This window comes from Hemibagrus wyckioides, linkage group LG23, assembly GCF_019097595.1.
Source record: "Hemibagrus wyckioides isolate EC202008001 linkage group LG23, SWU_Hwy_1.0, whole genome shotgun sequence".
Classification (NCBI taxonomy): domain Eukaryota; kingdom Metazoa; phylum Chordata; class Actinopteri; order Siluriformes; family Bagridae; genus Hemibagrus; species Hemibagrus wyckioides.
The window spans coordinates 9679415-9823593 of NC_080732.1; the positions used below are offsets into that span (position 1 = coordinate 9679415).

General features: G+C 38.6%; 4 protein-coding genes across 12 annotated transcripts; 1 reads left to right on the plus strand and 3 right to left on the minus strand.

The window, feature by feature from the left end:
* Positions 1–10959: 10959 nt before the first annotated feature.
* si:dkey-12l12.1 (uncharacterized) lies at positions 10960–13716 on the plus strand. 4 transcript variants are annotated; one of them, XR_009203276.1, is made up of 5 exons: positions 10960–11170; positions 12645–12746; positions 12820–13002; positions 13102–13152; positions 13499–13716. XR_009203276.1 is itself a non-coding variant. In XM_058375978.1 (5 exons), the coding sequence occupies exons 1-5, from the start codon at positions 11054–11056 to the stop codon at positions 13499–13501; spliced, it is 384 nt and encodes a 127-aa protein (XP_058231961.1). In that variant the 5' UTR covers positions 10965–11053; the 3' UTR covers positions 13502–13713. The 4 variants fall into 4 exon arrangements, 3 of the variants coding, with proteins under 3 accessions (XP_058231962.1, XP_058231960.1, XP_058231961.1); XM_058375978.1 differs by having other exon boundaries at positions 10965–11170; positions 12820–12930; positions 13499–13713; XM_058375979.1 differs by lacking the exon at positions 13102–13152 and having other exon boundaries at positions 10964–11170; positions 12820–12930; positions 13499–13715.
* An 856-nt stretch (positions 13717–14572) lies between these two features.
* Positions 14573–73113, minus strand: acad11 (acyl-CoA dehydrogenase family, member 11). 5 transcript variants are annotated; one of them, XM_058375971.1, is made up of 20 exons: positions 72847–73112; positions 72658–72757; positions 70372–70497; positions 66960–67121; positions 66649–66813; positions 62581–62722; positions 61643–61764; positions 61386–61492; positions 60822–60936; positions 58648–58725; positions 58361–58499; positions 58083–58190; positions 51118–51216; positions 39806–39875; positions 25062–25147; positions 23556–23627; positions 21928–22082; positions 21018–21134; positions 20111–20220; positions 14573–16954 (listed from the first exon to the last, which is right to left on the minus strand). In XM_058375971.1, exons 1-20 carry the CDS (start codon positions 72969–72971, stop codon positions 16840–16842), a joined length of 2313 nt encoding a protein of 770 aa, XP_058231954.1. In that variant the 5' UTR covers positions 72972–73112; the 3' UTR covers positions 14573–16839. The 5 variants fall into 5 exon arrangements, with proteins under 5 accessions (XP_058231954.1, XP_058231956.1, XP_058231957.1 ...); XM_058375973.1 differs by lacking the exon at positions 66960–67121 and having other exon boundaries at positions 72847–73113; XM_058375974.1 differs by lacking the exons at positions 72658–72757; positions 72847–73112 and adding an exon at positions 72350–72535.
* Positions 73114–85575: 12462 nt separating this feature from the next.
* pxdc1b (PX domain containing 1b) lies at positions 85576–110309 on the minus strand. The gene is made up of 5 exons (XM_058376629.1): positions 109513–110309; positions 94360–94451; positions 89804–89921; positions 89437–89548; positions 85576–86588 (listed from the first exon to the last, which is right to left on the minus strand). The coding sequence occupies exons 1-5, from the start codon at positions 109766–109768 to the stop codon at positions 86474–86476; spliced, it is 693 nt and encodes a 230-aa protein (XP_058232612.1). The 5' UTR covers positions 109769–110309; the 3' UTR covers positions 85576–86473.
* Positions 110310–122784: 12475 nt separating this feature from the next.
* Positions 122785–134301, minus strand: prpf4bb (pre-mRNA processing factor 4Bb). Of its 2 annotated transcripts, none has more exons than XM_058376642.1 (15): positions 134203–134301; positions 132391–133620; positions 131405–131551; positions 131135–131290; positions 130762–130843; positions 130429–130639; positions 129498–129571; positions 129292–129382; positions 128916–129063; positions 128225–128362; positions 127774–127927; positions 126957–127071; positions 126665–126816; positions 126459–126545; positions 122785–126272 (listed from the first exon to the last, which is right to left on the minus strand). In XM_058376642.1, exons 1-15 carry the CDS (start codon positions 134247–134249, stop codon positions 126069–126071), a joined length of 3036 nt encoding a protein of 1011 aa, XP_058232625.1. In that variant the 5' UTR covers positions 134250–134301; the 3' UTR covers positions 122785–126068. The 2 variants fall into 2 exon arrangements, with proteins under 2 accessions (XP_058232625.1, XP_058232626.1); XM_058376643.1 differs by having other exon boundaries at positions 134221–134282.
* Between the last annotated feature and the right edge of the window lie 9878 nt (positions 134302–144179).

Here is a 144179-nt window from a genome sequence, read left to right on the forward strand (position 1 = left end):
AAGTAATAATAATAATAATAAAGGATCTACACGGCACTGCTTCACACACAAGCTGTAAAAGAGATAATATTGCATGGCATACCTGTGAGAGAGAAAATGTAATTAATTTAATGAACTCCTTTTTTAGTAGCAAGACTCTGAAATTATGGGAGGAGTCAGAAAAGAAGATCGAATGAAATTTTCTAAAGTTGCATACTGTTTGTGTTCATTTGTGTTTATTATTAAACGATATTACATAAAAATGCCCTTACAAAATGTGTTATTCTTGCTTACCCCCTCTTCCTAATTAGCCCCTGATGTTTTCAAATCCTAGATACGCCCCTGGTGATGGTAGTATTCAGTCGCATGTAATGTGTGTAAAAGTAGTGTCTTAGCACTACCGCTTCTTCAGAATGGCAATTAGTTTTTCAAAGATGAAAGTGTGGAGAACTGAAGAGTTGAAAGTCAATGGCAAAATGATGAAATGCTGATGCCAACTAAGGACGTCTACCTGAAGAAAATTCACATCTGAAGAAACCACTCAGAAAACTCAGGTCCCAAATGTATCATCCAATGAATGGGTCAAGGGAAAAAAATCAGAATGTCTCAAAATCAGAATAACCACAAAAAGCATTTCACAAAAAGATTATCAAACCCTCACAGAGGTGCCTCAGTTAAACTTACCAGCTTGTATCCGGAATAACAAAAGCATTTACTCAAATGAAAATTCTCAAAATACATGCTTATTTTTATTGAACGACTCAGAACTACGTTCCGATGCTATGCGTGTTCTCTGTGCACTCACACACACATTTACTCCGGGGGCCATTGCTATGCATTCTCTTACATGCACAAGCTACTCCATCCTCTTAAAGGGACAGTGCCAAATTAAAGAAATGTTCAGTAAGAAACCTAGCGTGAAAATGTCAAGGGTTACACCTGGAAGGATAGCTTTCTAGCTACAGAAAGGCTGTTAATGTTTCTAGATCAGCATACTGTATCTCTCCACTATAAAAGAAAATGAAATAATCCTAGATTCTAAATTAATACAGTAGTAGAGTTAACTTGAAACAAGTTAACTACATACAACTGAATCATGTATGTAGTATTGATGGGGTTATGAGATATATCACACACACACACACACACTACCAGTCAAAAGTTTGGACACACCTTTTAATTCAATGTTTTTTGTTTAGGGATTTATTTTCTACATTCTTGAACAATACTGGAGATTTCAAAACTATGAGATAACACACATGGACTTGTTATTTTAAGACATGAAGGTCAGGTGTTCTGGAATAGTTCTTGCAAGAACAGTATTGTCAAGTGCATTTGCACACATGAAGTCCATCCCAGTAAAGCAAGACCAATACTTACCTCTGCTGCAGAGGGAAAGTTCATTTAGAGTTGCCAGCCTCAGAAATCACCAATTAACAGTACCTCAGATTAGAGTCGTTATGACATCTTTACAGAGCATCAGTAACAGACATATCTCAATATCAACTGTTCAAACGAGATTATTGTGTATTTCGGCCGCCTTCAGCATTGTTTTACCATGTAGAAAGAAATAAACATCAGGAAAAACTGCTGTATGGTCTTACCCACCATGCTGCAGCTCAGTTTCAGGGTCTTGGCAATCTTCTTATAGCCTAGGCTATCTTTATGTAGAGCAAAAATTCTTTTTTTCAGATCCTCAGGGAGTTCTTTGCTATGAGGTGCCATGTTGAACTTCCAGTGACCAGTAAGAGAGATTGTGAGAGCGATAACACCAAATTTAACACACCTGCTCCCCATTCACACCTGAAACCTTGTACCACTAACGAGTCACATGACACCAGGGAGGGTAAATGGCTAACTGGGCCCAATTTGGACATTTCCACTTAGGGGTGTACTCACTTTTGTTGCCAATGGTTTAGACATTAACGGCTGTGTTATTTTGAGGGGACAGCAAATTTAAACTGTTATACAGGCTGTACACTCACTACTTTACATTGTAGCAGAGTGTCATGAAAAGATAAAATATTTACAAAAATGTGAGGGGTTTTGTGAGATACTGTGTGTGTATATATATATGTGCGTATATACACTACTCACAAAAAGTTAAGGATATTTAGCTTTTGGGTGAAATTTATGGAAATTGTAAAAAGTTCACGCTACAGTGATATTATATCATGAAAGTAGGGCATTTAAGTAGAAGCATGCAATGGTGATTTCCTCATATCAAACAATTTATTGAAACAAAAGCCAACAACAGTGGTGGGTATACCACAACAAAAAATGTCAGTGTCTCAATAATTTGTCATGTGCTCTTGATATAGTGTATATATATATATATATATACACTATATTGCCAAAAGTATTCGCTCACCCATCCAAATAATCAGAATCAGGTGTTCCAATCACTTCCATGGCCACAGGTGTATAAAATCAAGCACCTAGGCATGCAGACTGTTTTTACAAACATTTGTGAAAGAATGGGTCGCTCTCAGGAGCTCAGTGAATTCCAGCGTGGAACTGTGATAGGATGCCACCTGTGCAACAAATCCAGTCGTGAAATTTCCTCGCTCCTAAATATTCCACAGTCAACTGTCAGCTGTATTATAAGAACGTGGAAGTGTTTGGGAACGACAGCAACTCAGCCACGAAGTGGTAGGCCACGTAAACTGACGGAGTGGGGTCAGAGGATGCTGAGGCGCATAGTGCGAAGAGGTCGCCAACTTTCTGCAGAGTCAATCGCTACAGACCTCCAAACTTCATGTGGCCTTCAGATTAGCTCAAGAACAGTGCGCAGAGAGCTTCATAGAATGGGTTTCCATGGCCGAGCAGCTGCATCCGAGCCATACATCACCAAGTGCAATGCAAAGCGTCGGATGCAGTGGTGTAAAGCACACCGCCACTGGACTCTAGAGCAGTGGAGACGCGTTCTCTGGAGTGACCAATCGTGCTTCTCCATCTGGCAATCTGATGGACATTATATATATATATATATATATATACATACGCTATGCGTATATATACGCTACGCTATATATATACGCTAGTATTCGCTCACCTGCCTTGACTCGCATATGAACTTAAGTGACATCCCATTCCTAATCCATAGGGTTCAATATGACGTCGGTCCACCCTTGGCAGCTATAACAGCTTCAACTTTTCTGGGAAGGCTGTCCACAAGGTTTAGGAGTGTGTTTATGGGAATTTTTGACCATTCTTCCAGAAGCGCATTTGTGAGGTCACACACTGATGTTGGACGAGAAGGTCTGGCTCTCAGTCTCCGCTCTAATTCATCCCAAAGGTGTTCTATCGGGTTGAGGTCAGGACTCTGTGCAGGCCAGTCAAGTTCATCCACACCAGACTCTGTCATCCATGTCTTTATGGACCTTGCTTTGTGCACTGGTGCACAGTCATGTTGGAAGAGGAAGGGGCCAGCTCCAAACTGTTCCCACAAAGTTGGGAGCATGGAATTGTCCAAAATGTCTTGGTATGCTGAAGCATTCAGAGTTCCTTTCACTGGAACTAAGGGGCCAAGCCCAGCTCCTGAAAAACAACCCCACACCATAATCCCCCCTCCACCAAACTTTACACTTGGCACAATGCAGTCAGACAAGTACCGTTCTCCTGGCAACCGCCAAACCCAGACTCGTCCATCAGATTGCCAGATGGAGAAGCGCGATTCGTCACTCCAGAGAACGTGTCTCCACTGCTCTAGAGTCCAGTGGCGGCGTGCTTTACACCACTGCATCCGACGCTTTGCATTTGCACTTGGTGATGTATGGCTCGGATGCAGCTGCTCGGCCATGGAAACCCATTCCATGAAGCTCTCTGCGCACTGTTCTTGAACTAATCTGAAGGCCACATGAAGTTTGGAGGTCTGTAGCGATTGACTCTGCAGAAAGTTGGTGACCTATTCGCACTATGCGCCTCAGCATCCACTGACCCCGCTCCGTCAGTTTACGTGGCCTACCACTTCGTGGCTGAGTTGCTGTCGTTCCCAAACACTTCCACGTTCTTATAATACAGCTGACAGTTGACTGTGGAATATTTAGGAGCGAGGAAATTTCACGACTGGATTTGTTGCACAGGTGGCATCCTATCACAGTTCCACGCTGGAATTCACTGAGCTCCTGAGAGCGACCCATTCTTTCACAAATGTTTGTAAAAACAGTCTGCATGGGCCATGGAAGTGATTGGAACACCTGATTCTGATTATTTGGATGGGTGAGCGAATACTTTTGGCAATATAGTGTATATATAGACTTGGCACCTGCCTACACTGCCAAAAGTACTAATACCTGGTTTAAGGACCATAGTATCCATTTGCTTGATTGGCCAGCAAACTTTAATGGCTTATTATGGGGCAGAACCAAAACATACGAGGACATGAGACTGGTTTACACACACTGATTTACAGTGCAAACTAGTGAATGTTGTGGTTCAATCTCATGAAAAAGAATACAATATATATGGTACAATATTTTAAACTGTGTTTCATGCACAACAATATTGTACAACAATTATTGTACAACAATATACTCTGGAATGTATATGAATGACAGTCAACCATCTTTCATCCTCCTGGATCATGCCCCGCTCCCTCTGCAATCCTGATGCCACAGCTCGCAAATTGTTTTCTAAATTTGAAATTGGACTGTAGACCTTGAAAATTGCATTTCATGTTTAAAAGATAAGCTTCAGAAATAAATCTAACTTTTGCTAATTGGTGGGAAAATAAAAAATGTTCTCAAAGAAATGTCTAATTTGAAGAAAACAATAAAAATCGTAAGTCAATCTAAACTCTTGTAGGTGTTAAAATGATGATAAAAAATTCCTGTCATCTAGGTCAAATATAGACCTAAGGCTAGCTACACACTAGAAGATTTTATGCCTGAATTTAGGCCTGATTTGCCCCCTCAAGCAAGGTAATCAGATTGCTGTTAAGTATGAACTGCACATTTGCACTTTGGCAGCAGGAAGTTGCTGGAACAAGCCAGCATTCAAATCTTAAGCTGCGCTTCCACAGACAGTAGCAGCAGCAGGCAGACCACCCACTCAGATTTTGGCCGTGCATTTCAGCATGCTTGAAATGTTCCATGAATGCTTCAGCATCATTTTGAGGCCCCATCTGGCTGAGCATGATGTGAGGCATGGCTGCTGGGGCTGGTGTTTGAGGTACCCTCTCTGTGAACCAAGCTCTGGGGCAGCTGACAGTCCTCTGCCTGGGTTCGGAGCAGGGCGTGAAAGCACCTTGAAATCATAACAATTTTACCCAGAGGCTAGGACTCCATGAGGTCATATTTCTTCTTTCCCATTTTCAGTACCACTGTAATGTAACCACTGTAACCATTTTCAGCACCACTGTAATAGGTGATCCAGAATGGTGCTATTTGTGTGTTTTAGCCTTTATTCACCAAGTGTTTGCAGACACACAAGGAATTTGTTGTGGTTTTTTAAGGTGCTCTTGGTACATACATACATACATACATATCTGGCATGAGAACAGAAAACATTTAAATAGTAAGACTTAATAAATAATAATGTGTATGAATCTGAAGGAGTGGATTTATGTACAGATTTGTGCATTATTTAGATATAAATATAAAGATATATGCATGTACATGATACATAGTACTAGAGAAAGAGGCAGTAATTAGAGATGGAGAATGAATTACAGAAATTAATTACAGAACACAGGTAATAATTCCTGTGTTAGCTGTTTAAGCATGGTTTTGTGCCTAGATATTCAAGTGCACAGAGATCTGTAGCATCTTCCTGAAGGGAGAAGTGCAAACAGGTTGTGGCTGGGGTTAGAGGGACCTGTGATTATGTTATGTGCGTGTTTCAGAGTTGTACAAGTTTTGAAGGTTGGGTAGGTGTACACCAATGATCTTTTCTGCTGTCCTAACAGTTCACTGCAGTCTTCTCATATCTTAAGGTGCATGGACAACAAAGACAGTGATGTTCATGTATATGACTGCCAAAAGCTATTAGAGTACAGAAATCATGCAATTACCAACCTGCATGATGATTTACTCCAAAAAAACTTTGCAACCTCGGCTTGCTGCAAAGACCAGGCCTTCTGTCCTCAGTGTTGTCTGATTCTGGTGGCCAGGAAAGCGGAAGTGCAGAAAGTGGGCAGGTGTCTGTGCTAGGCTAAAAACAATCCCTAACCAGCCAGCTCTCCCATCCATTATTCTGTCTAACATTTGCTCACTGGACAATAAACTGGACTACATCCAACTGCAGTGAACCACATGGCGAGAGTTCAGTGACTGCTGCATTTTTGTTTTCACAGAGATGTGGCTCAGTGACATAGTTCCAGATGGTGCCATTCAGCTAGCCAGGCTCACCTCATTTTGTGCTGACAGAAATGCAGCTCTGTGTGGTAAGACTTGTGGTGACGGTGTGTATGTTTACATCAACATGGAATGGTACAAGAATTCTGTGCTTGTTTCTAGTTACTGTTCATCACTAGTGGAGTTTGTGACTGTTAGATGCAGGCCATTTTATTTACCATGTGAATTCACCACTGCTTTCAGTTTCGGAGTGTACATTTCCCCCAGCACGAATGCTAAGGAGGCTCTATGTGAACTCTATGGGGTAATTAGCGATCTGCAAAATGGTCACCCTGACAGACTATTTATTATTGCCAGAGATTTTAAGCATGCGAATCTCAAAACACTGCTCCCTAAATTCCATCAACATATGGACATTGCAATGAGAGGGGTTAACATGCTGGATCTTGTTTAAACAAACATTCTTGGCATGTACCATTCAGAGCTCTACCCCCACCTCAGCTACTCAGACCATATCTCTGTTATGCTAATTCCAGCATACAGGCTGCTCATCAGACACTCTAAGACGGTTCTGAAACAGATGAAAATCTGGCCACCTCTGCTCTTCAGGACTGTTTTGAGTGTACTGACTGGCATATGTTCAGGGAGGCTGCAAACAATGGCAACTCTATCAACTTGGAGGAGTACAAGGCTTCAGGGCATACAGATGATCACAAACTACAACACATCATTACCTGCCTGTGATAGTGATGCCTCCCTCCCAGATGTGCTGAATGACATCTACGCTCAGTTTGAGGTACAGAACAATGTAGCAACGAGGAAAACCATCCCTCCTCCCAATGACCAGGTGCTCTGCCTATCCATGGCTGATGTGAAGAGAACTCTATGCAGAGTTAACCCAAAGAAGTTTGCTGGACCAGACAACATTCCTTGCAGAGTGCTAAGGGAACGTGCAGAACAGCTAGTGGATGTCTTCACTGACATCTTCACGTTTTCCTGAGCAGTGCCGTTGTTCCTACATGCTTCAAGACAATGACCATTGTCTCTGTGCCGAAGAAGTCTACAATTTCCTGCCTCAATGACTATCGTTCCATCACACTCACACCCATCGCGATGAAGTACTTAGAGAGGCTCGTCATGAGGCACATAAAGACCCACCCTCACTGGATCCTGAACATCCTGACTGGGCGACCTCAGTCAGTCTGGATCGGGAACAGCATCTCCAACACCACCACACTGGGCACTGGGGCCCCTCAGGGCTGTGTGCTCAGCCCACTGCTGACTCATGACTATGCAGCAATGCACAGCTAGAACCACATCATCAAGGTCACCAATGACACAACCATGGTGGATCTCATCAGCAAGAAGGATGAGTCAGTATACAGAGAGGAGATGCAACAGCTAACAGCCTGGTGTAAAGTTAACAACCTGTCACTAAATGTCGACAAAACTAAAGAGATGCTTGTTGACTTCAGGAGAGCACAATCCTCTGTGGAGATCATCAAGAGCACCAAATTCCTTGGTGTTCATCTGTCAGAGAACTTTACGTGGTCACGCAACACCAGCTCCATCACCAAGAAAGCCCAGCAGCATCTCTAATTCCTATGGAGGCTGAGCCAATCTCCCTCTCCTTACCATGTTCTACAGAGGGACCATTGAGAGCATCCTGAGCAGCTGCATCACTGCCTGATTTGGGAAATGCACCGTATTGGATCGCAAGACCCTGCAGCCGATAGTGAGGACAGCAGAGAAGATCATTGGAGTCTCTTTTCCCTCTATCACGGACCTTTACACCACACATTGCATCCGCAAAGCCAACAGCATTGTGGATCACCCCCCACACTCACTCTTCACCCGCCTGCCATTTGGAAAGAGGTACCGAAGCATTCGGGCTCGATGTGTTCTGAAGGTTTGGAAAAGAGAAAACTATAGACATACATGTTCACACACACAGACACAGCTCTGTGTATTTCTCTCGTTTGACTTCCATCTCTCTCTCTCTCTCTCTCTCTTTTTCCTCTGCTGCAGCTCACTGCAACAGAGAAAAATTATTAGTGATATTCGGCACAAGGGTGTGATCCTTACAACTCACCTCCCTTGGCTCTGTCCCCCATTCACAAACCGACACTCAAGCACGCGCCAGCTTCTACATACAATTATGGCATTTGGTACACATAGAGCAACTTAAATTTATCTCATTTATACAGCTGAGCTGATGAGGGTTAAGGGCCATGCTCAAGGGCCCAGCAGTGGCAGGTTGGTGGTCTTGGGATTTGAACTGACACTCACTTGGCCCACTACTATGTGATAAGTTCCATTCCAAAGGGGAGGCTTAGGAAAAGAACTGCTCTTGAAGGTTACTGAGGGGGGTTCTTTTATGTTAACACTGGAATCCTCAGTCGACTACACATCCCAGAATTCAGCACAGCCTACAAACAAGGCTGCTGAGGATTACAACCCCTGGACATTTTTAAGTTCATGTTCATCAGATTAATGATTACATGCATCTGAACTCAATCACCTTCAGAGCACACATAATTCATAATTTCTAAGGAATTTCATGCATTTGCAAAGTATACACTGTGTCTTTTTGTGCCCACCACAAATAAGCCTTTGATTTAGGGTTAGTTACCTGTTTTGAATGTATTTGCTTTCCCATTTATTTATTTATTTATTTAAAATCAGCTTCAATTAACTGACCCTTGCCTGTTTTATGACTGTTTCTGTATTATATCTTTGTCTAGTTTGCCTCAAACAACTAGGAGGCCACGGTGGAGAGAAAATCAGGGAGTGGTCTGGGTATGGAGAGAAAGTTCAGCTGAGCTGAACTGTACTGTGTGTGTTCTCTGGGTGAGTGGAAAAAAGAGAAGTGCTCCCACCTCCCATTTCATAGTTCCCATGGAAACACAGGAAGTGTTTCCTCATTATTACATAACATATTAAGAAAATGCAAGATCTTGATTCCAAGTAAATTTGAATTTGGTAGTTTTTCATGGGAACTCTCAATATACAGGCCAAACAGGTGTTAAAAGTAAAGGATGCAATCATTAGGCTGCAAAAAACAAACATAAGGAGTGGCCAAATCAACAATTTGGTACATTCATAAAAAGAGGGACTGCACTGCCAAGTTCAGCAACAAACAACAAAGGCCTGGAAGACCATGGAAGACAAGTGGTATAATCATCCTTTTCATCATAATTCTTTCCTTGGTGAAGAAAACCCCTTCACAACGTATACCCAAGCCAAGAAGACACTCAAAGAGGCAGATATATCACAAAAAATTGACAATTTCATTTGAAAACTAGTGAAATTTATTGTAAAAATCATTACTATGACTAATGATAGAAAAGAAAACAATTCAGTGTACTACCATTATGTTTGCTTTTGAACGCAACTATAATACAGTTTTCCTCTTCCAGCTCTGTTTGCTCCGCCATACTAGAACCTTTCATTTTTATGGGCTGGTATTCAGAGCACTTGGTCAATAAATTTAGGAAGGTATAACAAATGTGAGTCACAGCCAGTAGGACTTTCATTATTAGGACATATTTAAGAAACATGACATGAGCAAGGTCATCATTAGGCAAATTTAACACTTTACAGACAACTCAAACATGGACATTTACCCAAAGATTAAAAATTAAGACTGTAGCAGCATGTAAAAGGCAGATTTAATGCAGTAACTGCCTGAAAGAAACAGGGATTTTAGTAATGCTACCAGATCAATCCTGCCAAAAACAAATGACAATATTAAGTCATTAATCAAAAAATACTTCTTACATTTAGAAAATGCTGTGCGGTTTAGTCTCCCAAAGTCAGGATTTTTTTCCGTGAGCCTGAAGTCTGGGTAGGAAATGCTGAGTAGACTTTAGATTAACATTTTTAGTCCTGTGCAAGACTAATTCTTATAAGTGATGAAATGTCTTCTTAAACTCATCAGTATTACAGCTCAAGCTGTGTCCACCAATTCCCCTTGGGCTGAGGATCAGACAGTGGGCTAAGGATTCGACAATGGGTCTTTGTAATGCTATATGAACTAAAAAAGAGTGAGGCATACATGCATTACTCAGATTTCTCTGACATTAAGGCTGAAGGTTTGTGCAGCTGCTAGGTCTGTAATCTAACATCAAGAATAAAACAACCATTGGGCACCAAATGTGAGTGCATGGCATGTGCCAGCATAAGTGCAAGCTATTCCAAGATCCCTCTTTGTAAGTGCGTATTTTAATAATTATTTATACAGCTGCCAGAACCATTGCCATGTATCAGTCTGGGTAATTGTTTTTTGAACTCTTCTTCCAACACACCCTTAAATAATAGCACAGTCCACTTCAAAGAAAACACTGCAAAGTATCCACAAGCCTGGAATGCGACTATTATGTGGCTAGAGCATACAGCTGGGGAGGAGCACTTCTCCAAACCCCCCCAAAAATCTTTCTGCCTAGTCTTTTACATTATGTGGAGAGGACATGAATATACTAGCTGTAATCACTGTTCTGCTCTGAACCAAAACCCTCTTTGACTCGGCCATTTTCTTCTATTTCTGTGTGCGTCATAAAATAAAAAAGTGTTTTTGACATTCTGGGCATATATATATATATATATATATATATATATATATTACACACACACACAGATCCTGTGTGTGTGCGCGCATGTATTTTGCCTCTCCTCCTCATCTGGTCTCCATTAGAGCTGGGAGTATAAAACGCAGAAAGAAAACTGCCAAGCTGACAGTCTTCCATAGTCATTCTTTCTCAAAACACTCTCGTCTTGCAATGAACACAGTATCGTTTTTTTTCCTGTTATATATACAGGGCTACCTGCTAACACATGCTTTAGACTGTGCAGATGGGGGCATGGATTGTGACAGTGGGCAGGTTGAAAGGATAAAGGTAAGGGCTTTTTAAAGATTTTGAGATTTCACTCATCTACACAAACTGTGAATGTTGTTATAAAGTTTTACTTAAACAATTTATATAATTCTAAATCTTTAATCTAAACTTTGTTACTAGACTTCTGCAATTTCAAAATATGACAAAAATAGGTATACTCTCGTTCTTATACCCACATCTTCTAGAAGTATCTTTTATGTTTCCTTTAGAAGACATCAAAACCTATGGCAGAAAACATTTTAAATGCATTGGCATAGACATATATATATATATATATATATATATATATATATATATATATATATAAATATATATATATATATATATATATAGCTAGCCAACAAAATTTAACTGAGTTGAACTGACCACAACTATTTCTTTCCGGCAAAAGTATGTCACAGTGGTTGAGGCGGAGCTTGTGGTCAGAAGTGGGCACAACATAAAAATCTTGAGGTATCAGGAGAACATTTTAACTTTGTTGTGATGACAAAGATGGACCCAGGGATGGGGTTTGTCTGTCCAGTGGTGTCTGACATTTAAATAGGCTAGGCACAAAATAAGACACACACGCACACAAAAAAAAACAACCTATGAATAGAACAAAATGGTGCCAACTTTCCTTTGCTTTTCCATGAGTCAGTGGTCTGTTAAAGTTTCCACTCAGCATGACATGATCCACTCACCACTTGTGTTTTTTTAAAGACATGGTAAGAGAAGAACACAATGAAAAATAAACTGTCTGAAGTCTGAAGATACTTATGAACTGACTTTCTGTTTGGGTAAATGTTGAATCCAGTGTTTGAAATATGTTAGATATCCTGCCTTATTTTATGAAGTTATGTAGGGTAATTACCAAATTGCAGCATTTCCTAGTGATTAATCTTATCATGAGAGATTTATTACACTTTAATTATTCTAACTAAGCATAATTAAATAAATAAAAACAACAAGCTTAATTTTGTTTGGTGTAAATTTCAGGGAAAACATTTTCAACTTTTTCCATTTTCTGGGTGATTGGAAAGTGTAGGAGGAAAGTATTAGAAAGACATTTACTGTCCTTAAACGTTACATTTCACAATATTTAGCAGCCTTTTTAATTAAGATTAAGGCTTTTTAACCAATTAATTCTAAAGAATGTCTTATAGCCATAATGATAGATTTAACACATTGGCTTTAGAGCACATAGCACACTTACAGCTATACCTACTTGTTTATGGTACATTTAATGAAAGTCGACTGTACTGTGATACGATTTGACTGGATCATTAGACTATATAATAATTACTTTGGCATAGTTACACCAAATTATCATGCTTATAAGCACAAATGTTGAAATATATAACAGGTATATTAGTAAGATTGTGTGAGCATGAAATAAGCTTCTATCCTTGTTAGTCTGTACAATATTTGCATGTTTTCAATTAACAAAAGCTAAAATTAACCAAGAGATAAAAGTATCCTGTATCTATTTCAGACAAGGTACACAAACGCAGACCATGAGAGAGGAGCTCAACGTAGCCAAGCCAACCTACCAGGGGCCTTTAAAGCCAAGGGCTTCCCCAACACTCTAATTCAGGTGTGTGTTTACGTTTGTGTCTACTTGAAGTAAAAATTATGAATATCTATTATACTGTGTTTTACTGTTTTAGGCGGACAGATCAAGGCGTCATCTGAATAGCAATAAGAAGAAACCATTGCCTCTTAAATCACGAGTGGGCAGTTACTCACTGCTGAGTCACAACCCTATGAGTCCTCTGCCAGTACGTATCCATGCCAATGACCTGAGTTATGATCATGAACTTTTCCCTTTACCGTGACCATTAATTAATCAGGTACCATATTCCCATCAAGAAATCTATAATTAAAATGCTAATTGAATCCAATTGCTGGGTTTTTATATATAGCTGTATTTTGCCATATTTCTGTTACAGGTAATGAGAGCTCGAAGGCATGCTGCTGATCCAGTCATGCCTTCTAGAATGGTAGAAACAACACTGTATTCATTGCACACACAAATACATTTTATATTCTACAACATTTAAGAGACCCATCACACTTTCAAAAATGCTGAAAATGGTTATGTAAAAGAATCTGTTTCTAAAGTTACACATATAACCATAAATATAACCCTAGTTATATTTAGCAGAAACATATAAGGTTCATCTGTAACCTTTTATATAACCTGTAAACATAACCATAAATGAGAGAACAGCATGTGTTTGAATAAGTTTCTGTTTTAGCAGTTAATACATTTACATACACTCACAGTAAAAATGTAAAAACAGAAATCACTATGGAACTGACCCAGAATACTCTTATTTTAAACAGTGAAGGAGAGGCCTAAGGGAAGAGAAACCAGGAAGAACACAGAAGTTGCAGTCTGCTCATGGAATGGGATGTTTGTAGGGAAAAGTTAAAAACAATCCAAAGACAAATACAGGGATGCATATATTAAGTTCATCGCCATTTACTCCATCTGATTGTTCACTTATGTACTGTCATTTAACAAGCTTATTGAAGGTTTTTTATTCATCAATGTATTTAAAAATACTGAATACATTATATAATAAAAGTTCATATTTTAATATGAAGTAAATGTCAGTTTTTGCTTATCATCATAGTAACTCCTATCAGGGTCCTTAATCTAGCCTTTATTAGAATAATTGTAGACAAAGTTTTAAGGTTTTCTCCTTGTCAAATGCCTGTTTTGGACAACTTAGCTGTAATCTTAAGGTATTATTGCCTATTGTTTGGAAAATGGCAGAGATCCATTCAAATGCCAGAGGCCCAAAAACAGACATGATAAATAAGAAAATAACTACTTAGATTTTGAACTAGAATTTAAATTGATGTGTATTTTTCACTGGAAATCACTTTTATTTTTATTCTGTGCACACAAAATACTGAGAATAATCAGTGCACATATTTCATATGTACTCATTTAACTGACCTATATGTTGCTGTGTTTAAACAGTACTGCACCTGTACTTTTTAAATAGGTCACTTTTAAATACTTGCAGATAAGCAGTTTTCTTGCAGATAGCCTGTCACATAACCCCAAATAAAAGAATGACACCCATTCTTACCACTAGGTTAAAAAACCAGGTTAAATAAGTATGTTCCACATACTGTCATTTCATAAAGTCATTTTATCAGTTATAATTTAACTTGCATCTATTTCTGATTTATTTGATATTCTGGTTAATCTGAAGTGACTTACAGGTGTGGCAGCATACAGTCCAAGCACACGGCAGTTTAGGATTAAGATTTTTTTTTAGATGGCCTGGTGATATTCTGGCAGGCATACATTCCCATGCATGTTCAGCATGCAACTACAGATTTGAAGAGTGCTTTATATTCTAAAACAATTTCCTTAGAGGCTCTTTAATGCACAAAGAACAGTTTCTGAATCATCATCTTGTTTATTTAAGCAGTTATCCATGCATAATCATAAGGCAGCAGCACACTACATAAATGGGTGAAGATACAGGTTTAAGGCTTCAATTGATGTTTACATCAAACAACAAAAAGAGGTTTAAAAAAATGTGACTGAATCTAAAATAAATACCAGGATACCAGATGGGATGATTTGAGTATTTCAGAAACTGCTGATCTACTGAGATTTTCACACCACAGTTTATATAATTTACACAAAATAGTGGGGAGAGAAAAAAAACGCAACAGTTATGTAAGTGGAAATGACTTACTGATAAGAGCAATCAAATTGGTTCCAGCTGCCAGATAGGATATAGCAACTCGATCATTCTCAGCTGCGGTGAGTAGAAAAAGCATCTCAGCATGCACACAACATTGAACCTTAAGGTGGATGGGCTAAAACAAGAGAAGACGACAGTGGGTTCCATTCCCATCAGCCAATAACAGAAATATGAGGCTATCATGGACCTATTTCTGTGAGTTTGTGCCCATGATAGCCTATTTCTCTAGAATTCTGTTCTTGACTAAAGTTGAACCCAATGTAGTCTACTACTGTGATCCACCTCAAGGTTTGATATACTGTGCATTCTTTCTAGTCACTGTGATTGTAAAGTGTTTGTGTTACTATAGACTTCCTGTTGGCTGAAACCATTCTACACATTCTCCACTGATGTTCCTCATCACAGTGTTTCAGTCTGCAGACACTTCACTCACTCACACCATTCTGAATGAACTCCAGAGGCTGTGAAATATCCCATTTGAGCAGCATCTAAAAACTTGGCACCAACAACCATGCCATAATTAAAAGTCACATCGATCAAATTCATCCCATATTCTGGTATTTAAATAACTGCAAGTGCATGTGCAGGTGTATAGCTGTTTATAAACAAAGGGGATGGTGCCTGCACACACACAGGGTCAATAGTCTGACACCACACTGAAAATCTGGGGAAAACCTGAAAATAAAATATCTGAATATTTCAAAGAAAGAAAGAAAGTGTGCAGTGTTAAAGAGTTTGCACTATTTATTTAAAGTTTGTGATACTGAATTTCTTTGTTCTAAAGGTCAAATTTCCCTCATGCCTAATTTGGTCTACTAAAGTAAGTGCTCATAACTCAACACTGTTATTAAAGCAAAAAAAAGGACATAAATACTAAGTCTCTAAGGCCTAGTCCACACGTACATGGGTATTTTTAAAAACTGAGTTTTTTCTCCTTCGTTTTTAAAAAAAATCTTGTCCACATGAAAACGCAAAAACGTGGTCTGAAGTGCTGTCAAGAGCATGCAAAACTATATAATACTATATAATCTCAACCGTAAAGCCATGTTGGCCAATAAGAAGCCTCTCAGGCTCAGACACCGACTTCACAAGCAGTGTTGCCAGATTGGGTGGGTTTCCGCCCAATTGGTCTTCTTTTGGTCACGTCTCACCGGGAAAAAGTGCATTGGGCAGGTTGATAAAATCTGGGCTGGTTTTTGATGCAACTGGCGGGTTTTTATTTTTGACTATAAACACGATATTTTATTAATTCTCTATTCAAATGAATAAATAAAAAAGTACAATATGTAATGTTTGTTTTAATTATATGGTTCAGTTTAGCCAATAAGGTTCAGGAGAGTCCTGTCCAGTCAGACTTCAGTCTTGATTAGCGGGTTGTTGTAATCATTCTACTCGTTAAGCCGATATCACAAAGTTATTAATTGTTATAACTGTTTGTTATTGTATTAGTTATAATGGTAGGCATTTTGGGGTCATATTTTTTTTTAAATGGGCAGGGTTTAAGATGTAGTTGTGTTCAGTCCAATCTGGCAACCCTGTTCACAAGCCAAAAATCTCCGGTTTCGCTGTCTACACAATAACACTGCAACCATAGTTTTTAAAAAAAACTTCACCCTGGCAGGAGTTTTCAAAAATAGTTTTAAAAATACCTGCGTTCATGTGGACAGGGCCTAAAATTCCACGAAAAAACTATGAAATACATATTTCAAAGATTCTATTTTTCCACTCATGTTGCTGTCAGAATTATAATGTGTATTAAAATTTCAAATTTTTGTATTGAAAATAAATTATTTAAAAAAAAAAAAAAAAAAAAAAAGCTTTTTCACTAGTGCTCTTAGACATTTGACCTCCACTTTATTGTTTTAGTTATGATTAGATTCATAAGGAGTAATATAATTTGATTAGAGTAAATTAAGATTTCAAAAATAATTAAATCAACAAAAAGTGGTTAATTTAGAGTTTGGCAGCTATCTGTCCAAGCTGATCCCTGAGCTCCATTAGGGCGATGGAGGACAGATGAACCTCATCAGGGCCATCAGCTAGACGAAGAGTTCGTGCATATGTATACCTATAAAGAAACACATACCCTCAGTGTATAATTTACACATTTGATCTAGAAAATGCACAAAAATCACTGCAGAAAATAAACATACACTGGGCCTCGCTGATTAAGCTGGATAGGAACTGATTTAAATCAATAAATCAATTTATTCCGTAGGATTGTTTTCACAAAAAATATTGGTATTCATGAAAATCTCATAACTTCAGAAAAACTTTAGTGTTCTATTCGTGGCTCTGTGTCAATTTATGCATATATAAACCTTGATTAATCGGCTTCAAATTATATAATTCGCATATATATTACACTTTATATATGAAATATACTGTTAATTTGTTACTTTTAATATGTTTATTAAAACCCACACGCATGGGCACACGTGCGCACACACACAAACACAAACACCATGCTAGTTCACTAGGGCAGGGACCGAGGAAACTGTAACCAGTCCTTTTAAATTACTTAATTTCAGTGGTGGGCCGTCAGGGCCTGCAAGACCTTCTCTGCTGGCCTAAACAGCAGAATCACTGACTCGCATTTTAATATACACTATATTGCCAAAAGTATTCGCTCACCTGCCTTGACTCGCATATGAACTTAAGTGACATCCCATTCCTAAGCCATAGGGTTCAATATGACGTCGGTCCACCCTTTGCAGCTATAACAGTTACAACTCTTCTGGGAAGGCTGTCCACAAGGTTTAGGAGTGTGTTTATGGGAATTTTTGACCATTCTTCCAGAAGCGCATTTGTGAGGTCACACACTGATGTTGGACGAGAAGGCCTGGCTCTCAGTCTCCGCTCTAATTCATCCCAAAGGTGTTCTATCGGGTTGAGGTCAGGACTCTGTGCAGGCCAGTCAAGTTCATCCACACCAGACTCTGTCATCCATGTCTTTATGGACCTTGCTTTGTGCACTGGTGCACAGTCATGTTGGAAGAGGAAGGGGCCAGCTCCAAACTGTTCCCACAAAGTTGGGAGCATGGAATTGTCCAAAATGTCTTGGTATGCTGAAGCATTCAGAGTTCCTTTCACTGGAACTAAGGGGCCAAGCCCAGCTCCTGAAAAACAACCCCACACCATAATCCCCCCTCCACCAAACTTTACACTTGGCACAATGCAGTCAGACAAGTACCGTTCTCCTGGCAACCGCCAAACCCAGACTCGTCCATCAGATTGCCAGATGGAGAAGCGTGATTCGTCACTCCAGAGAACGTGTCTCCACTGCTCTAGAGTCCAGTGGCGGCGTGCTTTACACCACTGCATCCGACGCTTTGCATTGCACTAGGTGATGTATGGCTTGGATGCAGCTGCTCGGCCATGGAAACCCATTCCATGAAGCTCTCTGCGCACTGTTCTTGAGCTAATCTGAAGGCCACATGAAGTTTGGAGGTCTGTAGCGATTGACTCTGCAGAAAGTTGGCGACCTCTTCGCACTATGCGCCTCAGCATCCGCTGACCCCACTCCGTCAGTTTACGTGGCCTATCACTTCGTGGCTGAGTTGCTGTCGTTCCCAAACACTTCCACGTTCTTATAATACAGCTGACAGTTGACTGTGGAATATTTAGGAGCGAGGAAATTTCACGACTGGATTTGTTGCACAGGTGGCATCCTATCACAGTTCCACGCTGGAATTCACTGAGCTCCTGAGAGCGACCCATTCTTTCACAAATGTTTGTAAAAACAGTCTGCATGCCTAGGTGCTTGATTTTATACACCTGTGGCCATGGAAGTGATTGGAACACCTGATTCTGATTATTTGGATGGGTGAGCGAATACTTTTGGCAATATAGTGTATTTAATATATTTTTCCATGAATGTGTATTAAATTATTCCCAATAGTCTATTCTCTACATTTCGTAGCTTTTCTCTTGGTTGTGCTGCTTCCAGTAGTGTATATTTATGATAAGAGTATTTATCCAATCATATTTCAGCTAGTGGCTGGCATCATGTGTTGCCTGGCTTTAAGGCCTTCAGAATCAATAGTGCAGGCGCCCATAGCTTAAAATAAGTCGCAATGAAACTGTTCCATTAACCAGTCAGATTTTGAGTTGGTATCACTGGTGCCATCTAGCAGGCATACGATTACGTCAGCAATTTCACGTTTTTTGATTGGATAATTGGAGTAGTCAGAGGCAGCGAACCACACAAACTAAATAAAATATATATATTTTAACTCACAATGGCTGACAGAGGAGAAGAAATCGATTTGGTTGCGAACATCCTTACAAATGCATTTTCAAGGCGGACTTTTCAAGAAACTCCTTTTGATTCTTCAAAATAGTTGGTAAGCTTTTTCAAGAACCATTCATGCTTTTGGGTTTTCTTTTTTTCTGGGTTTTCAGTTTGCCTTCATTCCAGATCCCCAGGGTGGGCTATGGGTTTTTTGTTTTTTTTTACTGCAGTGAAAGGAAACTTGTGAGACTGAATTTTGTTAATTTGTTTTTTTGCTATATGTAATGTAATTTTATTCATGTTCGCTACAAGAGCCTGTGACACAATGCACTCTTATACATTGTTTCTATATTCGCTGGGTCTCATTTCGGATGCTTCGTCCTCCGGAGATTGCAGTTTGCTGCATACATCATCAAGAATGTCTTTTTTGAGAAAAGTAACCGCAATAAAATTGACTATTCATTGTGAGGTGTAAAATACTGTAGCCTAATTTCTTTTTTACTTTGCTATTTAACAGTTGCTTAGTATCTATTGCCGTGGCGTCATAATAATGCTATAGAGGTGGATTAATTCAGGAAGGACACCAGTGAAGGCCTAGGTGTGAAATGCACAGTCCGCCACTGCTTAATTTAAACATGGAGAGGAAAAACAAACACACACACAAACCATATAATAAAGATATAATAATACACACTTAATTATGACAAAAGTTTAAGCTATATAAAAAGAGGACCGGCTAGTCTGTCTGTGCATAACTGTAACTCAAACAAATGAGCTAGACAAAAAAAATCACTAGGTTTAGTCACTAGCTATCCTATAACACAGCTAACTGTAAGTTAATAATATTTAATACATAATTTATACAATATTTACATAATATTTTTTATATAAATTGTTTATTAAAATGTCCTGTCCTATATTGATCTAACAGAGGACAACTTTTAAAAACTTTTAATAACACCTATGAGATATATAGATATTTTTACTCACATTTGTGCAAGTGGGAAGTCATCAGACACTCCTGCACCCCCATGTACCTGAATGGCACAGTCCACCACCTTACAAGCCATCCTGCCAGCTGCTACCTTCAGCATTGCAATCTACAAAAGACAATGTGAGGAACACACACACACTCCTGATGACATTAATGTGGTCTTTGTTAGTACAGTCTTGTTTATGGTAAATGGCAGTTAATGAGTTGATGAGCTAATGAGAATGGAACATAATCACAAGTGTGTGTGTGTGTTATTTTGATTGTGCTACTTAACTTTAGTGCAGGTTTTACACCAAAGATCATATTCATGCTATTCAACTTGAAAGTATAGAAAATGTTGGAATTAAGGGAAATGCACTGTCTTTGTTCTGGTCTATTTGACCAGGTGACTTCTATAGCCAAGTAAAGTATTCTGTTTCAGGGTATTTTACATGTGGGTAAAATTATTTGTAAACATTGTATTAGCTTCCACTATTATGTGATCAGTTACCCAGTAATTTCAGTTTCTATTATCTTTAATTTTTTCCCCTTTTTTTCTGTATACTACATGTAATTTTAGTGTTGGAATTTTGTGACATTTTTTAAATTTATTTTTTTCACTGTATATAAACATCACTAAAATCATCATCATTCACCATAATTTAAAAGAGCCAAAAGAGCCTAAGAAGTCATTTTAAATTTAAAAGAGCCGAAGAAGCGCTTTTCCACAATGATTCAGAAAGCCAGATGAGCTGCTCCAGGTTAATAAAGTTGAGGAATGGGACAGATCTTTCTTTTGCTATTTTGACCTGTATTGAACAATTGATGAATTCAACAATTAAGACTTTGTTATAAATAGAATGAATTTCCTGGTTACACAATTGCGATATACAATGATACTGTATTTAAATTTAATATAATTACCTGTTTCCTCGCAGCCTTGTTCCCCTGTGTGTCGAGTATATAAGCTGCATGGAGAGCCAATAGACGTACCTGCTCTATTGCAATGCGACACTCTGCTATCCAATGAGCCACCACCTCCTACGTTCCCAATGAAAAACTATATTTACACACAAGGCAGCAGCAACACACACACAAAAAAAGTTCACATGCAGAAAAAGCTAACACACTCAACTCTAGGGTTCAGCAATTACCTCCTACAGAGAGGCAATTCCCATTATTAATTTTTAACACGAAAATATAGTGTCATATGAACATTTGTTAAATCGGTAACTATGATGTAAAATGACAGTCAAGCAGTTACATACAGTTTGGAAGAAGAAAATTATTTTATATTTTTTTATTGAATGAGATATTTTATTACTGCTTTAACAATAAATACTTTATGTAAAATTTAGAGTAGTAGGAAGTTATGACAATGCAAATGAATTGTAGATTGAAAGGTCTGAAAACTGTAGTCATTCTTTTTTTCTTGTATTTTTGGGTGATATTTAATATAATGTAGTAAATGCAATTCTAAGCTTAGGTTACTGTCACTTCATTTTTCCATGTTCTCCCTGTTTATTCATGGGTTTCCCTGGGGTGCACCAATTCTTCTCACCTCCCAAAAAACATGCATGTTGTGGATTAGTAAATTTGAATTGAAGAGTTTAAGCTCTGAATCCATCATAACCCTTACCATTAAAACCCTGACCAGTTACCACCAATGAATAAATGAATGATGTTTTACTTCATGGCTACTAGTAAAAAGCAAACAATACTCAACTAGTCAAATGAAAGAATTTACACTTCCAACCGTGTGACCAGCTGAATTAATTTGGTAACAGTTTCATTTCTATATAAAAAACTTGCATGAATATAAAAAGAATCATACATGCTGATATAGTCTTTTGCCAAAGGTACTTCTGCTCCCAGATCTTTGGCACAGCAGCTCCAGTGCATGCTCTGCCAGTCCAACTGCTCTCATGCAGTGATGCAGTCTACCTGGGCCCAGCCGACCCTGAGCTATCTCAAACCCCCGACCCTCACCTGCAAAGAGCAATGCAAAGAGCAATGCAATACAAATTTCCAAATGACCAAGTCCTGTAATACATGACCTTAAATTACAGCCAGAATATTTACAAAGTAAAGTGCAGTGCAAAAGTATCAACCCCCTCAAATGTAATCAGATTTGTTTAGATTACATTCAACTATTTTGTTTCTATCCACTCATGCAATGCTTTGGGCTTGTGTTTGAAGCCACTGTCCTGCTGAAAGGTGAAGGTTCTTCTGAGTTGTTTCAGTATTTTTTTTTAATTTGATCAGGTTCTCTTGGAATACCACCTCCATATTTTTCTCCATTCTACTTTTAATTTTGACAAGAAAACCAGTATTTATGATGCAAAGTGCTCAACATGATACTGTCAGCACCATATTTCCCCGTAGGGATGGTGATAATTGAGGCATAGCCTGCACCAGACATATCAGTTTAAAGGAAAAGTTCACTTCCAGAACAAAAATTTTCAAATAATTTACTCACCCCCATGTCATCCATGATATCTTTCTTCAGTTGTAAAGAAATTTTTTGAGGAAAACATTTCCGGATTATTCTCCATATAGTGGAGATTTTAATGGTGTCTGCAAGTTTGAACTTCCAAAATTCAGTTTAAATGCTCTAAACAATCCCAGATGAGGAAGAAAGGTCTTATCTAGCGAAACGATCTGTCATTTTCTTAGAAAAATAAAACATACTTTTTTAAAATATACTTTTTAACCACAAAAGCTCATCTAGCACTAGTTCTGGGATGCAAGTTGTACTACTTAACCACGTCGAAAGGTCATACGTCACATAGGCAGAACATAAGACCCAGAGTTTACAAAGCGAACGTGCAAAGACCAAGGAAGTGCAAATAAGTCGAACGATCTTTACTATCAAAAAGGTACGAGAATGTATGGGTGTGCTGATATCCAGGTGCAGAACAAGCAACCACAGCTTCAATCGCTCAGGAAATTTTGAGCAGTCACTCATTTCCAAGCGGACCATTTTAAACAAAAAACTGACACAAGGACATATAACGTTTGTGTCATTCCACATGCAAATTCGTAATCGCGTCGAAAGGTCAAGTGTGACGTAGGCAGAACTACAGACCCAGAGATTACTAGTGTGGAGAAGGAGGACCGCTCCGAAGTTGTTGCGTGTGGAATGACACAAAGTTATACATCTTTGTGTCAGATTTTTGTTTAAAACGGTCCATTTGTGTGTGTACCCTGGATGTTGAAATCGTTTTAAACCTAAAAGATTACATTCGCTTGGAAATAACATCCAAACTGACCTCTTAAAATGCTTCAAAAAGACTTCTCTATTCTGGCACCTAGGTGGTGGAATGAATTTACCATCGATGTTAGAAAAAGAGTCACTGGCTGTCTTCAAATGACGACTTACATTTTTTTCCAATTTTTTGTCTGTGTGCTATAGTACCAACCAGAGTTTTTGAAGTTGAATACTTTCACAGACTTTCTCACCCAAAAGAATGTTGGATGCAGGAACATGAACATTGTCAAAGTTTATCTCAAAATGGCCACCATGCCATGCATCTGTAGAGATGAAAGGGGAGGAAAACAATCATCACAAACAAGTACACACTACTCTTTATCTTACCAAAAGTACATAGCAATGAGATTCGTGGATAAGACAAGACAAAGAAATTTCTTAGAGAAAGTTAACACGAGTTAAGATTTTTTAATCCAGGAAGTGTACAGGTGCATCTCAAAAAATTAGAATATCACAGAAAAGTTCACTTTTTATGCAGTATAAATACCACAAATATCCCAGTCAGGTTCAGTACACACTACCACAATCATGGGGAAAGACTGCTGATTTGACGGTTGCCCAGACGACATTCATTGACAATTTCCATAAGGATGGTAAGCCACAGAAAATCATTGCTGAAAGGGTTGATTGTTCACAGAGTGCTGTATCAAAGCATATTTCCTACCAAAGTGTGGTACAAGCAACAGGGATGGCCGTAGCCTTGAGAAGATTGTCAAACAAAGCTGTTCAAGAACATGGGGGAGCTTTAGCAGTAGTGGACTGAGACTGGAGTCAGTGCATCAAGAGCCACCACAACAGAGGTGTCCAGGAAATAGGCTACAAATGTCACATTCCTAGTGTCATGCCACTCCTGAACCAGAGACGTCAGAACTGTCTAACCAGGGCTAAGGAGAAGGAGAACTGGAGTATTGTGCATTGGTCCAAAGTCCTCTTTTCAGATGAAAGTAAATTTTGCATTTCATTTGGAAATCCAGGTCTCAGAGTCTGGAGAAGAGAGGAGAGGCACAGAATCAAACTGCAAGAGTCCAGTGTGAAGTGTCCACAGTCAGTGATGATTTGGGGTGCCATGTCATCGGCTGGTGTTGGTCCACTGTATTTTATTAAGTCCAAAGTCAATGCAGACATATACCAAGAGATTTTAGAGCAGTTCATGCTTCCATCTGCTGTATTACAAATCTGTATTATAAATCATTTCTTTGATTATCTTATAAAATATTCTAATATTTTGAGATACTGGATTTTTGATTTTCATAAGCGGTGAGCCAAAATTGTCTAAAATATTCCAGTTTATGTGTAATAAATCTAAAATAAATGAAAGTTTCAATTAAATTGTTGAAAAAAATGAATGTTTCCATGATATTCTAATTTTTTTGAGATGCACATATATATTACAAAAGAAATATATTACATAAAATGCAATTGTAAACTTGATTGGTATAGCAACAATTTAGCATATACATATATGTATATTTAACAGGCACAAAACTCCTTCAATAACTTAGTGATCTATCAATTATATTTGAATTTGAATTTGATTTAATTATTATTTATTTGAAATAAACTAAATAGCTGTTTATTGTAAAGATGATTTTGTGTACTTACTTTACAATGGAAAAACATTTATGTATTAAAAAAATTGTGCACAAAAGACAGTAAAAATTGCCGAGAGATGCATGTGGACAAACACTAGTGCATACCATCATGTCCAAACACAGTAAGAGGTCGAATCTTCCTCACACCAGGTGTGTCCATAGGAACCAAAATCATACTGTGCTGATCATGTCTAACACACACACACAAAGAGAGAGAAAAGAACACTTACATAATTAGACCCAAATACTGCTATACTTAGAATTAAACTTTGAAAATACACTTATCTTTGTGGGGACATCTGGTCCCAAATAAGATCTAAAAATGTAAACGTGACCACACAGGATACATAATCTAATAATCTGATATTAAATTACGATTATTACAACTACTATATGAAAATACCATATCACTATTTCCTTTACAGTATTTGTAATCAATAAATAGAAGTCCAAGTTCCATCTGTTACACTATATTAAATGTGAAATCACACTGGTTATGTAACAGCTGGTATAGTTAAGGACAGGCCATGCCATGTGAGGAATCAACACATATTGCCTATTCCAGGGGTCGGCAACCTTAAACACTCAAAGAGCCATTTGGACCCATTTCCCAAAGAAAAGAAAACACTGGGAGCCACAAAACCCTTATCTAAAATAGTTCCGGTCCTGACTGACTCACCTGAGTTAAATGATCCGATTCTGCATATTAAATCATGATTCATGAGCCCGAGGTCTAAATTAACCCCATTCTTTATTTATCCTATGGCTACCATGCTCTTTTTATTATTATTATTATTATTATTAAACAATGCAGAACATTATATATTATACATTAATGCAGGTATTAAACATAGCAGAGAAAAAAAAAAAGTTAGAAAGAAACAAATGAACAAATGTCCTGTCAGGGTAACAAGAGAGAGAGAGAGAAAAAAAAACAGTATAAGAAATTGATGTATCAAGAAGAAGGCTGCTACCTTGCTCATCGACTGATTCAGCTGATTCTCAGCGGACTCTCGGAGCCGGGTTATAGACTGATTCAGCTGAGAATCTTACGTTTAGTCTCAGCACCTCCAAAGTGCGTGAGCTGACATTCTTAAATGCCAATTTATAGGCAAAGCACTTTATGTAACTAGTTATACTTATTTTTATTCCATTTGGATACTTTAACATTTAACATATTAAATTTTTGGTTAATATAACTGATTATATTATAATTATAATTATTATATATAATAATAATTTTTATATTTATAAATCATTTTTATATTTATGTTAAAGTTTGTGTGTGTGTGTGTGTGTGTGTTTGTGACACTTTAAAATAAATTTTTGTTGCACTGGTATGTTTGTAGGGACATGCTTATTGCCCCTGTCAGTGGCGGAACAAGTGCACATCGCTGGGGCAAACATTCGGTTGGTTACCCATCATTCAATAGTCAAATGTTGTAAAAACTTGCAATTACTATTACATACAGTGAGGGAAAAAATTATTTGATCCCCTGCTGATTTTATACGTTTGCCCACTGACAAAGAAATTGGTTGGTGCGATTATTCCCAAATGGAAGAAACACAAAAGGACCGTCAATCTTCCTCGGTCTGGGGCTCCATGCAAGATCTCACCTCATGGATTTTCAATGATCATGAGAACGGCGAGGAATCAGCCCAGAATTACACTGGAGGATTTTGTCAATGATCTCAAGGCAGCTGGGACCATAGTCAAAAAAGAAAACAATTCACTACGCCGTGAAAGACTGAAATCCAGTAGCGCCCGCAAGGTCCCCCTGCTAAAGAAAGCACATGTACAGGCTCATCTGAAGTTTGCCAGTGAACATCTGAATGATTCAGAGGAGAAAATCCAGCTCTTTGGCATCAAGTCAACTCGCCATGTTTGGAGGAGGAGGAATGCTGCCTATGACCCCAAGTACACCATCCCCAGGTGACAGGACAACTGCACTGCATCAAAGGGACGATGGACGGGGCCATGTACTGTTAAATCTTGGATGAGAACCTCTTTCCCTCAGACAGGGCATTGAAAATGGGTCATGGATGGATATTCCAGCCTGACAATGACCCAAAACACACGGCCAAGGCAACAAAGGAGTGGTTCAAAAAGAAGCACATTAGGGTCCTGTAGTGGCCTAGCCAGTCTCTAGCCCTAAGCCAGACCTTAATCCCATAGAAAATCTGTGGAGGGAGCTGAAGGGTCAGCCACAAAACCTTAATGACTTGGAGAGGATCTGCAAAGAGGAGTGGGCCTACATTCCTTGAGATGTGAGCAAACCTGGTGGCCAACTACAAGAAATGTCTGCCGCCTGTGATTGCCAACAACACCAAGTACTAAGTCATGTTTTGCAAAGGGGTCAAATACAAATACAAATATCAAAATCATATTTTGAGCGACAAAAAATTAAACACGTTTTATTTTAATGTTACAAGATCACCATAATCTACAAAATTTGTATTACATTTAAAAAACAAACGGACAAAAATAAAATACATTTAAATTAAATACCCATTATTTATTTTCCAAAGCCACAGGGAGCCGCAGCAGAGGGATGAAAGAGCCACATGCGGCTCCGGAGCCGCGGGTTGCCGACCCCTGGCCTATTCCATCATCTGACATTTATTTTTTAATTTCTCTTGTTGCTGGGTGAAGATGTTACTTTTCCTAATTTTGACAGCACCCTCCCATTTTCTTACCTTTATTTATTCCTTTATTCATTATATCCTTTATTCATACATTCATTCATTTATCCAAAAACAGTTACATGCAAACAAATAACTGTGCACACATTTTCTGCATGCTCCCATGTCTTAAGGCATAGCCTGATCCAAGGAAAGGCAGCCAGTAAAACTGATTTACATGTATGAGCCAGAAAAAAGCTGTCATTCACCTCTGGGAATTATGTATTGGCACATTGGCATATGCCAAAACCCCTAAAGATTTGCTGCATTCTGGGACAAGTATAAGAATCTTGGAACCACACAGTGTAACAAAACCAGGGAAGTGGAAATAAAAAAAGTTACAAAACAACCAAAAGTTGGAAAAGAACCAATAACTAGCAAAGCAAGACAAAAACAAGACTATGAAAAAAAGAACAAGGATACAAACTTCTTAACGGAAACAAATTCCAAGGAACTAACATGAGAAAACACAAAACCTAAAGAGGGAAACTAGAACTCATGAGAGGACAAACAATGGAAATCATTCAGACAAGCAAAGAGGAGCCTCAAAAACATGATTTAGGGTGCCATCTGGTGGTCTGCACAGACACTGCCTCATCTAGGAAAGAGGCACAAATTAATTCCCAGGGATAACAAACTTTGGTCTGAAAGGTTAAAGTAAACCTCAAGACAGCCACAAAAGGAACTGGTGAAGGAGTTTGTAGCAAACATGTATATTGTACAATAAGAGTGTCTTACATTTGCCATGGCCTAAAAGGCTGTCATGGAAGCAAGAAGCCCCTAACTAAATAAAAAAACAGTGAGGTGATCACCGGCCTTGTGGAGGAGTGTTCTCTGGTCAGATGAAGCAAAAATGTAACTGTTTGTCTGTTAAAAAAACAAAAAAAAAACAAAACAAAAAAAAAACACCATCTGTGAAGCATGTGGGTGGTAGTATCATGATAAAAAGTTTTTTTTCCCAGTAGTAGGGACTAGTAAAAAAGATGCTGAAAGAGAATCAGCCAGAAACTTCGTCAAAACTGGCTCTACCACCAGGACCTTAAACTTAATCGCTAAAGTTATAACCAAATGGCTTAAAAACAACAAACTGAAAGTACTTGAGTGGTCATCACAAAGTGCTGACCTAAATTCTATAGAAAAGCTGTGGACTGATTTGAAAAATCATGTATATGCAAATTTCACTAGTCCTATCAGTTGGAATAGGAAAAATTCTGCCAAAATATTTGATATGCTCATGAAAGACAACCCAAAGAAAATTCAAGTTTAAGAACTTGAAAGGTAATACCACCAAATATGTATACATTTGATCCACTGAAAATCTGATATACCATACAAAAAAGTCACCAAATGGATTTAATTTAGCAAATAGGTATAAGCCTTCCACTGGATAATTACTGCAGTGAATAATGTTTGAGTCGGAAGTTAATTAACCCTAATTGATGCAGTGAGTAGCTTCTCATTTCTTAAAGAACCATGTCAGAAGACATGGATATTCTGTGGTTGTGGAAAAGCTGTTTAGATGCATCACAATACTGGCCTGCAACAACTAATGCAGAGTTCACTGCCCGATTTTAGCCTTGATTTTCAGTCGCCAACTAGTTTTACAAGGTCGCCAACAAATGCCCAAAATCAAGGCTAATCGGAGCTCATGCACACGACTGACAATCGCACAGTGTGAATTACCAAAGACGTGATCTGACCGAGATGCTGATGAGTCATGTTAAATATCTGGACCTGTCGGCCACTCAAAATTGTGCAGTGTGAAAGGAGTTCTGACTGAAAATACACTGATGATGACCTACAGCCAACATGAGAGCAAGAGAGCAAGAAAGAGGGCAGCAGGCAGTTCGGGGAGGAGTTATAGACCACAATATCAGCAAGCATGGCTTCGGTTGGAGCACAGTACTATAGGTTAATAGAGTTTATAGGTTTTTATCAGAAAAATGTTGTAAATATAGTTATATCAGAATAAATTAGCTTTACAATAGCAAACAGAAATAAAGCAGAAACATTTGCTTGACCAGCCGCATCAAATGAATAATCAAATTATTCATTTGTTCAGTTATGCAGAATTCTTGTTCCCCACACAGACCATTTGGATGGCAAACTTTTTGTGGGGTACCATTTCCAGTCTCACGCAAGAACTCTGATCCCACGTCTGATCTTGCATTATTTCCTTATTATTTCTCGCTTACGTTCGGTTGTGAAACACAGTTTCTCCTGTCACTGATCCATCGTGCAAGTGTGAAGACAGCAGCGAATGAATGCTACCCTAATTAATCGTGCAGTGTGAAAACAACCATGATCCAACCACTTTGAAAATCGTGCAGTGTGAACTCGGCATAAGGTGATTGCTAAAACTGCTAAAATTGGGTTAAGAACTGTTCAACACATTATTAAAACCTGGAAGGATAGTGTTGAACCATCATCTTTAATGAAGAAATTTGGTCAGAAAAAAACCTTGGAATGATTCTGATACGATATACGCCTTCGTCAGTTTGAGGTTACTAAGAGTAATATTGTAGAGGTGTGTAAATTAGTAAAGTCCGATGCTATAATATGCTCTGGCCTCAGCCCAATGCGGCATGGCGATGTAGCTTACAGCAGGTTATGGTCGCTGAACTGCTTGATGTCCAGGTAGTGCTCTGAAAACAATGTGCTCTTTATATACAATTGGAGCTCTTTTGAGGGCAAGGCTGGCCTGTTAGGCTGGGATGGTGTCCATGCCAATCGAGAAGGTGCTGCTCTCATTTCTCTCAGCATAGCACATAGTCTTAGAACAGGTCAAGTTAATCTGTGACAATCCAAAGCCAGGGCCAGGGAGCAGGCAAACAGGCTAATCCGATCGTCTGCTAGCTGCAATGAGTCACCACCCAGGGTTCAAAACACTGAGACTGTGTCTGTTCACTGAGCTAAACAAAAATGTATAAACAATCAGAAAATTTGATTAGCCTAAAATTAGATCATAGTGAATGCAGAGCCAGCACCTTTGATCTGAAGCTAGGATTGTTAAATATAAGATCTCTTTCATCTAAAGCACTTATTATTAATGAACTAATTACTAATCAGGAGTTTAGTGTTCTATGTTTAACAGAAACATGGATTAAACTAAACGAGTATGTAGCATTAAATGAAGCTTGTCCACCTGGCTATAGCTATAAACATCAACTATGTCTACCAGGCAGGGTAGGAGGTGTCGCAGTTATTCATGATAAGCTAGAACTTGATCAGTAGACTAATTACTTAGAGTCAGTGTTTCACAACACCCTAGACACTGTAGCTCCACTTAAAAGGAAATAATCAAAGGGAGGAAACTAGCACCCTCGTAAAATGACCACACAAACCTTAAAACAATCAGCTAGGAAATTAGAACATAAATGGCATCAAACTAAATTGGCAGTATTTCAGTTAGTGTGGAAGGAAAGCCTTCTGCGCTACAAAAAATCTACTAAATATAGTACTGCTAGATCAGAGGTATCTCTCTGCCCTAATCAAAGATAACAAAAACAATCCTAAATGTTTATTTAGTACTATAGCAAAATTAACTAGGAGTAAAACTACTGTAGAAAAGTGCACATCATCTATATGCAGCAGCAATGACTTCATGAATTATTTCAATGGAAAAATTTATATCAGGCAAAAAATTCAGACCATTAATTTAAAACTAAACTATTTGATAGATAATCCTGTAGATAATATAACTATTTTTGATCAGTGCTTCGAATGCTTTACTCTCCTTCAAGAGCTTGATTTAATTTCACTAATTTCATCTTCAAAACCTTCAACCTGCATACTAGATCCCTTACCCACATATTTACTTAAACAGACATTACCAGTAGCTACCAAAACCCTTCTAAAAATATATATATAAAAATTTTTCCCTTAGCACTGGCTATGTGCCTAAAGCTTTTTAACTAGAGGTTATCAAACCCCTAATTAAAAAACCTGACCTCGACTGCATCAGCTGTCCAACTATAGGCCAATATCAAACCTGCCCTTTATCTACAAGATCCTAGAAATGGTTGTAGCACAGCAGTTCTGTTCATACAGCATAGAAATAACATTCATGAACTGTATTTCATGAAATAACACTCATGAAATGTATCAGTCAGGTTTTAGGCCTCATAATAGCACTCGTTAAAGTGGTAAATGACCTGTTACTGGCCTCCAATCAGGGTTGTGTCTCCTTGCTGGTGTTACTCTATGTTAGTGCAGCTTTTGACACCACTGACCATAATATTCTACTTGATAGGCTAAAAAATGTTGTTGGTGTCAGTGTTAAAGGAATAGCCCTCTCTTGGCTCAGGTCTTTTTTCACTGATCCTTATCAGTTTGTAGATCTAAATGATGACTTCTCTGCATACCAAGGTTATGTTCAGTGTTCCACAAGGTTCTGTCTTAGTTCTGTCCTTTTCTCCTTATATATGCTACCCTTTGGTGCATATATTCGTAAACATGGTATTAGCTCCCACTGTCATGCCGATGACACACAGCTATATGTTTCAGCTAAGTCAGATGAGAGACACCAACTTATTAAGATTGAAGAATGTGTAAAGGACATTAGACAGTGGGTGGTCACTAACTTCCTCCTGCTTAACTCTGACAGACAGAGGTGCTTGTACTAGGACCACATGCAGCTAGAAGTAAGCTTTCTGATTAGAGTAACTGTGGATGGTCTTTCTGTTTCATCTTGTCCAGCAGTAAAAGACCTTGGTGTGATTATTGACACTGGTCTTTTGTTTGAAGTTCATGTAGATAATATCACTAGGGTAGCCTTCTTTTATCTCAGTAATATTGCTAAGACAAGAAATATGATGTAATATGATAATAAATATGAGGGCAGAGCTTCTTACAAATCCCCACAGTTATGGAACAGCCCTCCAAAAAGTGTTTGGGACTCAGACACAGTTTCAATGTTTAAGTCCAGGCTGAAGACACATTTGTTTGGTCAAGCTTTTAAGTTTTTCTTAGGTACAGAAGATCTTGCAGGTTCCTGAACGTTTGGATGCTGTCGCCTTACCACCCTCGCAAGATGCTCAGGTCTGCTGACTGTGAAGCAGTTGGACACTTTATGTCCCAGGAAGCCTTCATGTCTGTCTCCTTCTGGCTCGCCCTTTTAGTTATGCTGCCATAGCTAGTCTTGCCAGAGTCCTTGCCTGTACTTTACACATAAGTTACATTGTCTTTAAACATCTCGTGATCACAAGCATATCTAATATTTTTCTCTCTCTCTCGGTCTTTCTCTGTTGAGCTATAAGTCCCTCTCCTGATTTCTCAGTGTTCTGAGTTCCCAGTGTGACTACTTCTACTTTCCGGACCTGCCTAATCCATCCAGATGCTCTACCCCTGGTTGGACTCTTGTCGCTTGGTAACATGGTAACATCATGGTAACATCATGTGAGCATCAGAACTGGACCATGGAGCAATGGAAGAAGGTGGCCTGGTCTGATGAATCATTTTCTTTTACATCACATGGATGACCGGGAGCGTGTGTGTCACTTTCCTGGGGAACACACAGCACCAGGATGCACTGTGGGAAGAAGGTAAGCCAACGTAGGCAGTGTTATGCTTTCAGCAATGTTCTGCTTCTTTCTTTAAGAGCTTTTCCCCATACCAGTTATTATACAGGCTTAAGTTTTGTGGCATCCTAAATTTAACTAGATTTTTAAAGTTCGTCGCGACAAACTTTGATGTTGGCTTGATGAAGCAAGTACACATCACGTGACGTCACCCGGACACGTCACGCAGTTCTCCACATTGTGCAGAGCGTTTTGATATGTCACATGTATATTGCTGTAGTTTTGCAATTTCGCAAATTTTGGGGTGTGGTGCACGTGACATCATCAGAACATATGTCACAAAGTTCCTCTCATTGTGCTGAACGTTTTGATATATCACGTGTATGTTGGAGTAATTTTGCAATTCTGCTTATTTTGGAGGCGTGGCGCGCACGTGACGTCACCCAACACACGTCACGAAGTTCCCCTCATTGTGCTGAGTGTTTTGATATGTCACTTGTGTATGTTGCAGTAGTTTTGTGATTTTGCTAATTTTGGGGCGTGGCTCTACTGGAAAACTGGAAAACCGAAATACCGATTGGTTCCAAAATTTACAGCTTCATCCGGCCCAAGATTCTGAAGGAGCTGGCTGGGTTTGGTATCGATATCTCGAAAGCCTGCCGAGTCATAAACCTCCAAATTTTTTAATGTGATTCTATCTGGAAAAAGGCCACTTTGAGCTTCCGTACTGGGAATACTGGAATTCCAATCGCTTAGAAAAGTAATAGCAACAAACTTCAGGCCCAACAAACATGCCGAGTTTGGTGCATGTAGATCGAAATCTCTAGGAGGAGTTACTCTTGATAATTAATTGTATAAGAAAAATAATTCTAAGACAAAAACAATATGTTGGCTTTTTCAAGCCAACATAATAATTAGAACAAAATTGAGAGGAGAGACCTACTAGCAAAAGTGAAATTCAACAATATCATACGTACTTCTGCAAATATCCATAAGGGACCAGGGTAAACCGAGCTGCCGTTTTCAAATTTACCTCCGAGCCCTCCCTCTATCTGTGGAACTTCCTTTGCTAACGCCACATGGACCAGATTTGGTGTCCAAACCATTTCATACCAAGCTTATGTAAATGTCAATTAATATGAGCTTAAACAGCAGTGAATTTGAAGAATTACAGTTTTGCAGGCTCCATTATTATGAATACTCATCAAGATGCATTCACAAATGCTAGGCATGTAATGATAATCATATGGCTGCTATAATTCAATTTTTCAGTATAGAAAACATGTTCCCTTTAACTTCTTTCACAACTTCAATATTCGATTTGTAAGGCAGTACAAGAACACCTGTCTGTCATAGAAGCCATTTCTTTCTCATAATCATTATACATATTTTAGTTCCTGATATATTCTATACACTCTGCCCTTGGCTGACTGCACATCACCACTTGTTTATGACCTTATCTTTATACCATGATATCCTTTGTTTTGTCCTAGAAATTCTTTCTGTTCTGTTTTGAGAACATATGCCGAACATAGGCACTCAGTGACAGTCCCGTCTTCCGTATCTTAGATAAGCCTTTTTGTAATAAACTCGCAAAACTGTCAGTGAACACGTCAACCACTATGTCTGTTTCTCCCAGTTCTCTCAGTAAATTTCGAAGAGTTTTGCTATTCAATCACCGTCTCTGCGTGGTCTGCATTTCTTCCCTGAATTCAGCCTTGGAGGCAGTGGTAACAGCGTGACTCGGTCTGGATATAATTGGGTGGAGCGGGAGGTAAAAGGAAAACTCTTCTTTCTTTCTCCCTCAATGCGGTTATATTATGTTCTCAAAAAGGATTACACAGACTTCATAATATTAACCTGCAGTGTATCTGTCAGGGTAATTCTGTTTAAGAAATACTGGCACATGAAATGTGTAAGGAATAACTGAAAGAAGCTGATTAGATGTTCATCGGTTTCCTGTTCGTTCCCTGGTTCTGATGGAAACTAAAGTTCTTTCCCTGCACTGTCGGGAGGTTGTGCAAACATAAACTTTCCTTTCCCATGTTGTTCACGCTGCCCAAGTTCCTCTAACTCTGTTGTTTGTCTTGTCCGTTTTGTCTTTGTGTCTTGTAACAATTGGTGGAAGTGGCCAGTCTAAGCAAACTCCCAATAATTTGATGTATAATCATGGTGTTGGCATTTTTGTCCAACCTTTTACTGACAATTTAGCAGGGTGGACAGAGGGTGAGAAACGGTGGCGTCCCTATCTTAGAGAAGAGTCTTTTGAAAATAATGATTTAAATACGGCTACTATCTTGTTTTCAATGGATATGATGACTCTAATTTGGATTACAAGTATATGACTGGTGTATTAAAGGTATGGCTCGAAATTAAACCAATTTGGGATAGGGAACATGATTACAATACAACCCACCCTCAACTACATCTTTACTCAGTCATTACCAAATTTTACTGAAAAAATAAGACCCCAAGAATTAAAATAACTACTCTACAGAAACCAAAAACACAAGAATGATTGGAAACATATGGCTAGATATTGAGCAAAAAATTTGTAAGGATATTCGAATTTCAGATTAATCATTCTATAGTCAGACAATCAAAAAACACTACTGTTTTAAAACACCAACTATAGCAGCAGCTTTGGTCTGGTGGAAATTTCACCAAAACACTCCGCTTGCACTACCTAAATACACCCCCATTTGGAATAACCCAGATTTTACAGCTAATAAGAAGCCTAACACACATGGGCAGAAAAGGGCATCATGCAACTTCAACACATTTTTCATAGTTATAATCTGGTCTCATTTTCGTACTGCATCAGCATCATTTCATGCAGCATCAGGAGTAATAGTTTTTTTTGGAATATCCACAAATCAAATCATCCATTCAATCAAAAAAAAAAACCATTTGAACCATTAATCTAGACCTTCCACCTTTAGTTTCAGAGTTAATTAATATATTGTCCTCAAAAACTACTCTCCAAAATATACAGAATAATATTAAAATCTGACAACACATTAAGTTTACCACATGCTAAATGGCAATAAGACCTATCTATTGCTTCTGATGCCTATTTCTGGACACAAATCTGCAAAAAATCACAAATCTACTTTATGAGAAAAAATGCCAACCTGCAACTGATACAGTATAAGGTACTTCACAGTTTTCACCAAACCGGACAGAAATTGTTTATAATGGGATTCACTTCAGAAACATGTTAACATTGCACCCAAAATAACCCAGACACACATGTTCATGCCCTTTAGTATTGTACCCCAATTAAAAAAATTTAGGAAAAATGTCATTGAATCACTATCTGTCACTATGGAATGTCACATCCCAATTTCTTCATCACTTTTTTACTAGGCGATATATCCATAATCCATAATTAGACAATATAAACAGTCATTTACTCCTAATAGCCATTGCCAAGAAAACTATCCTCATCAACAGGAAATCAAGAAATTACATACATATTGCGACCTGGAAGAATCTACTAATTGATTATATATGGAAAGTCTAACCAGATTATTTCATAGTAAAACAGTAGAATTACACCCCTTCTGGTCATCTGTCATTATTTTCCAGCAGTTATAAATCTGTTGACCTTCTTTGTCTGAGACCAACTACAATGCATCTCCACCTAAACTAATATTTGTATTTATTTAAATATTAATGTTTGAGAGTTTTGGGGGAGGGGCAGGGGATATAAGTTTATACTTTAAACCAGTTTAAGTTACACTAATTATATCTGTAGTTAATCTGTTAGATACTATTTGATTTGTATGCTTCCTCCCCCACCCCTAGATATAATGACACACACACACACACACACAGTTGTGCTCAAAAGTTTGCATACCTTGGGAGAATTTGCAAGATGTGTACCATTTTTTAAAGAAAATGAGTGAGAAGGCAGAACAAATTTATTTTATTTTCATATTTCCAGTTCATATTTAAAGCATAACAAGATGGCACAATCGTCAAACAAAACATGACAATAAAGAAAATGATGAAATAATCCCTGTTCAAAAGTTTGCATACCTTTAGTTCTTAATATCATGTATTGCCCTGATATCAGTATTTTCTGATAACATGCTGCATTCATATTTCCATCAATTTTGACTAACTTCCCTGTGCCAATGGAGCTCACACAGCCCCAAATCATAATAGAGCCACCACCATGCTTTATAGTGGGGATGGTGTACTTTTTACTGTAGGCCTTGTTGACTCCTCTCCAACATAGCGTTCATGGTTGTGAATATAAAGTTCAAATTTGGTCTGATCTCCAACTGATGACTCCAGAAGCTGTGAGGCTTGTCTAGGTGCTGTCTGGCATACTGAAAGCGGGCCTTTTTGTGGCATGGGTTCAGTAACGGCTTTCTCCTGACAACTCAACCAGGTCATTTGTGTTCAAGTACCTCCTTACTGTACTCCTTGAAACAACATTTCTTTTCTAGAGCAGTCTGTATTTCTCTCGAAGTTGTTGGGGGTGAAGTCGTTTTTGCTTCACCTGACCGTGGTTTAGTATCAACAGAACCTCTTAATTTCCACCTCATAATCAGAGTTTGAACAGTACTGACTGGCATTTTCAAGTGTTCAAGAGATATCTTTTTATATCCTTTTCCTGCTTTACAAAGTTAACTAATAAACTAATAAAGCTTAATAAACTACCTTATTACACAGGTCCATTGGCAGTTCTTTTGGCCTCTCCTATGGTGCAGTATCCAGCCAAGTCAGTGCATCACCTTATGAGCTGAGAAACTCACTGACTATTTATGCACACTAATTACAATTACAATAAGTCACAAGTGTGGAAATTTTCCTTTAATAGCAAATTAAACCTGTGTGTCAACCTGTGTGTTTATAATATGGCCAAACATTCAAGGATATGTAAACTTTTGATCAGGGTTGTTTGGGTGATTTCAGTTATCATTAGGTTTTAAAAAAGGAGTCAAACAACTATGACCATGTGACCACTATCCTTAAATTAAAAATAATCTTTTGCATTATCAGTCATAATTCAAAATAAATGGCAATGTTTAACAATTTCTTTCAGGGTTCGCAAACTTTTGAGTACAACTATACATGTTCACAGACACATGAATGCATATACCCAGGAGACATGACCTGGGTGACATGACATGACCCAGGAGACAGGCATGGACAGAGCCACTTGGGGACTTTCACACCGTGACAGATCTGCCATTACATTCGTCAGCTTGTGAAAGCAAGGAATTAGTGCCTATAATGAACTCAGAAACTACAGTGACCTAATAGTTCCTCATGGGCCATTTATTGCTGTTGTAGAAAGGACATTAATCAGTTACAGTTACATTATTTACTGTCCAATGTAACCCAAATGAGGATGGGTTCCCTTCTGAGCCTTGTTCCTCTCAAGGTTTTTTCCTCATATCATCTTATGGAGTTTTTCCTTGCCATAAATGGTTTTACAAAAAACCAACACCGAATGCCAAGGTCTCATGATGTGCCATGAAATTGCTATGCCAACCTGCCACTGTAAACAAAGCTTGCAACACTTGCCTCACATCTGGGGCCTTCTGATTTGTCCAGTGTTCTGTGAGTGACATTGCTGAGCTGCGCTGCTTGGAAAAGTTGAAATCATTTTAACATAAGACGCATGAGATGCTGCAATAGATCAAACGCAATAGATGCAACGGTCAAACACACATGTATCTCATTCATTGAAAATAATGGAAAAGAAATTAGGAATAAAACACATTCTGTGTGAATGACCAACATATTAAGCACACAAATATGGCACATGACAAATCATTTATGTGCTCGTTCATCAATGTCGTGTTTCCGTGGCACTGAAGCTCCGCTTTGCAAAGTTTGCAAGGCACAACATTTGGCGTGGTATTTAAAATGAAATGCTTCCATGCCTTAGAGGACTTGGGTCGCACACTTTTATAAGACCTGCTCGTACTCCCACTATTCTTCCGACATGCGCCTGTAACAACGCTATCATTGAATGCGTGGTGACGTGCGCCAGCCAACAAATCGATAATGTAATTCGTTGACAACGATTTTCATTATCGATTATTATCGATTCATTGTTTCAGCCCTAATCCTAATAAACTCACAAACCTGCCAGTGAACACTTCAACCACCACGTGTTTCTGCTGACGTCTTTTGTTTACCTATAGGTAACACTGAATATTATACCTTTCTTCTGTATTAAAGTCCCTGTTCATCCCAGTAAATTTCGAAGAGTTCTGCTATTCAATCAATGTCTTTGTGTGGTTCTTTAGCATCTCTTCCCTAAATTCAGCCCTGGAGGCAGTGTTGGCAGTGCGACTCAAGCTCTTCTCTGAGTGAACCCGGGATGCATTAATATGCAAATTACAATTTGGTTATCCTGGAAATTAAAATCACCCTAACAAATTCTTTCAAAGCCAAAAGACCTTGTTAATCTGTCTTTCTGAATCAGATTGGCTGGATTTTATATATTTCATAATACAAGAGCAGAAACAGCCAGAAACCGGTGTACACACAAATATCAAATTTCTATTTAATATAATTAAATAATTGTTTAACAGTACAGCTCCAAGTGCTTTGCCACTTCCACCCCCTCAACCTGCTGTTCCACCCTGCATATCTATTAGATGTAACACAGTTTGTTACCTTCTGATACTGCCAGATGCTTTGCCCTTGCACATCACTATGGCGATCTTGCACTTTGGGTTGCCTGCACCTAGACAAGGAGGGGGGAAGGAAATATTAATAAATACAGCATTTTGACTTGGAGTATTTTGACGGGGCACTATATGTAGTATTTATTTTATGTGACAGTATTATATTTATTTATATGACAGTATTATCTTATTTAGTATATTTTCAAATTAGAAAAACTATATGCTCACACACCATCATCTACATGTCTTTAAATGGTTGCAATGCAAACATGGCACCCAGGACAGTCTTATGACCTCAGGGAAAGAATTTCTTGCTTTTCCTGTAAATTCCCTAATTAGCTTACCATCAGCATATCAAATCAGCACAAAAGATTAAACCCACACCAAGCCAGATTTGTGTATGTTTGCCTATTTTCGAATACAACTGATAAGCTTGCTACACATTGATCACATTAAATTTTCAAAGCCATACAATAGACATGCCTTTGTCAACATTGTTTCCAATATTAGAAATTCTCTGTGATGCTATCATTAAATATCATCATGACAAATGTATCTATTCTCCAGTTTGTGTAGATTGAAAAGTGGGATGTTTGAGTAACACACTGTAGTTCCTACAAAGGTAGTGCACATGCAGAGACATGTTTGCAGGCATATGGTCATTCACACAGAGTCACATATACAAGCACACCTAGTATAAGAATTATTGCCAACCTTAATAACGTTAGCTTAAAAAGTTTTAGAAAAAAATATAGCCAAATGGGTTACAATTATAAATAACCTCTTATAACTTATAATCACTTGGTCATCTTACACTCTTCAAAAATGTAGAACAATTAAGAGTTGTTTGATTGTCCCTCTTGCTGAACCCTTAATGGATCTCTTAATGATAATAAAGCAGACGATACAGCTGCATGATTCCATTAGTTTCACGGAGGAGGTAACACACTGTCACATTAATTTCCTGTGTACATCCTTCAACTGTACTTTCTGCTGTAAAATCTAAACATTTATAGAGAATTTAGGATATTGCTTATTTGCAATTAGTACATCTGACTGCTATCTGAAATAAACTTTCTCAAAAAATCCCCAAATCAAAACACTAAAAGTTAGTATTCATTAGTTCCTAATAATAATGTGTGTTTGTAGATGTCTAATGCCCAATGTTTTACATGTGGATGTTTTTCTGAAGAACCTTATATCTTATACAAACAGCCCAACAGGACAACTGCACATTTCAGACTCACACGTGCCCTTAAATAGAAAGTGGTGTGATATTCTGATGTGAAATGATTATATAATGATCGCCATAATACTAATACATAATAGTTACTGAAAGGTGTTGAATAGTAATAAAAGAATCTTTAAATATTCCAGTTATATTATGCAGTTCAACTTTAAGACTACTGTAATGCTTATTTTTAATGTAAATCAAGTCATCAGTCATTATAGACTGCTAGCAGGAAACGTGAAAATACAAATTTTTTGATGCCCGAAAACCTGTGATACTAGCAAGCAATATCTAAAATTATAGAGAATGTTAAAAAAATACTCAAAAACAATAAGCTATATGTGGTATATAAGGAGTGAATCATTACCCTGAAAGCACATGTGCTTTCGAATTCTTACAGAAAGAGATAAATGGAAAAAGGATTATGCAACAGATTAATCCAGGAAATTCTAAAGACAGACAAAGCTTTCAGAAATAATTGAAAAGACATGTCAATTGAAATGAAACAGAAAAGACACCACTTGCTATCAGTTGCAGTACTGCAAAACACCAAAAAATATTGAATGCCCTTTTCTGTGATAGTACTGCACATAAAACTGTAGTGTGTCCACAGTCCACAAGGCGCAGCTCAGTAATCCGAAATGTGCTGAAATGTGACTCAAGAAGAGAGTCTCAACATGCTTTATATATATAAAAAATCCATAGTACAAAACTTTGATATACGGAACTGAGATGCCATAGTGATATAACCAAGATAGCTACAGAACTGCCCAGATACCAGCTTCCAGATAGCTATAGAATCGCAACGAAAAGACCTAAGGGCCTTAAGAAAAGCCTGCATTCAAATGTACAGCACACAAGGATCTGTGCTGAAGGTGCTAGGCTTGGTGTGGAGAACAGAAACAGTCTTTGAACTGATTACTTTGTTGGATGCTGTAATAAAAAAATGTGTGACCACAGAAAAGTGTTATAAAGCTCTCTGCTTACATATTCATAACAGGCTTACTGACCCCTTTTTCTGTGCAAGTGAAATGCCTTTTTAATGGATGTGGATATGAGGCCTCAGCTGGCATGAGATGCTACCTCCAGAGCTTACACTAGGGTGACAACATTGTGTTCAGAACTTCCACAGATCCACCACAATCATCCCCCATTGGTATGGAATAAGATCTGATCACCGGCATGATGCATGTCTTTGTGCGTTTTGCAATGCAAGTGAAAAAGTTGTTGTCACTTACAGCAGTGCACAGGGGTCAGCATGGGCACCCTTACTGGTCTGTGGCTATGCAGCACCATACACTACAAACTGTAATGCACAGTGTACACATGTGTATTCTGACACCTTTCTATCAGAACCAGCATTTTTTGAGCAACAGTAGCTCGTCTGTTGGATTGGACCACACAGGCCAGCTTTCCCTCCTTTATTCCTGCTTCTTATATGTCTCACCCACTAACAGGTGCCATGATGAGGAGATAATCAGCGTTATTCACTTCACATGTCAGTGGTCATTATGGCTGATCAGTGTATATATTTTTTGTAGAAAAGAAGCGTGATGAGTGTTCTGTTTTCTCTGTTGATTCAATTAGAAAGTGTGACAAGATTCTTCATGTGTTGAATTTCTTTGACCACTTTGGATCACTCTCTGGGTTTAAAATTAACTGGTGTAAGTCATGTTTATTTCCCTTCAATTCTGATACTGATTCCATGCCTCTTCCTATGCCTACACACAGAAAAATAGAGGTATTGTTTCTGTACCTTAAAGTACATTTGCCACAAGAGTACCCTGTAAGGTACAGGAAATGGTCCTTAGGGTAACAACTGTGGACCTTTGTTTTAATTAAAAGGTACAAAATCAAGGGTACATACAGTGCTCAGCGTAAATGAATACACCCCCTTTGAAAAGTAACATTTTAAACAATCTCTCAATGAACAAAAAACAATTTCCAAAATGTTGACAAGACTAAGTTTAATATAACATCTGTTTAACTTATAACATGAAAGTAAGGTTAATAATAACTTAGATCAGTGGTTCCCAACCTTTTTTTCAGGTGACCCCTATTTTAACATTCAAAAACTTTGCCGACCCCCCATACCCCTACCCCGCACACCACCACCCCAACAAACACACTAGCAAATGCATTTCATTTAGTGACACAGTCAGTAAAATTTTTAATAATGAAACCAATTAGCTACAACATCCAATTATTCATAAGCATTTTTTCTTTCCAACATGTTCCATTTTGTCTTTAACTGGTGAACAAATAGCAGAAGCAAATTCTAATTTGTTAACGTAAATATCAATTAATCAGAGAAATCATGTTATGTACACAATGTACAATGCACAATGTACACAAATGCATACATTTTATTCTTTACCTTTAACCAAAACATGCAATTATTCAGGAGGACAGATTTTTCTTTGCAACAGCAGGCTATACTTTAAAAAAAAAAAACGAACAACAGAAGCAAATTAAAATATATTAATCTGAACATTAAATAATCGTATAGTAGTAGATTAATAGTACATTAATAGTATTAATGTATTACTGTATGTACTATTGCCCTAAAAACTTGTCAAAACTAAAAACATACATCAATTAATTTAGGAACAATAATAGCACCAAATCAATTCTATTCCCATATTTTAATTATGAAAATGTTGATTTATGCATGCCATGTCTTGTATCCCTGACTGATTAATTGTTAAATGCTAATTAATGTGAACTCTGGGCCTGAATTTCTTGGGCTAGAGACTGGATATTAGGCATGATTTTCGTGACAGCCAGACGAAAGTCACTGTGCACGTCTAACTTGTTGCGTGCCTTTGTTTTGATGGTTACCAGAGAGCTGAAAGCAATCTCTGACAGGTATGTTGTGGCGAAAGGCAGGATGAGCATGGTTGTGGCGAAGTGCGCAGGTTTAGGAGCGAAGTCGGGTCCTTTCACCAGCCAGAACCGTTTGTACCCGTGATCGGTAAAGAATCTCCTGAGAAAAGAATTTGACTTGACATCCAAGAGCTCATCCTCTGCTGCTAAATACTCCACGTCCTCCTCCTTTGCGGTGAATGGATCCATTACCCATGTGCATTTGGTGACATGCTCATCAACATCTGAGAATCGTGATTTCATCTCCTCCTGTAGCAGTTCCATGTGATGCATGAACTCGTTGCTGAAGGATTCGGGTAAATGTCCCCCAGTCTGTATGAGAAGTGATGGAAAGTGTTGTAGGTCCCGTTTTATCAGTTTATTCTTTCTGAATTCCACTTTGTGCACAAATGCGTCAACAATTTCCTTGCAATCCAGAATATTTGCATCTGCGCTCTGCATGCGCTTGTTTGTGTCGTTGTAGAGGCTGAAAATATCAGCCAGGTATGACGTTCTAATAAGAAATTCACTAGTCATTTCGTCAAGTAGTTTCTGGTTGTTCACTCTCAGGAACTCCTTTATTTTTTCTTTGAGTTTAATAAAATGACCTAACACCTGGCCTCTTGATAGCCAGCGCACCTCGGTATGAAGGAGGAGTGTCTGGTGCTCCTCGTCTTCACACAGCTTCACACAAAGATTCGTTTATTCACTGGATGGGCTTTAATAAAGTTCACGATTTTCACCACTGTCTTGAGCATTTTATTCAGTTCATCAGAGAGGTGTTTGCTTGCCAGGGCTTGACGGTGTATCATACAATGAAATACAAGACAGTGGGGAGCCTTTTCCTTCAAGCATGTATTGAAGCCCTTGTTTTTTCCCCATCATTGAAGCAGCTCCATCTGTGCAGCAAGCGACTAAATTATTGTAGGGAATGTTTTGCTTGGTGAAGTACATGTCAATTGCTTGGAAAATGTCTTCTCGTGTCGTTGTGGACAAATTAGTAGACAAAAGAATGTCCTGCTTTATTTTGGCGTCTTCAATGTACTGCACATATGCAGCGAGTACTGCCTCATCTGCCACAGTGGAAGTTTCATCAATTTGGATAGAAAATGGAAAATGCATCTTTAACTTTTCAACCAACGTGTTCTCAACATCATTTGCCATTCTATCGATTCTGTCTTTTACTGTATTATTGGACAGAGGTACAGTTTTAAGTTTAGAAGCCACTTGGGTCCCACACATTATTTCTGCCATTTTTACACATGCGGGTTTGAGCAGAGTTTCCCCGATGGTGTGCGGCTTTTTTAACTGGGCAATCAAGAGAGCGCACTCGAAGGATGAAACCGTTGCCTGTCTATTTTCATTTCCAGCTCTAGTCATTGCATCTCTGATGTTCTGGGGCCTATTTGATATAAGAAGTTCTTTTTTCCTTTGGAAAAATTCTCGGGGTTTACCAACTGTCTGTGGGTGTTTGGTGCTCTGATGTCTCCTCAGTTTGCAGGGCTTCATGCTTTCATTAGCTAGTCTCTCTCCACAGATTACACACTCAATTCTCACCTTGTCCATTGCTTCAATGAAACCAAATTCAACATAACTGTCCAAATAAATCCTTGTTTTCTTTTTAGCGCATATATTTTTCTCTTCTCCCTGGCATTTGCCATGTTCGCTTTACCGCGCCTCTTTGTTTGTCCTGTGTGTGTGTTTTTTTAAAGCTGCGTCTGTCTATTCCCACTCTCGCGATACACAGCGTGAAATTCGCGATGTTAATGAAATTACTTTTCATATATTAACCATTTTTAAAATATTACAAATTTAATTATTAATCAAGCTATAATAATAATAATATTTTTAAAAAATTGTAATCCTAAAAACTAGAGTGAGCTCGGCGACCCCTCGTAAATGTTTAGCGACCCCTAGTGGGGGTCGCGACCCCCAGGTTGGGAACCACTGACTTAGATTACACATTTTTCATTTTTACTCAAATTAGGGTGATGCAAAATGAGTACACCCCACAACAAAAACTACCACATCTAGTACTTTGTATGGCCTCCATGATTTTTTAATGACCGCACCAAGTCTTCTAGGCATGAATGAACAAGTTGGCAACATTTTGCAACATCTATCTTTTTCCATTCTTCAATAATGACCTCTTTTAGAGACTGGATGCTGGATGGAGAGTGATGCTCAAATCACTCTTCTGAATTCCCCATAGGTGTTCGATTGGGTTCAGATCGGGAGACATACTTGGCCACTGAACGACTTTTCCAACATGACAATGATCCTAAACACACATCTAAGGGCATGGAGTGATGGTAGCATCTTCTCTTTCTCTTTAGAGCAGTACATCTGTGAATTCATGATGCCATCAATGAACTGCAGCTCCCCGACACCAGCAGCACTCATGCAGCCCACCATGTTTCACTGTAGGCACCATGTATTTTTCTTTGTATTCCTCACCTTTGCAATGCCATACAGTTTTGAAGCCATCAGTTCCAAAAGCATTTATCTTGGTCTCATCACTCCAGAGTATAGAGTCCCAGCAGTCTTCATCTTTGTTAGAATGGGCCCTGGAAAACTCTAGGTGGGCTTTTTTGTGCCTGGGCTTTAAGGAGAGGCTACTTTCGTGGACGGCACCCATGCATGCCATTCCTCTGCAGTGTACACCGTATTGTGTCACGGGAAACCCCAGTTTGGCTTTCTACTTCTTTAGATAACTACAGTGAACATGCATGCCGATTTTCAACCCTTCTCATCAGAAGACGCTCCTGTCGAGGTGTTAACATCCGTGGACGACCTGGACGTCTTTGTGAGATGGTTGCAGTTCCATCTTTTTTAAATTTTTGTACCACTTTTGCTACAGCATTCTGTCTGATAAGTAAAGCTTTGCTGATCTTCTTGTAGCCTTCACCTTTCTGGTGTAAAGAAATGATTTTCTTTCTCGGGTCTTGTGACATTTCTATTCCATGTGTTGCCATTGCTGACAGCATGAAATGGGAAGGGGTTTTTTAACACCCTTTTATAGTCAACTGTCTGCTGGACACCTGTGTAATGAATAATTAGACTCACCTGGTTGAATTCTTGTTAAATTAGACATTTGTAGTCTAAAACTGTAAAACTGAAAATTTTGTTCTAAGTTATATTATTAACCTTACTTTCATGTTATAAGTTAAACAGATGTTATATAAAACTTAGTCTTGTCAACATTTTGTTTGTGTTCATTGAGATACTGCTTAAAATGTTACTTTTTAAAGGGGGTGTACTCATTTACGTTGAGCACTGCAATTGTACTTATAACAAGCACAAGGTACAGACAAATTATGCAAATCACATCAAAAAATCTTTAATTAAAATAAAAAGTGTGTATATTGAAATTAAAAAAGGTACAATGGTAAATTTCCATCCATTTCTTGGTCAGTATGACCTATATAAGTTTCATTAATATCTTAGCTGGGATTTTAGCTAGTCCTCATTACATTGTTTTTTGCAGATTATAAACGGATAGATTAAAAATATCATATCAATATAGGATCATGATATGGTCTCTTCAAATTCCAAGAATATAGCCCTTTTCACAAACTGGTAAAGGACCTGGTAAATTAAAATAAAATACTGGTAAACTGGCTCTGGCAATCTTATGTGAACAGCACATTGTAACAGTCACATCTTGTTACATGGTTCAATATATTTAATTTTGAGTGCTTTGTTCATCCTGACCACTAGGGGACACCAATAGCAAATCTCTATTTTGGATAAAAGAGGAAGTAGTAGAATGAGAGGCAGATTCAGTTTGAGTTACCTGGTACATGGTATCTGCTGTTTCTCTGGAGGGTCCTGGCTTGAGAAACATTTGTTTTGCTGCTCAACTGTGAGTTTGGTGCTTTATCTTTCATCTTTTGTTTTGTGTAGCCTTTGAGAGGGTTATTGTTTGGGAAAGTTACTTATTCAAATGTTTTGTTGGGGAGTTTGGTTGAAGGTTAATGAGTTGTTTTCCTTTGTAGAGGACTTTGTTTAACCTGCAAGCTTGTGCTACTGTGTGGAGTGCAGGATTTTGGAGTGTGGGTGCAGAATTGCAGCTGCCCAAGAACTTTTCCCAAAGGACTCTTGGCTTATCCCAAGAAGGACATCCATTTAATTCTGTGTTTTCACCATTTCATCAACCTACCCTTCAACAGATAAGACTTTATAACATTGGTTGTTCTCCTTTATCAACTGATTTCCTCTCTCAATATCTTAGGTGGACATTTATATGACCATACTTTCATTGACCATATTTATTATGAACATTTCATATGATGGGATTTTATGTGTTTTGTATTTGTGTAGAGACTCAATATATGCTGGCAAAAGACTTCTGCTGCTAGTTGTGTATTTTGATATGACTCTTAACATTACCTAGGTTATCGCAAACTTTGTCCCCCCTCATTTTCTCATAACAATACTGGTTTAAAGAGCTGGAACGGTTATTTACCAGCATTGTTTACCGGCATTACTATATAAAATAATATAATATGATATAATAATATATTCTATATTATATAGATCAGTGCTATAGATCATAGCAACCGCTATGTAACGTAAACAAACTTACAATGGCTGTCTACAGCACAGTTTTCTTTGTCTAATATGAAATCATATTTTTTGTTGTATTTTACTATCAATTATTAAGCGCATAAAAAGAGTCAGCAAAGTAAAAAGATCCTAAAACAAGAGTCTTTTCAGGAAGAAAGATTGTTAGTAGAGCTGACATCTCAATACACCATAATTCATCAGAAAACTAACTAAATAACATAATTTTACTAATACTGTTGGGGCTTTTTCAAGCTAGTATCTGCCAAACTGTATTCATGGAATGTCAGTGTGACAAGAAATACATATCATGCAATGGATTTTGGGAAATTTTAAATAATTTTCTCATACCTTTTATCACCTCCATGATATGATTTACGTTATGTTGGGTGTACTGAGTTAAATGATAAAAATACATTTGAATTGTTTTTCCAAGTTTAACTGTGTGCCATATTTATTTGTTTCAGCAACCAAAAGACATATGGAAATAATCCTTCTTTCAAGAGAAAAACGAAAGCACAGGAACTGTAGCCTGAAAATGCATAAAGAATTATCGATGTTTTTTGCCAAAAATTAAGAACAAGCCTTCAACTCAGAAAGCCTCCAACCATAGAAAAAAGTCGAAAAGGCCAGTCTAATTATAAAACCTCCTTAAACATCCAAAAATAATAAATACACAATGAGACCTTTTACTGTAATAATTAAAAGGAACACAAATTTTTAAACTGAACACTAAAATTTTTTTCACAAATTAAGATCATTCAGATGTTTTTAAAGAAATCTCCAGTTATATTAAATTGTCAGCTAGACAGAAGAAGTGAGACAGTGTTACAGGTAGATAGAAATAAATATAAAGAGAAAGAGTCCATGTGTGCTACTGGCAGAGTGACAGACAAGACAAGATAAAGAAGGATATTCTAGAAGTGGCTAGAGTGGCTAAGAGTGTTGTGGTGTACTGTTCTTATTCTATTACTAAACTTCAACCATACTAAAAACCTAACCCTACTCTTAACTAGGGTGCAAACATGTGCCTCAAACCCATCTGTCAACACCTTTCACAGACACAGGCGCTCTCATCCACAAAACAGAGGCTGCATTTGCATTAACCACATCTATCCTCAACTGTTCTGTCAGTCTCAAATACAGGTGGTAAGTGGGCTCTGGAATTGGTGGTCTATTGTAAGGAAAGCTGATTTTTAACTCAGCTTTAGCAATCCACTACTCCTTTGATTTTCTAGGATTAAATGAGACCTGAATATCTCCACAGATCTCTGCTACACCAACTGATACATCCTCAGTCTTTTCCCTACTGACAGCACTCCTCTGACAGGAAATTTCAAAAAAAGTGAAAGAAAAAGTGTAAGAAACCACTACTCGACACAGATCTTGGCTCTCTCTAACTCTCCTATAAAGAGAAATCAAATCTGCCAGACCTTCAATTCTACCCTGACTATCTTCCCCTTCTCCTTCACTGGCTCATTTTTCAACCCTAGCAACAGAAGGCTTATAAGTCATCTTGTATGGCAAACCAACCACCTGCCCACTGGATCCAAATCCCTTCCACAAAGACCACCTGCCCTCCATCACTATGATCATCATTGGCTCCATTACATCCGGTCATGTACTAACTACCTTGAGAGAGCAGGGGTTATTCCCATACATCATCGCTCAGACAACCCTCTTTTCTTTATAATATCCTGGAATGCACTGTTACTCCAATGTCTAAGTAACAGTCTCTCCATGTCTCACAGAACAACCTCAAAGATCCCAATCAGTCTGGCATCAAAGTGACACATTCCACAGAGACTGCCCTTTTGGCGTTTACTGAGAAACTGCATGCTGCTAGATCAGCCAAACTGTCATCTGTCCTCATCCTCCTTCACCTTTCAGCAGTGAACTGTGATTCATCCACATATTCAATCTCTTATTTCAAGACTGGACTACTATAACTTGCTCAAGGAAGGTCTACCACTAAGTGCAATTCGGCCTCTATAATTGATATAAATTGCAGCTGCAGAAATTGCTTTCAACCTTCCAATATTCTCCCATATCCCCCCATTGCCACACTCTCTCCACTGATTTCCGGTAGTGTCAAGCATCAGATTTAAAACCCTGATGCTTGCCAATAAAGCCATAAACCAGTTAGCACCCTATTACCTCAAAGCTCTTATCACTCTCCAATACTGCATCACACTCAGATCTCAGATCTAGCACTGCTCGACTAGTCCCACCACTTCTCGGGGTACAAGGCAGGTATGCCTCAAGAATATTCTGGCACCTAGGTAATGGAATAAACTTCCCCTAGATGTCAGAACCGATGTCAGTTATTGTCGTCGAACAAAGGGTGATTAAAAAAGTTCCATCAGTTATAGACTGATGTTATTCTTAGTATGAATCCTAGTAACAAGTATTGATGTATTCATTAATAGTGACTAAAGTACATCACTCTGGATAAAGACGTCTGCCAAATGCCATAAATGTAAAAGATTTACAATTCACAGTTTTAAATAGGAAAACCGATTACATATCTTATATTGTTTTAGTTGCCTTACACCAAACTGGTTGATCTTACTAACCAAAACAAGTACAACTTGCATACCATACTGTATAATACAGTATTAAAGTGTAAGAACACTCACCACTACTCCACCATTTCTTGCCATTTATGATGTAGTGGTCTTTATCCTTATGTATGGTACACTCCATGTTAGTCGCATCACTTGAGGCAATATCTGGCTCTGATAAAGAAACAGAAAGACACAGACAGTAAGTAAAAATGACAGGAGAGATGAAGACAGTATAAGCACAGCTACTAAACTCATCATGTTCAAACAAAATATACCACAAATTTAGAGTTCAAGATATTTTGTAACAAAGCAATAAATAATACATTCATAATAATAACCAGAATGAAATGAATTGTGAAATAAAAAAAAGTTTTAACAAAGTTGTTTTAAGATGAGAAAATGGAGGTCTTAGAGGTAACAGATCTTAGAGAAAATGAAGACTGTTCTCATCAGAGGGAGCTTTATATGTAAATGACCCATGTCTGACTTCTGACAAAATATTGGGGACCAACAAATTGGAGATTGCATGCATCTAAGTAACTATGAATTACAAACTGGGATCAAAAACTGTTGCAATTAAGAGGGACATTTTAAATAAGGACATTTGTAAATATAGAAGCAAGTGAAACTGTCACCAATGAAGTGATTCACACATAAAACCTTACAGAAAGGATACCACAAAGCAAATTTACATAAAGAATTGCATAAATCATTGAGAGGTTTAAGAAAAGTGTTGGTGGTATTTTGTTAAACAACGTCAGCATGATCAATAATAGGTGATATTAACAAGTCAACTAATATTTTACTTAAAACTTCAAATGTAAAGAAATTAACTGAACGATAAAGAGATCTCAGGCAGCCAAATGTTCATTTTTATAATGAAATCAATGATGCATAAATGTTCAAGATATTTAAATCAACTTTTTTGAGGGGTGAACCATCATTATTATGGTGACTATGTTGCATAGCATAACAAATAACAAGGACAACAAATCATTTGGTCTTAAAATGAGGTAAATACAACCTCAGCTGAACACCACATACTACACCATGTCATTATTCATTTAACAAAAAGGAGGCCAAAATGGAAAAGCCATGTGTGAAAACTAAGTACACCACATGATTCAACAGCTTGTAGATCCACCTTTAGAGGTAATAACTTGAATTAATGGTGTTCTGTTTGACAATATCAGTCACTCACATTGCCGTAGAGAAATTGGTCTTTGCTGTTGTGTTAACACACACCTAAATGCTCCAGACAAGCAAAACCCCTGCTTTAATATTGAGGTTATACCGAGATTATAATTTTATAACCTGCTAAGGACCAAATTATTTTTTGTCCTGATACATAAAAACATAGGATTCAAGAGGGTGTATTTTCTTTTTCACATGACAAGTTTGTTGTTATAATACCAGTTCTGAACCAAATTCAAATCTGACTGTAAATAAATTTTAATATATAGTGATAATTCTTTAAAGATAAACTCAAATTTTTTAAATAAATTATTTTCATATGGGAGGTATAGAACAAGTACAGACAAATTAAACAGGTCTACGAGGGGATACAACATGAGCAGCAAGTATAACAATTCTGGCTTCCAGATCATCTGGACCAGCACAACTACTTGATGTTCATTTTTAGCATGACAAAATCAGTTTGCAAGATTTTTCTAAAAGAAAATGATCCAATATAGATAACTGATTTTATGAAACATATGTAAGTTCTGGGAATCACAGACAGAAGAGAAATGTTTATTAAAAGGTTTGGGAAATAAGTGTAGGATCCATAATAATATAAAAAAACATGATTTAATTTAGTACAAAACTGTTTAAAAAAAAACTTTGTACTATTGCATTTTTTTGTTTTAGTTTTGCACAAATTCCTCAATTGTCTGTAGTTTTCCCAAACAGTGGAATCCGTTGGTAAACAATATTTGGCCCAAGTTTTATCCTTTTACTTGAAGAGGTAGGTGTTGACCTTTAACGCTAATTGTTCTCATGGAAGCATGTTTCAGTTACATTAGAAACATCAGAATAAAAAAAGTTTAACAAAACGTATTAACTGAAATCTATCCCAGCTGATATTAAATATTGAATAAAACAATTTACATTAAAAGAAAGAGGGCCATTTAATGGCATTAAATAAACATATTTTTTTCTGTTATACTCAGCCTACATTGAATCATTACAAAAGAATTAACTGAAAACCAGCATTGAAATCCTAAAAATCTCTACCCTGTGGACTAGATCATTTGCACAGCAATGCTAGTGTCATGCAGAGTTGGTCATAGCACATAGCCTGTATCATAAGCACTTACAGTTGTGCTCAAAATTATTCACACCCTTGGTATTTTTATAGTGTTTTTGAGTTGTCTTCTCTGATGAATGAGTTTTATAATACTTTCATTATAAAATAATACTTTAACTTTTACAATACTTTTACAATACTTTATTTAATTTGTACATCATCTCATTTTATTTCATTTCATTGCACATGTTCTTTTTTCAGCACCAAGTGTCCTGTGTTTTTGTGTTGTCTTTTTTGTACTTATTGTTTTTTGCACTGTCTTTGCTCTGTTTGCACCTAGCTGCACACTTTGCACTTTATGTGGCTTGGACAAACTTCGGTCCTAGCTGTGTTGTTTTTTGTGTTTGAAATATATGTTGTATGTTTATGTAGCAGCAAGTCCTGGAGAAACATTGTTTCATTTCACTATGTACTGCATCAGCTATATGTGGTTGAAATGACAATAAAGCTTCTTGAATCTTGAAGATCTTGAATCTTGAATTTGTGACAAACAACTGAAGAAATAACGTGATATTTCAAGAAATATGACATTTCATGGGTTTTTATTGGCAAATATTCAAAAATCACCATGTTCGGAATTTTTCATATTATTTATATTTATGTTTCAATAATCAATAGAAAAGCCTTTGTTCTTAATGATGGCCTGCAAATGCTTCTTGTAGGTCTCCACAAGATTTCTACATGGTCTGCTGTGGAATGTTTCCCCACTCTTCCTTCGCAAAAGCCTCCAGTTGTTGGGGATTCAAAGGCTTCCTAGCCCTGACCCAGATCTTCAACTAGCTCCAAAAATTCTCAATTGGGTTCAGGTCAGGGCTCTGACTTGGCCACTCCAGAACATTTACTGTATGTTGTCCCTGAACCATTGCTTGACCACTTGTGCCGTATGCTTTGGGTTATTATCCTGCTGGTAGGTCCAATTCTCTGGCAGGTTGAGCATGTGTGCTGATCAGGTTTTTATCAAGAACGGAGAGAAAGATCTCTATTTAGGTAGCCCCTCTCAAAAGCCAGGCACACAACCTGGTGTCTCTGGGTAAGGAGTGGTGCCTTTCTGAGGCAATGTCCATGGAGACCACCTCGATGCAGAATTTGCTAAACGGTGGATCTTGATACCATCTCCCCTGCTTGGTTGAGGGTGTCTATTAAAGCTTTCATGGTGATACAGGTGTTTTTGTTTGCATCACAGCAGATCTTTCTAGCGACTCTAGAGTATACTTGGCACTTCCTGCCACACCCATCCAGGTTTTTGACAGTGTTGAACATATTGAACTTCTGTATGGTTGACACAGGGACATCCAGTTCTTACGAAATTGCCTTGTAGCCTTTGCCTCCACTATGGGCATTGACAACACGCGTACGAAGATCATGACCGAGTTCTTTCTTCTTGGCCATGGTGACAGTGACTGAGCATAATGAAAGCTTTGCCCCATTATTTATACTATAAATATAAATATTATAAATATACAGAGCAGGTGTTACTATTTAACATTATTAGGCCTTAATTGATTACACTTAAATTGATTAAACTGATTATAGTCACTGGAGTGTGAAACCATGTGCACTTTCACAAAAGAGGGAATTTTTTCTGAGATTGGGAATAGGGTATGATTAATTTTGAACAGGCTCAAAAGAGAAGCTCTGGCCATATCTATTGGTATATAAATGAATTTTAGCTGACACATATGTGGAGTTGTGCATAGCAACTAATATATATTGAGTACAAAGTTTCACCAAAGTTGTTTTTATAAATGAAAAAAATTAAAAAGTATTGATTTGTCCAAAGGGTATTAATAATTTTGAGCACAACTGTACATATCTTACAATTAAATTTAACATGGTCCTCACTGACAATACAAATGCCATCCAATTTGTACTACTGCCACAGATCCTAAAAAGATTAACAGGAAGTGTTTGTTTTGAAGCACTAGGGCTGGCTGCCAAAAGCATATTATGGGACCTATGTTTTCTTTTTTATTATTGTACAAGAGAATAACAGCATTTTGTATCAATTAACTAGTAGACAATCTTCTTGTTCTAACCCTTCCATAAATGTTCATTCTACTGTAAGAGAAAAAACGGAGAGAGAATGTGCATTCGGTATTATGAACACACACAAATGGTGGATATATTATAGGCACTGACCTACCAAAGTGTTTGCTTTGGTAATTTAATTTTCACTTCCAAAAGAAAATTAGCAAGAGTTATTTTACTCATCTTTAATCATACCATCTTTCCTATATTCTTTGCTGTATAAACTAAAAGAAAATTGTCAAAAAAAAGGAAAAAAAATTATACCCACCCACACAGACCAATGACACAGGCTCTGTAAGACTTAAATTGCTTAATTGCAAAAAATAAATAAAAATGGCCTTGAAATCTTACTCATATACACTACTCTCAAAAAGGATATTTGGCTTTTGTGTGAAATTTATGGAAAATGTAAAAAGTTCATGCTACAGTGATGTTATATGATGAAAGTAGGGCATTTAAGTAAAAGCATGCAATAGTGATTTCCTCATCTCAAACAATTTATTGAAACAAAAACCAACAGTGGTGGGTATACCACAACAAAAAATGTCAATGTCTCAATAATTTGTCATGTGCCCTTGACCATCAATTACAGCTTGACAACGACATCTCATGCTGTTCATGAGTCGACTTATTGTCTGCTGAGGCTTAGCATTCCACTGTTCTTGAAGGGCGGCCCTCAGGTCATTGAGGTTCTGGGGTGCAGGGTTACGAGCCTCTACACGGCGACTCAGCTGATCCCATAGGATTTTTATGGGATTCAGGTCTGGAGAAAGTGCAGGCCACTCCATTTGAGGTACCCCAGCCTCCAGCAGCCGTTCCCTAATGATGCAACCTCGATGAGCTGGAGCATTGTCGTCCATGAAGATGAAATTAGGCCCGTGTTGTTCATGCAGGGGCGTAATGACTGGATTAATGATGTTATTCAGGTAGTATTGGCTTTTCACTGTACCATTCACAAGATGTAGGGCAGTTCTGTATTGAGTAGACACACCTGTCCAGACTGTAACACCACCACCAAAGGCTCATCTGGTGACAACAGTAGCTGATGCATAGCGCTCTCCTTGACGTCTCCAACATCGTTGGCGGCCATCATTTCTGCTCAACGTGAATCAACTTTCATCAGAGAACAGCAATGAGGCCCACTGGTCCCTCGTCCAGCGTAAATGCTCCCTGGCCCATGCAGGTCATCTGGCATGCAGACCACACTGATGTAAATGGTTTCGAATGGTCTGACGTGACACTTGGGTGCCTCTCACCTCCCTTAAATGTGCCTGGAGTTGAGTGGCATTCATCAACCGGTTCTGCAGGGCACTGTTCACAATGAAGCAGTCATCAGCGTGGGATGTGGCCAAAGGACGTCCACTTCTATGTCTTTCTGTGGCTCTTCCAGTGTCTCCGTATCTCTGTCACAACCTGCTGATGACACTCGACACTCTAAGCTCAGTGGCCACTTCCCTCTGAGAACATCCTGTTTGAAGCCTCGCAATGGCAAGGTATTGTTGATCAATTGTTAGGTGTCGTCTTGGTCTCATGATGTCAAAATGTGAACAGCATCAAGATAAGGACTTTTTAAAATACAATTCTAATTGAACGAGAAAATTTACTGGTTGATTCATGGATCAAACACCAGTTGTGAATTTTGCCATTAAGTACCTTGTTAGAGAACAGCAAGTTATGCAAAAAGTACTGAAACACTGAACAGTTGGACATGTGCATTCAAAAGTGTAGAGAAGGTCAAATTAAGTTCACCAGTAAAGGTTAGTGTATTTTAGGTGCATCCTGAAATTTCACCCGAAAGCCGAATATCCTTAACTTTTTGTGAGTAGTATAATTTAAGATATGGTAATGGTCTGTCTTTGTTAATATGTTAATACAGAGCACATATTGAGTAAAAATATTAATCTCTGCTCACTTTTGGAACTTTAATTAGTAAATCAGTACAAACTACATAGGAATTCAAGAATCTTGCCTCATTTAGGGATTTTGTAACTTAATCTAGTTTCTCCACCATTGTGTGTCCATTTTACATAGCTCAGTGGTATACTGTTTAAATATGACTCTTGTAGTGCAAACAAATTGCAAGTTTTGCCTCTGTTGTCATGGTAACAGACAATAATGAAGATGTTAATTTATACCAAGTATTACCGTAATAACAAAACACTATTCCAATGAGCTATGTGAAATGTAAACAGAACAAATGAATAAATTTTAATATTGGGCTTTATATATTTGATATTGTGTATTTTGAGTGAAATACATTGCTTAATACAAATAAAGTCCTTATTTGACCCACAGTGTGCCAGATGACAACCTTAGTCTCAAATGAAGGACATCTAACGACATCTAACTTAGCCTCAACTGAAGGACATCTAATGGCTCTAATTTAGCACAGATAGTGTATGATTATCAGCTAAGCTGATAACTGTTTGGCCCTCAGAACACCACAAGCAGGCATATGGTGAATATTACTGACCAAGCACCAATTGGCTATGTAGTTAGCAACAAACACAGTTTCCTGCGAACTAAGATTTAAATAAGGCTAAAATCCAGTTATAGTATTGAATGTACTCAACACCAACCAAAACAGAACCCGAGACCCTGTTGCTGTTTTCACCAGTCAACGCAGATCAGTTACGTAATCTTTAAGACTGTGTAGTTGATTGTGGAAGCATGTATGTGTGTGTACAAGTTTGTTTGTTACCAGTCATGCAAAAGCAGGATCGTATGTCTCCTCGCAGTAAGGGCTCTAGCCAGAGCTTTTTCTGCTCCTCAGAACCAAACAGGTGCAGCATCTCCATGTTCCCTGAATCTGTTGCACAGTTAAAAAACACATTGGCTGTCTAATTGAATGCAGTAAACCCTCTGCAACACGCACAGATACACATGCACACAACATAAGAATTCAAGATCAAAATACTACTATTCTGAGTTACAATATTAGTCCTGATTTCATCTGCATTAACAGATGCACATACATACCTGGAGCCTGGCAGTTGAAGACCTCAGGGGCGTAGAAGCACTGTCCAGTTTCCTCAGCAATGTAGGAATAATCCAGCTGAGATAGTCCACTCACTGATGGCAAGAACAGATTCCACAGCCCAGCTACACGAGCTTTTGCCTAAACGCATAATTTCATATGTAGGTCAAAATGTAGGATTGGCATATTTCCAAAAAGAGTACTAAAGAAAAGAGCATGTAACATTTCTCACAAACTTTGCTTATAAGGTTATGGCATGTATTTGTACTATGTTGGTGTGTGTTTTTACCTTTAGTTCCTCCAGTACAGGAGGTGTTTGCCATCTCTCAGGGCCATCACAGTGTTTGACATAGTACTTAGTAATTTCCTAAAGCAAAGACAGTCCGCAATTAAATATTTGTAGACTGTGTGACTCCCGCATTAACAGTGCACTGAGAAAACACTTGAAAGTCTCTGATGATTTTTTTTCCTGTAAGTGAGCAAACATGAAACACAAGACCAATGCCCATTTGACTGAAGGCAAAAGGGTCGTCTCTCACTTTTGCATATCAATCTATATTAAGAGTAAGATAAGTTGGGCTTGCGTTCACTATTACATACAATATTTTATGTACATATCTGTGTATTTTTTTCTGGTGTGTTTGGCTAGCATATTAGTTTGCCAGTGGCTTGGTGCCAAAAGTTTCTTAGGTGGATTTTCTCTGTTCCTTATGTTTTACAAACTGTGTCCCAAAATGTATCCTATATTCTACCCTGGTAAATAGTATGCATGGCCAAGCATGGATTTGTGAATGGAGGGCAGAGTTCCATAAAACATGCGATAAGCTTCAACACATGATTATTCTTGCTAAAGATGTGTTTGCTCTCCCAACAGTGAAAGCTGGAGGGGATTTAACAGAGGAGAGTGAGGGCAGCGAGAGAGAGAGCAGTGAGAGAAAGCTGAGCACACAGAACTGTGCGTGTGTGTGTGAGCACATGTGTACAAAAGACCACTGAAAAGCTCAGGGAAAAAATAAAGTCAATTTTGTGACAGTGACCTCATCTGATCCTGCTAACTCATCCCTACCCTACACTCACACAGGGATACTACACTGGTGCCAAAACCTGAAAAGTGAAGAAGCCAACCATGGAGTCCTTGCCACTAGAGGAAATCGTTAAATCCCCCACCAGGCTCCACCAGACGCAACACCAAGCTCCTGGAGCTGAGCACGGAGCTGGAACAATTCTTCCAGGCCATGCTACAAATGCAGGTGGAAGACCGTCAGCTGCTCTGTGGATTACTCCAGAGGGGTCCTGGACAGCCACAGCCACCATGCCCCACCTCTCGCTAGCCAAGTTGGGCCTATGGGATGATGTTGAGGTGTTCATCAAGCTTTTCAAGCAGGCAGCCAACACGGGGAGCAAGGAGGGTGGTCGAGGTTGGAGTTGGCTATGTGTCTGCCACTACTCTATGGTGAAACCCAGCATGCTGCAATACAATTGCCCATGGTCAACATGCTGGAGTATCCCAACCTCAAATGTCTGATTTTACAGCAGGTTGACCAAGATCTAGAACATCAAATTGGCCAGCATTTCCTTTGTTGTTAGTAAAAATATATGCGGATAGGTCCTGAAAGAGAGGAGTTGTGGTGTGGGCATTGGCTTGAGAGGCATTGATGGAGCCATCAGCACTGCTTCTGGGAAGCATGGGAGAAGGGTCATGCGACTGCTTTCTCTACAGAGCAGTCCCATTATGGGATGCTCAAACACGGTTATAACCAGGTGAAAGTAATTGACGATCAGCCGAATGTCATACTTCCCTGCCCATATTTTTGCATTATTAAGGACATACACTGCACGAGTGTTATAGATTATTACGTATTAAATCAATTTGCATGAGTGTTTTCTACCCACAAATGGAGGGTCTCATAGAATCTCAGATGTCGCACAAGAACGCAAAGCCTGACTGCATGATAGGGGTGCCCAGCTACGATTATTTGCATTGGATGATAAAGTTCTTGTTTTACTACCCACATCAGGCTCCAAATTACTTGCAAAGTGGCAAGGGTACTTTGAGGTCAGATGTCCACTATGAGGTTAAGTGAACGGATAACTAAAAGTATGTGTAAAAGACCGCTGAAAAGCACAGTGAAAAAAATACCCAATTGTGTCAAAGTGACCTCATCTGCCTCAAATTACCTCAACCCCACCATACACAAACTCAAAGATGTTACTGTAGGTTAGTACTCCAATGGTGTCTTTGCAATTTAGACTGCAGTGCATTTCTTTGTGTTTGTTTTAACTGAAATTGTAGCTGTCAGAATAATACTAAAATACACAGAACAATAAATATAACATATTACCCATACTTGCACACACAAAAGTGAAAATACTTATCATATTTAATGTTTGACATGCGCACTTTAATTTCAAATGCAATTCTCAAAAGTTTTGAGTTGCTATAGAACTGAAGCCAGAGCTTACCTTCTGTGCAGGCAGTATGTGTTGTTTCATGAACTCTTTAACCTGCTGGAGGACAGCGTAACCTTTAGCTGACTGGAGAAATAACCTATCAGGGACTTGTACATCCAAAGATGAACTATGTACAGAACACACAAATTAATAAATTAATACAAAAATGAACTGAACAACAAAACATGATATTTTGACCTAAAATATCTACACTGACATGCAGCACAATTCCCAACACTGCCAAGCTACCATTGCTGCACCCTGAGCAAGGCTTAACTGCTCAATTGTTCGTATGATGCATATATTTTGTTCAATGATATCAAAAGTATAAATAAAAAAATAAGGTTTGTTTTTCTATCATACATATGCAAATAAATACAGCCAATAATTGGTTAAACACTATACCACAATATTTTATTAATATCTTATATTAATATTTTAATTTTTAATAGACCACTGTGAAAATATCAAAATCTGTTATAAAATGTTCATTAAATATTAAAGTGGGCAAATGTAAATGATATCTGTTAAAATTCCTTTATGATAATAAGTTGTTTCAGTGAGTATTAAACTGACCTATGGGCGATCTTCAGAGCCAGCTGAACTAAAGGTTCCACGCTCTCTCCAAACTCAGCCGCATTAGGAGCACTAGCATTCCCCAGCAAAGACCTTGCATAAATACCCTATCACACACACAAAAGAAAGATTGAGGGATATTCATTAATACACCAAAAACAAGCTAGCCCTAATTCTGAGGTTTTCAATAAAAAAAAAAAATACATGACAAGCAATTAAAGATAAAATGTGGCAGAACCCAACACAATACTGCACACCTGTGCAATGCAGGCCATTTTAAACATGGCCAAGGCAGTAAAAAAATTCTGATTTGGAAGTGAAGGAGGAATTCCACAGCATTGGCAGTAAATGGAGATCAAGTCTTCTGCTGAAGGGATACCTGAAAAATCATAATAGCAATAAATTAATAACAATAAAATAAAAAAATAAAACTGTCAAGAATTATAGAAATGTCTATAATTGCTTAAAATGGGTTGTATTTATCTATTGAACCCTGTTACATTAGACAATATTAATCTAATTCAGACTTGGGTTTGTTATCTGATTCATTACAGAAACAAACTACTATACCAGGGGTATTCAACTAAAAGTTTTGACATTCTATGTGAAGGGAAGAAAGGTGACATCAGTTACCTTTTGATGTTTAATGTTAATTTAAGTCACCCTTGTTGCATATGCATAGTCAGGAGTGTGTGGAAATATATGCACATACTTACTCTAAAACTAAACTAAAAATTGTGTGTTAAGTTTTAATTTTTTAAGTGTATAAAATTGTGTCAAGCATTATTATTCATTTGCCAGAAACCACCCAAACATAAATAGTAACACAACACTGAACGTCATAGAAGTTTACTCCGTAGCGATTAGGAAATGAGTGACACTAATAAATTTGCGAAAGTTGGATCTCAACAAATGCCATTTAAAAAAAAGAGGTCACACTGTATTTGTACTTGTTGTTGACACTGCAAATAAAGTTATCCTAGGGTTTAGGAATGTACAGTGTGAAACATCAGGTTATGAATAGTTTTAAGATTAACTGAGATTTATGTTAACCCTGGGTAAAACTTTTGCAGTGCGAAACATGAAACAAGATAACGCAGGATTCCATTTACTTAGGGGCTAATCTAAATTATGCAGGGTTAACCATATATTTTAAAACATAATAAAAAAAATGTAGACAAAAGTAAGGGCCCACCTTCTATCCCTGTAACTCCACCAAGAACAGTAATAATATTGAGATGGGAGGAACAGTATTGAGGCATAAGGAAATAAGTCAGGTCTGCAAGTGGTTGCCCAATTGTGGATAATTCCCAATCCAATACCGCTAGTACTCGGGCCTGTAGACAGAAAAAAAGGACACATGAACACAATGCTGAAAACTACCTGTAAAGATCAGAAAAAGCACAGAATCCATGCCATTATCATAAGAGAGCTATTTATATTTTTTCTCCATTTACAGTGCCTTGCAAAAGTATTCACCCCCCCCCTTGGCATTTTTCATGTTTTGTTGCCTCACAACCTGGAAATAAAATGGATTGTTTGAAGGTTTGCATCATTTCATTTACAGAACATGCCTACAACTTGGATTTTTGCCCATTTCTCAAGGCAAAACTGCTCCAGTTCCTTCATGTTGGATGGTTTCTGCTTGTGAACAGCAATCTTCAAGTCTGACCAAAGATTCTAAATTGGATTGAGGTCTGGGCTTTGACTAGGCCATTCCAACACATTTAAATGTTTCCCCTTAAACCACTCGAGTGTAGCTTTAGCAGTATGCTTCAGGTCATTGTCCTGCTGGAAGGTGAACCTCCATCCCAGTCTCAAATCACAGGCAGACAAACAGGTTTTGCTCAAGAATATCCCTGTATTTAGCACCATCCATCTTTCCCTCGACTCGGATCAGTTTCCCAGTCCCTGCTGCTGAAAAACATCCCCACAGCATGATGCTGCCACCACCATGTTTCATGGGATGGTGTTCTTGGGGTGATGGGATGTGTTGGGTTTGCGCCAGACATAGCGTTTTCCTTGGTGGCCAAAAAGTTCAATTTTAGTCTCATCTGACCAGAGCACCTTCCTCCATACATTTGGGGAGCCGCCCACATGTCTTTTGGCGAACTCAGAACGTGCCTTCTTATTTTTAACACTAAGTAATGGCTTTTTTCTGGCCACTCTTCCATAAAGCCCAGCTCTATGGAGTGTACGGCTTATTGTGATCCCATGCACAGATACACCAGTCTCTGCTGTGGAACTCTGCAGCTCCTTCAGGGTTACCTTTGGTCTCTGTGCTGCCTCTCTGATTAATGCCCTCCTTGCCCAGTCTGTGAGTTTTGGTGGGTGGCCGTCTCTTGTTAGGTTTGTTGTGGTACCATGTTCTTTCCATTTGAAGATGATGGATTTGATGGTACTCCAGGGGATCATCAAACATTTGGATATTTTTTTATAACCCAGCTGTGACTTGTACTTCTCAACAACTTTGTCCCTGACTTGTTTGGAGAATTCCTTGGTCTTCATGGTGTGATGCCTCTTGCTTAGTGGCGTTGCAGCCTCTGGGGCCTTTCAGAAAAGGTGTGTTTATACTGACAGATCATATGACACTTAGACTGCACACAGGTGGACTTCATTTCACTAAATATGTGACTTCTGAAGGTAATTGGTTGCACTAGAACTTTTGAGGGGCTTCTAGAAAAGGGGGTGAATACATATGCACATGCCAATTGTCAGATTTTTAATTTTTAAAAATTCTTTTTTATATATATTTCTCACTTCATTTCACCAACTTTGACTTTTTTGTGCAGATCCATCACATAAAATTCAGATAAAAAAAACATTTAAATTACAGGTTATAATATAACAAAACATGAAAAATGCCAAGGGGGGTGAATATTTTTGCAAGGCACTGTACATTTTTATGAATACGTTTGGCAATGTCATGCCACCATAATAGCAGAACTTTTACTGTGACCCTAAACTGTCGGGCTGTGATAACTACACTATGGCCAAAGGTTTGTCGACACCTGACAATTATACCCATATGCATTTTGAACATTCTTTCCAAGATTTACTCTGCCCTTTGCTGTTATAATAACCACCATTCTGGAAAGGCTTTGGAGTGTGGCTGTAGGAATTTGCCCACATTAGTGAGGTCAGACACTGATGTGAAGCAAGAAGGCCTGCGTATATCTGCCTTCCTTCCTGCCTTGGATATGTAAGCTTTGTGCTTAGGGCATTGTAATACTAGGAGAGGTTTGGTCACTGTAAGGTTAAAGCATACAAAGACATTCTATGTAAATGTGTGCCCCCAGGTTTGTCATTAAGTTGAACAGTCAATCCAAAATTTGTCAAAATATAACCTTATATCAGCAAGTGTCTCAGCAACAACAGATGTTGTGTCTGCTTGACAATACAGTTGTACGGTGACCGAGAAGTACAAAACAAAATAACAAATCCAAGAACAAAATAAATCCGAAAAAAAAAAAAAAAAATCCAAAAACAACATCCAAAAATGACAATTTAGACAAACTGGAAAAGGCAGGTATAGCTTGCAAATGGAATTCTTACTGTTGTTTTATATATTTATATCTGTTTACCATGTTATTTTATAATTTCTTTGTCCATTTGTTATTGTTTTTGCATGTTATTTTGTTTTGCACTTCTCGGCCACAATATAATTGGCAAAAGGAGTCTATGTTCAATTTATAACCATAAGGTAACAGTGCTGCATTTCAGAGTTTTTGTTTTCTGAATTTTTTTATATATTAATTGTCAGATGTGTGTTTATTAATTGTATGTGTTTATTTAGAGGAAATTGTGTGAGTAGCCAAAAACTACATTACAAATGGAAGTGTATGTGCAAAATTTAGAGAACCCCCTGCAGCAATGGTATAGTCAAGTGGGTAACTTAATTAAATTAGTTAAGCAGACCAATCAAATTAGACATGGTTAGAACAGGGGTTGGGCAACACTGATTAAAGAGAGAGGAAACCAACAAAACCACTGTAGTGCCAAGGTGTACCCACAAAGATCAACAACGCTAAGAAGAAAGGAGATATCCTAGGGCATCAGGAAGAAGGTGGTGGCGGCCAATCAGTCTGGGGAAGGCTATAAGACTATCTCCAAAGATTCCAGCTCCATCCATCCACTGTAAGACCAATCATCTACAAATGGAGGGCATTCAACATGACCACAACTCTGCCTAGAAGTATATGCCTATTAAAACTATCATCAAGTAGCACCAGAAAAATAATACATGAGGTAAACACCAACCCACACATCACCTCTATAAAGTTGCAGGCCGCTCTGGCTGCAACTGGGGTAAATGTACGTGTCTACAATCAGACAAATTTTGAACAGACATGACATTTATGGGAGGATTGCTTGAAGGAAGCCTTTGCTCTCAAAAAAGAACAAAGCTGCCATTTCAACTTTGCCAGAGAGCATTTGGACAAAATAGATTTATTTGGTCATAATCAAAACCTCAGAAAACCCAACAGTGAATTCTAAAAAAAGAGCCTCCACCCAACAGTGAAGCATGGTGGTGAAAATGTGAAAGCCTGGCGCTGCTTTTCTGCCTTCGGGCCCAGAGGACTCCATATTATCCAGGGAAACTTGCATTCTCAGGCATACTTGCATTCAAAATTAGGATACTGTCAGATTTGAGAGCTATATAGCTCTGTGCTAACTTGTTGTTCAGTGTAACGGAAAATACCTGATCTAGATTAAAATCTATTTTTGCTACGAGTGTTTTATTTTCCTTTAACTAATTCAGTATTTTGTAAATATTGAATATCTTTGCTAAATAGTGAGCACTTCAGTATCAAAACCTGAGCAAATCTAATAAAGTAATATGCAATGATATTTTTGCCATATTGCCCATACATTCACAATATTGGGAACATCTGTACACCTGGAAAGAGTGGGATCTGATAAGGTCATCTGTTGTGGTAGCTCACTATGGTTGTAGAGACTGGATTTTTGTGTGGGTATACAGAATATCAAAGCTAGCAACTGTACTGTGTGAAAATCCCAGATCATCTGTTTCTGAAATACACAAACCATTCAGTTTGGCAAAAAATACAATGCCATGGTTAAAGTCACAAAGATCATTTCCTTTCTCATGCTGATGTTTGATGTGAGTATTAACTAAAGCTCTTGACCTGTATTTGCAAGATTTTTATTCTTACTGATGTGTGATAATTTCATTAATGAATAAGGTACATGTGTTCCTATTAAATTAGCTGTTGATTGTATACAACCATTTTAGTAGTACCTCTGATGGATGGAATATCAGGTTGTCAATCCGAAAATCACCATGTACTAGGGTCACTTTCTCATCAATTGGTGGCACATTGTTGCTCAGCCAAACAGCAAGATCATCTACAGCTGGAATGATTTTGTGTGCTGAGGCTCTGTACTGCTTTATCCATGTTGACACCTACAAAAGAAATGGATATGAAGGCTCTCCCCAGTGATCTTCAATTACCCTTACTTCATCAAAATTCTGTTTTCAGAATGCAGGTCTTTTGGTTTTAGTGTAAGTTTAAGCTCCACTTTATAAAAGATGTGCCATTAGACTCTTACCTGCCTCTTGGCATAACCTGCCCCTTTCCCATATCCTACTAGGCCAAGTTTGGTAAGGTTAACAGAGTGAAGTCTGGCTAACACCTCAACTGCAGCTACATACAGAGCACTGCGTTCTGCTGCACTGACGTCTGGTAGCCTTGGGTCCCGGAATATACGGCCCTGTATCATACACACAAACACACACACACTAAAATATGCATCAATGGGGCCTTAACTATAGAATCACAGAGTCACAAAACTATAGATTCACAATAAACAATCATACTGGAGATTCTCAAACCCAGTCATATGGCTCATAGTTGCGTTTTCTCAGTTCTAACATACCAAACATATGTAATCAGAAATTCTCAAAAGTATCAACAGTGTGTATTGGATAAGCACACACACACACAAAAAAAAACACAAACCATTTGCCCATAATTGTGTCTCCAGACTGGAAAACGTATTTATACAGGCCAAATTTAACATGAGTCAACCAAATATAGACATTCTTTGAGATGTTCCCTGACCTGTATCTTCTTTTGGCTTTTCCCTTCAGGGGTCACCACAGCCAATCATCTCTCTCCACCCATCCCTATCTTCTGAATCCTCAACACTTGCACCCACTACCTTCATATCCTCATTTATTACATCCATATAACCTCCTCTTTGGCCTTCCTCTTTGCCTCCTGCCTGGCAGCTCCATGTCCAACATTCTCCTACCAATATACTCACTCTCACTCCTCTGAACATGTCAAAACCATCTTAATCTGTCCTCCCTAACTTTGTCCCCCAAACATCCAACATGAGCTGTTCCTCTTATGTACTCGTTCCTAATCCTGTCCAACCTTGTCACTCCCAAAAAGAACCTAAACATCTTCAGCTCTGCTACCTCCAGCCTGATTCCTGTCTCTTCCTCAGTGACACTGCATCTAAACCATACTGCATGGTCTCACCACTGACTTGTACACCTTCCCCTTGATTCTCGCCGATATTTTTCTATTACACAGAAATCCTGACACATTTACATTTCTGGCATTTGGCAGACACTCTTATCCAGAGCAACATACAAAAGTGCTTTAAGTCTCTATCATTGAAAACATTAACACTGGTTCAATAGGATACCATTAGCCTAAAATTTTGTTTTTTTGTTTTTTTTAATTAAACATATAACAATACATAAACAGGGAAAGATAAGAGCTAGTTTAAGTGCTTCAGGAAAAGGTAGGTCTTAAGACGTCGTTTGATAGTTTGATGTGTGGATAGGAATGGTCAAATCCTTCTCATGTTGTACAGAAGAAACCGACATGAGCGTGTCACATTGGCAACATGGGAGGAGAATGACAGTTGATTGTCCATGGTTACCCCAAGGTTGCGAGCAGTGGCTGAAGGGGAGATCGAGTTGTTCAGAGATAATGCAAGCACCTGCTCCCTGCTCTCACTACAGATCACAATGTCATCTGCAAACATCATTGTCCAAGGAGACTCCTGTCTAACCTCCTCTGACAAGTGGTCCATCACCATAGCAAACAGGAAGGGGCTCAAAGCCGATCCCTGATGCAGTCCCACCTCCACTTTGAACTCCTCTGTCTGACCTACAGCACACCTCACCACTGTCCTGCTCCTCTCATACATGTCCTGCACCACTCTGACATACTTCTCTGCTACTCCTGACTTCCTCATACAGTACCACAGCTCTTCTCTTGGCACCCTGTCATACGCTTTCTCCAAGTCTACAAACACACAGTGCAACTCTCTCTGACCATCCCTATACTTCTCCATCAAAATTCTCAGAGCAAAAAATGCATCTGTTGTGTTCTTTCTGGGCATAAAGCAATACTGCTGCTCACAAATTTCTACTAGCTTCCACTACTCTTTCCCATAGCTTCATTGTATGGCTCATCAACTTTATCCCCCTATAGTTGCTGCAACTCTGTAAGTCACCCTTATTCTTAAAGATCGGCATACTACTTCTCCATTCCTCAGGCATCTTCTCACTCTCTAAAACCCTGTTAAACAAACTAGTTAAAAATTCCACTGCTGCCTCTCCTAGACACTTCCAAACCTCCACCGGGATGTCGTCAGGACCAACTGCCTTTCCACTCTTCATCCTCTTCAAAGCCTTCCTGACTTCATCCTTTCTAATCTCACCTACTTTCTGTTCCATAGTTCACCCCTTCTACTCTTTTTTCCCTCTCATTTTCCTCATTCATCAGCTTTTCAAAATACTCCTTCCATCTCCTCTGTACACTCTCCTCACTTGTGAGAACTTTCCATCTCTATCCTTAATAACTCTAACTTGCTGCACATCCTTCCCATTTCGATCCCTCTGCCCAGCTAACCTGTACCTGTAAGTTCTTCTCTCCTTCTCTAGTGTCAAACCTAGTGTCATCCTACACACTACCATCCTATGCTGTTTGGCTACACTTTCTCCCACTACCATTTTACCATCACTAATCTCTTTCAGATTGCCTCTTCTACATAGGATGTAGTGCTCCTACCTCCACTCTTGTAAGTCACTCTATGCTCCTCCCTCTTCTGAAAATAAGTATTAACCACAGACATGTCCATCCTCTTAGCAAAGACCACTGCCATCTGTCCTTCAAGGTTCCTTTCCTTAACTTCAAACTTGCCCATCACCTCCTCATCGCCTGTGTTCCCCTCACCAACCATTAAAATCTGCTCCTATCACCACTCTCTCACCCATGGGAATACTCTCTATCACCTCATCTAATTCACTCCAGAATCTCTCTTTCTCCTCTAACTCACAACCTACCTGTGGGGCATAACCACTAACAACATTCAACAAGAGAGTGTCCTGTCTGACACTCTCTTCACCTCCAGAATATTCCTCACAAATTCCTCCTTCAGGACCACACCTACCCCATTTCTCTTACTATCCACACCATAATAAAACAGCTTGAATCCTGCACCTATACTACGAGCCTTGCTACCCTTCCACCTGGTTTCCTGTACACACAGTATATCCACCTTCCTTCTCTCTATCATATCAGCCAGCTCTCTACCTTTCCCTGTCACAGTAACAACATTCAGAGTTCCTATTCTCAGTCCTACACTCTTACTCTCTCTCTGTCTACGCACTCTCCTCCCTCCTCTACTTCTTCGACCAACAGTAGCCCAATTTCCACCGGCATCAGCGGTCATTGTTAACCCGGGCCTCGACCTGATCTGGTATGAAATTCAGAGTACTGACGATTCACATGATTAAATTTGGCAATGTTTTACGCCGGATGCCCTTCTTGACACAACTCTCTCTATTTAACCGGGCTTGGGACCGGCATAGAAGTCCCTGGACTGTGACCCCATGGCTAGATTGTTACCTGACCTGTATTAAGCTACCTATTTTACCCCTTTATTATTTCTTGTTAATAAGTTATATTTATAGTCTGAGAGAGGACTGAGGCCTGACCTGAACATGCTCCATGATGTAAAACTCTGTGCCGATAACATTTGTGTCCGAGCAGTAAAGCAAAGGCTGAGGAACAGGAAAGTCAATGGAGTGCAGTGCTTTCTGGACAAGATACTCCCTATCCACCTGTTCAAACACATGCACACACACACAAAACACAAAAACAGAATTACACAAATATTGTTGCAGGGCATTAGACTGTATCCAAAACCAAATTAATACCTATTTTCTTATAATTACATTTCCATGAAAAGAAACACATTAATTCTTTACAATCTCACACCTAGACCTTTTAAGTACAAATATCCCAAAAAGATCAAATACAAAAAGATTCAAATACAGTACTTGCTTTTGACTGGCTATCAATTAATTACATTGCAGTTCATTTTTCCCTCATTTGAAATAACTGATCACTGATAACTGAAAGAAAATAAGACAGAAAGCAAGAAAGACAGACAGACATTTTTAGGACATTCAGATGATGTGAAAGTCCTGTATCCCAATTCATCTAAAAGCTGGTCATCGGGGTTGAGATGGATGAGAACCAACCGTGGCTAATCACATCTTATTTGGATCTCACTTTTTGCACAGGGGCATTCTCATGCTGGAACATATTTGGGCCCTTCAGTTCCAGTGAAGGGACCACATAATATTAAAGCATACCGAGAAATTCTATATAATTGCATATAAATGTTACAGGTTAGTGTGCAAAGCATCGGAAATGCAAATGCAAAGGGAATTGTACTTGGGCAAGCTACATATATGATGCCGAGTTAGTTAAATACCTAGTGGGATTATTGCTATTTTGACATGACAGGGTCATAACTCGTAAGACATGGAAAATGCAATTGCAAATTAACTTTGCTTTTGCTGCTATTATGTGTTAAGAAATGGTAATACACAATTTGTATTTTCATTTAAATTAAAATATGTTAAATGTCACAGTTCAAGCATCTATAAATACAAAACGTAATTGCTGATACAATGGCAAGTACCATTTTGAGTTCTTTTTTGACAACTGCTCCCCCTCACAGCCAGTTAGCTTTTGGAATTATTCATGGTCAACCAATCAAACCTATTAAATAATGCAAATTGCGCATACACTGTGTTCTTGAGAAGCATGTACACGGATTTGTACCAGAGTTTGTGAAACGAGAGGAACAGAAAAGTAACCCAGACACATGTATATGTATATGCAGGGGCATCTTAAGTGGTGGGAAAGGGGTGGCTGAGTAGGGCCCTGGCATCTGAGGTTATGGGCATCTGAAATTATTATTTCACACTTATGCAATCTTCAGATTTGAACCCTATTGAAAACCTCTGGAATGTCATCAAGAGGAAGATGGATGGTCACAAAGCAAAGCTGAGCTGTTTGCTTTTTTGCAAAAAGAGTGGTATAAAGTTACCCAACAGCAATGTGAAAGACTGGTGGAGAGAATGCCAAAACACATGCAAATCGGGGTTATTCCACCAAATACTGATTTCTTAATCTTATTTAGCCAAAGCATTAACACAGTTTGTTTACAAATTATTTGCATTTTGTTTTATTTGAGTTATTAAAGCTCTGCAAATACTGGATGATCTTGGGTTATTTTGATGTGTTGTCATTTCCTTTAAATATAAAAGGAGAATAACAATAGTTATATTTTGAATTTAGGAGAAATATTGTCAGCAGTTCACAACAAATCAAACAAAACTGTTCATCTCACCAATACATGCATGTGTAAGAAAAAAACATAAAAAACATAAGAAACTGATTATTTTGCAGTGGTCTCTTATTTTTTTCCAGAGCTGTATTTATTCACTCATTCATCTTAAGTGAATGCTTTCTCATGATCAGGGTCGCAGTGGATCTGGAGTAACAAACTGGAGTAAAAAAGTGGATCTCAAACAAAATGAGGGAGAATTTTCGGGGCACCAATCCATTGCATACACACATTCACATCTAAATAGAATTTAGCATAGCCAATACACCTACCTGAATGTTTTGGTAAAGAAAAGAGAACATGGATAGAGCCCATTTCAAAACGGAGAAAACGAATCTCCAACAAAACTCCACTCAGTAATCGGAGCATAAATATCGCTCCCCAATCCTTGAATCACGTGCTCGGAGATGTTGTCCAGGCTGAAGTCCAAATGGAATTGTCACCATCTAGCGCTTCCTGACTGCACTTCTGTTTGACTGTTGTGCAACTTATGAGTCAAAGTCCACAAGTTCAAACGCTTTTTGAAACTATATAAACAGTTACTGTTAATTACTAAATACAACAAAACATACACACTAACCTTATGAGCACCAGGAAGCAAAGATCCAGGAGGTTTCTTTCTGAGTACAAAGCTCTTATTTGGTGTTTGAATTAGAAATGTCGGATTGGACTGACCATACCTGTAACAAGCAAGATAAAGTGCAAACAGATTTAAAACGCAGCTCATAATTCAGGGACATAAACTCTGTACATACATGAAAGTTCATACCTGTATTGCCGCAAGGAAAACTGACTGTTTTCCGAAACGCTCTGAAGTCTCCCTGTCAAATACCTATGCAGTTTCTTTACGTGAAAAACATGCTGCTGGCGAACAGGGGTCGTCTGTTCATCCATAGTTGCTGTGATTCGAAGCTACAGACGAATCAGTATTGATGTTTTGATTGAGAACTAATCTTTTAAATCAACGAATCATTCTCATCCTCAATCTCCTACATGTACCGTCTCATATTTCTCGTTCACTTAAGTCCCGCCTGTATAAAACACGTGACTACCTTTGGCCATTTTCCTCATCTAGGGTGCGTTCCAAATCAATCTTACGTACCAAACTTGTTAAACCATAGCAAACAGTAGTACAGGACTAGGAGCCTTTGATAGCGGGCATTTTGGGAGGGTCGAGATTTGGTTGTGAGTCCATCCTGGTAAGATCGTATGTAACTGGTTTTATGTTCAGTCAGTAAGGCTTCTGGTAAGGATCAAACCAAGACTGACTATGAAATACTGTAGTAAAAATCAAATAAATAAATATGTCAATAATTCAAATAATAAAATGAGTAAATACAATATATACATGTGTCATGTATTGTGAAATATAATACTAAATTATAAAAGATTTAGTCTTAATCATTTTCATAATAACACACTATCGTGATAAATGATTTCAACAATAACCTTGAGTGTTTTTTCCGAAAGCTTTCCAATATATTTTAGAATGTAGCTGTAGGGATTTGTGCTCATTCAGAGTATTAGGGAGGCCTGACATTCCAGTTTATCCCAAAAGACCTGCCTGATCCAACCTGATGCCTTACCTCTGGTGACTTGCTGCTTGGTGGTGCTCAGTGCTGCTGGGGATAGATCTGCATGGACAGCTTGTGACCCAGGGGACTGCTGTGGATAGAACCACTTGGAAACTATGGCCCCACATTGATCTGGTGTTGCAGCAGTCGGTTTTGCTCCAGGGTCTCCTTAATTAAAAATTTGAAGACTTCAGCGGGAAGGAATTAGTGTTATATCGATAATGAACTCAGATCTTTATGTTGGCTATAAGTTGCTTAAAAGTTCCTGGTTGCACAACTCCACTTGACTATACAGTAGCTGCAGAAAAGACATTATTTATAATCACACTCTCCTTTGTTACCCAAATGAACTGAATTGATTCATCTCAAACGTTTGTTGTGGAAGTTTGGAGAAAATGGCACACTGGTAGCCATGGGCAAGAGTAAAAAGATTCACAATTTATTTGCACTGCTGTGCAGCTAGACCCAAAGCTTTTTGTGAAACATGAAAGAGGAAGGGCATTCATTACAGTGAATATTTATAATCATGATTAAAACAGGAAAGCAAAGGAAGAAACATTGTGTCATTGACTACATTATAAACGGCTGATCATAATAACCTTAGCAAGGTCTGCCTAAACTGATTCTTATCTTTGAGTCTCACCATCTTGTCTCCAGTACATTCTGACCCTCTAATTTTTTAACATTTTTTGTCCCTCTAATAAATTCCCTCTGTAGAACATGGTTAGGATGGGGGGAGGGAGATGGCTTTCCTCAGCCTCAAAAGGAAGTAGAGACGCTGCTGGGCTTTCTTGCTGATGGAGCTGGTGTTGAGTGACCAGGTCAACATTTCTGCCAGAAAAATACCAAGAAATTTGGTGCTTTTGACAATCTCCACAGATGATCTGTTGATGTACAGTGAAGAATGGCCACTATGTGCTCTCCTAAAGTCAAATCTCTTCAGAAAAAAACGTTCAGAAACAGGCTGTTGGCTTTACACCAGGCTGTTAGCTGTTGCACCTCCTCTCTGTATGCTGACTTGTTCTTCCTGATAAATCATGTTATGTGTGTATGATAGTTCCCATAGCTGTGACCAAACAGGCCATCGCCCAGTATTGTAAAAATTTCTACTGTATAGGGAAGCAGAGCTGGTCTAATAGAAAGAAGCACTCTGCTTCCCTATACAATAGGATTTTTTGGGTTACAGCCTGCAGCTCTCTACCATTGCCCTTCATGGGGCTCATTGTGTGTTTGGTCACAGCCATGGAAACTATCCTACACACATAGTATGATTCATTTGTAACCATTCTGGCAGTATAGTTAGCAAATTGCTAGTATGTGTTTTAATACACATCTCTGCAAGGTTTGTTATCTGGGGCACTCATCATCTTCGGAGGTTGCATTCTTTTCTGTTAATAGACAAATTAACACTATCAAAACAGTGCCCCTAAAAAGTGCCCCTAGAACCATCCAGACGATTTTGGGGGGTGATGTTCCTCATTCTAAAAGCAGGCCAAACTTGTTCTTAACTTGTCTATGATCATGTGTCTAAAAAAGTGTGGATCTGTTGCTCTCTCTGCCACCTTCACCGCAGTCTGATTGTTCTGAAGTACCAGAAACAGTTCCAGCCACACCCTGGCTTTCCAGATTTTCCTCCTAAAATGCTTCACCACCACCCAATCTCCTGGCTTCTGATCATGCAGATCTGTTTGCATCCCAATACAATAATGGCTTTTCCCAATACAGGCCTGTCATGGATAAAATATAGAACTGAACGGCGCTTAAGCGGGGACAGACAGAACTGACGGGGGTTCATCTGGGGTTCATCCATAGAACAATAATAGACAGAACTGTGCTTAAACAGGGATCACTCATAGACATGTGTGGTAATTGTCACATCACTTTCAACACATCTGTGTCTGCCTGTGGCATTATCTCAACTGATCTGTCAGCTAAGGCTATTCAGTTCAAGGGAATAAAATAGGGTTTTATTGTAGATAACACAGTGGGTTCTGAACTGGGTTTCCAACCAAAGGTTTTCACACATTTCAGTGTCCACTCTCCTAAGTCTTCCCATTACTCTTTTTGATGTTTTGATAATGACACATAATGACACATGTGGGTGTGAATTCTCCATAGTGGATGGGTGTGTCTTTCCTGGGCTTCTAAAGAGATTTACTTCTACAGTGCACCTGTGATTAATACAAATACACTAATACAAATTCTTCAACAATAACCTATCTGCTTGTTTCCATTTTTCAAACCATTCTTGTTCATAATGTGCATCTGGTTTCATATGTATGTGAGCTGTGCAGTGCAGATCATGTGTGCCCATGTGCATGTAGGGTCAGTAAGCACCTTATCTATGAGAGCTTGGTTTTCTGAATTCACTGAAAAGGTGCTGAGCTTTCACTCATGCACATTCAGAAGAGGTCTTGGGTCACAATTAATGCAGTCGAATTCAATTTGTTGATTTATCCATTTAGAGTACTAATAAGGCTCATTCCTAATTTGACAATTAAATCCCTGCCCATCAGATTAATAGGACAACATTCAGACAGCAAAAAAGAACATTGGAATGATCTTTGATCATCTCCAACATGCCTTAAGGGAGCTGTGACTTTTTCTCTCATATTAACCCCAGATGCTTCTAGTGAATTCAAAAACCTACCACTCATTTTTGGTATCTGTTTAAATTAATCAATTTTTAGCACAGCATTTCCTGCACCTGGATGTTCTAAAAACATGTTTTTTTCCTTCTACATTCAATGTGTGCTTTGGCATGTGCTTAAAGGCATCTAAAGTGCTTATGTGCCTTGTGGGCAATGTTTCTTCTCTAAGAAGTCAATAGCATTCAGTTAGCTGAAGCGCTGAATCACCCATCCCTTCAGGACTGCCCTCCTCGACCTGAGGTGCTGAGGATCAAGGATCCTCCTCATCATTCCTCTTAGGACAGTCTTTTGCTAAGTGATCTTCTGCTCCACAAATAAAGCATCCACTCTCTCTCTTTGTTTCTTCCCCCTCTGCCTTTACCTCTGCCTCTTCCTCATTGTCCTCTTCCTCAATGTTGTCAAGTTTTTCCTCCTAGGGGCATCACTTGCACCATTTTGACTTGATTTTTGTGAGCTTGTGCTTCATGAATAGCATGCTGTTCAATGAGGCTCAGTTTCCCTGTTTCTCAAATGCACCTCATATGCTGTCACTTGCCCCTCACTAATGTCATCTGAGGGAGAAAGTCTGTAAGGCGGTGAAGGTAGGACTGTTAAATATAAGATCTCTTGTATCTAAAGCACTTATTGTCAATTAAAATGATTACTGATCAGAAGTTTAGTGTTCTATTCTCAACAGAAACATGGATTAAACCAAACGATTATATTGCATTAAATGAAGCTTTGAAGCTTGGTCAGTTATACTGTAGGTATGTACATCAGCCATTCCTAATAGGCAGGCTTGGCTGATATATGTATATATATGTGTATATATATATATATATATATATATATATATATATATATATATATATATATATATATATATATATATATATATCATTGCCACATTATATATATATATATATATATATATATATATATATATATATATATATATATATAATGTGGCAATGATAAACTAGGTGCCATACAAAAATCTAGATGTAAACTCAACATGTTTGAAGTTCTTTATACTAACTTAACATATGTAGCCAAAAAAAAGTCGACAGAGTTGACTCTGCCAATTGTTATTTACAGAACTCTGTGAATTTCACTGTTGATCAATGAAGGCTGGTATATATGGCAGCGTCTCAAAGTTTGGAAAACTTAATGTGGAGGCATGGAATTAAAATTATCCCCACGGAGTGCTGCTCTGTTGGGGAATTCACTATTGCAGTTGCAGAAGTAGTTGGATACACTAGTATCTTGTCCGCAGCTAGAATAAATAGTGCGATAGTGATTTTTTTGGACAATGTGGAGAAAGTTTAATTGTAGTAAATGGGATTGTTGTAAATAATGAGTCTACTCAGGTAATGCCTTTGATCCAGCCGGCAAAAAAATAATGATTTCAAACGTACCACAATTTATTCGGGATGACATGATTGAAAGAGAACTGATGAGGCATGGTAAAACTGTGTCTAAAATCAGGAAGATCCCCATAGGCTGTAGATAACCTCAGCTAAAGCATGTGGTATTTTTTAGGAGGTAGACACACATGATAATGAAAACGAGAAGCTAAACCTGGCCATAAAATTTAAAGTAGATTATTTTGATTATGTGATTTATGCCACCTCAGAGAACATGATGTGTTTTGGCTGTGGACAGGAGGGACATGTAATTCCAACCTGTCCTGAGAAGGTTAATCTGGTAGTACCACAATGAAAATAGAAGTAACTCACATAGCAGATGGGTCTGGGCCAGATTTGGCATTGAGCCGGCAATGAGTTCTGGCATGGCAAGTGGTGTGTCAACCAGATGTAGACCAGGTCTGGCAGTGATGGCACTGTTTATATGATGGCATACCAGATGTGCCCCAGTTATGGTTTGGTTTATGTGGGGTGGGCCAGTGCTGGCCTTGTGCTGGCCCATGTTTGGCCCAACTCACCAAAGGGCCGTCATTCTTTGTGGTATGTGGGCCGAGTGTAAGTGCATTGTGTGGGCCAGATCTGGACCAGAATTATTTTGCTATCTGGAAAGGAGCAGACAACTGTAGATAAAAATGAAGAACAGAAACAGGTAGAAATTGGTGAAGAGTTGAGTGTTGACACAGGAAAAAGGGATGTTATTGAAAATGGAGAACCTAGTAAAGAAAGGTTGAATGACATGGTGGATAAAGTTGGAGTACTGTGGAAGAAGGCAATACAATTGTGGATGGCAGCTTCGGTAGTGTAGAAGGGTATGGAAGACACTGAAATGGTAGATGATCGCAGCACATTTAAAACACCTGCAATGAAAAGGAAAATGAAGAAAAAATGTCATGGGAAGAGGGCGAGGAGGGAAAAATGTCATGGGAAGACTGACGATTCAATGTAAAAAAAAAAAAAAAAAAAAAGGTGATGAAAACAGTCAGAGTCAAATGGACTCAGATAGGAGTGATATTGTTAATGAGTCTGCCCCAGAAAGTGGGAGCGAATCTTCAGGTTCGGTGTGCTCAGTCTCACAGAACAGATAACAGAAGTGCTTATACACTTGAGAAAGTCAGAAAGTTCCTACAGATAACTAAAGGAATGAAATTAGTGAAAGTGGAGGATTATTTCCTAGATTGATAGCTGTTTCTTGATATACCCAGAATCCTGATGAAAGAAAGGGGCACAAATAGTCTTACTTATCAGTTAGTTCACAGATTGAAGAAAATTGTGCAAAAGCTCAAACTGAATATACTGAATGATGAATTTGAATCGGAATGATTTTTTTTTACCTTTCTTGTGTGTATTTTGGTTTGCTCATGTCTGATCCTTATCCATTCTTTTATGAGCGCGATAAATGCGGGCACACTAAACATAAATGGTGCGTGAGAATATAGAAAGAGAATGATGCTTTTTGAACTAATAAAAAAAAGAGATATGTAATGTTGGTACAGGAAACACATAGTAACATTCAAAATGAGTAATGGAATGGGATGGTGAAGCTATTTTGAGTCATAAAACCCCATCTAGTGTTGTTGTAGCTATACTTTTTCAAAAACATTTTTAAACCTTTATCATATGAGGTTGAACATATTGTTGAAGGTCAACTATTGAAAGTCAGAGCAAAATTTAAAAATTTTCTTAAAAGTTTATGCTCGTCTTTTTTGTACAGAAAGGGTTTAAGAAGTTAAATTATTTCTCTTTCTGGTATTAATCAAGGAGAGTTTATGTTAATTGTACAGCAGATTACAAAATTGATAGGAATCATAAGGAACCTCATGTAGCATCTCAACATGAACTACTGAAGCTTAGTACTGAACAGGATATCTGCAGAATCTTGCATAAAAATATACAATATAGACAATATACGTGGGCACAGGTGAGAGAATAATGTATTACTTTGGCTAGCCTGGATAGAATTTATTGCTTTAAACATCATTTTAATACTGTACAGAAATGTGTCATTTAACTGTAAGTTTTACAGTAAAGAGTGCTTATTGGCACTTTAATGTGTCATTGTTACAGGACAAATTCTTTGTTAAGATGTTCATGTTTTGTGGGAGAAAGTTTGTCGAAAGAAACTCCGACAGTGGCAGGATTATGGTAAAATGGAGATACAGCAACTGTGCCCAAGTACACTTTCAATGTTACTAGAGACATTTCCCTGGCAACAAGAGATCTAGAGACTGAAATTGTGGAATTGCAAAATTCAGTAGTGTCTACAAAAAAACAAAGACATATTGAGCCTCTCAATATGGCATAAAAACACAGGGGGCACTGGTTTGCTCTCAGTTTGTACAGAACAGATGGATGGCCCAACCAAGTTTTTCTTTAGTTTCGAAAAAAGAATGGGCAAAGTAGATATATTCACTCTCTATATTCATCAACTGCAGAAGACATAAAAGAGCACGATGAAATTAGGAAAAGAGCCGTTCTGTTGTCAAGCGAGAGCGAAAGTGAGAGTCCAGAGGTGGATGAGCCAGCCAATTCATTTAATACAGGGTTGCCGAAAGTGTCAATTCTGAACTTCAGAGGACCATTTCACCAAAAGAATTGCAGATTGCACAGCAGAGCATGGAATGTTGCAGGGCACCTTGAATCGATGGTCTCCCAGTAGATTTTTCCAAGTTCTTTTGGTCAGAAATAAGGGTATGATTTGCTCGCAGTTCTTAATGAAAACCCTAGCTGATAGACTGTTGCCAGTGAGCTGCAGAAGGACAGTCAAATCCTACCAAATAAAGGAGATCTAAAAGATATAAAGAACTAGCAACCTGTTTCGCTTCTGTGCTCCGATCTAAAAATTTTGGCTATTAGGTTGAGGAAGGTGCTTGGTCAGGTCATTCATCATGACCAGATATATTGTGTGCCGAATAGATCTATTTTTTATAACATACATTTAATTTGAGACATCTTGAACATCTCAAGATTGTTGAATTTAATGTTGAATACTGGACTTATATATATAGATCAGGAAAAAGCATATGACTGGGTTGAGCACAGCTATCTCTGACACACACTGGGGGAGTTTGGATTCAGCTCAGGCTTTATTGATATGATAAGGGTTTTGTATCAGGACATTGAGAGCATGCTGCATGTGGCATTGCCCTAACCCTAACTGGAATGTTATATGCCTTGACAATTGAACCTCTGCTTGTGAAAATTAGAAATGGTATTGAAGGCTGGTCTATTTCCTACTCCAGTGAAAAAGTAATACTGTCAGGCTATGCTGCTGATATTATTGTTTTAATTGATGATCAAAATTACATAATGGTGTGAAAGAAAACTACTAGAAATTTTTGGGCTTATTTCCTATGCCAGAGTAAATTGGTCAAAGAGTGAAGCAGTGATATGTGGAGTTCTGCAGATCCTCCCAAACTTCCTGGAGCCCTGACCTGGAAAAGAGATATTTGGGAGTGTATATTGGAGATAATGCTATAATGCAAAAGAACTGGGAAGGTGTTTTAGAAAAGGTTAAAGGAAGGTTAAAGAAAAATGGTTGTGGCTTTTACCAAAAATGTCATACAGAGGATGATAGCTGTAAATAATCTGGCTGCATCAAAATTATGGCACCATTTGCCCTTAGTTGGTCCTCCTAGTGGATAAAAACTGCAAACCATTATACTGGATTTCTTTTGGAGCAGATTTCATTGGATATCCCCTAGCATACTCTTTCTTTCCAGGGAGAAGGGGGACTAGAACTTATTCATCTGGCCAGCAGAAGAGCAGCCTTCAGACTTGAGTTTATACTGAGATATTTAACAAGACCTGCAAATCTTGTGTGGAGAAAATATAATAAGAATATAAATTCTGAACTTTTTTTTAATGGACTCTAGCAACCTGCAAACTAACACACTGTCTTTTTAAGAAATGGAGGCAAGACACAACATCTTTGTATTGGCTGCTGTGGGAAACGCTTGTTCATGAAGCGAGGTTGGATGTGGCTTTTGAAACCACACCAGGGCTATCTCAAATTTTATACTCATCTAAGCTAAAGCTACAAAATTTAATGAACTATGGTGTCCCTGAACTAAGCAATGCTCAAGCAGAGGCATCACATTTGGGAGTTCAGTCAGAACAACACATTGGTAAAGTGTTAGATTTATTAAAGGTTAAGAGCAGAAAACACACCTTATTGTAGAAATATTACAATGGGAAAGTGACTCTTATTACTTCAGATCCCTTTCCAAAAATTGTAATCACCCCTGATCTAAAAAGTCTAACTGGGACCTTTTTGGATTTGTAAAGGCTAGAGAACTTGTCCTTTCAAGATGTTCAAAGTAAAATTCTATAAAAATGTTGTATAAAGCTTTTAAATAGCCTTAAGGACAGGAAGTATGCAGTGTGGAGAGAGAACTTGGGGATAGAAGATAATGTACAACCAGTATGGAAATTGCATTTATGATGAAATAAAGTCAATTTGAAAAACTCAAAAAAAAAAAAAAAAACCCTCTCTCCCTTTCGACCTATACATCACCTATACCCACACCCGAGCTCCCAGTCATCTGAGTTTCCAACTGCTTCTTCTTTCTGGACATACAGTACTTGATCCATCCATATGCTCTGCTCCTGGTAGGTGTCTCGGTACTTGGTGGTGGTCACTGCTGCTGGGATAGATCGGCTTGGACTGCCCGTGACCTAAGGGATCTTTGAACGGCTGTTGCATCAGTTAGCTTTCAGCAGGAAGGAATTAGTGCTGAGCCTATAATAAACTTAGAAATCACACTGACATATTAGTTCCTCTGTAGCTCTTGGTTGCAAAATTCCATGTCACTATAAACTGTTGAAGAAAGGACATTATTTACTTTTACATCATTTACTGTCCATTGTCACCCAAATGAGGATGGGTTCCCTTCTGAGCCTGTTTCCTCTCAAGGTTTCTTCCTCATATCATCTCAGGGAGTTTTTTCTTGCCACCGTCACCTCAGGCTTGCTCATTAGGGATATATTTTTAGGGATAAATAGTAACTTAACTTAATGTAACTTAAAAAGAGAATTTTATCACCCAATCAAATTATTTTCAAAAAATAAAAATTAAAAAAATTGAAAACTTAAAATAATTAAAAATAAAAAACAATTATTACATGTTTAATGCTGATTTGTAATTTTTTAATACAAGGACACTCCTAGTCCTTTCGAATTTTGGCACTGAACCCCTATTGATAAAAAACATTGTTGGTTTTTATCCTTGCACTGCCAAGTAAAATAGAGCCCAAATCAGGTTAAGTACAGGTTAAATACTGTTATGTTCATTATGCGTCATTACGAAATGAAAAAAATATATTTAAAAAAAAAAAAAAGTAAATTAAAAAAAGAATTCTATTTAAAAAAATTTACTACATTTTGTTAACAATTAATAAGAGTTTGTTTTAATTAAAAAATGATTAGATTAGCCATTAACCATTTGACAGTTATGAAATCTTTCAGTCATTAAATATCTGGCAACCAGGACACACCATCTAGAACAGGGGTGTCCAATCTTATCCTCAGAGGGCCAGTGTGGGGGCAGGCTTTCATTTTAACCGTGCAGAAGCTACACCTGTCTACTGAAAGCCAAGATCAGTTGATTAACAGGTGGAATCAGGTGTGGCTCCTGCTTGATTGGAATGAAAACCTGCACCCACACCGGCCCTTTGGGATACGATTGTACACCCCTGTTCAAGAACAAAACCTCTGATGTGGCTGGTTGTTATCTCTGCCCCAGCAATGCCACAGAGGGAAAATCTTACACATTGCTTGCCTTTTGCCCCATTTTTCCCCTTGAAGAAACTGTTCATCAGTTTGTACCACCATTTAGTAATGGTATGGAACATATAGCAGAAATACAAATCAAACAAACTTTAATGACAGATTCAAATAATAAACAATAAGAGTTATTGCAACAATTCATTGTGTCATACAATACAATCAGTTGTATAAATCAAACACTTTTAGACATTTTAGACTATTTATTTTTTCATTTTATTTCCTAATTGCATTGACTTGTAACTGTATCATGGAGCAAAAAAATATTAAATTTCATGATTAGAAAAATAATAAATATATTATTACATGTTAAATAAAAAATAAAGCAGTTTTTGTCTAGATGCATTTAAAAAGAAAACTTTGGTTGGTTTGTTTCAGTATTCTACAAGATCAGTGCAAGCAGGGAGGCTAGACACATGAAAAAACAATAGCCACTCAGAAAGAATGCAGGGAGTGTTTAAATATATAATATTTAAACTGTATAGAACTGTGCCTTGTTTTTTGGCTTCCCTATACATCAAACTCCATTGTTAGCTTTGCCAAAGGGGAACACTGTTTAAGTCTGGAAATAGCATCCATGAGTCACATTGGAATGTTTGGCTCCTCCTAGAAAAGGTTAGTCTATGCAAAGAGCTCATTCATTAAAGAAGATCCACTCCTGATTAGCTCCCCCACATCTGTCTGACACAAACTGCAATTATTAAATGTAACAATGACAGGCTTGCTGTATTTCAATATTTGCATGCAAAGGTAACAAAATAGTCTCTTGAGTTGGCTCATTGTAAAACAGGAGACAAAGTAAATTTGAGTTTACATTGTGTGTGTGTGTGTGCATGAAAAGATGGTGTCTTGTGCTAAGTGAATATTTAGAAGAAAAAGTTCTCCACAGTTACTCAGTGCACAGTATACCCCAACTGACGGACAATAAATACACTATATTGCCAAAAGTATTCGCTCACCCATCCAAATAATCAGAATCAGGTGTTCCAATCACTTCCATGGCCACAGGTGTATAAAATCAAGCACCTAGGCATGCAGACTGTTTTTACAAACATTTGTGAAAGAATGGGTCGCTCTCAGGAGCTCAGTGAATTCCAGCGTGGAACTGTGATAGGATGCCACCTGTGCAACAAATCCAGTTAGCTCAAGAACAGTGCGCAGAGAGCTTCATGGAATGGGTTTCCATGGCCGAGCAGCTGCATCCGAGCCATACATCACCAAGTGCAAATGCAAAGCGTCGGATGCAGTGGTGTAAAGCACGCCGCCACTGGACTCTAGAGCAGTGGAGACACGTTCTCTGGAGTGACGAATCGTGCTACTCCATCTGGCAATCTGATGGACGAGTCTGGGTTTGGCGGTTGCCAGGAGAACGGTACTTGTCTGACTGCATTGTGCCAAGTGTAAAGTTTGGTGGAGGGGGGATTATGGTGTGGGGTTGTTTTTCAGGAGCTGGGCTTGGCCCCTTAGTTCCAGTGAAAGGAACTCTGAATGCTTCAGCATACCAAGACATTTTGGACAATTCCATGCTCCCAACTTTGTGGGAACAGTTTGGAGCTGGCCCCATCCTCTTCCAACATGACTGTGCACCAGTGCACAAAGCAAGGTCCATAAAGACATGGATGACAGAGTCTGGTGTGGATGAACGTGACTGGCCTGCACAGAGTCCTGTCCTCAACCCGATAGAACACCTTTGGGATGAATTAGAGCAGAGACTGAGAGCCAGGCCTTCTCGTCCAACATCAGTGTGTGACCTCACAAATGCGCTTCTGGAAGAATGGTTAAAAATTCCCATAAACACACTCCTAATCCTTGTGGACAGCCTTCCCAGAAGAGTTGAAGCTGTTATAGCTGCAAAGGGTGGACCGACGTCATATTGAACCCTATGGATTAGGAATGGGATGTCACTTAAGTTCATATGCGAGTCAAGGCAGGTGAGCGAATACTTTTGGCAATATAGTGTACGTATAACATAAAAATGTTATTTAACCTTTATTATACTTTTTATTTACATTTAAAATTAATGTGTTTCTTCTCGCATTTGACATTTAAAGGATTATGATTAATTTTTACTATAAACTTAACTGCATTATCTTCATGAATACGGTTAAAAATCTGTATTTGTGCTTCTTCTGATTTGTTCCTTAAAAAGGGTTTGTGTTGGTGCTAAAACAAGCAGCTGAGCACGTCAAATAATTAATACACAAAAATAAATGCACTACCTTGCTACAGTGCAATCCTCTGTAATTCTACAAGATTATGTTACAATGGTGCTGAAAGCAATATTACCCTTAATGAATCTGTTTCAGTGCTTGTTTTTACATTTACGTTCCAGGCATTTGGCAGACAGTGTTTGGTTGTTTACCCTGGTGCATTTTCTTGTATTAAAGCCCTGAAATTGATTTTTTACCTGTGAATATTTCCTCTTCTAACTGCCCCTAGTGAACAAACATAAATATATAATTGATTGCCTTTATATGATATAACAGTCATAATGTTTTGCAAATTATCTATATTTTTGTATCTACATTAAAACTGTGCAAACAGCTTAACCCTTTATACTACCAGGCGCCATCAGTCACTCTTTTTTTTATGCAATTTCAGTCTATTGTATCTTGATACAGAATAATTTATCTGAATAAATTTTCTCTACAGTTTCACATGCCACAATCACAATGTTCAGAAATGTTTAGATATGCACTCAATAATTTTCTTATCACCACTTTGTAATGCAATGCATTGAAACGTTCTTTAAATGAGACTGACTTTCTGAAACACATGGATGAGAACAGCATCATAGGCACAGATAAGCATAGGAACAGTCACAAGTATGTACTGACTACCTAAAGGACTGTCTGTAGACACACCCCCATGTCAATCAACCATCGAGAAACACTGCTAGCTAGCAGCCTTGACTAGCAGCCATGAGATATCCAACAGCTGTTAGAATAGAGATTTAAAGCATCAGAATATAATAAAATGTCCCTTCACTCCAAGATGTCTGTCTCGAAGGGTACTAGGTGGTAGTAGGACAGGTTTGTGACATACGCCACTGTATCATCATGACTGAGGTCCTGTTCCACAGACTGACACTCGTCATACCTGAATGGGTAGAGATATTAAAATCAAAATCAAAGTAAAGAAATGCAGGCAATTTATGCATGCATAACATTATTTATGCATATGTTTAGATTTATTTAGATTATTTAGATGTTCGCCATTTTACCAAATAATAGTTTAAAAGTTTATAAAAGTTTAGCCCTCAGCTAATTTATGAGCGAATTTATGTGTGCAAATACTGTTGTATCAGGTGTAGGAGCACAAGGAAAGAAAAACACGATTCCAGGAACAAAAATGTAAAGAGGAATTGTTTGGTGTTGTTTGGTGTGTGTGTGATTGTCATTTAATTTGAGAAAAAGGAAAATTGATTATGACTTTATTACATACATGTGAAAAAAAAATCCATGCCCAAGTTCTAACTTTACCTTCAGGAAAAAGTTGGAAAGCAAATAACTCAGAGACTAGCATGTTAAGAGGCAAAGATTGTGACTTACGCCCTGCCCTAAACAATGTTTGATTGGAGGAAACCTAGTCTCAAAGTATTATCAAGATTCAATCCAAGTCACCAAGACTAGCTCATGCAAAGGCCCTGACTTCAGCCTCAGCACCTAAATGAACCACTGAACCACTGTTTCATACAACAGGGATATTTCTGTGACACTCAACTAGGTATGCCTGCTCTTCATTCAACCTCCTGATTGGTCTAATAAGACATCACTTCAACCAGACCTCCAGCGAATCAGTGCAACCTAAGGACTGGACAAGTAGTTGAAAAGCTGTGGAAATATTAAATTTCCATCTCTGGGCTGTACGAATTCCCTTACAGAATGCAGAGAATGCAGATACAACCTATATAATCTAAATCACTAATTTTCCTACATATTTTGGTGTATAATGTAGGCAGTTCAATCCAAATTGCTGCTTTCCCTAAACAGGGCTTGGGAAACTTGCCATAACTGACAGAACCATGAATTCGGCTTTCTACCAGTAAATCGGGCCATTAGCCCATGATTTGAACCTGAAGTATAACTGGGTGATGCAGCAAGACAACTTTCTAAAGCCCAATAGCTCATCCACCTCTAAGTAGCTCATGACTCAAAAAAAGTGGCTAAGTCAAATCCTGAATTTAACACCATTAAGAAGTGGATCAGAATTCCTCCTCAGCAATGTAAATAACTTATCTCCGGTTATTGTATAGTTTCAGTTGTTCATATTAAGACAGCACACCCAATTACTAGTTTTTTGTTTGTTTGTTTTTTTTTGAGGGGGGTAGTGTAACATCCCGTCAGGCTACGCTCACCTGATCTCCAGAGGGAGCCCTCGTCTGAGTTCTAGCACCACAGAGGAAGGAACTCTTCTGGGTTTTAGCAGGTTTAAGTGGTGTACGCTATCAGCTATGCAAAGTATTGTTTCTCCTGAGACTTACCAAGCCGTGTATTTCTGCGTATATTGTGTTCTGCACTGGACTGATCCTGCCAGAACTTCAGTCGAAAAGCTAAAGAGGAGCTTTACCACGGCCTCATCCTCAAACACCCCGACCCAAGCCTTGCGTTTGTGCTAGAGGTTGGTGCCTCCTGTTGTGGCATAGGAGCCTTTCTATCACAGCATCATGGGAATCCTGGGACACTGTACCCTTGTGCGTTCTTAGCCCACAAACTGACATCAGTGGAGGCCAATTATGACGTGGGTAATCATGCACTATTATCCATAAAGGAAGCACTTGAGGAATGGTGGCATTGGCTTGAGGGGGCACAGCGTCCCTTTCTCGTAATAACAGATCAAAGAAACCTTAAATACCTGCAAAATGCTAAATGTCCTTTTCAGTTCACCCTAACTTATTGTCCAGGATCTAAGAATGGCAAGGCCAATGCGCTCTCTTAATGTCATGACCCCATATGTTCACTGCCACACCCTGAACCCATCTTACCACCCTCTGTTGTGCTTGTCCCCATCAGGTGGGACCTTATGGAGGAAATCCAACAGGCACAGCAAACTGACCCTCCACCTCCAGAATGCCCTCCTTCTAAACACTACAACCCCTCCACGCTCCACCCACAAATCCTACAATGGATCCACTCAGCTCTTAGTTTAGGCCACCCCAGAATCTAGTGAACCATGACCCTGGTCCAGAATAAGTTTTGGTGGCCCTCACTATCCCGCGATGTGAAGGACTACGTCCGAGCTTGTACGACCTACACCCAGTCAAAAATGAGCCACCAGCTTCCTACAGGGCTACTGGAACCACTCCCCATACCGCAACAACCTTGGTTACACATGGCAGTGGATTTCATCACGTACCTTCCTAACTCTGATGGCTACAATACGATCTTGGTGGCTTGGTGGCAAAAAAAACAAAAAACACGAGTCAACACAAGGGGAGATTGAGAAAATGGGCATGTCTTATTTACATTTTCATGATTCTGACACTGCACATTGTAATTATGTGATAACAGATCAAGCAAAGAACAGTAAAAAGACCGGCTTACTGTCTGGCAGTTTGATGTAACCACAAAATGCTTAGGCAAATTAAAACCAGTTTTCTTTACAGCAGAGAACATTGAGTTAACAAAATAATCTTCCTCTCTACTGTTCATCAGTTTTACGTCTATTTAACATATTCAGAGAATTTTTGAATTTTAGGGTTTCCTAAGTTCCTAAGTTTTCTTTTCTGACCCACTGGAAATGAAGGAAGTGTTGGCCACATATACTTGTTGTGTGGGGTTTTTTTGTTTGTTTTAATTAGTTTAATAAACTAACATCCATAAGTATTTTTCACAATTTGAAACAAATCATGTGATGTACTAGACAAATTGTGAGTCATATTTATTTGATTCAAAACCTAAACTAGATTAACTGAATATGAAATTAGAAAGAAAAATGGGACACTTGCGAAAGCTGAGCCAAGTCTGTAGAAGATGGTCTGTCCTTATCCTGAGGAACATTGTCATCAAATATAATAGTCTCTGTGTTTGCCAGGCAGAACCCATTTGACCTCATAATCTCTGAGAAAGACATGTAAACAGATAATTAACATAAAGAAAGAAACCGTTGTCTTGCATAGATGAATATATATTTTCAAGTTAAGATCTAAGTGCTTTCAGATTATTGTAGTGCCTCAGAGCTGCTGTGTAGTCTAGATGGATTATTTTATTTTATCGGTTTTATGGCTGTTAGCTTTTAAGGTTTTAAATCACAAAACTGCCCATTAGGTTTTCAAATTACACACACAAAGTTAACATCTGACCAGGCTTCTATACCTGATATCTTGATGGGGCTCTGGAAGCACGGCTGTATTTTCTGTATTTTCTCATTCCTTAGCACTTGATCCAGTGGTGAACGTTCGAAGAATGTTAAGACAATCTCTGACCTGGAAAACTAAAAAGCATACAGGCATTAGTATGAGCATTCTTAACCTGCATCCATGTTACCCAAAATAGATAATTATTTGCCTCTGACAATTAGTACTTGTAAACAAGTCTCTCTAAATAATTATTAATAATTAAATCCAGACTAAGACCTACTTTTTCATTATATGATCATTATATCCTTCCTACTCACAACCCTGTCCCTGTTCATTATGTCCCCTTTTGCTGCCAAAACAGCCCTCACCCATCAAGGCATGGACTCCACTAGATCCCTGAAGGTGTGCTGTGGTATCTGGCACCAAAATGTTAGCATCAGATCCAGCAAGTCCTGTAAACTGCAAGAAGGGGCCTCCATGGATTGGACTTGTTTGTTCAGCAAGCACATCCCACACGTGCTCGATTGGATTAAGATATGGGTCAAGTCAACACCTCAAACCCATTGCTGTGCTCATCAAACCATTCCTGACCTAATTTTGCTTTGTGACATGGAACATTATCCTGCTGAAAAAACCATGAAAGGCTGTACATTGTCTGCAATAATGCTTAGGTAATTGGTACGTGTCAAAGTAAAATCCACATGTATGGCAGAAGCCAAGGTTTCCCAGCAGAGCATTGCCTTCACCAGCTTGCCTTCTTCTCATAGTGCATCCTGGTGCCATGTGTTCCCCAGGAAAGCAACGCACACACACCTGGCCATCCATGTAATGTAAAAGAAAATGTGATTCATCAGACCAGGCCACCTTCTTCCATTGCTCCTTGGTCCAGTTCTGATGCTCACATGCCCATTGTTGGCATTTTTGGCAGTGCACAGGGATCATATGCAGCCACATACGCAACAAACTGTGATGCACTGTGTATTCTAACACCTTTCTATCAGAATCAGCATTAACTTCTTCAGCAATTTAAGCAACAGTAGCTTGTCTATTGAATAGGACCACACAGGCCAACCTTCGCTCCCCACTTGCATCAATGAGTCTTGGCTGCCCATGACCCTTCCTTGGACCACTTTTGATATATACTGACCAGTGCAGACCAGGAACACCACTGGAACTGCAGTTTTGGAGATGCTCTGATCCAGTGGTCTAGCCATCACAATTAGGCCCTTGTCAAACTCGTTCAAATCCTTACGCTTACCCTTTTTTCCTGCTTCTAACACATCACATTTGAGGACAAAATGTTCACTTGCTGCCTAATATATCCCTAGCACACTTACGGGTGCCATGATGAGGAGATAATCAGTGCTATTCACTTCACCTGTCAGTGGTCATAATGTTAATATGGGCATGATTATATATATATATATATATATACACTATATTGCCAAAAGTATTCACTCACCCATCCAAATAATCAGAATCAGGTGTTCCAATCACTTCCATGGCCACAGGTGTATAAAATCAAGCACCTAGGCATGCAGACTGTTTTTACAAACATTTGTGAAAGAATGGGTCGCTCTCAGGAGCTCAGTGAATTCCAGCGTGGAACTGTGATAGGATGCCACCTGTGCAACAAATCCAGTCGTGAAATTTCCTCGCTCCTAAATATTCCACAGTCAACTGTCAGCTGTATTATAAGAATGTGGAAGTGTTTGGGAACGACAGCAACTCAGCCACGAAGTGGTAGGCCACGTAAACTGACGGAGCGGGGTCAGCGGATGCTGAGGCGCATAGTGCGAAGAGGTCGCCGACTTTCTGCAGAGTCAATCGCTACAGACCTCCAAACTTCATGTGGCCTTCAGATTAGCTCAAGAACAGTGCGCAGAGAGCTTTCTTTGGGTTTCCATGGCCGAGCAGCTGCATCCGAGCCATACAGCACCAAGTGCAAATGCAAAGTGTCGGATGCAGTGGTGTAAAGCACGCTGTCACTGGACTCTAGAGCAGTGGAGACGCGTTCTCTGGAGTGACGAATCGCGCTTCTCCATCTGGCAATCTGATGGACGAGTCTGGGTTTGGCGGTTGCCAGGAGAACGGTACTTGTCTGACTGCATTGTGCCAAGTGTAAAGTTTGGTGGAGGGGGGATTATGGTGTGGGGTTGTTTTTCAGGAGCTGGGCTTGGCCCCTTAGTTCCAGTGAAAGGAACTCTGAATGCTTCAGCATACCAAGACATTTTGGACAATTCCATGCTCCCAACTTTGTGGGAACAGTTTGGAGCTGGCCCCTTCCTCTTCCAACATGACTGTGCACCAGTGCACAAAGCAAGGTCCATAAAGACATGGATGACAGAGTCTGGTGTGGATGAACGTGACTGGCCTGACCTCAACCCGATAGAACACCTTTGGGATGAATTAGAGCGGAGACTGAGAGCCAGGCCTTCTCGTCCAACATCAGTGTGTGACCTCACAAATCCGCTTCTGGAAGAATGGTCAAAAATTCCCATAAACACACTCCTAAACCTTGTGGACAGCCTTCCCAGAAGAGTTGAAGCTGTTATAGCTGCAAAGGGTGGACCGACGTCATATTGAACCCTATGGATTAGGAATGGGATGTCACTTAAGTTCATATGCGAGTCAAGGCAGGTGAGCGAATACTTTTGGCAATATAGTGTATATATATTATGCCCATATTAACATTAGCATCAATCCTGGTCAGTTAAGTAGCAGAGTAGGTTGTTTTTCAGTTTCAGCTGCTTTCTCATTAGGAGCATGCCCTGATGTTGTTTTTGGGGTGTCTTTGTATTCAGCCCTTTGTAGGTTGATAATTTTCATTTCCATCAAACGATGTGGCATCCTTTTATTCCTAACACATCTAACACATTACCCATATATATAAAGTGTATATATATATATATATATATATATATATATATATATATATATATATATATATATATATATACAACTCTGTCCATTCCCATGCGAAAGGATCCAAAATTTTATATTACATATCCACAAATTTTGATTATAAATATCAAAAAAATATAATATTTGATTATAAATAATACACCATGGTTAATAAGATGACTGAAAATTTTAAAGATTAATGAATGCGCACACACTTAGGGAACTGATGCTCATGGCAAAGCCATGGTCCTACAGCAGGAAGTTTGTTTTGGTATATTGCCTATTTTGACATCTAAGTCTGCTCTTTGTACTGATATTAGAACTAGCAAACCAAAGTGAAAAACAGTTAATGCTAGCTACATTATTACAACAATAATTATAACAATTTATGACTGAATAAATGTCCTTGTAATTGACTGCATGATCTAACATTTAAAGAATGGTATAAATGGTAAGGTTTGCTGGTTGGTCATAATTAAATTCTACCTACAGAACCAGCAGGGCATAAAATTATGTTTTGCTAAAGCAAAATCCTGGAAAGGTGAAATTAGGTATTAAATATCGCTGTTACCAGTATCTTTTTAGTTGAGACCTTATGGTAGCTACTTTTATAACATTCCTTTACTAAAGTTACAGATAATATCAGCTAAGTAGAAAACTGTAGCTTAGTCATGTCTCAAAGCTCTAAAATATTCATAACAACAGTACAATGAATATATTTGCAAAAACTTTAGAACTATAATTTTGCATTCTACATATTACACATTATGTATTATGCAAGGCAGGTTTATTTAAATATAGCAGATTTCATAACATAGGTGGTTAATTGTGTTTTCATAAGTACAATCAAAATTAAGACAAAGAATTTTAAAAGAAAAAAGAGAAATAAGTTATAAGAAGCAATTTATAAAATTAGGAAATAAATTAAAGACTTGATTATTTCAACATCTAAGCTAGCTCTCTGTACTGATATTACAACTAGCAAACCAACATCAACAACATCAAACACTGATTAAAATGATTGATTTGATGAGAAGAAATTAAAAATCATAAGAATGAAATTTAAAATAAGATTCATAAAGTGCCATTACAAGATAGAAGAGCAGTAGTGCAGAACAGCTAAAAGTACATTTTTAGAACTAAGCAAAAAGCATACTCAAATTTAAAAGTGTCCCATGTCAAGGCTAAACACTGGTTCTCCTGGCTTAGTCTTTACTGTAGGCAACTCATTTCTAATTATCTAAGAGTTCTGCTCAGCTTGTATCACTGCTGCATATCAGATAAAAACACTAGTCCTTCACCAAGTGACTTACAGACCAGAAATTGTAACAACTACAATAACACACCCGTTAATCCACCCTTTAAATGGTGCCATCACCAGCCAATGTTCCACTCCAGACCAATCCAACATCTTGTTGGATTCCATGAAGAGTTCAGGGTGTTCTAAGAGAAGAAGAAGGCCTTATCTAGTATAAATATAGTTTTCCTAATTATGTGCTCCAGAAGACTATAAATTAGACTACTTATTTTAAATGTTCTTATCAGGGCAATGGTGGTTGTTAATTGACATTACTATTTCGTCTTTGCAATGGTACTTAAATTCAGTTTTTTTCTCCTGTATGGTGTTATATGCTTGTAGTCCTGATATCAGTTATTAGTGGTTCTTACCTTCAAAGGCATATTGATGGCATTCTTTAGCAGCCTCTCCACCTCATTTAGCCTGACCTCAATGTCCTTTGCCCTTTTAATCTTCATGAGACCTGGAGACATAAACACACAAAACACATCAATAGCACTGACAACAACTTGATGGAAAAAAGCAACTATATCAGGATAAAAAAGGTAATTTCTTACAGGAAAATATGAAAGTATGAACGTAGTACATAAACTGAACTAGACACAGCCTCATTTTTAGCCCCTTTGTTGGCTTAAACCTATATAGCTAGTCCACTCTAACATTGGCAATTTTGATAATGCTTTTTTTTAATGTTGTTGTCTACTTGCATTTCCTAGATTTTTATTGTCCACAACCACCTTGTGTTTGGATAGAATACATGAAGGGGCAATTTTAGAGTAGCTAAGCCCATATTTTGTCTACCACTAAAGCTCTCCCACAGCAGCACCACTCTCCGCTTCAGAGGCCTAACCAGGGTGTGGGACATATTAGGTAATGTAAGGGTCCAAGGCAAGCATCTGTCCTTGAAGGTAGTTTTCTTCTAGGAGCTGATTAGCAAAGGTGATGTCCAGAGCAGTAATAGGCTCTGGCACCTTCCCAGTGCAGCACTGGGTCAGAACAATACCCGAGACGACTAGATCAGAGCAATTCTAAAACTGCAGCTCTTTTGGGGTGTTATGGTCTGCAGTGGTCCGTATCTATCAAAAGTGGTCCAAGGAAGGTAACAGGGTCATGGGCGGCCAAGACTCATTGATGCATGTAGGGAGGGAAGGCTGGCATGTGTGGTCTGATCCAACAAATGAGATACTGTTGCTCAAATTGCTGAAGAGGTTAATGCTGGTTCTGATAGAAAGGTGTCAGAATAGACAGTGCATCGCAGTTTGTTGCATATGGGGCTGCATAGGTGCCCATGCTGACCCCTGTGCACCGCCAAAAGCGCCAACAATGGGCATGTGAGCATCAGAACAGGACAACGGAGCAATGGAAGAAGGTGGCCTGGTCTGATAAATCATATTTTCTTTTACATCAAGTGGATAGCCAAGTGCATGTGCGAAGCCAAGCCAGTGGAGGCAGTGTCGGGCTTTGTTCTGCTGAGAAACCTTGGGTCCTGCCATCCATGTGGATGTTACTTTGACATGTACCACCTATCTAAGTGATGTTGCAGACCATGTACACCCTTTAAAGGAAATGGTATTCCCTGATGGATGTGGCCTCTTTTAGCAGGATAATGTGCCATGCTACAAAGCAAAAGTGGTTCAGGAATGGTTTGATGAGCACAAAAACGACGTGTTGACTTGGGCTCAAAATTCCCCGGATCTCAATCCAATTGAGCATCTGTGGGATGTGCTGAACAAACAACTCCGATCCATGGATCCTTGCAACTTACAGGACTTAAAGATTCGCTGCTAACATCTTGGTGCCAGATAACAGAGCACACTTTCAAGGATCTAGTGGAGCCCATGCCTCAATGAGTCAGGGCTGTTTTGGCAGCAAAAGGGGTACCAACACAATATTAGGCAGGTAAAAATTTTGTCAAAATGTTATGTCATATACAAGGTACGTACCTGATCTATCCTGATGCCCTACTTCTCATTGGATTCTCTTTTATTAAAGGCTTCTCACATTGGAGACCATGGAAGTGGCTTTGAGCTGCTATTGCCATTGTCAGTTTTGTAATGTATGTTAAAACTATAATGAATTCAGAAATTACTTTGATGTGTACACTTATAAGTTGCTCAAAAGCTCCTGGTTACACAATTGAACTTGTCTATAAGATTTATGTAAAAGAAATTTTTACTGGGTGGTTCCCAGATGAGTATGAGTCAAGTTTGGTTCTTCTAAAGGTTTTTGCCTTACATTGTCTCAGGGATTTTTTCCATGCCACTGTTGCCTCTGGCTCTTTAGTGGAGATGTTAATTTGTAGTAGTTAGCTAAACTGTATTGTTACTGTGATAGCTATGATGTCATCTTTAATTATACTCTAGGGCTTTGAGTACTGGTAGAGGGTAATTTTAGTGAAGGCTGCAGCACCTTAGACATGTGATTCTTGCACTCTGTTAACTCTATTGTATGGGAGATAGATAAGACTAAGCATTATGATATTCTGTTTGTGGTTGATATACAAAGGGCAATGTTGGTGGCAGACCATGACCAGATGATGGTGGATCCAGGAGATTGCCATTGTTGATTGCCTGTAAATTGGTATTGATAAAATCATTAGCTGCGATCCTGGACCAAGGGTGAAAAAATGTTACGTAAAGAATGGAGAAATTTCAAACTCCATTTTGTATTTCTTACTTGGAAGGTAGTATAGTTCCAAAACATCAGTGTGATGGATCACATTCTTAGGCACATTTATTCACAAGGTTTTTCTGGCAAATGTGATGCAGGTGGCCATACGATGTTGATCATATGTTACACCTAATAATTAGCTTTATTGGAATGTTGTGAGTAATTTCTTGCAATTGGCTCTGTATGACCACAGGTTGGGATTTCATCCACATTATGCAGAGGGCCAGGATGGTGAACTACTGGCCAGAATAGATGGGTTGTGGCTAAGATGGAGTCTGGTCTGTATGCCTAGGAGTTTCCAGACTTCTAGCATGATGCCTGCCGTGAAGTGTGTACATTTGTCTCAACTGACCCTGGTTTGGGAATTCCATCAACTTGGTGAATTTGCAGACAAGGGTAAGGGCACATTTGTTGCCCCTGGTTGACCATTGGTCCAATCCAATCTACTTGGAGGTCTGATCATAGAAATGTGATTCTTTGGCAATAAACTGAGGACTCATGCTGATTGACAGTGGTGAAGAGCGCTTGGTGTTTCTATCAGGGCTGGGACTTAAAACTGGCAACAGCATATGAGTCAGACATTATACCAGTGAGCTACAGGAGAGGGGAATGAACACAAGTATAAAGACTTAATGGAAATGAAACTTCAAAAAATAAAAAAATAAAAGAAACATCAAGGAAACTCAACATGAATATATACAATATGTTTGTTTTTTCTGCCATTTTCTGTTACTCTCTAATGATATTTTTGTAATGTTTCTCTTATTTCAGCTTTACGCATTATCTAAATTGGTTTGGTATGTCCTTATATGGTATGGTCCTTATATGGTATGTGCAGTATAAAAGTGCTACTGCTTTTAAATTATGTTTGGACTATGGAGTGCCCAGGCTGTTCTTTTGCATGCAATAAACTCTCTTTATTATACCCTAGGTCTCCCAATGCTTCAGTCTTCTTGCTTTGGTGAAATTTCAGTGTTTTTATAATATAATGTAATGTAATGTAATGTAATGTAATAGACTAATAACATAAATAGACCTTGAGGCAGCAGTGCAGGCTTTGCCTGGTTAATCAAATATCTGCTAAGTTAGATATCAACGTTGTATATGTGTTCAGGCCACATTTTTAGCTGTCACTGCCTGACCTCAAGTTGTGTTGTCACATTTTACTGTATGCTGGCCTTATGCTGTATTACCAAATGCATTCATTCAGTCATTAAGTTGTGCAAAAAGTCTATGAGAATGTTGAATGTTCAATTGAAACTTAACTGTCCATATAGGCCTCAGGCTCCTGGACAAGTCAAGCATCAAAATCCTTGTGTCAAAAATTTTGAAACATTGATTGTCAAAGTTATACCATAGTGGGGTCTCTGCTCATACAAGATTAAGGGTCAGCCCATGAGCATCTAACAACTGATGTGATTTTAAAGTATTGTGAAGAGCTTACTGATGCTTTTAGCTCATTTCCGGGGAAAACAGCCTCCAGAAGGTGGCAGGGTCACAACCTCCACACTGCTAAATTAAAGCCACAGTTGCTTGAAGATCAATAAGCTCCATTTGTAGTAGTCCTATGTCTTCCCACTTATATAACTGTTTGACTCCTGTGAAAATGTAATAACATTTTTTACCAGAAATAGATTCTGAATAAAAAGGAAAAGCTGGTCTCCAACGCTGAAGCTCTCAAAACGATCTCTGAAGTTTACAATCTGTCACGGGGGGCAGGTGAGGACCCAAATGCAGAACACAGTCCGAGTTCAAACTTAGAGTCTTTATTAAGAACGGCACAAAAAATGGCAGAGTTCTCAAAAAAACTGAAAAAAACCAGGATACAGCAGGCTGGTAGAATCAGTAAAAGAAACAACCACATACAGTCCAATAATCCAAAATCCAGAAAGCAGGTAAAACGTAGGACAGGCAGAGTCATAAGCAGCATACAGTCCAATAATCCAAATCCAGAGAACAGGTTAAACGTAGGACAGGCAGAGTCATTGATTGAAGGAAGGCAGAGACAAACCAGGCAGACAGGAACTGTAGAAAAGGGCAGAATGCCATCTCAGAAGCTCAAGGCTGACTGAAGAGACCATTTGGCAAGGAGCATGGACTGCTCGCTAGCTTATATAGGACAGAGGAGCATAAAATGGCGGAAACCGGAAATGAGATCGCGAAACCGGAAGTTGCGTCCCGGAACCGGAAGTAGCAACATGGAACCCGGAAATGCATGCCTGACACAATCAGTTTCTGTATGAACTCCACATGAGAGGAAGCATCTCTCTCATTGATTTTTTTCAGTGCAGGAAAATGTGTGCAGTCCTCTTTGAGATCCACTTTGAAAATGTCCCGCTTCCTCTGGAAAGACTGGACAGCTGTCTCCAATTCATGCCATCATTTAGGTGTGAAGTTATGTCAACAAGGAAGGCCATAACAACCATTTTCCTCTCATCTTCTAAAAAATGAGAAAACCACTTGTCCTTCGGATTCTTTAGCTATGCCAAGAACATTTTTTATTTCATTTCTAATTACCAAGAAACATGCCAGCACCCGTCTTGTGCTCAGCCATCTATCATTGCAGTGAAGCTGAAGTTCATTTACATTCACAACTTCTAGGAATTCTGAAAGAAGGCGATGCTGATGTAATGAGGATGATCAGTTTCATCACTGTATTAATAACTTCTGCAAACCCTTCTGACAGTGTGAAGCACAGAACAATTTTAAGCATTGTCATTAATATCAGTCGATTCATCAACTGCCAAAGCTATGCAAGGTGCAGTCTGAAAATCAGCATCAAGTTGTGACTGCAGATCCTGTGCTAACATTTCAGCTCTTATTGTGGCTGTTGTGGCTGAAAGGGGTGTTTGTTTAATTCTTTCTTTTCCATCTAAAAGTGTTTTACACGAAGCCTCCATGCACTCCACACTCTCTTCACTGCATATATAACTGCATGTCTGAACGTAGCAACAGTGAGCATAGTGACTGTAGTAGCAACCTCGTGGTGCCGTAGGAGCCAAACAGCTCTACTGAGCTGACCTTGATATGCCTGATATAAATTTGATTTTATCAGAAAATAGCCTTTGGCATTTATTTATTTCATTATGTAAAAAGGCTTTGTGGTCCAGATGGATGCATCTCGTGGTCCGGATTCAGATGTCAGTTGGCAACCCCTGGTCTAGGACTAGTTTCCAAAAGCAGGTGTTTCCACAAAATTCAAAATATGATTTTTTTTCAAGAATCCAAAACAGTTGATGTGTCTACTCAATTCATCATAACCCAGGGCTTCTATGATCTGGTCTTCTATGGACTCCAAAGTACTGAACACTTCCAGGTAATTTCCTGCCATTTGGGACATTTAAATCGGTGTTTAAATGTCACTGCATTTTTGTGTTATGGACCCTTGCCAAAAATTCACTGCAATGGCCCGCACAAGACATCATGTGACATCACATGATGTCCTAATTTAGTGATTCCACTTATTTTGAACCTTACCCTGCATATGACATCACATGATGTCATCAGAATACACATAACAGTTTTCCTCATTGTGCTGAGAATTTGGATATGTCACATGTGTAGGGCTGAAACGATTCCTCGAGTAACTCGAGTAATTCGAATACAAAAAATCAGTGAGGCAAATTAGCTGCCTCGAAGCTTCGTTTAGTCCATTTAAAGTAACTGTGACATTAGACTTTCGGAAGCTGTATTTTAGGGACCGTCGACAAATAAAAATGAAGACAAAAGTGAAGACATATTTTGGGATAACAAGAGGTGTACCTCGTGGGGGGTTCCAATTAGATTATTTTGGTACTAGTTTTGGGTCACAGGGTCACATGACCTAGAAGGTATTGAAGGAACAGTGATTTTTTCAATTAAAAAATAAATAAATAATTACAAATTAATTCACATGATGCATAATTAATACTATTAATAATTAATTAATAATCTATTAATTAAATTATTATTAATAAATTAACAAAAGCTGTATGCAATGATGCATGGCATATGTATATTTAAGAAGAAATTAGAATAACTGGGGCACGTAGCCAGGTAAGTAACAAGTACCACATTTAAATCTCATTCACACACAGTCCCCACTTTAAGTCCACGGAGTAGTCACAAGCTTCGCACTTAGCTTAAAACAATATGATTGCTAATTGAAATTAAAAATTAAGGCCGGTATAAATGTATGTGGATCGTGGCTACATGTAGTGACTATTTAAGAGCGTAAATCAGTATGGTGGCTAGTTATGACGTCCCTAATTTAGCTATGTTTGTAATAGCCTAAGCGTCATTCATTTTGATAGCCTCACTCTCTCTCTGTCATGCAGACACACCATGTAGAGAGACATTTAAGGGGGTTTATTCTCCAAATAACTCTAATTCCATGTTACAGAAAAATGTGTTAAGAAATTTGATGTGTATGGACTCTTGTTCTTGTTCCAAGTTACCTTCCTGTCTACTAATTTTTGCCTCGTACAAAAGCCACAAAGTCTTCCAGTAAGACAGTAAAAGCTTATGTCATGCTTGAGCTGTAGTTGTCAACTGAAATGTCAAAATTAAGTTGCACAACATAAATGCAATGTTTAGGTATTATTATTATTATTATTATTATTATTATTGTGTTTTAGGTTGTACTATTTTCACCTTCTTTTGAAGTAATTATTTATTTATTTATTTATTTATATATTTGTATTTGCATTTTAAATGTCAATTAAATGCATTAAATAGGTTTAGATTTTATTTTCATTTTGTAAATAGGAAACAACTAGGAAAGACCTGTCTTATTTTCTCTTGGATATTTAGTATTCCTCTTTAATAAAGAAAAAGTACTTCTTATCTGATTACTCGATTAATCAATGGAATAATCGATAGAATACTTGATTACTAAAATAATCGATAGCTGCAACCCTACACGTGTGTATACAGTAATACCTCACACATCCCCAAGGTTACGTTCCAGGATCCTTCGCAAATGGAGTCGCTAAAACTGCTAATACTGTACTGTAAATGTTTTAGAAAAATTTTTAGAGTTTAAACCCTAAATATGACCCCAATCATGCTCCCAAAAACACTTTCATTTTATTTAAAAGTTAGCTTAATACATTACCCTTAAAAAAGAAATAAATGTTTGACGTAAAAATAGAGTACAGTATCGCCTGTATAAAAACCAAGGGAAAAAGACTCCATTCAGAACAGAACAAATGGTGCGAATTTGTCTCTCCCAAACACCTCCCATATGTGAAGCAGCAGGTGAGTTGAAAATCCAGTTTGCATTGTTTTGTAGTAAGTAATCTGAAATCTTTTGTTGATTCCAGTCATTTAAGGCCTTCCACAACTCTCGTAGCTCTCCGACAAAATTAGTCCCGTTATCCGATCTTATCTGAGAGGGTAGGCCTCTCCTGGCGATAAACCTTTGTAAGGCGTTTACAAAGGTATCTGTGTTGAGAGTGTGTGCTACTTCTAAATGGATAGCTCTCATAGTGAGACATGTGAACAAGCATCCATACCTTTTCAGCTCACTACATCCCTTCTTAATCAAGAATGGGCCAAAGTAGTCTATGCCCACAGTGAACGGAGGTTCGCCCGGTATCACTCTAGATTCAGGCAAGTCTGTCATTAGCTGATCCTGGGGTTTAGCTATTAGCTTGCGACACTGCAGACATGATATTACAGCTCGATTAATGACAACACGTCCTTTCAGAATCCAGAAACATTGGCGAATTTCCGCAAGTACTCTTTCTGGACTTGCATTACCCAAGATAAGATAGTAGTGACTAATGATCAGCTTGGTGACGTGATGATCACTAGATAAGATCACCGGATGCTTAGCCTTAAAGGGAATTGGAGTATTTGCCAATCTTCCTCCTACAAGAAGGGTGTGAGCTTGAGTTGGGTTTGAGCTTGAATTGGGTTTGGTTTGAGTGGATCCAAAAGATGTGCCTTGTACATATTTCAGAATAGCTAATTCTGATTTGTTAGATCTCTCCGACAGTTAAGGGGTCAGAAAGACGTGTACTTGATTCCTTGCATAACAATCCCTTTACACGCAACAGGATGGCTGCAGCTCTTTTCAAGCAATGCCAACTAGAATACTTCTCCAGTAGTCTGTCTACTGCATTCTTTGACATTTCACTTGCATTGATGTTAGTTGCATAGACCTCTTTTGTTTGTTTGATCTCTGCTCCCTCTGGTAAGATATTCAAAACAGGTTGAACAGGCCAATGTTCCTCTTCAAGTTGAAGAAAATGTGGGCCAGAAATCGATCGATCACTTGACAAGATCTCTCCCATAGTCATTCCGCGAGATACTTAATCCAACGGATTAAGAGCAGAGTCAACATATCTCCACTGGCATGGTTCTGAATGTTCATGTATCATTGCAACACAATAAGCGGTGAAGGTCTGGAAACGACAACTCTTATTGTTGATGTACTGGAGAACGATGGTACTATCTGTCCAGCAGAAAGTCTTAGAAATTGGAATTTCCAAGTTGCGCTTGATTTGTTGGTCCAAATCTGTAGCTAATACGGCTGCTAGTAACTCAAGACGCAGTATGCTAACCAACCTGATAGGTGCAAGTCTGGCTTTCGACATCACTAACCTACAGGTCTTGCCTGTTCTGATGTATGAAACTGCTCCGTATGCCATTTCTGAGGCATCAGAAAAGTGACTTGGGTCTCCAAAAACTGACTAATGGGTGTTGGTCTGAGACATCTCGGGATTGTCAGGGCAGACAGTAGAGGCAAGTCATCTAACCATCTGCGCCACTGTGCTGCTATTTCTGATGGAAATTCTTCATCCCAGTCAACTTCCAAACGGCACAACTCTTGAAAAATGATCTTTGCTTTAAGAATGAATGGACTAGCGAACCCTAAAGGATCATAGATGGAACTGGTAGTGCTCAACACTCCTCTCTTTGTTGCTGGTTTATCTATTGACTTGACATCGAATGTGAAACAATCTTTTTCCATATCCCAAAGGACTCCTAATGTTGATTCGAAAAGCAAATCCTCTTGGTCAAGATTAACCTCACGCAGTGACTTCGCCCAGTCTTCCACTGGTATTGATCTCATCACTTCTTTAGAATTGCTCAACCATTTGGTTAATCTAAAACCTCCTCTGCTGAGCAGATCTCGAAGCTCAGAAGCAAGTTCAATGGCAACTTCCTCGGTTGATAACGATTTTAGGCAATCATCTAGGTAGAAATTCTGCTTTACTGTTCTCACAGTGTCATCTAAGAAGTTTCTTTGGTTGTCCTCAGCAACTCGTTGCAAAGCAAAATTGGCAGCACCTTGGCTGACAAAATTGGCTCCAGACACCTCCAAAAACGTGAGCTGTCATGCGATAATGCTTAGGTGGTTTGTCAGGGTCGTCATCTTCCCACCACAGGAAGCAAAGCACATCTCTTTCTTCTGATGGCACTCGTACTTGATAAAACATACTCGCAATGTCCACAATCAGAGCAATAGGTTCTTGCCTAAACTTAAGAAGAACTCCTAGTAGCTTACTGGTAAGGTCTGGTCCTTGTTGAATGTGATCATTCAATGAAATACCTTGGTATCATGCCGCACAATCAAAGACAATACAAACTTTTGTAGCACTGGATGATGTGGCAGGTACCAAATGCGACCATCTTCTCGGTTAATGTCAACAATCTCTTCTGCATATCCTTTCTGCAAAGAGTCCCTGATTCCTTCTGTATACTTCCGAAACAAAGTCGGGTCTTTCTTTAATCTTTTTCCTAGAAGTTCTAATTAAAGGTCGGCCATTGTGTAGTTACTGGGTATTCCTGGTGGATGTTCCTTGAACAAAATCAGCAATGTGTATTGACCATCCTATTTGACTGCTTACTTATTCCATAGATCCAGAACTTGCTGGTCAACTTTTGACAACAAATCGTGATTCACATGTATTGGCTCATCCAATTTCCAAAATCTCAAAAACTGCTTGTTGTGGAGCATGATCAGATTTTTGGTCTCCATTGTGTTCAGCTTGATATTCACTTTACGTGACTCCAACTTAAGTGCATGAACTAGTTTCTTTGAAGTGAACTGTTATCAAGCCGAGCGAAGGCATTCATGGAGAATCGATTGTGTCTGTCTGAAACCACTACTGGTAAGATGGGTAGTGCAATCTTCCTTTGACTTGTTTTATTGCACCTTCTGGTAGCATGAGCTTGAATAGCTTGTGGCGGGTCTGCGACTGGCTCTTCGTCAGTAGCGCTGCTAGTAGATTGACTGCTGTTGTTGTTAGTTACAATAGCAGAATGTAACCAACTGTTATGTTTTTTGCCACATCCAGGCACCTTGCATACCCAGCTGTGAGTACAGACAGCACTGCGATGACCTCTCATAAAACAGTTCAGGCAGAGTTGCTTTCATTGAACGAAGATCAAACACTCTGGAACAGACAGAGCCCTGAAAGCTTGACACTGATTTAGAAAGTGTTCCTCAGCGCACTTTGGACATTTAAATCCAGATGCTGGCTTTACTGCATACAACGTAGTAGATTCTTTAGCAGCTGACTCTGTTGCAAAGGTCTGCCTTTTATTATCGAGACTTGACTTTGTACTTAATTTGGAACTCGCTGGAGAGTTTTGACTGATCGAAGTAAGATTCCCAAAGATAGGATCTGCTTGCTTAGCAGCTTCTGATTCAACAAGACTGATCACGTCGTCCAACTTTGGCAAACAACCAGACTTTACTACCTCATAATTAACAGTAAGCCACCTTTTCTTTATTTCTTCGGGAAGTTTCTCCACAATCTGTAGCAAAGTCTGTCCGCCATTTAACTCATCCTCACACTTCATTGCTTTTAAAGTGTCTTGACAGATACACAAAATGTCTGCACAACTTTGCAACTGTTTGTTGTCCTTAATGTCTTTGTAATTGAGCACCATATCAACCCATGCCTGGGATATTGCATATGGATTCAAATACTGCACATGGATCCAAAGCGCCGCTTCAAGATAGCCAAAGATTCTGCATAACCCGGGCTAGAATTAGGATTGTACAATGTGAAATGGCATCTCTGGCTTGGCCAACTGTGTACTGATGCAATCGAGTGAGTTTCTCTTGATCTGGCACGGGTTCTTTATCTATCACTGAGGAGAACAATCTCATAAACTGCCAATACTTCAAGGGTTCCCTGTCAAACTTGATGATGTCCACAGGCAGTAAGTGACTGATACTGTTGCTTTGACAATTCTAACAGTTGACACAATGAAGGCTCATTCACTGTTGAAAGTGATGAGTGAAATTTAAGAGATGGGTTATCTGAGACGGGAGTTGAAGTGTCTTTGCTCATCATCTCTAACTCAACCTTACAACGACTTTCTTCCACCTCTGCATCCTTCAGTTTCAATAGATCTTTCAGTTCATCCATTTCAAACTGAGCATGCTGAATCTGCAACTTGAACTCTGCTTGCAGGCATTCTTCCTGTTAAGAAATGACCCTGGAAAACTCCTCCTTTTCTCTCTGTCTTAATTCAGTTAAGTTTTGAAGTTGAGTAGTCAACTGATTCACTGAAGGCACTGAAGGTTTAGCTGGTTCAAGCATTGATATTTCCTCTTGGAAATTAGGCACATCTACATTCAAATCCTCCACAGATGGTTTAAAGTCGTCAAGTCAGCTCAAAGCTGTGTGCTGAAAGTCTTGAACATCATGCAGGACTGATGTTAAATAGCCTTTAGAGGCATACAAGTCATTATCATCCTCTAATGTTTTATGGTACATGTCATGAACCTCATGAAATCGAACTACTGCTTCAAGTGCAGCCAGCTTTACTTCTACTTGTTTAGGCTGGATACAGTTCATGGCTGTTGTTATCTGAGTCATTGTAAGAATCTACAGACTGCCTCAACACAGATTCCACTCCACAGTACACATCTGAAAGAGCTCATTCCCAAAAAGGCTTACATGTCATATAGAAATATCTTTAATTCAAACCAGTTTATCTATTTTGGTATTTTTACATTGGCTTAAAGCAGCCTTACCAAACATTTAGAACACTTAATCCAATTAATTATTAGTCTAGGAGCGGCAGCAGGACATCAAGAACCGTCCCTGAACAAAGGGTATACGTGACCGTGATTAGCATTTAGTGGCGCCCGACCATTTGGGTGATAACACCTAGAACAATACCTAGCCAAGGTGTACGTGAATGTGATTACCATTGAAAGACATCTGGCTACACGACAGTATCATCCAGCCCTTTGGGAATACACAGTTCTTACTGTAATTTACATTTAAAATGAAACTCATTTAAATTACACACGGAAAACACATAAAAGGTTTGAGCAGGATTTGTCCTGCGTTCTTTTTGACTCCGATGAACCCAAAGTACTTTATGTATTTTGTCACTGCGACGCTGCAATAAACTTCTACATTAAGATCCTCGACGCCGTCATCATTTTATTTTTCTTACATCATCAAGCATGTTACCGCAGCTTTTGCGCCTCCTCATTGACGCTTAAGATTTTGTTGGTGATCTTCAGACATTGCACTTAGCACTGAGTCCATGTTGTTTATCTGTAGATCATCTTCTTGCCTTTATCCTGTGTTTGACTTTAATGTTACCGATAAAGATACATTAGAATAGTTGTTGCTCCTTTCCTTTACTTCCTTTGTGCAGAACTCACAATTTACAAACTTTGTAGTGAAGTAGCATTGTTGTACATCATTTTGTGTGTGTTTTAACATGACCCGATTATCATAGAATAACAAACATGGCAAAATCTCCAATCTCGCTTGACGTGGAGGAAAACGTGTGACATTTAACTTTGAACTCGTATATGATCAACATTTCTCAATCAAAATGCACAAAATCATTATTTGAAAAAGGAAAGTTTGCAGTTTTTAATAATATATGCCACTTATTTTAAACTAAACAATTTTTGACACTTTTTGAAGCATTTGAGGTCAACTTTGTAACCCAAGTTTATTTTTGGCATAGGAAGCAGCAGCAAACAGCATTCTGAAGCTCATTCTTTTCTTGGATTGGCAGAAATAATTTAAATTTGCATAAAACAACAAACATTGAGGCAGGCAACATTAGGTTGTATTCTGGCTCAGAGGAAAGCCTATGCGCCACCTCGACAGATGAGACAGAGTTTCAGTTACTTCAGGACTGCAACACTAACACAAATTCCTTACGTGAAGAAAAGCAGTTTAAACAGTTTCATTATGACAACAAGCTGTTCATATTGATGAAACTGCTCTTTAGTACTGTAATGATACAGTACATATTCACTGTATTAAATTGGTGCATCATGATCACAATAAGAAATAATTAAAAATAATCAATCCTTCAGTGAACCACATTTCTCCTATGAAATATTTTGTGATTCTGCACAAAACTGAATATTTACTTTGACTTTTAATAGGCTTATGCATATGATGTGAATTGATAATAAAAGTTAACAATTAACACTGGGTAAAATGTTATTAGTGGAACAAAATAAAACTGGGGCATGACATATAAATAAATAAATAAATAAATAAACATCAGCAGTGATGTGTGATATGTCCTTGCACAGAGTGGTCATTACAGACTCATTCCATGAATGTAAACATATCATGATTTTTTGTCAAAAATAACTTTAATCAGTTGATTGTTAGATTAGATTATGTGGACCATCTGCAATACATGTCCCTGTAAATAAGCTGTTACAAAACAATAACACAGTAGAACAAATACACAAGTAGATACTATGAAGCCAGAACTATTGTGTTAATAAATGTTATCACAGTATTTAGTTTTCATGCAGGTTTGATCTCTGAAACATTTCATCCCATTGTCAAGAAAATATTATTTTATATTATTTGAAGAAAAAAGGTGTAAATTAATTTTACCATCCAATTTGCAATATGTCAGTGTAAGTAACATGCAATGACATTGGACAGTAACGATGGATGCAGTAATGATGATAACTTTAATGCATTTTAAAGCTCACTTAGCAATAGTATATTTTTCATTCAGTTGCTTGGGCTTTAAAGCAATGAGCCCTTTGGAGAGCTCAGAGGCTTACTAGTATCTCTGCAGTAATGAACATGGTTGTGTGTTACTAAAGGCTGTGGAAATGATTCTGTGTACTTAAAAGCTTAGAGGACTTGGAGCCAAGCCAATGATTGAGCATGTCGCATGACAAAACAGTTTCGCTTAGTTTTGTCTTTTGTAAGGCGATGAAAACTGTACAATCACTCACAGAAGCGGTTCGCCTTAACTTTAGGTCTGTGCATTCAGCACTCTTTCTTTAAGCCACAAATTAAGTTTCGCCTGGTTTAAAGCGCAGCGACGAACAGCAGATGTTGTTCTTGAGCTTCGAGATATTTTAACATGTTCCCATTCGAAGCAACAAACAGTACATAGTTTTTAACACCGCCGGAAATTGTACCCATAATAATGAGTAGCTTCGGCTACTCACAACGAAGCCCATGGGAATTGTATACACGGGGTTTTACGGTAACCACCAGGCGCTCGACAGTGTTTGTTCAAATGTATGCGTTTTACACACTTTTTTACAACATATTTTACACTTAAACTTTGTTTATTAATAACTGTAACAATAGATACTATAATATAATTAAGTAACTTTTTTTCAAGAATAGTTTGTTGAACAAAGTCAATCATGTTTTATGTAAATATATAAAATACAAAACATTGCAGTGCTTTAATTTATAATAATTACATAAAAATATGCTGTGTAATAGCGAACTCTATTAATATGATATCAATTTACTGTGATAATTGGGGGGTGTCACTTTGTCATTTACATTCTAATATACCGGGGTTTTTTTTGTTTGCTTTTTTTTGGTTGGCTTGCCGACAGTTGTTATTTAGTAAGCGCACAGAAAGATTTTACCGACCTTCTATTAAAGGTGATTTTGACAGATCTCGTCTGTCTTCCGGGAAACAGTCCAGAAGTCTTTTAAAAAGTCGTCCCAAATCCGCATAACTTCGGTGGAGGTACAAGACGTTTCTATCCGACCACTCGGTCCGTATGTCGAAGAACTCCTCTTCTTCGCCTCTTGGGTTTATAATCAGCTTGCGGATGCCGTTAACCCAGCAGTCTTTCACGAACATGTTGACCAGGGAGGTTCCCTCAAACACCGCCGATGCCATTCCATAAAGTCCGAAGCTCTCTAAAAAGCACGTATTTTGAAAGTACAAGACCAAATATGGTCGTTTAAAGTGAAGTAAAGCTTGTAGTGACGAGGTCCTGGAAGTCTGAAAGACGAGACAAGACTAAACTGAGAGCGAGACTCCTGACGTAGACTGAAACGTGTCAGGAGGATCAGGCATACAGGCATCTTAATCACAATATACTTGTTAAATTGTGAAACACAAACTGAGCTAATGAAAAACTTTATCCAATCAGCACTTAAAAGTTACGAAGTCTTTCAGGCATATCAGTCTGAATGGAGTGGAACCGTTATGTTTTTGGGCCGCGTCCCAATACGCCAGTCTTTCTCTTGTCAGTGCACTACGCGAGCCTAGACCTCGACTTCATGGTGTATTATATGCTGAGAAGCCACCTACTTTGAATGTAAGTGGAGCAATAGACAGTGTATGGTTGATCAGATATAGGGACAAAAGTCGACTCTCGTTGTCTCTCCTACTTTCATTTTTCCCTTCCCCTTAAGTGTTGTGTGAGTAATGTGAAAGGCCCCGAAGAGGAGGGCGTAGTCCATGCGGAATCGGACTTGCTTACATCCGGTACAAAATTACCCGATACTGTAACTTTTAACTGTACTAGCAACAAGTCATAATTAATTTTTTACTAGTCAGAATCCGAATGCAGTATATATTTAATTTTATTATAACTAGACAGAATTAAGTTTTTGTAGATTTATTAGTCGTTATGTATTTCCAGATACGTTGAATTAAATTACAAACATCAACAAACATTCTATACTATATTTATTAACGGTACTCTTCTCTATAATTTCCACTTGTGAAAAAATAGCTAATATCATATTATATTGTTACTAGCTAAAATGTTAGTTGTACATATCTGCAAAGTAATTCTTACTAGTAAAAACTCACCCAGTTAACCTGTGCCTTTCCCCCAGTTCTAAGCTCTTCTAGGACTTTTAACAGTTAAAAGAAATCATTTTTGAGGCTATACAAAACTGATTTTGAGGCACGACCGACATTTTAATCAGCAATGTGCTACAAATTACCAATGATAATAATGACCTATAAAATGAGCTTATTATTTAATTAAAAAGCTTAACAGCATCCCTGAGGAAAAGCTAAACTCTGATTCGAGTCTGTAAAGAACACACTGCGACAGTATTTATTTATTTGATCTATTTTGGTGGTGTTAAATGCAGTAAGGTGTAATTTCCACTGGGGACGGGGGGACATGTCCCCCCTGCTTTTCCAAATCATATTTGTGCCCCCCCCCTCTTTTCAAATTTGTTTGTTATGATTTTTTAACCGCATACCATCATCGCCATGGAGGAGCAGGACCAAGCAGGACACAAAGAGTCTGCCTGTGGTGATGCGTGCGTCCGCATCCTGGAACGTCGCGTGCACACTACAACTCGCTCTCTGGAAGGTGTAATGAACAGGTATCGTGGTTGTGGCACAATCAGCGATGTCATTATGGATGGAAAGAAAGAAAGGAGATGTGAGTTGGTTGATTCAGTAAATTAGCTCAGGTCACGATAATCATATTTTCATGAAGATTCTGTGTAGCATGAAAAAAGTTCACTTTAAACCACACATTTTCTGTCAGCAATGTATGACAAGCAGACTCTGGATGCTAGTTTAATGTTAGACTCAGTATGATCATAACTACATATATAAATTTTATATATATTTATATTATTTTATTCATATATATATATTTATTATCCTGTGCACCAAATAAGTAGTGTATCTATTGTGTTATCAATTTCCCCATCCTTTTGGATTACAGAAGTAAGGATTACAGATGGTTGTTTCTAACCTGCTATAATACAGTGTTGGACACATAAAATGATCTACTTTAGGTATTTGTGCTGCACAGAAAATTAGCACCAGGAATGTAAATATTTTAATTTGTTCATAAACTAAGGGTGGTTGTTTATGCATGAGAGACAATCATTAAAGTAATTATCAACATTTTCATATAATTCCATATTAATTTTGCTGCTGTCTATCTGCAATTGATATTACAAAATAATGATGTAACACACACAGTTGATAAAAGCCTTTTTGCTTTTTCTATTCTAAACAGCAGTTTGGTGGATGTGTTTCTGACAAACAACCCCTCCAAATCATTGAATTCAGGGGTTGGGCTCGGCCCCTTAGTTCTAGTGAAAGGAACTCTTAATGCTTCAGCATACCAAGACATTTTAGACAATTTCATGCTCCCAACATTGTGGGAACAGTTTGGGGATTACCCCTTCCTGTTCCAACATGACTGCACACCAGTCCTGTGCAACAAGTGATTTATTTTATTTTAACAGTGGCAATTGAGTCTCAAATTATTTAAATTTTATTCACACAAAAAACATTAATGGAACTTTTTTGACTTTATTAGATGATTTTCTCAAGTCTTGGTGATCGGCCCCTATTAAACAATAAAGAAAGTAAGATATCTTTTTTATATACACAGTTTAGTAGCCTACTATTCTTTTTGGCAGCATTTATCATTAAAATCAACTTAATTATTTCCTTGATCACCATAGTCTCTAAATGTATTTAAATGCAGGCAATGGGATTCAAATCAAAAATATTTTCCCTTATTTTGTGTCCCCCCACTTCTCAAACCAAAGTTACACCCTTGGCAGTAAGGTACACTATATTGCCAAAAGTATTCGCTCACTTGCCTTGACTCGCATATGAACTTAAGTGACATCCCATTCCTAATCCATAGGGTTCAATATGACGTCAATCCACCCTTTGCAGCTATAACAGCTTCAACTCTTCTGGGAAGGCTGTCCACAAGGTTTAGGAGTGTGTTTATGGGAATTTTTGACCATTCTTCCAGAAGCGCATTTGTGAGGTCACACACACTATGTTGCTGAGTCGTCACCCATTCACCCTGCTGTGAGGGCTGTAATGCCGGAGTTGGGGGGTTACTAACTCCACCTAAGGCATCCAGAATTCCTCCTACAGATACTACATTGCTCTCACTATCACTAACCCTCTCTAGTGTCTGGATGCGCACCTCTAAAGCTAATATCTTCTCCGTCAGAGAGCTAACTAGCGTACACTTATCACAAGTAAAATTAACACTAATAAAGGAGGAAGAATTACTAAACATCCTGCAGCTCACACACTGTACAAGCTGAAAGTTAGTCATACTGTATGACCTTTGAGTGAATTTATCCAGATAATAAAGAGATCCGGAGAGGGTTTTCCTCTGATTGCTGTTTGAAAACCGGAATAAAAGGCTTCTCCCGAGAGAAAACAAAAGAACAATTAACTGCAATATGCAAGTAAAGATTTAGAAAACGAAACCTGACAGCATAAAATAATCCAACTACATCTTCTACATAGGATGTAGTCTACCTGTGTGCTCCTACCTCCACTCTATGCTCCTCCCTCTTCTGAAAATAAGTGTTAACCACAGCCACGTCCATCCTCTTAGCAAAGTCCACTACCCTTCAAGGTTCCTTTCCTTAACTCCAAACTTGCCCATCACCTCCTCATCACCTGTGTTCCCCTCACCAACATGTCCATTAAAATCTGCTCCTATCACCACTCTCTCACCCATGGGAATACTCTCTACCACCTCATCTAATTCACTACAGAACCTCTCTTTCGACTCTAACTAACAACCAACCTGTGGGGCATAACCACAAACAACATTCATCACCCCTTCAATCGCTAACTTCAGACTCATCACCCTATCTGACACTCTGTTCACCTCCAGAACATTCCTCACAAACTCCTCCTTCAGGACCAAGCCTACCCCATTTCTCTTACTATCCACACCATAATAAAACAGCTTGAATCCTGCTCCTATACTACGAGCCTTGCTACCCTTCCACCTGGTCTCCTGTACACACAGTATATGCACCTTCCTTCTCTCCATCATATCAGCCTTTCCCTGTCATAGTACCAACATTCAGAGTACTGACGATTCGCATGATTAAGTTTGCCAATGTTTTATGCTGGATGCCCTTCCTGACGCAACCCTCTCTATTTATCCGGGCTTGGGACAGGCACAGAAGTCACTGGACTGTGACCCCAATGGCTAGATTACAGTTGAGATATGAAGACTGGAAAAACATAGCCTTGTCTGATGAGTCTCAATTTCTTAGGATGGTAGAGTCTGAATTTGGTGGCATCAACTTGAATCCATGGACCCAACCTGCCTTGTATCAAAAGTCCAGGATGTTGGAGGTGATGCAGTGGTGTAGGGAACATTTTCCTGGCACACTTTCGGCCTGTTAATACCAATCTGTACTGGTGCATATGGAAACCTGGGCTTTTTCAAGACCAATGCCCCATAATGGAGGAGGGGGTGTTTTCCTAACCTGATTTGTGGTTGTTAAAGAGGCATATGCAGGACACTTAGACCAAAGAGAAAATTACTTTGCCTTGTGATGGTGCAAGAACTCTGTGGTTGTTTCAAATTATTGTTTATTGCTGATAGTGTTTATGACAGTTTCAGACCATTTTATTTACTATGAGAATTCACCACTGTATTCATAGTCAAGGTGCACATTCCCCCAAGTGCTTATGCTTAGACACCTGGAGAATTCTTACCCAGGATGGAATGTTTATTGTCATTCGAGATTTCAACCATTCAAATCTTAAATCAGTGGTCCATCAGAATATGTACTTTCAAACAAGAAGTGAATGTGTTGGGTGTTGTTTACACAAACATCCCCAGTGTATACTGTGCAGAGCCCAGGCCATCACTAACTATGAGACAACTTCACCTGACTGAGACAGGGATGCCTGAGGTACAGAAAGACATGGCAGTGAGGAAGACAACCTCCCTCCAAACAACTGGGTGCTTTGTCTACAAAGATTTAACCCACAGACGGTTGCTGGAACTGACAATATTCCTTGAAATGTTTTCAGGGGATGTGCAGACCAGCTACCTTATTTCCAACATGCTTCAGGACCACAACCATGCTCCCCATGCCAAAGAAGTCTTCAGTGTTCTGCACAATGACTGTTGTCCCATTGTACTCACAACCATCGTCATGAAGTGCTTCAAGAGGCTAGTCATGAGGCATATCAAGACCCTGCTATCATCCCAACTGTGGCCATTGCCACCACTCTCCATCATATGTATGAATGCTCTGCAACTGGATCCTGGACTTTCTTTAGTCAGTCTGGATCAGGAGCAGTATCTCCAACACCACCACACTGAGTACTGGGGCAGGTCAGCACTATGTGCTCTGTCCACTGATGTTCAGTCTGCTCACTTAAGACTGTGCAGCAATGCACAGCTTGGACCAAATCATCAAGTTAGTCAGTTACATGATTGTGGTGGGTCTCATCAGCATAAATGATGAGTCAGCATACAGAGTGGAGGTACAACAGCTAACAGCCAGGTGTAGAGTCATCATCTTGTCTTTGACCATGGAGAGATGATGTTGAATTCAGGAAAGCACAGAGTAACCATTCTCCACTGAACATTGATGGATCCTCTGTGGATAATGAAGGGCACTAAATTCTTTCATGTCAGGATCTATAGTAATGATTGACAATAACATGGATCAAATGAGATTGCTGAGATGGGAGGGACTCATGGTGAATCTAAAGAAATGATTGGACTAGTTGAAGTACAGTATCTGGGGTTCCACTTGAGGCATGGGCAGGTGCATCCCCAAATTGAGAGACAATAGGAATTGCACCCTGCCCGAGAACCAAAAACCAAAAAGGATGGCTTACTGATTATTATTGTAGCATTTGTGGCCAATTATTCAGATGTTGCCAGGCTACTGATCTCACTAAAAAGGGAGCCCTAAATCTGGTCCAGTGGACAGAGCCATGCAAACATGGCTTTGATTCGGTGAAAGCTATGCTCTTTGGGAAACCACTTTTACATTCTCCTGACTTTTCTCTCCCTTTTGTTTATATTTTTATATATGTTTGTGTATACAGCTCTGGGAAAATAATAAGAGACCACTGCCCAATCTCCAGATTTAAACCCTATTGAAAACCTCTGAGATGTCATCAAGAGGAAGATGGATGGTCACAAACCATCAAGCAAAGCTGAGCTGTTTGCTTTTTTGCAAAAAGAGTGGTATAAAGTTACCCAACAGCAATGTGAAAAACTGGTGGAGAGCATGCCAAAAAGCATGCAAATCGGGGTTATTTCACCAAATACTGATTTCTTAATGTTATTTAGCCAAAGCATTAACACAATTTATTTACAAATTATTTGCATTTTGTTTTATTTGAGTTATTAAAGTAAATACTGCATGATCTTGGGTTATTTTGATGTGTTGTCATTTCCTTTAAATATATACTCTAAATAAAAATAGTTATATTTTGAATTTAGGATAAATATTGTCAGCATTTCACAAAAAATGAAACAAACTGTTCATTTCAATACATGCACCTCTAAGAAAAAAAACATAAGAAACTGATTATTTTGCAGTGGTCTCTTATTTTTTTCCAGAGCTATATATATATATATATATATATATATATATATATATATATATATATATATATATATATATACATACATACATACATACATACATACAGCTCAGGCCACCTTCTTTCATTGCTCTGTGGTCCAGTTCTGATGTTCACATGACCATTGTTGGTGCTTTTGGGGGTGCACAGGGGTCATCATGGGCACCCTGACAGCTATGCAGCCCATTATGCAACAAACTGTGATGCACTGTGTATTCTGACACTTTTCTATCAGAACCAGATCACCTTTGGGATAAATTTGACTGCTAGCCTGGTCTTCTCGTCCAGCATCAGTGCCTGACCTCACAAATGTGCTTCTAGTGGAATGGCCAAAAATTCCCATAAACACACTCCTAAACCTTGTGGAAAGCCTTCCCAGAAGAGTTGAAGCTATTATAGATGCAAAGGGTGGGCCAACTCCATATTAAACCCTATGGATTAAGAATGGAATGTCATATAAGTTACATTATTTTCTGTTTAGTGTCACCCAAATGAGGATGGGTTCCCTTCTGAGCCTGGTTCCTCTCAAGGTTTCTTCCTTTCCATCCCAGGGAGTTTTTCCTTGCCACTGTTGCCACAGGCTTGCTCATTAGGGATAAAATAGTCTAATTATAGAATTTAATAATTTATTCTTATTTCTAGTTAATTAGTTATTTTTTATTATTATTTTTCATTTTCCCCTCCCCTTTCTCTGTTTTCTTCTTTTGTAAAGCTGCTTTGAGACAATGTTCATTGTAAAAGGCGCTATACAAAATAAATTGAATTGAATTGAATATAAGTTAATTTGCATGTAAAGGCAGATGTCCCAAAACTTTTGGCAATATAGTGAAGCTACTCTAGAGATACAACCATTAATAAACCTAGGTAACTTAAAACTAATACCAGTTGTTTCATATGACTCGATTGAACCACATCATTTGCAAATATATATACTCCTCAATGCTTTTCTGATTGGGAGAGTGTATCTGGTGTGGTTACAATGCCCAGTGACTTATGCAGTTGCACAGATGTAGATGGTTTCGGGCAACCAGTTAAAAACTGTTTCTTCTGTGTTGTGTTGAAGAACCTTGGACGAACAGACACTGCTCTGAAGACATTCGGTCACCTAAAAAATTTTATTCCATGGCCTGACAAAAATAATTACTATGTGCTCCAATTTCCAGATTTGGATAAAGGGTAAAAAACTCAAAAGGGGTGAAACTGCAAAAATATAAACACAATTAATAAAAATAATATTAAACACAAGTTAAGATAAAAATAAAGACACAGAAGTGATAAACAATATAAAGATAAAATAAGATAAATAAGATTATTAAGATCACAGATTAAACCAACTTCCCCATACAGTCACATGATGGAAAGGGAAAAGGTGGAGCCAGAACAGGAAATTCTATAGAGCCATAACCATTAAAGGAAAGCACTCACCCAAACACCACTTAAGTGTGTAGGTTTGTGTAATTTTGTAATTCTATACACATTTAACAGTATAATATCTATACGAGTTACAACAAGTATTAAAAAAGGTTACACAAGAAATTGCAGGAAATGATACTCAGACAGTATTATTAAACACTCTAATACAATAAATCATCTTAAACATTGACTTGATTAGTGTACAGCCTTAATAGCTCTGCCAAGCCTAGTAGTGTAGTGAGTGCTGAGATCATTGTCAATCATCAGATCACATGAACTTGCAGGACCTGAAACAGCAGGTGGAAAACAACAGGTATATCAGCTTGTATATTGGAGAAAGATGGAGCAGGACAAGACACAACCCAAGAAGAAGTATAAGCACTATCACAAACAGTTAAATGAAAAATGTCATACATAGGCTCCACACATAACAAATCATCACTGACAGTACTACTGACTCAATCGCATCACATGCGGATTGGGCTAGTGCAGGACAGGACTATCTCACACACTTCCAACAACAGAAGGATCACCCACTGTAATGGGCAAAGGGAGAAAGTTAACTGGCAACAGGAAATTCTGATGCACCACACACTCATTACCCGATCTGTTATGAATCTTGTCATGAAGGCTGGGTTGGAAGCAACAACAGTATACATCAGACCTGGGCATTTTACGGCCCGCGGGCCACATCCGGCCCTTTGGACGTCCCTGTCTGGCCCGCGTTAAGTCAGTCATAAACATAAATGAACAAGTATTTATGCCGTGCACGCAATACAACTGTGTTGCTTGTTTTCAACAAGACATGGACTGCAAAATATTTATTTACAGAAATCAAAGGTAAAGCCGTGTGCTTAGTTACACAGTGGTACACAGGTCGCTGTGTTCAAAGATTACAATCTGAATCGCCACTACGTGACCAGACACGAGGAGAAATACAAGAACTTGTCTGAAGAAGAGAGCGCAAAGGAGTCGGAGGCTATGCTAGCCATGCTGCAAACCTGACAAGGACTTTTTACAAAACCTCCCACACCCAGAGATGTAGCTGTCAAGACAAGTTATGTCATATCTCACAAAATCGCTAGAAATGTAAACCATTTTCTGACGGAGAGTTTAAGGAGTGTATGGTGGACTCTGCTGCCCTGATATGCCCAGAGAAAAAGGGAGCATTCGAGAACGTGCCCCTCTCCCAACGCACTGTAACGAGAAGGGTTGAGGACATCGCGGGAAATCTGGAGCTTCAGCTGAGGAAGAGAGTGGTCAACTTTGACCATTTTTCACTGTCCCTGAATGAGAGCTGCGATTTACATGACACTGCCCAGCTACTCATCTTCTTACGTGGGATCACTGCAGACTTCAAAATCACGGAAGAGCTGGCAGACTGGATTTTTCTCACTGAACAAGTAAAATGAACTGAAAACAAGCACTTATTGCTTTTTGAATGAAGTTGAGCAGTTGCTTATCTTTAAAATAATGCAAAACATCTTTTCAGTATTTGTGAAGATTAACAAGTTAAAAATAAAATGAAACAGTGATGCAATGATTGTTTTTGTTTTAAACTGTTTATTACTTCGATAGGATCATTTTCCTCTTTGACCTACACAACAATTCATAAATTTACATAAATATTTACAGAATATCCTTATTCTTCTGATTACCAGTAGCAGCTAATCAAAATATATAATTTATTGCTTTTTAGAATGGGAGAAAATTAATAATGAGCAGAATTAAGTTCAAGTTATCGTTGGTTCGGCCCTCCAACACAGTTCATATTTGTTATGTGCCCCCCTGTAGAAATTAATTGCCCAGCCCTGGTATACATGATAGGCTCCCATTTATTGGCAAGGCATTTATTGGGTCTACAATCCTGGTTAGTGAGAAAAACCTGATCATCAACCAACAAAGGTAGTCTCTTGTCCTTCTTGTTATACTGGCTAGACTGATGTGTCTGTTCTGCAGCAGAATTTCTTCTGGGCTAACACCATAGGAAACTGCAGATCACTGACAAGAGAATGAATATAGTCATTTTAACACAAATCGAGCCATGTTGGACGCTTCAAGGTTAAATGAGGCTAAATCTCCTTCTGCAGAAGATTCATCTTCTGGTTCTATGACAACTAAGATGCTAGAATGTCCTAATGCTGCTTGTTTAGCTACTTCAATAAGACTTGCCAAACTAAGAATGCTATTGCTTCACAAGCCTCACAAAGCCTATTTCTTCATCCTTCTTGTCAAGGGTTACCCTTACTCCATTAAACCAATAACAGAAATGGTGTTCAAATCTAATCGATTGATCTTGGCTTTCAGTAGACTCAGGTGTGGCTTCTGCTCGGTTGGAATGAAAACCTGCACCCACACCGGCCCTTTGCAGATAAGATTGGACACCCCTGCTTTACAGACTGACTTCACACACACATGCCACCTGTTATGTGTCAAAATCCCTGCCAATGGAAATCATAGCTAGGTATAGTATTGCACAATCAATTGACAGCGATAGTAATTCACCTTTAACATCCACAGCGACTCAGAATCTCTGTCAATATCTTAACTTTCAGTGGAATTTTCACATTCCCTACCATCTGCAAAGTTCAGGGACAGCAGAAAGAAAGAATAGGACCATTAAGGACTAAAGCATTACTACAAGAAAGAGCCAAAACTGGATGGATCTCCCGCTCTCAGTTCTTTCACATGAAATCTCAAACTGGGCTTTTGGTTTCTCTATTACTTTCTCTCAAATGTATGTTGCATTATCATATGAAATGACACCTTCAAAAAGGTCTTGAACTAATCAAGTAGGTAGAACAGTACTATGGTGCACCTGTAGGTAAGACTAGGTAAGATTAGGTAGATTAGAAAAACTATTCCATTTTCTTCCAAATCCTTCAACTCACTGACAAGTAGTGTTCAGGATTCACTTTACTTTAATTTTATTTCTATACTGCTTTTAACACAAAGGGAAATGTCACAAAGCAGAATATGCAAATTCTAAATTTCTAAATTTTAAATGTATCTCTAATGAGCAAGCTGGAGACAATGGTGGCAAGGAAAACTTGAACTGTACCAGACTCAAGAGAAAACCAACATCATCTCGATGACAATGCATAGTGTGATTAGAAAATAATTCCCCTTATATAACTGTGTACAAAAAAGTGCAATTGTGAACTGTTGTAGACATGAGTGCAAAAGTGCCCTCCGCTGTAGCCATCACTATTAGACGTACCATCAAATAGCCTGCACCTTCTGATTGAGGGCGGAATATAATGTTCATGTATATCGTAGTAAGACCTTTGAGTGGTTTATAGGTTAATAGTAATACTTTTTAATTTTGACTGGGAGAAAATACAAAATTTGACTGAAACAGTACTGTACATGTTCTGTTCCACTACCTATATACACCTGCCTAATATTGTGCTGGTCCCCCTTTTGCTGCCAAGCTGCAGTTTTGGACATGCTCTGATCCAGTCATCTAGACATCACAATTTGGTCCTTGTCAAACTAGCTCAAATCCTTACACTTGGCCATTGCCCCTGCTTCTTACACATCAACTTTGAGGACACTTGTTGCCTAATATATCCAACCCACTAACAGGTTATTTAACGGCACCTGTCAGTGGTCATAATGTTATGCCTGATCAGTGTATAACCCCTAGATGTTTCTCACACTGTGCGTCCCAACCTGTACTGGGTCATAGAATTTTGGGCTTCTCTTGAGAGGCATAATGAAATGATTATCTTGGGTGATTTCAACTGCAATTGGCTTGACCGCGCATCTTACATTGATAGCAATTTATTTGGTAGTGTAACTCTCACTTAATAAAATAATGAACCTACTTGAGCTGGTTACTGGTGTTTATTGTTGTTAGGCTGGATAAGTGTCACTCATTCATTCTGGTGCTATGCAAGACTCTAAGTGACCACTCTTATATTTTCTATTTGGAAAATTAAAATTTAAAGTTTTTTCCTAAACATGTAAAAAATGAGACAATGTAAAATGTGAATGTAAATTGTTTTATTCAATACTTAATTGATGTCACCTGGGATAGATTTCTGGGTAGTGTAATTGATAAACATTCCACCATGAGAACAATTAGAGAACTGGATCCGTTCATATCTGATTAACCTCTTCAAGCAAAGGGTTAAAGCCTGGGCCAAATATCATTATATTAGAACTGTGCTGATTGGGAAAACTACAGACAATTGAGGAATTTATGTAAAATGAAAACAAGAAATGCTAAATCCAGCTGTTACAAAGATACATTTTCTCAGGATTTTAATAACCCTAGACAGTTTTGGAATAAATTAAACCATGATTTTAATAAAACAGTATTTTAATAAACAAGTATTAATCAAATTTGAAGTAATGATGAAATTATTACTAATCTACTAATTACTACTATTACTAATTACTAATCCATTACTTATTTGCCAAGCCTTTAGTTAGCATTCGTTTTCTGTGTGGTTCCCAGCACTTGAATTCATATGTAATCATTTTCCTGTTGCAATTATTTGTACTCTTGCAAAAATATTTTTAAATTGTTGCAAAAATGTTATCTTTAACATAAAATTCTTAACTGTCACTCTCCTAGAAATGTGAGTATTATGCTGTAGAACAGGGAAGAAAAACTATTGTTTATGTCAACCAGAAGGGAATATGTTCACATGTTCCATGACAGGTGTTCTTGTATATGTTCAGTGTTGCCTTTTAAGGTCACTTTGTATAAAACGGTCAGTAGACCTTTGATCAGATAGAATCTGAAATGAGTTGGAGCTTCTCTTTATTTGAAAATATCAGTTTACGTTCATTTAAATATTCTGTGTCTTGATCAACTGAGTTAAGCTAAGACTGTTGCTCTAGTTTGAAGGGATGATGTGTCTTGCCACTGTTTTCTGTATCATATACAAATTTGACTGGCTAGATTTTACACAATTTAGTTTGCTAGAAAAAAAGAAAAGAAGAGAAGAAAGTGCTGTTGGTGCTGCCTATTTAAAATAAATGTTGAGTTACATTGTTCATTTTTATATTTTCTAAGTCTCTTCTTTTCCATATAATTTTAAATAGCTGCATTTTAGTTAACCGAATCATTCAGTATATTTGTAATGAAGCGGCTGATGCAGCAAATGATGAATCCATTTGCTGGGTTTATTAGAAAAAACACACAGGACAAACAAAACCAAATCGGCAGACAGTAAATCAGCATACCAAAAAGCAGGCAAAGAGGCCATAAACCAAGAAAAGCAAAAAGCACAACAAACAAATCCAAAACTCGAATAATCTGTGAAAGGTGAGCAGAGACGAACACAAATGGCAAGCAAGGCAAAACAATGAAACGGCTTAGAATCGCAGGTAAACTGACAATACTTTGTTGGAATGAGAATGGTTTAAATCTTCATTACACAGAAGTGCTCTGGCAACAGCACCCTCTAGCATATCGGACTTACTGTTAAAATATTTTGTATAGAATATCACAATAATGCTGCTAATCAAGGTTAGACAGTGCTGAATTCATAGTATCAACAATGCAGCTGTTAATATGGTCTATTTACAAAAATGAGTACATTGTACAGTATTTGGATTATGATGGTATACCATTGTTACTGCAATAAAGTACAGCACTATATTGTGTATTAGTACATGGTGTTATAACAGTAATACTGTCGAAAAAACTGTAATGTACTGGCATCCCTGCTACCAGTAGTCTACAGTGAAATCAAGAAAATACAGTAATGTATTTAGTATTATTATAGTAACGTACTGTAAAATAGATAACAGTAGGAGAACTGTAAAATTAACAGTAAGCTTGTACTGTTATTGTACTGTTTATCTACATGGCAATTGATTACAGTGATATATTTGTTAGTGTATTGTCTGCTAAGTATAGATTTATGCTCTTCTTTGCACAGGGTGCTGTATCAGCATTAGAACCATTTGAAGAATTTGGTTGTAAATTTTTGTCTATAGCCAATTTACTGCACTGCTTCAAAACCACTGTACCAGTTATTATATCTTATGATGATGCCTATTGTGTGATTGAATTTTTAGCAGATGTATTCTTTAACATAGCATCTTAACACTGCTCTATAGTATACAGCTACAGAAGAAATTTATAACCCAGAAGAGGATGTGCTCTTGTCACCCTTGGTTTGCTCATTAATATGCTATATCCAGATTTCTGTGCATCTCCTTTCTGACAACAACCATTGTTAAATGGCCAAATGAAAAATGACAATTACAAATGAAACTGAATTGAAGCACGAAAGGTCAACAGATCCCTGGTTACATGTTTCAATTATCATTTTTCATTGTGACCATTACTGATGTGTATCATTATAATAATAATGATAATGCTCATCATTCTTTAATAAATGTTTTCATTGGCAACTCATTGGTTATTATAATTTCATAAATTGTAATTTCATAAATCTTTCCAGTTCAAAGCCAAGTTCAAAGATCATTTGATAATACATTTGATTAGAAAAATCATGCTTTACAAAAAGCACTACAGGGGATAATTACACTTAAACATGGTCAGGATGCATCCCAATTATGAAACCCTTGCCAGTGAGATTAAGTAACAGGCTCTATCGTGTGTAGAGTTTTGCCCCATACTGGCCTTTATGGCCAGTGCTACAAATGTAATTAAAATATCTTCCCTCACTCCCTTTCTAACAGCTGAATACTTGCAAAAACACACCTTACTCAATTTATAAAGGGTACAAACACCTAGTGTAATAGGTTATAATACAATAATTAATATTGTGCAGCTATTGCACAATATTAGCATAACCAAGAAAAATCTTACAATACAGGGCTGTGCAAAAAACATAAAGACAAACAAAATTTTAAACACTAATCTTATGCAGCTTCACACACATGATCTAGGAAATTGGCAAATTGGTGGGATGATATATAATGATAAAATCGTTTTTGTACATACACCTTACAAATAGCTTCTTGGAATGCATCCGAGTGATATTAAGGTTTAATTGCTGGTTAAATTCAATGAGATACTCCAAGTATAAAATACTGTTCTGAAACCGGGATGTACATAAAGACCAGAAAAGGGCTGGGCAATATGACAATATTAATATTATGATGTTAATTATTTGAAGCAATACACTGGTAGCACTATATTTTGGTAGCACTATATTGGAACTGTTATATGGTACAGCCCTGATCCGTTTTTTTAATCTACAATTCAGTTTTTGATGCTCTCTCATTTCTTTTCTTTACTTTTTTTTCTTAGAAGTAGAGGTTTTGAATAAAATATTCTGCATTTAAAATATAAAGGAACTTGACATTGCACCTACAGTAATCATAAAGATGGTTCTTTTAATATTTAGCCAAAACTGTTAATAGATATCCCACAGGAATTACTATAACTGTATACTATACTAGAACTGCTATATTAAGACTACTCAACAAAAAAAATTAGGAAATTTTGTCATTAGAAAGTCTGGACTAGAACCTGTTCATTCAGTGCACCAAATTCTGCATGTAGTGCAGTAATAAATAACTAAGTACACTATCAAACTTCCAGTGGATGTCAGTAACCTCATGTGGCTTTCAAATATATCAGTGTTTTGCACAGCAATATGTGGCTGTTCCAGATTTATAAATTATTTTAAATGTAAACTGTTTTTGATTCACAGCAAGTTCCTCGTGTTTGACATCTTGCTGTTGCTCAGTTAGAAATGTGTCCCAGAATAGCTCATATGAACTTGTAAAACACTGTACCATTGTCAGCGTAAAATCCTGTCAGACTCGAATATTTCATGTGTGGCACATGATCTAGTGGATGTTGCTTTTAATCTTCCAGATGTGCATAAGTAATGCTGGCAAGTATGTGAACAATGCCACTTTTGTGTTTCACACTGCTTACATATGTGCATGCATATTCAACATCATGATTAACCAGTCCTTACTGTTGTTCCCATTAAGTTTTTACAGACATCCACAGATTAAAATAGGTGATAAATCAAAACCTAACAATAGCAGAAAAAAAGCTCTCAGTTTCATGTGAACATGTAATTGGATTACTTACAATAAAAACCAGATAATTCAAAGAATGTTTATGAGCTGAACAAGAAATGCTTATAAACCAAACAAAAAGGAAAAAATATCTCCAATGGTTCCAAAAATTCTAAGATATAGTTTGTTGGTTCAGTCCAAAGCCAGTGCTGTGGTTAAGAACCCTACATCTGTTAATCTGCTTCCTTAAGAGCTCAGCTCCACCCACTTAACTTGTCCAACATTGCTAACCATCCATTAACAAAATCAACAAAAAAATGTGCATTAGACTGGGATCATAACTAAACTTTCATAAGATGGTGGATATCCAGGATAAAAGCTGGCAGGCCTCTGCAATTCTAGTGGAATGGCAAAAAAGTCAGACACAAGAAAAAGGTCAGATCTTGTCCTGAATAAACAAATGCTGCAGGGCTTGATTTATACTGATGCGTTTAGCTGGGTCCAACATCAGGGTGCCATCAAGCAGATCCTTCAGCTGCATCACTTTTTTTCTCTGCTCTTCTGGGAGTCTCTGGCCACCAATCAGGTCTGCCAGCAGGTCTTTTGTGGGGTTAATAGTGCTCATCACAGTAACTTTCTCCTAAAAAAAAATAAAAATGTATGCATGAGTATTGGGGAGTATAATGGTGTATAAATAAGCAAGTTGCATTAGACATTAACAGATGTTTTACAATAAGTAGTATCAGTGTAGCAGTACTGTTTCTTTTCATTGCTCTTACCACACAATGTATACATTATATTATGTATATTAAGAATTTGAACAAACCCTTTCAGTCACTTTATCCACTTCTATGTACAGAAAGTTTAGGTTCTGGTCGAAGTGTTGGTCTTTAAACAAACCTTTCCGAATCATCTGAAGACAGCAAAGAAATAAAAGTGCTAAATGCAGTATCAGAAAATGCCACCCTGTAAATATCACAAGCACTGAAAATATAAAGCAGCATGACTGTTTAACCATAGTGCAAGTCAGACCTTGTTGGGCATCTTTCCTTTAAGATCCATGGCCAGTTTGATCATGTGGTTGTTGGAGGAGCCAGGAAACAAGATCTTTCCTGTATAAAGCTCATACAGAGTGCAACCTACTGACCACATATCAATTGCATAATCATATGGCTTCCCGATGACTACAGGTGAAGAAAAACAAATATTGTTCCACCTTGCATAAATTTCAGTTCCATTTCCAGTAAAATTCAGACATTTATGATTATTATTATTGATATATTGATTTTTTTACAATTTAAAGAAACTGAGTAGGTGAGCTTACTGATCTCAGGAGCTCTGTAGAACCTGCTGACCAAGTAAGGTGTAATGTCGTTATCAGCCACATGTGAGGCTGAACCAAAATCACAAAGTTTGAGGATGGTCTTTGATTCATTTACCTGCAACAGTAAAGCACTGGTGAGAAATAAATCAGTAACTCTAAAGAGTTAACATCCTGGTTTTATAAAAATGTTTCACCATGTTATAAGATGACAATGACAAAACACTCAACCGGTTATGGTTACTAAATAAATAATAAACATATCGTTTGACTCATATTTTGTGATCGTCTACATTCTCAATGAACTTTATTTCTGAGTTCTGTTTTTTTTTTTTTTTTCCCAGCCAGAAATTGCTCAAGTATGCCATCTTTCAGCAGAGGGCTCAGCAAAGAGCTCCTTTTAAGGTCTACTTCCATGGTATGGAAGTAGTGTACATTTCACATAGTGCTAATAAAATATCTGCCACCAGTGTGACTTAAATAAAGAACTAAACCAGCTTAGCACCAAATACCCTATACAGCCAAATCTATGTGGACACCTGACAATCACACCCTTACAGGGGTCATCTCCAAACTATTGCCACAAAGATGAAAGCACACAATTGTCTAGTATGATGTTTTTGTATGCTTTTTGTAAGATTCCCTTTCACTGCAACTAAGGGGCCCAAATGATCAATGTGTACAAAAAGGTGGGCCAAATTTGGAATCAAATGAGTACGATTGTCAGGTGCCCACAAACCTTTATTCATACAGTCTACAAGTATACAAAGAGCAGTCGTGATGTGTATGATTTTTCTGGAGTCTTGGTCATTAAGCTCACCAATATGTTGTCAGGTTTGATGTCAGCATGTAGAATATTACACCGCTTCAGAAGCTTTAAGGCCAGAAAAAGCTGCTGGCTGTATGAGCGAACAGCTTTAATGTGGAGACCTACATCTTTTCCATACTTCTTCAACACCTCACGAAGATTCATACTGCAGGTGACATGAAAGAGAGAGATTATTTTAATATTTTATTAGTTTAGATTAGTTTCTTATTAGTCCTAGATAATGCGGAGTGTCCACCAAGCATACAGGAGACACAATAACTTGCTATAGAGTAAGCACATTTGATCAATTTACAGCCAAAACTACAGTCCAAGCTATGCTGACATAAAAATAATGCACACCAAACAAGCTTGAGCATTCAATAGCTGTGTTCTATAAATACGCAATAACACATCCTCAGGATCTTTTCAAAGCTAATACACATGCACAATTATAATGAGGTACCTAAGTGGCTCAAACACCAGACACAAGTGTTGCTTGTGGTAGAAATGTCTGAAGAGGCGCAAGCAATGGAACTTATCATCTGGATCAGCATCATTAAGCTTCTTTAGAAACTCCAACTCCTTCAGCCCTGTCTTTTGCCTGTGAGCAGAGAGAGACTGTTTGGTTAAGGTCATCATGATGCCTCAAAAAAATTTCAATATAAACCACTAGAATCTCCGAATTTCTCCTACTTTAAACCATAAATTTGTGAATTGAAGTTTTGTAAGTATGCAGTCCTTAATAAACAATAATTTACCCTATTAGCAATCACATTTTTACTTATTTTTTCCATTAAGTCTAGGTATATCTAAGTATAGGGAAAATATTTAGCAGTAGAGAGTGTTTACAATGAGAGAAATGGGAGAAAATTCCCTGGTCATCCCTGGTCACTGTTTAGCACATTAACTTAAGAGTTTACGCCAAGTGTTTTTAGAATGTCTCACATGGAGCTCACACATCCAGTGCGAAACAGACATGGTGATTTTCCTTGCAGATTTCCATCAATTGGGAAAAAAAAAAACCTGGTCGCTCAGTTCAGTAAGAAAATCCTACTTGGAAAAAAATATATATATTTTGCAAGCCTAAAAAAACTTGATTTTTGCCAGATCCCCCACTCCTGTTTATAAATAATGATAAATTACTGTGCATTCACATGAGCTCGTTGTTGCGGATGATCTTGACTGCCACCTCTTGGCCAGCACGGGCAATGTCTCTGGCTCGGACAACATTGCTGAATACTCCCTGCCCTGTGTAACCATAGACATCGTAGCGCTTATCCAGCGTCTCACCAATGTTCACACCTGGTTAACCAAATAGGAAAATGCAATATATAATGTATTTAGTTTAGAAGAATTGCATTCAAACCCAAAAGAACACAGAGGGGAGAAAATAAAAAACAAAAAAACACACAAAGACAAGCATGCTGATATTAGTGTGTGATTTTATAATTATAAGAAGTCTGCATTTCTTTTACTTACCAGCTGCAAAAAACTAGCCATTCAATTTCTTAAACAAGGAACAACACTTACGATAGTATCCTTCAGCATCAGTCCAGTTGTCTCTGAGATTTGGGTTTTCCTTAAAATCTTTGCCAACTCCAACAGCCCTGAGCCTGGCGCTCTGTGGTACACACACACAAAAAAAAGAATAAACAAGAGTGTCTCTGAACAATGTTCATACAGTCACCTGTTGTGGAAAAGCAGTATGTATTTGTTTTCTTTCCCGAAATACTTGCATCAAAATCTGCAGCAAACATGTCATCCGATTCTGTAAACATATCAGGGGCAGAGGATTTCTTTGTGTTGGTTCCTGGTGAGCAAAAAGCAGAACTTTTACATTGACTATGTATATACAATCATAAAATTAAAAATGATAAACAATTAGATATTCAATTATGTGCAATTAGATATATAGTAGGGAGACCTTGACTATAAAATAACCTATGAAAAAAGAAATGGTACACAAAAAAAGAACTTTGAATCAGTTAATTTAATATCCACTTCAATTTCTAATCTACAGAGTTCATCTGAATAAATTAAGAGACCTGTTGTATCAAATATTTGTCATTTTCATTTATAGTAACAATCAGCTACTGTAGTGACTCTCTAAGCTGTGGCTAATCAAAATCAATCGTTTACAACAAAAAATTTTAATCCACAAATTTTGATAAAGCATGGTAAATAAAAGCACAAGACAACAGAATCTCCCTTTACTTTAAGGTGTACTGATTCACCGACATTTCCCCATAATTATCATCATAAACCAAAATGAAACAGGTAAGACTTAACTATTCTCAAGTAAGGCAATAAGGTTATCTATTTAGTATATCTCACTCACCAAGAAGTTGTAAGCTGCTCTTTGCATTTTATCAATGTTCTGGCAAGCGTGGTATTTCTGATTTGGGCATATGGGAGTTTACTGTATTCTGTGTGTGTTTTTTTTTAACTATGAGCAGTTTATGTATTTTCACAAAGAACTCTACAGTGCAATATAAGTAAAGGTGCCAAAATAAACCCTACTAGTACACACTCACTAATGCCTACCTAGAATGTTCAAAGTTCCTAAAACTACAATTATCCTCAAAATTAGCAGGGAGAAACAAAAAAAAACACCCTAAATAAACCAACCACATACCTTCTCTAAGCTGTGAAGGAGCACATACTCACCCTCTTTCTCCTGGGCAATGAGGTTCTGCTTGGCCTTCACATTGGCCTCAAAAGTGTTCACATTTTCACGCTCATACTCCTTAACATCAGCAGCAGCACGCTCCAGGATGTCGTCTGGTGAGGCAGAGCGACTGCGTGTGCTACTCTGGGGACTGTTTGGCTCTGATGCCATTGAGCCCATGTTGCTATCCTCGTTTACTGCCCTGTATTTCTAATGGAGATGGTATTGTCATTCAAATCAGTGTTGGAAACAAGTGAATTTGCTGAAGTCAGCAGATTGCAGAATGAAAATGATCACTTTTATTTAAATGGAAAATATGGTGATAACCCAACCTGCATTATAGCCAGTCGCTGCTGCCGTCGCTTTTCAATCAGAGCCTCCTCATCCTCCTCTTCAGCATCAAAATCTTCCATTCTGAACACAGTAAAATCAATTATACATAATGACCAATACCAGCAAACACAACTTGACCCGATTTTCTCTACACTTCCAGTTCAATTACCCAACAATGAGGAAAAAAGCATTTCAGGAAAAAAGGGACTGACAGGAATAGCCATTATTTTGATGGCACTCAAGATGTTGATATTCAAATTGTGTTTTATGGTACCAGTTACCACAGAGTTTCAAAATAAAGATTGAAGTGCAATGTAACCATATAGTATAGAGTATAGCTCCATAGTCGTCCAACAGACAACTTCTACTCACACATCGTCAGAGGACGAATCTTGATCAACCTTCATGCCCTCTGACAGACTCCCCTTGTATTTGTCCTCGTCTCGACTTCGCCTCCTTCTGCGCTCACGTTCTCTGGATGTGGAGCGACGAACCCTGGTGTGGCCAAACCTCTCTCTCTCACCAGACCTGAAAAGCACCAATAGCTATAGTGTGAGAACTACATTGCCCTCCAAGCTTAAACTGTTTGTAAACAACAGTGACTAGTAGAGAATCAAGACTCCTACACTATCACTCACTAACCTTCGCCTAAAAGGAGATCGACTCCGCCTTCTCGGTGAGGGCCGTGTCTGTCGTCGTGGTGACAAAGACTTTCGTCTGAGTGGTGAGCGACTGACCCTTCGTCGTGCTGGGCTAGTCCTTCCAGTCCCATCTACACGGGAACGTTTCCTAAAGGAGATAGAGATATTCCACTATCATTCAGAAAAAAAAGCAAAAAAATTCTTTTTTTTGTTCACATGCTCCAAAATGGACTCAATCAGTGGATTTATCAAAAACACCTCTGACATATTTATTTAAAAATATAAAAAGAAGTGGGGGAAACAAACCACTGAAATGACCTGGTACTTGTAAGGCTGTTTACACTAGTTACTTTATCTGGGCTGGCTTTTCTTAATGTAACATTATACCTATACTATCAAATAAAATTGTCTTGATATTACTATTTTCTTAATTTAATTAATTTTTAACGTAAAAGTAAATTTTAAGAGTAAAAAATCGTAGATTTGTCATTTGACTGATAATATTGTATTTTAAAGAACACATGTAAGGGGTGAACAAGGTCTTGTTACTTATTTAATAAAAGTTCATAATGAGCTATATTTAAAAACAATCTTTTGGATAAAAGGGCTAATGAACACATTAATAAACTGTATTAGTGCATACTTTGCAAAAGGTTATACTTGTTTAAAAGTTTAAGCAGTATCAAGTGTCTCCTGCAGAATTCTGAGGGCACCACTACTACATGACCAAAATTTTAAAGCATTTTTTCACCTCTGTAACATGTCATATGTCTTACAATTTAACCAATCACATGACTTGATGGCCAGAAGCAGGAAATAAAATGCTCTTGGTGCAGACCTTTTTCATGTGAACCATTTGGCAACTGTCTGAAACCATTTGGCAACTGAAGTTCTGATTACATATGTTTAAACAGATCACTGTGCAAGTTTAATCATGCTACACATCATATAAAGACTTTATTGTGGGCAAAAAAAAAAGTATGATACCTAGATGGCGAGTCTCTTCTGCGATCAGCTGAGTGGCTGTGGCCCCTCCTTACAGGGGACCAGTTTCTGGAAGGAGAATAGCTCTGTTTGGATCCTGATGATGCTGCCGGATGGAACTGGCGCTCCCTCTGGTGGGTGGAAGAACTACAGCGGTGCCGTGGACTTGATGCCCGTCTGTGACACGGTGAGCGGTTCTCCTTTCCTGATGAGGCATCCTTGGATGGCGATTTGCAGGGCCTCTTGTCCCTGTCTGCCTCTGCGTAGCCATCTCTGGAATGAGACCTCTGATTGTGCGAGTGTGCTGGTGAACCTGATCGCTGCCTGCCCTGCTCCTGAGTAGTCCTTTTTTCCTCTGCATGTGGAGAAGGGTGGCTTTCTGCTCTAGCCTCCTTTTCCTCTGCTGAGCACCCCTTTTGATCTATTTTTCTTTCTGCTGAGCACCTTTTGCTGGATGGAGACTGTGATTTCTTTACCCTCTCATGAGATCGATTCTGGCTCTGTGAACTCTTCCTGTCTTTGGATCTGCTGCACTCCTTCGTCTCTTTCCCACTATTACCCAGCCGGCACCCTCTGCTTTCCCTTGCCGCTCTATCTCTCTCTCTAGATCGGCTGTGGCGTTTTGTGTTGGTTTTAATATCTGGCGAGTCACGTCTGGTTTTACCACCCCTATCATTACGGTCCCTTGGTGATCGGGTTTTACCCCCACTTCCTTTGTGGCACTGATCTCCATTAGGGGGCCTCCGTCCCTCTCCATCTTCCTCAGAGCCTGAGTTATAGCCCTGCAGGATGAGGCCCATTCCTGACTGAACCTTACCTTCAATCAGCTGGCTATCCAGCTCAGCTTTGATAAGAGCTCTCTGCTTCTCCAAGTCCTCTAGCAGAGCCCGGTCATCCATATTTGGGTTCTCAGAAGAAGGGGAGGCATTGTCAGCCTTCCTGTCAATGGTTCCCAAGGAGGGCAATACACCCTCTTTGCGTCTGTGCTTCTTATGTTTATGCTTGTGTTTGCGCTTACGTGCCTTCTCTTCCTCTGATGTACGTTTATGCTTTTTGTGCTTACTGCGGTGCTTGTGTTTCTTTTTCTTGTGTTTGCTGCTGCTGCTATGATGTTTGGAAGTTTCATCTTGGTTCCCTCCATTTACCTCTGCACCTTCCTCCTCCCCCCTGTCCTCTTCAGAAATTTCACTGTTTTCATTTCCACTCTTCTGTGAACTCTCCAAATCTTCTTTACTGTTACAAACAAAAAAATCTTAATGTCCAACATATAGAGTATATGCATCGAATTTTTGCCCATACTCTTTCTTTAACTGATCGTTTGTTCCATATCCTAATACAGAAACAGTCGGCACAAATCGAAGAAACACCCTGTACAAATACATGGTATTTGCAATACCATGTAGGCTATACATTAGCATTAGCTAGCGAGCGCCATTAGCTAGACAGTCCGCAAACTAACGCCGAAATGTGTTAATAAAACACTATGTGTAGACTTAGTTATATTTTGATGAATATCCTTAGGAATTGGAACATATCAGAACATAATATTTTATGTGAATAACCTGCAGACAAGATATTACATCTGTTGCAACATCCAACTATTAAACTACCCGCCACTTTAATTGAGGTTGTATGAAATCTGCTAACATTAGTTATGTAGCAACATAAGCTAACTAGCTAGCTAACACATTCACGTTAGCTTGCAATAACTGATAGGAAAACAGCTATATTTATGAGATGAAAAAATACCTTCACAATTCACCCAAATATTCTTGCAACAAATAAAACAACCATTTTACAACCTTGAGAGCTCACCTATTATTCAACCTATACCTTTGTAAGTCCATTTCCACGTCGGCCATTTTCCTCACCTAGTGGCCGCTGTATTTTTCTTCACTGGTGGTAATATTGTGGCGAGAAAGGCAAACTGAAGTATTTCGCCCCCAAGTGTCGGTACATATTAATGTTAGGAAACATTACTCTAGAAAGCAACCAAATTCTAATCCTGAGTCAATTTTAACTATCCCCAATAAACAACACTAGCTGTTACACCCCACACAAAATATTTATGATCATCAAAATATACCATGATCAAAAGAAACATGTGTTAAAGTAATTTATGTTGTAACTTTATTGATGTGTTAATAAATCAGATAAAAAATACTAAAAGCTTCGCTCTGTTGCACAAATTGTTAAAGAATAACTGTCTCGATTACTGTTGTTTGACTAGAAGACCACAGACAGCTTTGATCATGAAGATATGTACTGCTAGGCAGACTATTTTGCATCGCTGAAAAATGAGGGACAGTTAAAAAAAAAGGAGGTAGGATAATAATAATATAATCTAGCTAATGACACTCTGCATATCTAGCTAGCCATAACGAAAACAGACAGACGGCCCAGTTTTATTCTATAAAGGCAGGTCTACCATCTAGACTTCATAAATTGACTTTTACAAAACAACTACCATTTGCTACGTAATCAGTGATAAATTGAAGGCTTTGCAGTTTTTCTTTCCAGAAATTGAAGTGGATGGTCTAAAATTGAACATGCATGCCCTCTTAGGTGTTAAAACATTTTAAAATAACTTAATGTCCAGTGTGCCAATTACCTGAGTTTATATTTGGCTCTTCCTCCATAGGGACCTGTTATTTTCAGTGTAAATAAGAATTGAAAATGGCCAGACAAAACAGATTTCCTTAGAAACCCATCAGTCTATACTTGTCTTGAGAAAGAAATGTTATTCTCTATGAGATTTACCCAAGAAATTAAGGGTTTCCTTAAAACGTGTACACTATAGTCTTCAGAAACATGCTGCAACTGGATCCAATCAGGACAGAAGACCCAAGTGCACATCTGCCCAAGAAGACAAGTACTTATGAGTGCATTATATATTATACATATTAGTGCATCATTGCTCCTGAATTAGCTGCATCACTGAATAAAACAAGAGAGAAACCAAAGTGCAGCTGGCCCTGTGGGCAGAGTGGGCAAGAAAAAACTCTACTAAGGTTGATAAATTGAAAGAAAAGATGGCAGTGGACCAGGATGCACAAACAGTGGACTTTAGATAACTGAAACCAAGTGTTGTTGACTAAACTCTCACAACTGAATATATACAGTTAAAATTATTCATAACCCAAGCGAATATTGAGTTAAAGTGAATTTTTATCTGGTAAATGAATAACTACTACTCAATATAGCTCAACCCTTGACAGGTGCCACCATAACAAGACCCATGTTTTTCATGTCACCCGTCACTGGTTTCAATGCTTTGGTTGATTGGTATATAAAAACATGGTTTCTGCTGCTTATGGAAATGAAAATGTCTTTTCTTTTGCCGTTTTGGATCACACATTTGCCTTTTATGTTATCTAAAGCAAACATTGCAGATGAGACTGTTTTCACTGTTTCACTGTCTCAACGGTATTGTTACCGTTAAGTTGTTCCCATATTCCATAATTTTTATTTCTCCTTCTGGTTCAGTGGGGGTCTCCTCCGTTTTCTCCATTACTGTGCATTCCCCCGAGTATGCTCTCAGCTTTTTATACTGGGATTGGATACAAAAACCTAATCTAGCCATGGGGGTCACAGTCCAGTGACTTCTGTGCCGGTCCCAAGCCCGGATAAATAGAGAGGGTTGCGTCAGGAAGGGCATCCAGCGTAAAACTTTGCCAAACTTAATCATGCGAATCGTCAGTACTCTGAATTTCATACCGGATCGGTTGAAGCCCGGGTTAACAACAACCGCCATCGGCGCCATTGACCTACAGAGCGTGGGTGGACATTGGGCTACTGTTAATCAAAGAACTAGAGGAGGGAGGAGAGTGCATAGACAGAGAGAGAAGAGAAAGGTAAGAGTATAGGACTGAGAATAGGAACTCTGAATGTTGGTACTGTGACAGGGAAAGGTAGAGAGCTGGCTGATATGATGGAGAGAAGGAAAGTGGATATACTGTGTGTACAGGAGACCAGGTGGAAGGGTAGCAAGGCTCGTAGTATAGGAGCAGGATTCAAGCTGTTTTATTATGGTGTGGATAGTAAGAGAAATTGGGTGGGTGTGGTCCTGAAGGAGGAGTTTGTGAGGAATGTTCTGGAGGCGAAGAGAGTGTCGGATAGGGTGATGAGTCTGAAGTTATAGATTGAAGGAGTTATGTTGAATGTTGTTAGTGGTTATGCCCCACAGGTAAGTTGTGAGTTAGAGGAGAAAGAGAGATTCTGGAGTGAAATAGATGAGGTGATAGAGACTATTCCCACGGGTGAGATAATGGTAATAGGAGCAGATTTTAACGGACATGTTGGTGAGGGGAACACAGGTGATGAGGTGATGAGCAAGTTTGGAGTTAAGGAAAGAAACCTTGATGGTAGTGCACTTTGCTAAGAGGATGGACATGACTGTGGTTAACACTTATTTTCAGAAGAGGGAGGAGCATAGAGTGACTTACAAGAGTGGAGGTAGGAGCACACATGTAGACTACATCCTATGTAGAAGAGGCAATCTGAAAGAGATTAGTGACTGTAAAGTGGTAGTGGGAGAGAGTGTAGCCAGACAGCATAGGATAGTGGTGTGTAGGATGACTTTGATGGTCTGTAAGAAGAAGAGGTCAAAGATAGAGATAGAGAAGAAAACCAAGTGGTGGAAGCTGAAAAAGGAGGAATGTTGTGAGGAATTTAGACAGAAGTTAAGCAGGCTCTAGGTGGTCAGGTAGTGCTGCTAGATGACTGGGAAACTACAGCAGAAGTGATCAGGGAGAGAGGAAGAAAGGTGCTGGGTGTGTCATCTGGAAGGAGGAAAGAAGATAAGGAGACTTGGTGGTGGAATGAGGAAGTTCAGGATAGTATTCAGAGGAAGAGGTTAGCCAAGAAGAAGTGGGACATGGACAGGACTGAAGAGAATAGACAGGAATACATGGAGTTACAGCGCAGAGTGAAGAGGGAGGTGTCTAAGGCCAAGAAGAAGGCATATGATGAGTGGTACACTAGGTTAGACACTAGAGAAGGAGAGAACAGTACAGGACTGTATAGGACTTGTACAGGTTAGCTAGGCAGAGGGATCGAGATGGGAAGGATGTGCAGCAAGTTAGAGTTATTAAGGATAGAGATGGAAAGGTGCTCACAGGTGCTCAAGCGGATGAAAAGTGGAAAGGCAGTTGGTCCTGACGACATCCCGGTGGAGGTCTGGAAGTGTCTAGGAGAGGCAGCAGTGGAATTTTTAACTAGTCTGTTTAACAGGGTTTTAGAGAGTGAGAAGATGCCTGAGGAATGGAGAAGTAGTGTATTAGTGCCGATCTTTAAGAATAAGGGTGACGTGCAATGAAGATATAGGAAAGAGTAGTGGAAGCTAGGTTAAGGAACTTAGTGGAAATTTGTGAGCAGCAGTATGGCTTAATATACAATATTATATTAAAATGTACAAACGTTGCGCACAACAGCGCAGACGCACCAATTGTCCTATCCAAACACGAGACAACACAAAAGAGCACAACAGTCTAACAACCATATAATTTTTATTGTAATTTACTCGTTAAATTTCAACATTAACCTCGCCATCTGTACACACACCGATGCACTTGCTCCAAACAGCTCTCGCTCCATCTTCTTTTAGTTTGTTGTCAAGTTTTGAGAAAAAGTCCTCGCCTGTGCATGTTCCCTCCAGCGGGGTGCAAAACAGAATGTCCTTGTTATGTTTTCTGTCAAAACTGTCAAAATACAAGCAGCTGGGCAGAGTTTGGTACATCTGTGGATTCATCTAACTGTAAAGCGTATTTCCCTTTCTTCACTCTCTCCACCAGCTGACACTTTATGTCCTGGGTCATGTCGGAGGTGCGCCGGGCAACAGCGGCACTGATTTTAGCTCAGGGGCCAGTTTATCCCAATGCATAGCCTGACTTATAGCTATTACAGTGGGTTTAATGAGGCTTTCCCTGATCGTGTGCCTTTTTTGCCTATGCGATTAAATATGCCACCTGTTGAGCTTTGGTGGGGATTGTTGTTTAGTTAGGACTTTCTTTTGGCCTTGTAACTCTCGCTCCTTTTGCCTGAAAAAATCTACTGGTTTGGTCTCCGCTTTACTCCTCAGTTTAACAAAAATCTCCTAAGCCTAAAAAATGATCTACGTGCACATGTCCATATGTTTAAGATGGTGCTGTAAAGTGATCTGCTGCAATTGACACTATTTCTGTGTCGTTAATCTGTCGTTATCACCTCAGGGGACGCAATTGAATGGAAAGAAAATCGAAAGGCTAATGGCTTTTTTATTTGCATGTTTTTTTTTTTAAATGTTAACCAGACACTAGAGAGGGTGAGCGACACAGAGAACAGTGTAGTGTCTGTAGGACAAAGTTTGGATGCCTTAGGTGGAGTTAGTAACCCGCCAACTCTAGCATTAGAGCCCCCACAGTAGTAGCATAATCTCAAAGACAAAGCTAATGCTAAGACATGTTTGCTCTTCTCAGTAAAGTACCCACTGAGAAACCTGAAAGAGATCTGGTTATAGGAGGCTCTATCTTAAAGCATGTAAAATTAGCTAGGCCTTTAGGGGCTCCAGAAGCACTGGTTAGATGCATACTAGGAGCCAGGGTGCCAGACCTACCTTCTTGATCATAGTTTTTCATGAAGGAGCTAATGATATATGCTTTACTAACTTATGATTACTAAATAAATTAGTGAAGCCTAATTTGCTTGTCTCTCCCTTCCTCTCTCTCTCTCTCTCTCTCTCTCTCTCTCTCTGTCTCTGTCTCTGTCTCTGTCTCTTGACGTCAAGCTACACATGCTACTCCCCCTGGGCTCAAATGGATAGCCAGGAGATACATGGGATTGCGATGGTGGTGGCTTTGAACTCCTGTTTTCTCCCTAAATTCAGTAGGAGCCCTGGTAACAACTGGGCCTGGGTGTTTGTTCTCTTATATTTATCTAATACTTTTTCAAGACTAATGAACAATTTCCATTTTGTGAACTTTAGAGTAAATAATATGCTTATTTTTCAGCATAACCAATATTTATCTGTAAGGGTGTAACGTATATCTCAGGAATCGTTTCCATTCCTTTAAACTAGCCCCTCTATTGCAATCTGTGGTTGGGACCATTGCAAATGGGATAAGGGCTAGTTGAAAGGGCTGGACTGGACAAGGTAAGGTTTATTTTGTTTGATGAGTAGAGGTTTGGGAAAGTGGAACTGAGGGGAATGAGTGGTAGGGATCACATTCCTATGCCAATTGTAGTAATGATTTGTTCTCTGAGCTCACAGAACTGAGCTCACTGAGCCGTGTGTGTGAATGTATGAGTGTGTGTATGTGCATATAAAAAGCAAAAGTAAAAATTAAGCATATTTTGAGTTCTCAAGCCTGCCTTCTTTCCTCCTTCCTGAACCTTCTGATTTGTCCACACACTATAATTAGGAAAAATGATGGCTGAGTAGAACTGTTAGCAGGTTCTGTGGCAGGTTGAACATCTTCATCTGCCGAAGAAAATACAATCTTTCTTGGGCCTTTTTGACAATGGAGTCAATGTGAGTGTCCCACTTCAGGTCCTGAGAGATGGTTGTGCCCAGGAACCTGAACGGCTCCACTGTTGTTAGAGTGCTGTTCATAATGGTGAGTGGGGGGAGTGCAAGGGTGTTCCTCCTGAAGTCCACTATCATCTCCACTGTTTTGAGTGTGTTCAGCTCCATGTTGTTCAGACTACACCAGACAGCCAGCTGCTCAACCTCTTGTCTGTAAGCAGACTTATCACCGTCCTGGATGAGGCCGATGACTGTAGTGTTGTCCACAAACTTCAGGAGCTTAACAGATGGATCAATAGAGGTACAGTCACTGCTGTAAAGAAAGAAGAGCAGTGGGGAGAGGACACAACCCTGGGGGCACCAGTGCTGGTGGTACAGCTGTTTGACATGAGTTACCCCAGTTTCACTAGCTGTTGCCTATCTGTCAGAAAGCTGGTGATTTACTGACAGATGGAGCTAGGAACAGAGAGCTATAACATTTTCAATATTTTACCTTAGCAGTAATGATACACAATTACCTGATAAATGGCTATTTACAGTCCTCTTTCTCATCTAGTTGTTCTGCTCCCCAGGCTGCTATTGTCACCTCTCATACACACCCTTTCCCATATTCTCACCTACCCGTCTGGGAATGCCACATAGTAGTGAAATTTCCCTTAAAATGTCCCACATTATAATTGCCATTAGACTTATTACAGTATTTATATCCTAGTCTATTTTATATTTTTATGGTGTTTCCCTTTTCCAGGTCTCTATTCTTACAACTAGGTACTTACATCACTCTCCCCACCCTGTTTTGTTGTAATATTTAAAACTCGAGACTTACTAGGGATGATACACATTCAGCAAAACAACAGGGTCTTTGTAAACGATGCATACTGAGCAGATTAATTTGGCGTCACTTCCTGTGTTTGAAGTTTCTTGCTTGTGTCAGTGTTTTTTATATTAGTTTATATTATCTAATTTTCTCTTTTGCCTGAATATTTTACGCTGTCAGGTTTTCAAAATCTTTACTTGCATATTGCAGTTAATTGTTCTTTTTTTTCCTCTGGAGCTTTCTGTTTTTTTTCTTTCTTCAAACATCAATCGGAGGTAACCAACTTCGGAGCTCTTCAATATCCATGTCAAATTCACTTTAAGGTACATAATCATACAGTATGACTAACTTTTAGCTTGTACAGTGTGTGAGCTGCAGGATGTTTAATAATTCTTCCTCCTTCGTTAGCATTAATTTTACTTGTGATAAGTGTATGCTAGTTAGCTCTCTGACTGAGAAGATATTAGCTTTAGAGTTGCACATCCAGACACCAGAGAGGGTTATTGATAGTGAGAGCAGTGTAGTGTCTGTAGGGGAAAGTCTGGATGTCGTAGTTAGTAACCCCGCAACTCCGGCATTAGAGCCCTCACACTGGGGCGATTGGCTGATGACTCGGTGGCATAGTCGCAAAGCCAAGGCTAACGGTAAAGCTTGCCCACGGGAGCACCACTCCTCCCCGCTTCACATGTCCAACAGGTTTGTTCACCTAAGTGAAGCACCCGCAGATAAACCTGAAAGAGCTCTGGTTATAGGAGACTATCTTAAGGCATGTGAAATTAGCTAGGCCTTTAAGGGCTCCAGCAGCACAGGTCAGGTGTATTCCGGGAGCCAGGGTGCCGGACATAGCAGGTAATCTTAGGGTCCTAGGCAAGCACAGGCTCTCGAAGATAGTTTTTTATCGGTGACAATCCAGAGCCAGGACCAGGGAGCAGACAAGCAGGCTAATCCGTCTGCTAGCTGCAATGAGTAGTCACTCAGGGTTCATAACATTGAGACTGTGTCTGTTCCCCAAGCTAAACAAAAATGTTTTAACAATTAAAAAGAAAATTTGGTTTAGTGACCTGATTAACATAACATTATATTTAACATATATTTCTTTCTTTTTCTCTTATATTTTATTTTCATATTTTATATTTCTTTCTTTTTCTCTTATAATTTTATTTTCATTAGAGCAACTGTGACATGGCAAAGGAATTTCCCCCTGGGATTAATAAAGTTCTTTGAATCTTGAATCTTGAATAAAACTAGATCATAGTGAATGCACAACCAGCACCCTTGATCTAAAGCTTGGACTGTTAAATATAAGATCATCTAAAGCACTTATTATTAATGAACTGATTACTGATCAGGAGTTTAGTGTTCTATGTTTAACAGGAACATGGATTAAACAAAACGAGTATGTAGCATTAAATGAAGCTTGTCCGCCTGGTTTTAGTTATGTACATCAACCGCGTCTAACAGGCAGGGGCAGAGGTGTCGCAGTTATTCATGATAAGCTAGGTGCCACAAAAAACCCAGACCTCTATTTAACACATTTGAAGTTCTTTATAATAACCTACAATAATAAGTACAAATAATAAGTTCACAGGGTCCATTCCACTAATTGTTATTAACAGACTCAGGGCCTTATTCTGAATTCCTCAGTGAATTTGCAGATTTCATTTCAAACCTTGTTGTTTCTTTAGACAAAGCATTGATTGTAGAATACTTCAATATTCATTTTGATAAGTAAGAAGATCCTCTAAGGAACAGCAGTTGTATCCATCTTAGATTCATTGGGTGTTAATCAAAATGTAATAGGACCCACTCATAATGGAGGTCACACTCTGGATCTTATTCTAATATTTGGCTTAAATATAGAAAACATAGTCACTCTTCCACGGTCTCAGATCACTATCTTGTTTCATTTAAAATGCGTCTTAGGCACAAGATGTGCAATTTGCCACGTTACCGTATTAAGCGTACATTTACGTCTGCTACTGCAGAGAGATTTACCAATAGTCTCCCAGAACTATCATGCATGATTGGTTCACCATCTGACCCCACAGAACTTGATCAGGCAACTGGAGTCAATGTTTCACAACACCCAGCTGGCTGTCTGGTATAATCTTAGCAACACTGTAGCTCCAAAAGGAAAATAATTAAAGAGAAGAAACTAGCACCCTGGTACAATGACCACACACAAGCTTTAAAACAATCAGCTAGGAAACTAGAACGTAAATGGTGTCAAACTAAGTTGGCAGTATTTCGGTTAGCGTGGAAGGAAAGCCTTCTGAGCTACAAAAATTTTCTTAGTACTGCTAGATCAGTGTATCTCTGTGCCCTAATCAAAGATTTGATTCAAAATTTTTTATTTAGTACTGTAGCAAAAGTAACTAGGAATAAAACGACTATATAAAAGCGCACACCATCTATATGCAGCAGCAACGACTTCATGAATTTTTTCAAATAAAAAAATTGATATCAGACTATGAAACCAAATTATTTGATAGATAATCCTTTAGATAATGTAACTATTGCTGATCAGAGCCTAGGATTATTGTAATGCCTTACTGTCTGGATGTTCCAGCAGGAGCATAAACAAGCTCCAGTTAGTCCAGAATGCAGCAGCTAGAGTCCTAACTAGAACCAGAAGAAGAACCAGAAGATATGAACACATCACTCCTATCTTAGCCACACTACATTGACTCCCAGTCAAATTTTGCATTGATTATAAAATACTATTACTAACCTATAAAGCACTAAATGGTCTTGCACCACAGTCTTGCACCAAAAGATCACTGAGTGATCTTTTGGTTATTTATGATCCACCACACCTACTCCGATCAAAGGGTGCAGGTTATTTAGTAGTATCTCAAGTAGCAAGGGCTACAGGAGGGGGCAGAGCTTTTTCTTTCAAAGCCCCACAGTTATGGAACAGCCTTCCAATTCGTATTCAGGATTCAGACATAGTCTCAATGTTTAACTCTACGCTGAAGACACATTTGTTTAGTCAAGCTTTCAATGTATAGTTTTTCTTAGGTAAAGGAGCAGATCTGGAAGGTTCATGGGCATAGAGTGTATGGTGTCCTGGGATGTTTGGATGCTGTCGAATTACCACCCTCGCAAGTCACTCAGGTTTGCTGACTGTGAAGTGGTTGGACACTATGTCCCAGGAAGCCTTCATGTCTGTCACCTTCTGGCTCTCCCTTTTAGTTATGCTATCATAGCTAGTCTTTCTGGAGTCCCTGCCTGCACTTGACACATAACCTACATTTTCTTTAAACATCACATGATCACAAGCATACTTAATATCTTTCTCTCTCTCTGTCGAGCAATAAATCCCACTCCTGAGCTCCCAGTTCTCAGTGTGACCACTGGCTCTACCCCTGGTTGGAGTCTCGTCACTTGGTGGTGCTCACTGATGCTGTGAATAGATCTGTGTGGACAGCCTGTGACCAGGAGACAGCCATGGACAGAGCCACTTGGAGACTT

Excerpts from the sequence above, each read along its gene's own strand:
- si:dkey-12l12.1 (XM_058375977.1), top strand. The coding sequence starts at position 11,054 with ATGAACACAGTATCGTTTTTTTTCCTGTTATATATACAGGGCTACCTG. Across the intron at positions 11,171-12,644 it reads GGCAGGTTGAAAGGATAAAG|ACAAGGTACACAAACGCAGA; the intron begins GTAAGGGCTTTT and ends TATCTATTTCAG. Across the intron at positions 12,747-12,819 it reads TCCCCAACACTCTAATTCAG|GCGGACAGATCAAGGCGTCA; the intron begins GTGTGTGTTTAC and ends TTACTGTTTTAG.
- acad11 (XM_058375971.1), bottom strand. The coding sequence starts at position 72,971 with ATGGATGAACAGACGACCCCTGTTCGCCAGCAGCATGTTTTTCACGTA. Across the intron at positions 72,758-72,846 it reads TTTTCCTTGCGGCAATACAG|GTATGGTCAGTCCAATCCGA; the intron begins GTATGAACTTTC and ends TGCTTGTTACAG. Across the intron at positions 39,876-51,117 it reads CAAGAAATGGTGGAGTAGTG|GTGCAGGCAACCCAAAGTGC; the intron begins GTGAGTGTTCTT and ends CTCCTTGTCTAG.
- pxdc1b (XM_058376629.1), bottom strand. The coding sequence starts at position 109,768 with ATGGCATCGGCGGTGTTTGAGGGAACCTCCCTGGTCAACATGTTCGTG. Across the intron at positions 94,452-109,512 it reads AAAATCACCTTTAATAGAAG|GTCTCATGAAGATTAAAAGG; the intron begins GTCGGTAAAATC and ends TTATGTCTCCAG. Across the intron at positions 89,922-94,359 it reads CCATCAATATGCCTTTGAAG|TTTTCCAGGTCAGAGATTGT; the intron begins GTAAGAACCACT and ends TATGCTTTTTAG.
- prpf4bb (XM_058376642.1), bottom strand. The coding sequence starts at position 134,249 with ATGGCCGACGTGGAAATGGACTTACAAAGGTATAGGTTGAATAATAG. Across the intron at positions 133,621-134,202 it reads AGGTATAGGTTGAATAATAG|TAAAGAAGATTTGGAGAGTT; the intron begins GTGAGCTCTCAA and ends TGTTTGTAACAG. Across the intron at positions 126,546-126,664 it reads AAGGAAAGATGCCCAACAAG|ATGATTCGGAAAGGTTTGTT; the intron begins GTCTGACTTGCA and ends TGCTGTCTTCAG.